The sequence below is a fragment of the Rhinopithecus bieti genome, unplaced genomic scaffold (assembly GCF_001698545.2).
Source record: "Rhinopithecus bieti isolate Rb0 unplaced genomic scaffold, ASM169854v2 scaffold_1295, whole genome shotgun sequence".
Classification (NCBI taxonomy): domain Eukaryota; kingdom Metazoa; phylum Chordata; class Mammalia; order Primates; family Cercopithecidae; genus Rhinopithecus; species Rhinopithecus bieti.
In genome coordinates, this window is record NW_016803880.1 from 257,184 (window position 1) to 371,915 (window position 114,732).

At 37.2% G+C, this 114,732-nt stretch overlaps 1 protein-coding gene and 1 long non-coding RNA gene across 4 annotated transcripts; both read left to right on the forward strand.

Moving 5' to 3' along the window:
- The first annotated feature begins 19,401 nt into the window (after positions 1-19,401).
- CLDN17 (claudin 17) lies at positions 19,402-20,121 on the forward strand. The gene has a single exon (XM_017856119.1). It carries the CDS (start codon positions 19,433-19,435, stop codon positions 20,105-20,107), a length of 675 nt encoding a protein of 224 aa, XP_017711608.1. The 5' UTR covers positions 19,402-19,432; the 3' UTR covers positions 20,108-20,121.
- Positions 20,122-23,697: 3,576 nt separating this feature from the next.
- LOC108517929 (uncharacterized) lies at positions 23,698-102,632 on the forward strand. 3 transcript variants are annotated; one of them, XR_001882249.1, is made up of 5 exons: positions 23,698-23,950; positions 25,620-25,768; positions 67,228-67,305; positions 83,547-83,747; positions 102,249-102,632. It is a non-coding gene; the product is annotated as an uncharacterized LOC108517929 (long non-coding RNA). The 3 variants fall into 3 exon arrangements; XR_001882248.1 differs by lacking the exon at positions 102,249-102,632 and adding an exon at positions 99,076-100,629; XR_001882250.1 differs by lacking the exons at positions 67,228-67,305; positions 102,249-102,632 and adding an exon at positions 99,076-100,629.
- Positions 102,633-114,732: the final 12,100 nt, after the last annotated feature.

The following is a 114,732-nucleotide window of genomic DNA, read 5'->3' on the forward strand; positions in this document are numbered from 1 at the left end:
TTTTTTTTTTTTTTTTCTTGAGACAGAGACAGAGTTTCATTCTTACCACCCAGAGTGGAATACAGCAGTGTGATCTTGGCTCACTGCAACCTCCGCCTCCCAGGTTCAAACAATTCTCCTGCCTCAGCCTCCCAAGTAACTGGAATTACAGGCACTTGCCACCATGCCCAGTTTTTTTTGTAGTTTTAGTAGAGGTGGGGTTTCACCATGTTGGCCAGGCTGGTCTTGAACTCCTGACCTCAGGTGATCCACCCGCCTCAGCCTCCCAAAGTGCCAGTATTGCAGGTGTGAGCCACTGAACCCAGCCCAAGAATTTTCAATTTTTATATGAAGGAACTTTAAAACTTTATAGGAGGGAATGTTAAATCTTTGTAAGAGGTAATTTTAGGATATTAGCTTACAATATCAAGAGAGAGTTGTGAATATCAATTGAAGTGCTGAATTGATATTTTACACTTAATAGCACAAGAAGATTCCCTAACTAAAATCAAATAGCCATTGACTTAAATTTAACAAAAATATAATAAGTATTTCCCAGGTTTTGTGTTTCATCTTAATATCTTTCTTGTCAAGTAGATAACCGGGTTAAGAAACATAATGATCTCGATTTTCGGTCTTAAAAGCTCATCTCTTTTGCCTAGCTCTTAAGGCTCTCAGTGTTTATCCCAACCTCTTCCTTTTACTGTGATTCTTACTAGAATGTGTGAAATTAAAATATTCAATAAGTTTCAAATATGACTCTTATGCCAATATACAATGAACATGTTTTATACATTTTATGTTTAGGAATGCTGATTGCAGAATATTAGAAGAAAGCCATACTGAAATAAGTTTGCTAAGTTAAATCTCTTTAGTGTCCAAAGAACAATAAAACCAGAACTTATCTTTCTACTTTTCACAAAGACAGTAGAAAATCTGTAAGTTAGCATGCAACTTCACAACATTTGAGCCCTAACCAATAGTAAATACTGAATAAAACAAAGGTTCAGTCTCCTAAAGAATTAAATAATCTTTGGTTGAGTTTGTTGGGCAATGTTCCAGTATGACATTGAAAGGATATGTAGGCCTTATTTTGTCTTATTTCTAAGTAGTGCTAGTTTCTTTATTACAAACTAAAGGCTATAAGGATAGGGAATTTGCTATTATTCACTCTTCTAGGACCACTGCACGGTAGTGTAGGCTGCCACATAGTAGGTGCTCAGAAAATATGTTGAAATAATGAAAAAGCAAATTAATACAACTGCTGTATGCCCCATGTCCTTTCTGTATACATTCATCTAAACTAGGGCATCACAGCTTTGTCATACCCTTTTATATCAAATATTTTATAATGTCCTATTGCTTATTCTGGAATGAAAGTCACAGATGAAATAAAATAATCACTTGGAAATACCAACAGCATGCCCTACTTATAAGGGAAGCTTTAAAGGAAAATAATTCATTTAAAAGATTTTATTATGTGGTTGACTAAGAACATCTTCACTGAAAGATATAAGAATTAGATGCTTGTTTTTTATGTGAATTCACTCATAATATGAGAGCTCGAAAGACCGATTGATACAGTCTTTCTGTATCAAGAATTTTCCATTTTTTTTTTTTTTTTTTTTTTTTTTGAGACAGAATTTCACTCTTATCGCCCAGGGTGGAGTACGGCAGTGTGATCTTGGCTCACTGCAACCTCCGCCTCCCAGGTTCAAACGATTCTCCTGATTCAGCCTCCCAAGTAGCTGGAATTACAGGCACTTGCTACCATATGATATCAGATTTGAGACTCAAATTCCATGGCTACTATTGCCATGGGTGATATGATTTTTTTAAATGTTGAACAACTCTTAGTACAAGTTCAAAACAAATCAAAAAGTCAGCCTTCCTGCGACTTACTAGTTTCTGCATTCCTGGAACTTCACTGTGCATTTACAAATTTACTTTGGGTTTTAACTTAAAATGAGTAGAATTCTATGTCCATGATCATAAACAAGTTTTCCAGTTATTATCCAAAAGATCATTGGAAAGTTACACAAGATACAGGATAAGGCATCTTTGTGCAGGACTGAGGATTTTATGTCTTGTTTATAAAGGAGGACTATTAGGCCTCCATCTATTGAATGCCCAGAAAGTCACCCAATCATTGTGGCAACGAAATTCCACTCTTCTAAACACACACATACACAAACACACACATGAACACACACACACACACACAATTTCAAAATGTTCCTAAGATGGCATATCCCAAGTACAGGACCAATGATTAAGGTATATCTTAATTGTTTTTAAATGGCCAGTTTGAACCTTGAAACTTCATTAGTATTTTCCAGTGATTTCTGTGGACATTATTCTCCCATTTCTCCACTAATTGACAGATGTTAAGGTCTGTGCATACAGCAAAGTGATTGAGAGCATGTACTGTGTCCTTGTCTGGGTTTCTCTCTCAGACAGCTCCTGTGTCATTTGGCAGCTCACCTAACCTCTCTCTGTTTCAGTTTTCTGATGTAGAAAGAGTGAATAAAATTGGTACCTATATCATTGGATTGTTGTAAAGAGAAAATTCATGCCAATTGCAAGGTGGAAAAGGTATCTTAGTATATATTACCTATTTTTCTGATTATCAATCAGTTAATCCCTTAAATACTACACATCCTGTTTCTTTAGGTACATGAGCAAACTTCTTGAACACAGGGTATTTGCACAGAGCTAGTTAAACTGTTGATACTTCATAAATATTTATTTGTCAGTTAAGTATATTTAGTTTGAGCCATTGGAAAAGCACAATAGTCTTGTAAAAAATACTTGAAAATGTAAGTGCTAGAATTGCCAAGAATACTATCAGTTTGTTCCTGAAGAATTATTACTAATTCAAAGAAGAATGCTCAAAAGCAAATAAAATACAAACATTTTTCGAGTTACTGATTTACAGAATGTTTTTGGCCAAGTCAATGAGCTACTCTATATTCTCATTTTTCCCCACAGCCCAGTACAGATGTGACACCCGCTCCTACCCTTTCTCTTGAGAATGTTGTAAGGTTAGACAATCTGTATTAAGCCTTTGTTTCTCAGGCCGTGGTACAATTATCTGTTTTTTCATTAATACTGTCCTGTCCCATGACATCACCCATAATAAAGAGTCTTGATAAATCAAGTCCTTTTCTGAATTCTCTTTATTAGAGGGAGGTGTGTCTGTCTCTCTTTTTTTTTTTACAACCACTAAACAATACAAAATATTCATTACTTTATTTCATACTTGGGAAGTATTACATAAAGCTTCAAGTGTCCCCATGATCACCTTTTATGATCCCCATAAAAACTTCAGGAGAAAGCACTGAACTCAGATGATAGAGAGCTTTGGTTTTATATTCTCATCTTTCACGGTGAAACATTAACTTCCAAATTAACTAGGAAAGAAAGTGACCCAGGAGATGGACAATTTTATATCCTTATGCAACTAAACTAATAAATAAATGTCAATTGTTACTGATTTTCAATTTGTTCTTCTAAGATAAATTCATAGATTTTTAGGACTGAAGGAGACCCTAACTTGAATGTAACTAAGTGAAAAACACTTCAGGTAGTACATAGTATTATCAAATGTGGTTCTGAGGCCACACTGCCCAAGGCTGAATCTTGGCTTGACCTATTAACTAGGTGACTCTACAATCTAGTTTCCCATGCTCAGTATCATCTTTGAAAAGATGAGGATGAAGATAAGGCCAACCCCAGAAGGTTATTTTGAGACTTGATGACAAGTAATGCAAGGATAACATGGGTAAAATAGTCTGTGTGTGTGTGTGGCATATCCAAGTTCTTAGTTGAGTGTTAGCCACGATTCTTTGCTCAGGGGCCCATCCTGTGTGATGTAGGACATGTGAGCAGCATCTATAGGCTCTGCTCACTCAATACCAGTAGAACCTTCCCAGTGTGACAACCAAAAGTGTCTCCAAATATTTTCAGATTTTCCCTGGGTTAGGTGGGGAATATCCCCCAATTGAGAATCACTGTTTTGTGTTAGAATAGCTGTTGCTATGGGGATGCGGTAGAGAAGCCCTGAAATGACACAGTTTCTGAAGATACGAACTTACAGTCTAATGGGAAAAAGAAGCTGGAAAACAGAATTTGAGCTGAGATAAATGTGAGCTTGAATCAGCTGTCTCTAGTTGCCTCATTTCATCACCAGTAAAAAGTAGATAACCATTAGAACTACACTGATAGTTCAGGAACTTAGTTAGTGGCAAAATGAGAGCATTAAATTAATAATATTCATATTTTACAGTTTAAAATTACAATAGATAAATAATCTAATTTATAGTGACAACAAAAATATGACCCCTAGGAATAAAACTAATAACTGCTCCTCCCCACCCCCAAATCCAGACTATCTAAATAATTATGAAAGGATATAAATTAGAAAACTTTACGATACAAATTGTAAAACTTTGGATCATCCCCAGCATGATCGTGTCATTTACATATTTTTAATCAGAATCCTATGTGATTTTTTCTTTCTATTTTAATTTAACAGAACAATTTTGAAGTTCAGCTGGAAAAAAGCCAAAAACATTTAAAAAGTAGATAAAAAGTAGAATAAGAGAAGATATTGTTTAAGAATTTTTTTTTTTTTTTTTTTTTTTTTTGAGACGAAGTCTCGCTCTGTCGCCCGGGCTGGATGCAGTGGCCAGATTCTCCAGCTCACTGCAAGCTCCGCCTCCCGAGTTTAACGCCGTTTCTCCTGCTCAGCCTCCCGAGTAGCTGGTGACTACAGGCCACCCGCCACCTCGCCCGGCTAGCTTTTTTGTATTTTTTTAGTAGAGACGGGGTTTCACCGTGTAGCCAGGTATGGTCTTGATTCCTGACCTCGGTGATCCACCCGTCTCGGCCCTCCCAAAGTGCTGGGATTACAGGCTTGAGCCACCGCGCCCTGGCCAAGAACTTTTAAATAATATTATAATAATTAAAATATTATGTTATTAATGTGAAAATAGACTAAAAATCCAACACAATTGTAAAAGCAGACAAAGAATATGAATAGATTCCTAACATATTACATTGTATAAGTTTATGAAGTGGACTAGAAAATCCCGAAAAAAATCCAATTATGCTTTTAATAGGTGAAATAATTCCAAAAACATTTGCTAAACACACGCTATCTTCCTGGCACTTGTCTAAATATTGGGAATGTATTAGTACCTAAAACAGAACAGGTTATTATTCTCAGAGTTTATTTAGAGCGAGCAGAAAAACAATTTAAAAATCAACATACACATTCATTATATAATGTGCGATAGTGATAATAATCAAAAAATATAAAGCAGAGTAAAGTGATAGGGATGGAGGCGTTCAAATTTAGATAGAATGGCCATGAGACAGGGAAGTCCTCTTTGAATAGGTAACATGAGCAGAGATCTTCTAACAGCAGATGGTGCCACACAAGTATCTGAAGGAAGAGCATGAAAGGCTTTGGGGCCAGAACAGTGGGAGATAACACAACGAAGTAACTAGTGACCAAACATTGTAGGATGCTGAATTTTATTCTAAGCATGATGGAAAGCCACAGGAAGAAGCAAGCATGAGGCATGATCTGTGTCGAATAAATAGTAAAGAACGAAATAGCAGCAGTAAGTTTTATTAGAAAAGAGTGTCAGCAGTTTGGTAGGTGAGATGATAATATTTGCAGTGGGGAGTGATGAGCAATAGATTTGGGATTTGAAGATACATTAGGCATTTTTGATGGATTTTAGGCTGGATGTGAGATGAAGAAGTGAGTCAAGGGTGCCTTGCAGTTTTTTGGTCTGAGGAAACAGGACATCGAGTTGTACCTACTCAGAGAAGGAAGGAATAATTTGAGGAAATTTGGGTAATCAAGAGTTTGGTTATGAACAAATTCTGTTTGAGGTGTCTATTGATCCCAATGTGCAGAAATGTCCAACAGGCTATTAGATAGAGTCCAGAGTCCAAAGAAGTAGCAATGACTAGAGATACACCTATGAGGATGGTTTCAAAGCCACAGGTTGAATGAGGACACAAGAGTGTGCATGAACACGAAGACGCATAGAGAGCCAAGGTGCTGGGTGCCTCAAGCATAGGCTAAGTTGATACGATATGATAGGTGAAATCGTTTCCTATTGCTGCTGTGACAAATTACCACAAATTTACCATTTTAAACATTACACATTTATTATCTTACAGTTTTGTGGGTAAGGCCAAAAACGGGTTCCACTGGACTAAAATCAAGGGTTCGGTATGACTGCGTTCTTGTTGGAAGCTGTGAAGAATCTGTTTCTTTGCTCTTTCCAACTCTTAGAAGTTGCCTGTGTTCCTCAGGTCGTGGCTTCCGTCCTCCATCTTGAAAGCCACACATGCTGCTAACGCTCTGTTTTGTCCTCTTCCGCCTCCCACGTTAAGGATCCTCTTGATTACTTCAGATCTATCCCGCTCATCCAGGACGATCTCCCTATCTTAAGGTCATCTGCAATCACTGAAGTTCACCTTCAGACATAATTCTTCTTTGTTGCATAACTAACATAGTCACAGGTTCCAGGAATTAAGATGTGAACATCTTTGGGGAACCACTATTCTGCTTACTAGTGTATATAACAAAGACAATGTGTTGAAAAAAAGTAAGACAATAGCTTTTAAATAAAAAGTGTTGATAAATAAAAGGCATAGATAAAAACTAAAAAATGTGAAAAAAGAGAATGAATTCCTCTTCTCACATCATGAATTAAAATTTATATGGACAGATCTTCCTGAGAACAAGAATAGTTGTAGAAGAATATATAGAGGAATTCAAGAAAAATAGAAAGCATAAGGGAAAATATTAACTGATTTCACTGTAATACATCAGTATTATATAAATACTGTATGAAGTTTGCATATCAAAAGAAAGCGTAAATAAAATTAAAAGGCAGACAACAAATAAAGCTATTTATGTGGATTTGGATTTCATATTCTTATTTCTACTATGTAGAGTTACTATAAATAATTTTAAATAATTTTAAACTCTATGTAGAGTTACTATAAATAAACCAAAAGCAAAAATGATCAAAGAAAATGAATACATTGAAGAGACATGAAAAATAGTGGTTTTGCCTCACCAGTAAGCAAAGAAATTTCATTTCTAACAATCAGAAAATACAGTATTTCACTTGTTAAGTTGAAATTTTTCATTTTATCATAACAGTGATGGTGAAGAAAGAGAGTATTTAGATACTTTCAAACAACTGCTGGAAGAAAGCAATTAAAAATGTGTACCGATATTTTGTATAGTATTTGTATTATGTGTTGTCTGGTCTGATAATTACAAATCCAAGAAAATAATCAGAATGGCTCAAAAGACAATTTAAGTAATTTAAATATTAGAAACAAACTACGGGAGATTGGATAAAGGATTTTCTTGTGTATATCCTATTAGTTCAGCATTGAATCAGGTGCTTTATATATTTTATCTTTAATACTTATAGTAATAAAGAGTGATATAATAGACTGATATTCAACCCTAAAATATCTCATACAAAGATATTCAATAAAATTTAAAAATTTTAAAAAGTCATAGTATATAATTAACAGAAATAGACTGTTCCTTTATTTCTTTATCCAATAAACTGTACTAATTTATCTTGCACTAATTTATATGCCTGGTATTTTGTCTGTTGCTAGAAAGACATCAAATAATAAGTTCAAGGCATCTATTCTCATTGTGTTTACAAAGTCAGTAAATCAATAATTGCAAGGATTTGGGGTCTAAATGTGTTTGAGTATGTGTGCTTGTGTGTATGCACAGCTTAGTAGACATGCATATATTTATTTGCTATGTTAGCAGAGTGGGTTAAAATAAATGGAGAAATGGCTGATTTGGGGACTGGGTCAGGAAATGTTGAAGATGAACATGAGTCATTTTGTAGTGCTATAAAGAAACGAAGTGCTATTTTAAAGGCACTTAGAAAACAACTGAGGCCGGGCGCCATAGCTCACGCCTAAAAATTCCAGCATCTTGGGAGGCTAAGGCAGGAGAATTGATTGAGTGCAGGAGTTCACCACTAGCCTGGGCAACATGGCAAAACCCTGTCTCTACAAAAAATACAAAAATTAGGCATGGTGGAAGGCGCCTGTAGGCCCAGCTACATGGAGACTGAGGCAAGAGGATAGCTTGAGCCTGGGAGGTCAAGGCTGCAGTGAGCTGTGTTCCTGCCACTGCACTCCACCCTGGGTGACAAAATGAGACCCTGTCTCCAAAAAGGAAAAAGTAAACAACTGAAAGAACTTCCAATGGCCAAAGCTAGAACAATTTGAACAGGAAAACAAAGTAGTTTGGGATTACAACTCAAAGAATAAAACATAGGTCATGAATCCATTCTGATGTAATTAAATGATTGAATAAATTAATAAATGGGGGATAAAAGATCTCTTATGCCCAGAAAATTCCACACAGTTTATACCAATACTCCACTCCTTAAGTGTGTGCTGTGGATAGCAAGTTCTTTTTGAAGAGTACAGTATGGAAAGTGGAAGAGAGTAACTTAACAGTGGAGAAGTCTGACAAACCCTACCTCAGCCAGATGAACGAGGTCAGCACCAACAGTCATAAATCATATCGATAGTATGTACTCGATATGATGTGATGAAAATGGCACTTTATCTCTGTGATCTTCTTTCCCCAAATTCGTACTCTTAGTCTAATTATGAGAGAAACAGCAAACAGATTCCAATAGAAAGTCACCCTACAAAATAACTGGGTAGTACTCCTCAACTGTCAAGGTCACCAAAAATGGAAAACCCGAGAAACTGTCACAGACAAGAGAAACCTAAGGAAGGAGACATGACAAAGGTAATCAGGCACCCTGGATGAGATCCTGCAACAAACAAAGGACATTAGCTAAAAACTAAAACATCTGAATAAATTATGAGCTTTAGCTAATAATAAAGTATGAATATTGGTTTATTTATTTTGAGAAACGCCCTATTTCAATCTACAGTAAGTAATAAGGGAAAGTGAGTATGGAGTATAAGAACACTCTGTACTAGGCTGGGCGAGGTGGCTCAGGCCTGTAATCGCAGCACCTTGGGAGTCCGAGGTGGGCAGATCACCTGAGGTCAGGAGTTCAAGACCAGTCTAGCCAACATGGTGAAACCCTGTCTCTACTAAAAATACAAAAATTAGCTAAGTGGGGTGGCATGATCCTGTAATCCCAGCTACTTGGGATGCTGAGGCAGGAGAATCACTTGAACCCAGGAGGTGGAGGTTGCAGTGAGCCAAGATCATGCCATTGCACACCAGACTGGGTGACAGAGCAACACTCCATCTCAGAAAAAAAAGAAAAAAAAAAAAGAATACTCTGTACTATCTTAATTTTTGTAAAACTAAAGGTGTTCTAAAAATAAAGCCTATATAAAATATTAAAGTATAATAAAATTGAGTAGGTTACCTTAAAGGAATGTCATAAAAACAATAATTAAACAAACATATTTTGATCAAATTTTGACTATAAAATTAGTATATGGAAAATATATTTATTGTTTTCACCTAGTTAACTTACTTATATTATTTATCTCATTTAAATCATTTATGCAAAAGCAGGAACAGAGGGTTGGAAAGACAACTTGGCATATTTTATACTGCTATATATAGGAACCTGGAAGTCTCCAAAATATTTAGAGACACATCTACTCAATTAGAGTTTTTAGTTACTTTGGATTATCTGAATGACAACTATACTTCTTACTGCTGTATGAATCCATGTTCTGGATTTAGCAGTGTGTTAGTAATCACATTGACCCAAGTTATTCCCTGAAATAAAAATATTGCACATTGAAGGTTCTTGATATGCATCTGATTTCTTTTGGGTTGACCTGTCTAAATTTTAAAATAAGTATATTTTGTCTGCATAATGTGGTTACTGGTTACATTATTTTTGTTATTTACACAGTATGATTTTTTGCAGTGAGAACTTGCAATATAAGTATATTTAAAATTAATCTTTAGTTTATTAAGTTATATAATAAAATAAAGGTCAAATATGGTCATGTGATCCTGTACATATGTAGTTATTCACAAAGCCAGTTAGTAAGGTATTGAGTCTTTACAATATACAGAAATAGGCAATACAAAATGAAAAAAATACCTTGCTGCACTTTTATCATATTTGGATCAAATATAAAGAGCAGATCTGACCTTTGTGCAGCTTGCTAGTAGTAAGCATAGAAGTAAATATGCAATAAAGAACAGTATTTTTTAATTTGCTTATATTTTACTTAGAGGCAAGACTCAAACGTTTTGGCTCATCAGAATATTGAATCACATTAAGGACAATCTCATTGTTAAAAAGAAAAAAAAATGACAGTAATAAATGATTGCCTGAAACAATGGTGTACCACACTTGAAATCTAATAAATAAAAAATGAGAAGTAGAGGACAAATTATGAAAAGACATCTTTCTTCTAGTATTTCTAACATCCAGAATTTAATTTTAAAAAACTCAGGATTATCTACCAAATAGAAGTAACATTAATAATTTAAATTTTATTGCATGTACCATTTGTTAGGATTTATAATCGTTTTGGTTTTATGGCTTTTGTAAGTTTATACCATGTTTTTGTAAGTTTATACCATGTTTTTGTCTGAAAATAGTTGAAGTAATATATCATAAATATGTTTCTAAAAAACTTATTTTCTAAGCTATTTGAACATCATTCGCAATTGAGAAGCACCGTGCTAATGCCTCAGTTAAAGTGTTTTAATTATAATTGATAAATGTCATGCCCTCCCCTATTTTTTAAAATAACCTAAGAGTAATGAATTCTATAGAATTCAATAGAATTATTTTATTTCAAAGCTTTTACTGCCTACTCACATAAAACTGAATTTGACCATTAATGGTTAAATTTACAGTCTTTACACTCTAGGTTCTTGTCAAGGGATATAACTTCAAAGTTACCCTAAGCCTTAAAAGTTTTACTGGGACAAACCATAATAATGCAAAATTGCCTTAAGGATATACAATCCATCCATTCACTGTAAGTCAGTGGTCTCAACCCCAGCTGCCCACTAGAATCATCTAAGACACTTAAAACAAACCTGGTGCCTGGTCCCATCTTTAGCTATTTTGATTTCATTGGTTTGATGTGGAACCTGGTAAGTTTTATTAAGTCTCCCTATATAATTCTAATTAAAAACCAAAACTGAGAGCCACTGGAATGGAAACTCAAAGGAATGCTTCTGATTCCAGTCTGCATGTTAGTATTGCAGGGGGTGCTTTGAAAATACTGATGCAACTACAACAAAATAAAGCAAAACAAAATAAAATGCTGATGCCATAGCCTCGTCTCCAGGTTCTGGTTTAATAGGTCTGGGGTAGGGCCCAGGCATTGCTATTGTTTCAAATCTCCCAAACGTTATTCCAATATGAAGTCAGGGTTGAGAACCACTGATATAAATGTTTAAGACCTGAACACCTGGACCACATTCTTTGGGCTCCAGTCAAATAAGAAACACCTGGGCAAATGTGGCAACTCTATTTACTATAAAAATATTGCTTATTGTATTCCACAATGAAAGAAATTTCTTTCTAGTGTCAGAGGCATGAAGAGTTATACAACTCCTGAAAAAAAAAATGGGTTTTTGTTTCACAGACACTCTGCATTGCTCCTAAAATCTTTACAGGCAAATTCAGGGCTAATGTTTAGCAAATGTGGCATTTATTTTGTGAGTAAACCTCATGCCATTTTTATCTTTTATTGTCTACCTTTGTTTTACCCTGTCACCAGAATCCTCATTTTCTTTTCATGAATCACAAGCTGTCTTTTATTTTTTACTAGTCTTCTCAAATTATTTTGGCAGCTATTTGAGATGCCAAAAAAAGGGGGTGGGGGAAGAAGAAGAGAAGGCGAAGGATAAATTCAAAGATTTCCATAGTATATAATCAAATCTGTGCACAGAAGTAAAATCGCAGACATTTCATACATTTGCTCTGCCTGGAGTGGACTCTGGATTTTCTGGATTGGTTTCACAGAGAAGTGTATTTGCAATGCTGATTTGCAAGTAGATTTAAAGTAGTTGAAATCTGAGGTCACAATGTGATTTAATGGGATAAATTTGATTGAGTGGGTGGTGGTATTAAACTTTATTTAGATGGTTCTAGGTCACCCCTGAATGCATTTCTGGAATACAAAACTGTTGTTGTTTTTCTAAAAAGAACAAATAAGATAATATTTAATTATATAAATCCAGCTTTACTGATGTGGGAAAGTACTCAAACTGAAAATTTGTAATTTAGGAAAATATAATTAAACACTGAACCTTAAATTAAAGGATGGCCCAGCTAAATAAAACATTGTATTGATCATTTACTTCATTATTCATTCAAACAATATTTCTTGGGCATCAACTATGGATCTGAAAATTCGTGATCTGCATTGGGAATAGAGTGGTAATAGAATGGGATAGAATAGAATAGAATACACAAAGGACACAAGTCTGTTCTCATAGAATCTGTACTCCACATGGGAAATGACTTAAATAAATACGAATGGAAATGTATATTTATATAGAACTTGTGAAAAAATGCTGTGAAGAAAAATGCATAGTACTATGAAAGACTAAAAGAATGGCAGGGATGGGGATTTTGTCAAAGCTGATATGATCTGAGAATTCAGGGCAAGTTTCTCTTGTAACTAAATTTGGACCAAGATCCAAAGGAGAATGAATAAGTATTAAATGGACAATGTGCATGTGTTGACGTGAAGACGGAATTGAGAAAGTACTTTAGGTAGAGGGAACAGATATATGAAAGTCAACAATACAATGAACAATAACAGAGTGGGGGGGGGTGTGTGTGTGTGTATGTGTGTGCGTAAATATACTTAAATACAACCTCAAATCAGCCTAATGGGCATCCCATTAAAGCTTTTTTGACTCATTTGTATTTGTCAAAATTTGAACTGGCCACTGTGGGAGACAGGACATTCATTCTCTTTCAAAATAGACATGCAGACTGGATGCAGTGGCTCACGCCTGCAATCGCAGCACTTTGGGAGGCTGAGGTGAGCAGATCACCTGAGGTCAGGAGTTCAACACCAGCCTGACCAACATAGCAAAACCCTGTCTCAACTAAAAATACAAAAATTGGCTGGCCATGGTGGTGGGCACCTGGAATTTCAGCTACTCAGGAGGCTGAAACAGGAGAAACGCTTGAACCTGGGAGGTGGAGATTGCATTGAGCTCAGATTGCGCCACTGCACTCCAGCCTAGGTGATAGAATGAGACTCTATCTCCAAAAAAGAAACAAAAAAAACCACAGAAAACAAAAAGCAAAATAGACATACAGTAAGTTGTGAGAATGTTTGAATATTTTCTGATTTGGAACCCCTGGGGGTTCCAAATAGTACTTCCCCTGAAGGGAAGACAAGGCAAGAGGAGGATGCTTTGAGTCCTAATTTTTCCATTCAGATGTTATACCTCTACTCCTATTCATTTCAAGCTGATGCTGCAAATAAAACTAAACATTTTTACAAAGGAAAGCAAAAAACTCCTCAACCTAAATTAGATTCCCTAAGACCTCAGTACAAGTCTTAGGAGGACATAAGAATACAATTAGTCAACAGCCCTTATGAGCAGATTCGTCTCACTGATTGTGATCTAATCAGAGACAATTTGTGGACGGGATGGAGTTTATGGATTCTTGCATATGTGTACAGCCCCAATTGTCCCTAAGTGCTCTAAAACATCTAATTCCTATAAATTATTTTCTGGTATGGCTCACAGGCAGCTCAGACTTCACATCTAAAATGTGAACCCTTAATCTTTTTCTAAAAGGTCACTCAACCTTCAATGTCTCACATCATGGTAAACACAACCCCGAGTACAATGATGCTCATGTCAACAATACAACAGGCATCTCTGAAACCTTCCCCTACCTCCAGTCCATCACCCACTTTCACCAATTGTAGCTCCTCTACACGGTGTAAAGCCATCCACTCCTACATTGCCCCTACTCTAATCCAGCTTCTATCATCTCTCACTTGGACTATCCCAATAACCTTCTAAATGGTTTCTTCGTGTTCAGTTTTGTTCTTTCTAATTAATTTCTCCAAAATAGCCATAGCCATATTGTTTTGGTGGTTGGTGTTTTCTCTGTTTTTTTTTTTTTTTTTTTTTTTTTTTTTTTTTTTTTGGATACAGAGTCTTGCTGTCACTCAGGCTGGAGTGCAGTGCTGCGATCTCGGCTCACTGCAACCATCGCCTCCCGGATTCAAGCGATTCTCCTGCCTCAGCCTCCTAAGTAGCTAGGATTACAAGCACATGCCACCACACCCAGCTAATTTTCATATTTTTAGTAGAGATGGGGTTTCACCATGTTGGTCAGGCTGGTCTCGAACTCCTGACCTCATGATCTGCCCACCTCGGCCTCCCAAAGTGCTGGGATTACAGGTATGAGCCACCATGTGTAGCCCTTTTCTTGTTTTTTAAGCAGACTTGAGTCTTGATTGTGTGAGTCCCATGCTGAAAATCTCTAACTGGCTTTGCATTGCTCTTAGGAGATTATTACATGGTTCACATTGTTTGCATATCTGGACCTTGTCTACATTTGCAACGTCATCTCAATTATCTCACTCTCCTCTGGCTTGGTCTTCCACTTGCATTAGACCCAAACTATCTTTGCCTGCAGTGCCCTTACCCAGATGGTCTTGTGCCCAAAATTCTCTTTCTTTCACTCTTTGTTGAATTATCTGGCTAATTCCTACTCAAGCTTCAGGTTGCAGTTTAAATGTTGTTTTATCAGAGTGCCCTTCTTTCATTAGAGAACTCTTAGTTCAAGTTAAAATCATTTCTGTTTATACCCTATATTTTTTAACCATAGTTATACCTTAATTTGTAATAATATGTATTTTGGCAATTGCATGTTTAGTATTTATCATGCTCACTAAAATGTAAGCTCTGTGAAGACATGGAATGGAGTCATGGTCAGAGGCTAAGTTTTAAAGTTGGGCAGGGGTCATTCAAAAATTGGTCTCTCACGTCATGCTAAGGAATTTGGATCTTATTTTACAGGCAATAGAGAAATAATGAAAAATTTTAAGTAAGGTGGTGGCATGTATAGAGCTTGATCCTGCAAGGTTTTATGGTTCTTCAATAGAAAATGAATCAGAATGTAGTAAGGACGGGCAGAGGCAAGGAGATTAGGTAAGACATTCTTGAAATGGTAGAGGTGAGGCATGTCAAAGGGCAGAACTAAGACACAGCATAGAACAGAAAACGTATTTAATCCATTTGAATAAGGTGTCAATCAATGGTTGGGTTCCCTGAGCATGAGACTCTGAGGCAGAGATTAGTGTGCATTATGTTTATTATGAGATCAACACCTTAGGAAAAGAAAGGAAGGAAGAGGACTGGCCATATAGAGAAGTTTAGTTGGGATGCCGGGCTAATGAAGGCCTTAGCTGACCACACAGTGAGCTCTGGAGCTAGAAGGGCCCCTGAATGTTAACCCCATGGGGCTAACAGGGCTAGCGGTCAGGACCATATTGATGAGTCTCTGGATATGGGCTACATCTATGAATGGGGAATAATTTGAGTGACATGCCTATTTCCAGGTAATACCTGAATGGGGCTGAGAGCTGGGGGTGTTCTGCCCACAGCACTCTAAGCAGCTGAAAGAGACATCTAGGTGGAACATCACAGTGTCCACTCTAGGCGTGTATTTATTAAAGAATAAGAGAAAAATTAGCTGAGAATGACAAACAGAAACAGGCCTGGGCTAAAGACAACAGATTCAGAACTTACAGCCTGACAGGAGGTAGGCAATGCTGTGCAGACGTAGGTGAGGTGCCTTAGGGAGAGTGTGCTGAGTGAGAAGAGTACTGAGGTGTATCAGCAAGTCTGGAAGAAAACAAACAAAACAAACATGGCGAAGGGCACCTAGAGAAAGAAGAGAGAGAATGCGTATGCAGAGAAGTGGTAAGGACGATAATACAACAAATACTAATGAGACAAATATTAACAAAAACTTTCCTGGGTGTTTGCTCAGGACCAGGTTCTTTGCACACATTCCATTTAATCTTCAAGGCAGCCCTGTGAGTTTGATGTTATGATTATCCTGATTTCATAGACCAGGCACTTTTGGGAGGGTGGGGTTCAAAAACATGCATGAGATAGATGGCTAAGGCATCAAGACTAGACTGAACCAAGTCTCTCTTCAGAGCACACGCCCTTCACCTTCTCTCATTGGATGACAGTGGTTTGTTGTGACTTTTACTGAAACATCAATAAGCAGAAATATGGAAGTAAAGATAGTAGTTAGGATGTCCAAGAAGTCTGTAACATTTCTAGGAAGGTTTTCATGGGTCGCATGATGACTAAAGGCAGATTTCAATGTGTATAGCGGTGGGAAATGTGAGAGAGGGACCAAAAGATGTATAGAGACACATGGCAAGGAATACAGATCTGGCAAGATGGAATTTTATTTTATTATTTTTATTTATTTCTATTTTATTTTTATAATTTCAACTTTTATTTTACAATAAAATAAAAGTTACTATAGAGGCTGAAGCAGGAGCATCGTTTGAACCCTGGAGGTGGAGGTTGCACATGTGTAAGTCATTTACTGATGCTGAGATCTGGGTGTGAATGATCCCATTGCCCAGATAGCGAGTATAGTACCCAATTATTGGCTTTTCAACCCTTATCTCCCTCTTCCCTTCCCTCTCTAGTAGTCCTCAGTGTCTGTTGCTGCCATCTTTATCTCCAAGTGTCCCTGATGTTTACCTCTCACTTACAGGTGAGAACGTGCGAGATTTGGTTTCCTGTTTCTGTATTAATTCACTTAGTATAATGGCCTCCAGCTGCATCCATGTTGCTGTAAACGACAGGATATAATTATTTTGTATGGCTGCATAGTATTCCATGATGTATATATTCCAAGATGGAGTTTTAAAATAGAAGAAAATTGAGTATGTTTATTTTCTATGGGACACCTCAGAGAGAGGGAGAAGGTGTCAGCACAATGAAAGGAGGGGATGATCGATAGAGCAAGTCCCACTGAGGAGATAGAAGGGGATGAGATTCATAGAAAGGTTGGAGAGCAAAGCAGTATCTTCCCCTAAATACAAACGAGAGAAGCTTAAAATGTTTTTAACAATCGGCATTGTCTGTGAGAGGCAAAGACAAAGAACTCCTACGTTATTTATGTTTTTCAGGTTATTCATTTCTTGGGGGTTGGGAATAGGGTCTCATTCTGTTGCCCAGGCTGGAGTGCAGTAAAGCAATCACAGCTCACTGCAGTTTTGACCTCCCAGGTTCAAGTAATCCTCCCACTTCAGCCTCCCGAGTAGCTGAGACTGCAGGCATTTGCCACCACATCCAGCTAATTTTTATTTTTTTGTAGAAACACAGTGTCACTATTTGCCTAGGCTGGCCTCAAACTCCTGGGCTCAAAAAATCCTCCTGCCTCAGCCTCCCAAAGTGTGATAATAGATAGGAACCACTATACCCAGCCTCAGATTTTTATATTTAAACAAACATATGTTCTCACTTATAATACAGACAATATGCTCTAGCTGATGAGAAAGCAAATAATTGGAAAAAAATGTTGGAAACTTCCGGGACAAAATGAGCATAGCAATACATCTGAGATAAAATGAGGAAGAGGAACTAGAATGAGGAAGAGGACCCAGAAGTAACAAGTCAGAGTAATGCTGGAAAATCCTGTCAGGGAGGGAATGGTTAAGCCTATGTCTCAGTAACCGTAAACAAAGGGCCAAGGAAACCCTTCATCCAATCTGGTGTTGGGAAACTGTTAACAACACAGAAGTCATCTGTTTGCTCAATGATTCACATTCCTTAGAGAAGGAGTTCTCAGACCAATCATCTTGAAAACTCAATGGGTTTCACATTCATGAAGTCAGTGAATGGACTCTAAATCTGGTTGTCATTGGAGCACCCATTAAATCTTTGGCCTGTAACTGATTGAGATGGAGGACATTTTGCAAACTGTGATGTCTCCCACCTGGAGTGTGGTTGGCGTGCTTGCTTTGGAGTCATTTTCATCCTTACAATAGATCCCTTGCCAGTGGGATGTAAAAGGAAAAGGAAAAAGGTCCACTTTTCCCACACGAAGCCCCCCCACTGCCTCTAGGGACTGGCAGGAAAGTGGCAGTCAAAAGTTACAACTTGACTCAAAGTTTGAGATAATCTCAACTGAATTTTTCTTCCTTTGAAAACCGTTTGAAAAACTGTAGAAAGGATAGTGTCACATTTCCACTAGGTTTAGTCCCACTTACATGAAAAGATTCAAAAAGGGATCTCTCCTTCCTATTTTTGAATCAGACTAGGCAGAGAAAATAAGCATAGTGAGTTACAGACCTGGGCTTGCTCCTGGATCAGTTGCCACATGGCTTGTCTCAGCCAAACACTTTGCACACCTTCCGTTCATCTGGCAAATAAGGGTGTTAAGTTTGATGGCCTTGAAGATAACTTCCAGCACTAAAATGTTCTCTAGCATCTAAATTTCAGGTGACTGCATAGCCAATTTCAAGGGCCACTTTTATATTGTTTCATAAAAATGAAAGGTACGTGTTTGGCCTTAATAGATGTGATATATTTCAAGCTGCCATTGAAGAAACACTGAATGAAAGTTTCCATACTAAACATTACTTAACAGAGAGAGAGGTGTTACTTAACAGTTAAAGTAATAATTAACAGTTCATTCAAATTAATTATAAGGAATACTTCTCTGTTTTTTTCTTTTCTGGATCTTAAGAATAAACTATGAAATGTGAATTTCTTGCTTAGGGCTCCTCCTAAATATCAATAGTTTTCATGTGTCTTGAAACTAATACCTAAACATTTCTCCATATCGAGGTATTTTTATTAAAGCCAGAATTGATTACCATCTTAAGGAAAAGTGGCTTACACTAGAATAAAGTAATAGTTTAAAGTCCAAAATGTTTTTTAATTACTCTCCAATAAACTGACAAGGTTTTGGCATTGTCTTCAGCTGTGCCTTAACACATATATTTATACTTTTATATCAGAGTGATTTTTTTACACAGGAAGTTTCAGCTCTGTAATTAGCAATTCACAATGGAAACTTTGACACTTAATTACAGCATTGCTAAGACAATAATAATGTGAGAAATCCTAAAGCTGAATGCAGTATTTCTTGACACACCCCTAGCTACCTTCTTATTGGCTGGGAGACAATCATATATGACTAGTAAATAATCCATAGAGAAATGAATGTGTATGAAAAAAGGCAACATGCATTTACAACAGGTACTTCTAGTTAGGCCAAGTTCAGTCACAGCCACTGATTTGGACTAAAATGATATGGGCAGCAGCCAAGGAGAACATCATCAAAGACTTCTCTAGACTCAAGAGCCTTCCACGTTCTACATCTTGAGCATCTTCTACCACTCCAAATTGGACTAGTCTTCAAAGTAAAAGACAATGGCATTTTATCCCTTGCAAATTGCTGGGCTGGTTCTTGGGTTCCTTGGCATGGTGGGGACTCTTGCCACAACGCTTCTGCCTCAGTGGAGAGTATCAGCTTTTGTTGGCAGCAACATTATTGTCTTTGAGAGGCTCTGGGAAGGGCTCTGGATGAACTGCATCCGACAAGCCAGGGTCCGGTTACAATGCAAGTTCTATAGTTCATTGTTGGCTCTTCCGCCTGTCCTGGAAACAGCCCGGGCACTTATGTGTGTGGCTGTTGCTCTCTCCTTGATCGCCCTACTTATTGGCATCTGTGGCATGAAGCAGGTCCAGTGCACAGGCTCTAATGAGAGGGCCAAAGCATACCTTCTGGGAACTTCAGGAGTCCTCTTCATCCTGACGGGCATCTTCGTTCTGATTCCAGTGAGCTGGACAGCCAATATAATCATCAGAGATTTCTACAACCCAGCTGTCCACATAGGTCAGAAACGAGAGCTGGGAGCAGCACTTTTCCTTGGCTGGGCAAGCGCTGCTGTCCTCTTCATTGGAGGGGGTCTGCTTTGTGGATTTTGCTGCTGCAACAGAAAGAAGCAAAGGTACAGATATCCAGTGCCTGGCCGCTGTGTGCCACACACAGATAAGCGAAGAAACGTGACAATGCCTAGTAATACCTCCACCAGTTATGTCTAATGCCTGCTTTTGGCTCCAAGTGTGGACTATGGTCAATGTTTGTTATAAAGTCCTGCTAGAAACTGTAAGTATGTGAGGCAGGAGAACTTGCTTTATATCTAGATTTAAATTGATATGAAAGTTTCAATTTGTTACTGGTAGGAAAGAAAATGACTTACTTGGACATTCTGACTTCAGGTGTATTAAATGCATTTACTATCGTTGGACTCAATCGCTGTTCCAATGTTCATATTCTAAATGCAAGTATACCCATAATCACTATCAAGTGTACAATGATGGACTACTAGTTTTTGACTATCATATTTTATCTGATAAGAATCAAAATTTGAAATCGATATTCTGTAACAATAAAACATATACCTATTCTAAAATGTAAGCTATTATTTTTCCTCTACATTGTTTCTTGTACTACACACTAACAACTAAATGATGACCTTTTCAAAAGATTATCATGGAAAATTGTAGATATCAAACAATAGTTTTTAGTTGAAAATGTCAAAATATGAAAATGTCCATCTAATGAAAGACTTTGTTCCTTTAGGAACTCACACAATTAAAATTAGACACTTCAGTGAAAAGGGAGCTCTGATTTATCTTAGGACAATTAAGAAGACAGATTTTAAGGTCTCTAATTCATACAGTTAAACTTGCCTAGAATTACTGTTTAAAGGAAAATAATTTATAAATGAAAATAATATTTTCATAGCCTATCATCTGTACTTCAAGCAAACAGAAGCATCTATCTTGAGAAGACACATCAGTGGAAGGCTATTAACACTCAATTCTTATCTAGAGGTTATATGGTCCCAATTAGAGAATTGCAGCTGGGGCATTGAAAGGAATGGTTTCTATTCTTTGTTTTATTCTTTAGTCATTGCACAGGTACAAACACGCTAAGCAATTCGAAGAATTAAGGTTATGATTCAGACAAGTAGTCAGGCTAAGATAAATACCTTTTTTGTATTCTCTATTAAACAAATAGGTATGGTGAAAGTATTTTTGTTTTGCTTGAATTACATGCACGATTTTCTCAATACTTCATTTCCCATGTGTACATATCAATATCAGGGTTAAAAGTGTGGTGGGTCATGTGGGGTAAGAGTGAGTGGGGAGTGTTTATGAGGCAAGACCACCTGTATGGGTTGCTTCTGAATAGCTTTTACATCTTGTGAATCAATCAATTTTTATATGTTCAGTTTTAACTCTTCAAATATTGTGCTTATTTTGTAATAAAAATGTATTTAACTTTGAGTATATAATTTCAATGAGAAGCCTGAATTTGCTCACCAAATATTTATTGCATCTTCATCCTTATTATAATGAAATAAAATAGATTACAATGATGTTGATATATTTAGCTGTGGGGTCAATTAGAATAAATTTCTGTCCTCACAAGATCACCTAGTAACTCTGAAACATTAAATCAGGGATAACTCAAGCCTGGATGTTAATATCCAACCTTCACTCCATTCTACAAAGCACCAGCAAGATGTCAGTAGGTGAAGCCCCTGGTAATGTAAAACTGTATTTAAAACACTGGTAATATTAAATGATAAGATCACACATGTATAAATATCTTCAAAGATTAGCAATAAAATAAGAAAACAGTGATTAAGATGAATTTTCCTAAGATTGATTTTTTTAAATCAGACTTGATTCAGAAAGGCCTAATATTGGGTATGTTGGAAAAGAGTCATTTTTTCTTTTACAGTCAAATAAGTAAGCCATCTAGACAAACAAGATATATACCTAAAAGTTGTCATAGAATCATTTTCTTACCTTTTGCTCACCTAGAAGTAATTAGCTTTACAAGAATGGATTCCTCAGCCTAAATGGGGAAGTATGTTATTCTGCTAGCCAGTAGGTCAAAGAGTAAAAAGGTGTAACACTTGGTGCAATTATAAGATAATATTAGCTATTGAATATGTGACAACATTTCAGGAACTAAGTGTTTCGTTGCTTGCCCTTCCATTAATCAATGTGTAGCTTTAGAAAGATTATTTGTCCCTGCTCCATTCTGCTGTAGTATTTTTCCAATTACACCAAAAATAAATTTTACTAATTTTCCATGAATTTAAAGATGCATTAAGAGTGCATATTTCCTACTACAAACCCAAGCGTGCACGAAATTTATCTTTATTTTCTGAAATATAATTGAAGTTCCACTTCTTGAGTACTTCCTCACATATTATACAGTTGTTAGGATCTTATACAGGGCTAAACAGTGTTCCATGGTGGTTTCTGGGATCAGTCCATGACCATCAGTCCCTGCAGGTGTCTGAGAAGATGTCTATTTTATCTGCCCACAGAGTCTTTGTGGGCTTCTTAGCTCTGTCGATTCTGTCATACTTGGCCATTAATTTTTTTGATTCTTGTTCTGGGCTGCTTGAATCAGTAGATTTCACCCCTGGTGGTATGTTAGAATCGCTTAGGGAACTTTGAAAAATGCCAGTATAGCTGGTGTTGAGATGATCTATGGTACCATTTTCCAGAGTCATATCCAGGAACCTGACCTGCTGACCTGGTTACCAGCTATCCACAAGCAGTGGTAGAGAAAATGGCTACTTCCCAATAAAATGTTTTTAATGTCACCTCTGTAACCCTTCTTCTTTTCCCCACTGTCAAAAACCTTGTACAGTTTCATAGAGGTTTTCAGAAGCAAAATGCATAGGCTGCTTTTGCCTTCCATTTTTCTACATACTCAGTGAAAAGCTTTGCTGACCACCTTCTGGAATGGGGACCAGGCAAAGGGGGAAAATATAAGGAGGGGAAATAGTTAACGTCACAAAATATTATTTAATCACACATGGTTGAAGATGTTTTAAGAGAGTGTAGTTTACAAATTTAATTAAATGCACACCAATAATATTTTCATTTGTAAAATTTTGGTATATTTAAAAGCATTTTGTTAAACTGTTTGATCTTTGTAACCACTGTGTGCTGTAGAAAGTATAGATATTGTTATCAAAACATGCCCAGTAAAAGAACTGAGACATACAAGGTTATCTGACTGGGCCAAAGTCACATAGCTAACATGCAGAAATCAAGAATTCAACAACAGGACTAAGTTGTTATTTAATAATAATTTGAGGAATGATCAAAAAACAGTATACATAGAGTACAGTGATTTGAGGGTTTAACTACTATGCATCCCCTCTTCCCCCAGAGAGGAGATGAAACTATGAAATTCAGAAATGTAAAGGCAGTTATTGAGTTTTAAGTATGAAAAGCACAGATTCTTAGGAGATCGTGGGCCAAGAATAACATGGTTATTTTTAAGATTAAGAGTATAAAATGATTTCCTTGGATGAAGGTATAATAGTAAGGAGCAGAGTTTAGAGGGTCTAGATATCAGTGTGTCCCCGGGAGGAGCCTGGTGGTCACTCCCTAATCCAGTTCCTGGGAACTGGGGCATAGGGGAATAGTAAACTCTCAGACGGGTTCGAGAATCCAAGGGCAGAAACGAACTGTGGCCTGACTCAGGTGGAGCTGAGGATGTCGACAAAGTATTCCCTGTGACCTCACAGTGCTGGAGGATAAGGGACATCTCTGTGATGCACTTAGTCTGACAGCCTAAAAGATAATCTGGCCAAGGTCCCCGCAACTGGAACACCATGGGAGCAGGAGAACATTTCCTACCCACCCGAGAGGGGCACAGAGCATGCCAGACCCAAAAATGTCTAGTGACTGGGACTAAGTGAGACACAACAGTCATGCGCATGGACATGCGGCTGGCCCATCCATGCCTGTGTGCCTCCAGATCCGCTCCTTCACTCCTCTGTCTAATCTGTATCCTGTGGAGCTTGATGCTCACTGCTGAGCAGTGTGTGGCAAGAGCTTGAGGTAAGAGTGGTCCTCCCTAGGTACAGGCAATAGGAGGCGGCTCTCTCTGTAAATAATAGAAAAGCAATAATAAAACCTACTAAATAGTGGGTCTGTTCTTTATTATCTTCACATGCTGACCTTTCTAATTAATGTTAGTGATAAAGCACTCGATCAAAACAAGTGAAAAATGTAATTTCTTGAGGTAAGTTCCCAAACAATCATTGTGATTACTCTTCGGAGAGGTAGGTAGTATTACGGACTTAAGTGTGCCTTCCTCCCCCATTTATATGTTAAAGATCTCACCCCTGCACAAATGAAACTGCAACTGTATTTGGAGATAGGGTCTTTATAGAGGTAATTAGGTTAAAATAAAATTTTTAAGGTAGGATATTAGATATGACTGGTGTTATTATGAAAACATGAGGAAATTTGGACATAGACAGGTACAGAGAAAGGTGATGTGGAGACACATAGTGAGAACATAGTCATCTGTAGGCCAGAGAAAAAAGCTTGGAACAGCTTCTTCCCTCACAACCTTCAGAAGGAACTAACCCTGCAGACACTTTGATCTCAGAATTCTAACCTCTAGCACGGTGAGACTATAAATTTCTGTTGCTTTAAGCCATATAGTTTGTGATATGGGAGCCCTAGCAAAGTAAGATAGACTGATAGATAGGTAGATAGATAATAGGTACATAGAGAGACATGTAATTAATAGTTGACAGATATATGATATATGGATAATATTGAGACAGTTGATCGATTGATAGATGAGAGATCATGATAGTGATTGATAGATACTAGAGGATTAGATAGGCAGATAGATGATAGATAAAGAGATGTCATCTATGACACAAGTGAATAGACAGAAGATGCCATCTACACTACCGTGCACCCTGACACACGTGGACTTGGCTTCATGGGTCTGTTGCCAAAGTTAAAGGGTTTTTTCCCAGATTCCAATTCAGCAAGGCACAGTTTTCAAACAATTTTTCTCCAGCCATTCTGTTTTACTGTTTTGATTTTTTTAAATACAAATAAAACCATCCAGTCATGATAAAATGATAGAGTTCTGTTCTGTTTCCATGTCTTTGCAATTTCTGTGCTACCGAAATGGGAAGCATAGGTTATACGCTAGCTAGCTCGAGTGATTCTAACCTGTATGAACTCACTGGAATTTCTTCAGAGTAATGTCTATAAAAATGATTATTAAAGTATAGATAATAAAAATGTGTTAACTTGAAGCTTATTGCTGGAAAAAAAACGTCTCTTACAGAGGAGTGGTATATTTGCTCCAAGAGTCAAGTATACTAGATATGCTACTGAGGCTGGTTTTCCCAAGCTCCTGTGTTCAGCTGCCACCAGCTAGGTGAGAGATTGGAGGACAGAGGCAGAGGGGACTATAAACTTTCCCTCACTCCACCCTCCAGCTCTATCAGAAGGGCCCAGCTGAAGCCCAGGTTCTGCCTTTTGCCAAGTGAACCCCATCTCCTGGGTCTGCAATACTGCCTTTTCCTTCATCATCTGGGAAGTCGCAGCTTTCTGCTGTTGTTGGTATATGGGAGGTTCCATGGTCCTCTCCTCGGTTTCACAACTCTACTGTAACCTATGTAAGCAAATTCCTCTATTAAATTCCACTAATTTTAATATCTAGAATAATTTTGGTTTTCCTGGTTTTATTTGACAGATACAACTGAAAATCATCCTGAAATGGAGGCTTCTCAGCAGAATCCAAGGTGAACACCTGAAGATTTTAAATATCAAATCAATGACTTGGTTTGACACGGGCCCACAGAACTTAGATTCAACCCTGGGAAAATTTTGCACCCTCAGAGGGTAAGACCAAGTTTATTTGACATGTAGGCTTGAAACAAAAATTAAGTTCAGTGTTTAAAAAATGTTTAGCAATTGCATGCCAAAACACTACACACAGGAGATGAGAACCATTTGCTGAGAAAATGAATGATTGATGAATCAATGAAGAAAGAAAGTAATAAGCAAACCATAATATGAAGTACCATATCTAGGGAAAATCGGAAGTTCAGTTCCTAACTGGGTCTAAGGAGTTTTGTGTTTTTAGTATTCTTTTAGCGGGATTATTTCCAAGAAAATAGCTAATGGACAAATACTGCCCATTAAGAAAGTGTTGATGACAAAATCTGATACAAAAAATATCTTTAGGTCTGAATTCACATTACAATTAAGTAAAGCTTGGAATTGGCTAGTAAAAGTGACTAGCAAAATATTAAGTAAAAAGTAAATTATGAAATGGACATGACTATAGCAAAATGGCTGAAACTCCTACTACCATAAAGATGTATCAGACATTTAATCATGGTAGGGCTGCTTGAGGGACAAAGAATGCTTTTCTCAAGGAATAAATACCCCCATACACACTGAATAACTAGGTTAATTGTGGGTGTGGGTTTGCCGGAAAGAAATTTGTCCAACAGATTCTCAGAAAATAAATAGATGGCATATAATAAGGGAGAATTAAAAGTATAAATAGAGGGTACAACCAGAAAACAGGGCAAACAAACAAAAAAGGGAGAGAGGAGAGACTGTAGTGACTGAAAGAGAGGATTTCAGTGAGTACAGAGAAGGTAAAAAGGACATTCAGGTTCACCATGAGGAAAATAATTCCTGAGCACTGGTATTTAACTGGTAATGAATATTGTCAGAAGCACTGGAGACAACACTGCCATGTATAAAGCCCCTTTTCCATTCCCTCCTCCCTAGAACTGACAACTTGGTCAGAATCATACAATTGTGAGACTGAAAAGGATCACGGAGGAAACTGAGGCCAAGAGCAGTTCAGCCTGTCCGGCTAACTCCTCCCCACCTCAATCTAGGCCTCACTGCATTCATCAGACATTATCCAGACGGAAATCAGCCTATCTCAGGAAAGACCTGCCTTTCAGCTTTTCACTCACCTTCTTTTGCATCAACGATCACTCCTCTTCTCTAGTCCATCAACCTCAACTTGAACTCAGACCTGTTGCCTTCCAGCTTTGAGCTGCCATTTATATTGCATTCTGCACCTCCTGAAATGTCCTCCATTTTTACTTCTCTAAAAAAGTCAGATTCATTAAGATTGTCAACATTTGTTTCAATAAACTTGTTACTGTTTTTCAAACCTTTCTTAATTTTTTTCCTTTAACTATTATTGAGAATTCTTTTCTTTCGGATGTTGGGAGACTTACTTTTTTTTTTATTCCTTCCCTAGATCACATATATACTTGCTTCCCTTGAGAACTCACTCATTCCTGTTATTTCAACTGCCAGTAATCGGCAATGGCTTAGCAGAAAGAGCCCTGGACTGGGAGATTTGAGTTCATTATGTGGCTCTTTCAACCAACCTGAACTTCAGCTTTCTCATCTACAGAGTGTGGAAAGGGATAAACATTTCCAACATATAATACTTGCTCGTTAACTAGACGTATATATTGTGTGTATATATACATAAGTTAAATTTCATATGAATAAACTACACACATATATAGAGAGATTATTTCTCATTATTACTCTTCTTTTATGGTTAAAAAAAAAAATACTGATGCTCAAAGAGGTTACATAACTTTTCCAGGGATACACAGCAAGGTCACTACACCTACCAGCCGTAATGAGGCATCTTGAAAGAGCGTGCTGTCTTCTGTGTAGCACTGTTTCTCCCCATATAAGGATAGTAACCAGTCTCTCTACCTGGAAGGGCTACTGTAAGGATAAAATGAGGCAGTGCCTGTGAAAGTATTTTAATCACAAGGCATTATGTAAATGTAAAATATAATTACTATTATTATCTCCCAGCAATCCAGGTTTTAAGCTCTTTATAGTTCTCTTGCTTTCTCTATCCACAGAGCATTTCACTTGGGTGCCCTTTTGGCCTTAAACTTTAGCAAAAGTAATATTCATTATGTTTTTCTGAGCTTAAAATTTTATCAGTTTTTCTTTACCTTTGTAACTGTCGCAATTCATTTAGTCTTCTAAGACACAGAGGACTGTATGTAGATACTGGCTTAGCTCCTGTTTTCCTGGAGTAATAATTAATAGTGCTCTCTTTTCTCTCAAAATCCAATTTTGGATGATAAATCATGTGTTCACCTAACATCTCTTTAGATGCTTCCTGCTTTGGTTCTTATCTTCTCTATTCTTGCTCATTATGCTCTAAAACATTACTGAACACTTACTTCTTTTCTATTTACACTCAGAACTTTAACCCAATGGCTAATTGTCTGGCTAACTGAGACAGACCTTTTCCCCCTCTTCTCATCTTGTGAATCCCTCTCTTCCACGTTTCATATAGAGAAGCATGGATTCTCACCTCCAACCGTGGTTATCATCATTTCACTTCCTTTATTAGAGCTCACAGGCTTTTTGATATACTTTCAATTATCTTTTACCTCTCTTTTTCTTCTTCAATTCCTTCTTTACAATGATTCATGACTACTTTGTGTATATATACAACGGTGCTCAAGTTGTCTCATGTCCCATCATTCACACATGTTTACCTGAAATCTGAAGCATAGTTTTGGTGGCTTCATTGCTTTCCTAAGCTCTGCCTTCTCCAAACCACCCTCCATCACCCTATCTCCTCTATTTTGATAGACTATACATATTTACTAATCATTTGCAGTTTCTTCTATCAGGAGGTGGAGTCTATTGCTCCAGATCTAGGCTGGCCCCAACAGAGTGCAAAGGAAACTTTCTAACTTGTAATGCTCCTGCCACGTTATTAATCCAGACTATGCTGATGGAGGATAAGAGGTCAGGTTAAGAGAGACCCATTCTTTTAAGCCGTCTGATATGATTTGGCTGTGTCCCCACCCAAATCTCATCTTGAATTGTAGTTCCCATGATCCTCACATGTCATAAGAGGGACCCAGTGGGAGGTAATTGAATCATGGGGGCAGTTACCTCCATGCTGTTCTTGTGATAATGAGTGAGTTCTCATGAAATCTTATGATTTTACAAAGAGTGGTTCCCCTGAATATACTCTCTTGCCTGCCACCATGTATCACGTACCTTTGCTCCTCCTTCACCTTCTGCCATGATTGTGAGGCCTCTCCGGCCATGTGGAACTGAGTCCATTAAACTTTTTCTTTATAAATTACCCAGTCTCGGATATGTCCTTTTAGCAGTGTGAGAATGGACTAATACACCATGTCAGTCATTCCAGCAGTCTCACATGAGGTCCCTGACATATGAGTGATCCCTGTCAAACCGTTTGGAGCAGAGAGAAGCCATCCTAGCTGACCCCAAGCCAAATTACTCCCTCATAAAATTCTGAGCAAATATTATAAATGTTGTTTAAAACTTTTTCAAATTGACTTTATTTCAGTCATCCCTTAATATGACTATCTATATAACATATCAATATAATATTTTTTGTTTTCTATCCTCTGTATTTCTTTGCATCTACAAGGATGTTTTTGATATTTTAAGAGTATGCCAGTGCCTTGCATAAATGGCCTCAGTTCATCTTTGTACCAATCCTGCAGAGCAGATGTTGCCATCTTTGGTTTTAGAACAAGGACCCTATCACCAAGAATATTAAGTAATATAAACTTTTTGAATTCATAAATAATTTAGATCAAAATTGAAATTATTCATTTTTGTTATGTCAGTAACTTACATAATAAATATTTCTTGCTTATGTATAATGAGAACTGTAAGACTTCCCACACCACAGAGACATCACTGCAAAAAAAACATGTAAACTAAATAAATCAAAGAAACACAGCAATACAATGCAAATTCTGATAACTGCCCTCAGGAGATCAGAGTACTTTAGAAGGGAAGGGGAGGAGAGATACTCCTAATCCACGTATTAGGAGTGTGAGCAGGTAAAGCATCTGGAGGGGACACTGAGACTGACCTTGAGGAAGAATGGGATTCCCAGGGGTAAAAATAAGTGAAAGGAGGTTCGAAAAGACGGCACACAAAGAGCTATAAATATGGAAATCTCTAGATGTGTCCATTGACATGTGAATTAGAACTCAGGCATACAAACAGAGAGCAATCTGAGATATGTCTGGAAAAGCTAAGTGTTCAGAACATGAAGGACTGAAAACTAGGGTGTAGAGTTCTTTGTTTTGTGATCTATCAAGGAATTTGCTCAACAGTCATATTTTTACAGTTGCGAGAAAGTGTTCTGTAGCATTACAATCAACTTTATTATTTTATGCCCATATTACATTTTCTTATCTCTGACATTTAAATCTTTGAAAGGGTATCAGGTCTTCATCATTGATTAGTAAACTCTTCAAAGCCATCAATATGTTAAAAAGTACTTGATGAGCACACACTATTCAAGGAACTGGATTAGATGTGAGAAATTTTGAAACAAAACTGCTAGAACTATGTCAAACCAAAATACTTCTACACAACAAGCAAAAAACACAATGAAAAGGCAACCAATGGAATAGGAGAAAATAAACTATATCTGATAAGCAATGAATATGCCAAATATATAAGGAACTCATACAACTCAATAGCAGAGAAAACAAATCAAAAAATGACAAAGGACCCGAATAAACATTTTCCAAAGAAGACATACAAATGGCCAACACAGACATGAAAAGATGCTCAACATCACTAATCATCAGAAAAATGCAAATTAAAAACACAATGAGATATACCTCGCACCTGTTAGAATGGCCATTATCAAAAAGATGAAAGCTAACAAGTGTTGGCAATTGTGTAGAGAGAAGAGAACCCTTTTCTTCCTGTATTCTAGTCATTATGGTTTCAGGAATTTTAGTGCCAGTTATTAACAAAGGCAGCCTCTTTGTTTTTAGAGCACACACATTCTTCACAACCCCTAAGACATTCATATCTCATTAGATCTGGAAATTACTGAATTGTCCTTCATCTCTAATTAAGGGTTGATAGAATCTGTCCAACCTTGAAGAATTTTCAAGCATCTGTGGGCTAACAAAAGAAGTGTTTTGGGGGAAAATGGAACATTTACCCTGTACATTTCTTAAATCTCACTAACTGCTATTGTTTCCCTCTAACGACTGTATCAGAAACAACCTGGAATACTTGTTGAAATGCACATCTCTGTGCCCCATCCTGGATTTATTCAGTTAGATCATCTGGGGTGGGACTCAGCATCCTGTAACTTACACACACTCTAGAGTAATCTTATGTATACCTTATAGTTTGAGGAAGACTTGCCAAAGGCAATGGGATGGATACGCCTGTTTTCTCTCTCACTTTGTAATTATCTGTAAGCAAACAGAGTAGGTCTTGTAGGTGTTGTCAAAGACATTAGTCTGATATCCACTCAATTAGTCTAATGATCCACTCTGAGTTTCAGGGAGCTCTTTTGAACCAGCCTTATTATTGCCTCTTCTTGCTTTTGGCAGATTTGCTATTGTATTTTCAACACCATCTCAAGTGCAAAACTTCAGTTTCAAATGTCTTCAACAAGTACTTATGGCAGCTAGAGAAGCAACTTTAAATGGATGTTTGCAGGTGTCTGCTCATAAAGACTGCTATTGCATCAGCTCTACTGGAGTTATTATGGTTTACAATAGGAGTTTAATTTAAGGGAGTGGTGTAAATGTGCAAGACTTTGGGAAAGAAACGTGAAAGCAATTATCCCTGGATTATGTCTGGACAGGACTGGATCCTTGAATCTTGGCTGGTTTGGTGCAGCCTTGCCTGCTGCAGAGTTGTGGTTGTATCTGCATTTTGGAAGCCAGTATGAGTCTATGTTTTTATTAAGAGCCATTAGAACTTACTGGACAGAGAACCTCCCTCTCTTTATCATGTCAATCTCTTGAACTCATCACTGATACCCATTACACATACATATAAATGCATGCAGTATCTTACATTCCAGAAGATACAATCATTTAGCAGAGGAAAAACTAAAATATGTGAGGTAAATATTAGTTGAAATTAATTTGTCTGGCAAGAATTAACTACAGTTAGAAAAAAAAAACCCCTAACAGGTGTATTTCTGGGTTTGTTTGTGGTTTGTTTGGAAATTCCATCACTCTCCACAAGATTTTTGCAAATTCGGAATTTTTTTATTAGTCACTGTGAGTCTAGATCTCAGATTTCACTTCTTGTGGTTGACTCTCTTGTGTGTGTATCCTGCTAATTTACATGTGGATTACAAGCCCAATCTCTCACAAAGAAATCTACATAGCAGCTTCTATCTAGAGGTTTTCAAAGAGGGCTTAGGTAACACAAAATGCAAAGAAAACTAACCTTAAAAATCTAATATTAGCTATTCCTGATTGTAAAAGCTCTTCAGACACCTGAACACAGAAATTTCTCACAAGGTGCTTTTCTTTTTTGCATCCAATTTTTTATATTCTCCTTCACTCTGCTTCTCATGCGATCTGGGGGGTTTTCAATGTCCAGGATACCTTCTAATTTCCCATGGATTTTGTTACACATATAAACTAAGACTCTGTTTTTCAGTTCTAGGTTTCAATTTGCATTTCCAAAGATTCCTTCTATCCTCTCTCTTCAGTGTCTGTAAGAAACAGTTTGGGTTTTAAATAATGACTGTTTTAACAGAAGATAGATAAATAAAACGATATGTAGAAAGGGAACAGAAGTGTGGATGGATAAATAGATACATGGATGGATGGATGGATGGATGGATGGATGGATGGATGGATGGATGGATGGATGGATGATAGAAGATAGCATAGAGATAGATGATAGATAGATAGATAGATAGATAGATAGATAGATAGATAGATAGGCAGACAGATGATAGATAATAGAAGATAGATAGATAGATAGATAGATAGATAGATAGATAGATAGATAGATAGATACTGATCGGTGGACATGTGTATCTTTTCAACACTGTATTACCAGTGCCTGGAACATTCCTTGGCACATAGTCAATGATTAATATACATTTATTTAAAGAATAAAAATGTAGCCTCCCTAATTTGTCACCAACTCATCCATTCATACATTCATTCCACAAATATTTTGCTAAGCTTCTTTTAAGTGCCAGGCCCTTTTCTAGCTATGGAGATAAAGCAGTGAATGAAACGTCAACAGTCTTTGTTCTTGTGAAGCTCACATTCTAGGGAACTTACACTCCTGTCAGTTCCTCTTGAATAACTCTGGAATTCATCTCCCGTTTTTGTGGCCAGGTCTTCATCTTCTTTCTAACTGGATGAATGAGCTGGCCTTCTAGTATTTTTCTTTCTTTTCTCTGTAGTCTTGATACCTTGCAATTCACCATGCTCATTTTAATCACAATCATTTTTCAAGAATGAACTCTGATTATGTCCCTACAGCAGATTTCCATCCTTTTTAAAGTTTATATTCCGTAGATCAGCATCCAGATCTCTTTATGAGCTCACCTTCATCTAAATTTTCAGTGTTATTTCTTGGTGTTCTGAAATACACCTTGAACTTAAAGCCATGATGACTTACTTGAAGTTCTTGAAATTTGCCTCAATACTTCCTACTTTCAGCTCTTTGTACTGGCTGCTCTCTCTGCCATCCCCACTCTTCTCAGCAAGGCTGATCCTTCAGTGTTCAACACAAACATGTCCTCCCTGATACTCCCCAGACTATCTGTGATGAGTTAAGAATTTCATGCCATTGTGTTCTTGAATAATATATGTGACTTTATAATAGCTCTGGTCACAGCTTTCATTCTGGATCCTCCTACCCATAGCATAAGCAGATGAGATTCTTTTCTTTTTTCTTTTTAAAATGAAAATCTTATTGTGTTAACATTCTCATGCGTACTATCTCACTCATCTATTCTCCACCTATTTCTCCAATCTCATCTCTCCTAGTTCTTCTCTTTGTCCATTGCACGTAACTCTACTAGCCTCCCTTCTGTTTTTTGAATACACCAACTTTATCGTGGTGATTCTCTGCCTGGAATGTCTTTTTCTAGCTCTACTCAAGTCAGACTCATATTCACCCTTTAGAGGTAACCTCATCTGTGACCTGATCAGAAATGCCTTTAAGGATTACCCCTTCTACAATGGCCTTCTCTGATTATTCTGTATCCTAATACACTGTTTATATCCCTCTTTGCACTCTCTGTAATATAGATGGATCTAGTTGTTCGTTAAGCATCCCTGCTGATCTCTGGAATGCAAGATCATTGAAGACAAGGACTCTTTACCATTTTCAATCCTCTGGTTCTAGAGCCCAGCATGGTGCTTGGCAAATAGTAGGGGCTCAAAATATATCAGTTGAATTAACAAATAGTACTGACCATATGCTGCTATTTGCTTCTTTCTCTCCAACTAGGCTGTGGAGATCTTATGTAATATCATTATCCTATTATAGGTAACTAAGTAATATTATATTGAATATTAATGCAACCAGCAAAATAACAACCTGTACCATAAAGATACAGAATTATTTTAAATGAAATTAAGAACATGATGAATAGTAAGATTTTTTATACACAAAACTGATCAAGTCAGAAGCTATGAACTGTCAATCATAACGAACTGGGACAGGGGACAAAAGTCCTGTCTGTGGGTTAGCACAGTAAGCCTGAGTCATCTCTGCCCTTTGGATGATGCAGCAGTGTGTCCTAACACTGTATCCTTCTGGTCACTGGCCTGGCTTCTATTGTGCATGGTGGAGATGAAAGAAAATGTACCCATTGTGAGTTGCCTAACAGAGCATGTACTTGTTAGGCACTCAGTAAATATTAGCCTCATATTTAAGAGATCATCAAAATAAATTAATTTCTACTATAGATTAATAAAGTAAAATATAGGCTCAAAAGATGCATTTTTGCAGATTCAGCCTTTGCATTGGTAACTTTTAATTATTGCCAAATTCAAGAAATAAAATGTTATTTTCAGAGCATTAGCACCGTAAAAACGGTTATGAAAGTATTTAATAAGTAGAAACACATGTCTTTCTGGTGAACTATAGTGATATTTTAATGTGTTTTGTTTTTGAAATTAATATTTTAATGTTAACTAATGTTATTTGTCAGTTTTCAAATTATGTTTCTAAAAATACAGTTTTGTGTGGAGGAAGACACTTTTATTGTTCAAATCACAGAAGAGATACTTATTAATAACTAACTTTCATAACCAAACAACGCATTTAAATGAGTTTTTGGTCTTCTAGCATAGTTAAAAGCATCATTGTAGCTGGGTTTGGTGGTTCACGACTGTAATCCCCACACTTTGGGAGGCTGAGGTGGGAGGATCTCTTGACACCAGGAGTTTGAGACCAGCCTAGGCAACGTAGCAAGACCCTGTCTCTACAAAAAGAAAAAAACAAAAACAAAACAAAACAAAAAAACAGAAAAATACAAAAAAAGAACATCATCGTTTTGTTTAGTATTGGAGTAGCCAGCATTCAAGATGGCCACCAGTGGTCTCTACCTCCGGGTCTTCACACTCTTGAGCAATCCTCTTCCACATGGTTCCAGACTTGGTCTGTGTGACCACTGGTGACAAAAGTGATGGCATGTCACTTCACAGGTAGATTATAAAAGTTCTTGCCTTCCATCTTGGCCACTTTGGGAGAAACAAATTGCCATTCTGTAAGCAAATGCCCAAGTGGCCAGAAAGTAAGCCTCCCTGGGCCCACAATCATTGAGGAACTGAAGTCTGACAATACCACATCAGGGAGCTTGGAAAGACTTTCTCTAGCAACAGTGGAGGCTTGCAATAAGACTGCAGCCCTATCTGACACAGCATGGCTGCACCTCCTAAGAGAACTGGGTCAGAACCACTCAGCCAAGCTGCGCCCAGATTCCTGACCCACAGAAATTGAATGAGAAATAAATGTTTGTTGCTTTAAGCTAGCTAAGTTTTGGGGTAATTTGCTGCAGATAAATAACACAAGTACCTAATCTGATTTAGTTGGTATATTATATATCTGAAACTCAGCATCCATAAAAATAATCTAGACTTGTATACATAGTACAATATTTGAAAAAGACAAAAGAAGTAAGTAAAGTAGCAATTAAATGATAAAAGAAAATAAGAAATAAAAAATGGATGGTGAAGCTTACAGGAAACCTTTTAGTCATATGTCTGTAGCAGTGATAAAGAGATTTTGGAGATGATGGAGGATTGTGCTGAGCTATAACTCTTCATTAGAGTAGAAGGCTGAGCTATAACTTTCAAGCGTTTCCTTCGATAATGTGAAAGTTATAAAGGTGTTATACATTGTAAGGTGGCTAAATCAAATTTATTTGACTAGCACTGTCCATTTCAAGTCCTTTTTAGAAGCTTCTTTTGATTTTCCAAACTTTCTCCAATGAGTCTATATTAATTATATAATCAGAAAACATAACTATTGGTTGGGTTCAGCGGCTCATGCCTGTAATCTCAACATGTTGGGAGGCTGAGATGGGAGGATCACTCGAGCCCAGGAGTTCAAGACCAGCTTGGGCAACATGGTAAGTTCCTGTCTCTACACCAAAAAAAATTTAAAATTAGCCAGGCATGGTGGTGCACACCTGTGGTCCCAGCTACTCACTGCAGGGATCCTTGAGTCTGGGAGGATCCCTTGAGCTTGGGAGTTTGAGACTGCAGTAAGCCATGATCACACCACTGCACTCCAGTCTGGGCAACAAAGCGAGGCTCTGTCTAAAAAAAAAAATGATATTTTTTTCATTCACTTAATCAAGTTTTACACACTCAAACGTGCAAGTTTTCGACATCTCTGGAGCTAGGAATTGGAAATGAATAAATCAATTGTCTATGGCAGATTTTACCCAAAGGAGATAGTTTAAATCTAGTTCTGGAGTCTGTGTATTTAAGAAATCTTTAAAACAATTGGAAATGTTTATCTTGTACAAGTGATTATGTGAAGGCAATATGAGAATACTTCCAAATATTTCAAAGTTTTGTCTGCCAGAAGAAAGAGACTCCTCATTCTTTTACTCCAGGAATAGTGCTAACATCAAATTACAAAGCTGCATGTTTCAGCTCAATATAAGAAAAAAATTTGTCATGTATCTGAAAACACTAAAATATTCTGCCTTGTGAAATTGTGAGTTCCACGCCACTAAAACAGAGTAAGCAGATGCTCACTGACTCTTTACTGGACATCTTCTATGAGGGCCTGCGATAACATTTCAGTGGTGAAAGGAATGTCCCAACAGCCTTACGATTCTCTGATTGTATTGAATCAATGATCAATATTTTAATTTAATTGATTAAGTGGGCTAGCAACGAACACCTCAGGAGAATTTTTTAGATACCACTCTTCCATTATTTCATTGATGATATTACTCAAATACATGAATATGTGTAAGAAATCTCCCACGTCTGCTTTTTGTGTTCTAGCTCTATTTCCTTGGCTTCCATAGCTGGGAAAGCTTTGGAGAAGCTGATAGGACTCAAGGAAGAGCTACAATGAACCAGGGCCTCAAAGATTGAGCTGGTCCTCCAGGCTCCCGGACTCTTCATGCTACTCTCATTTTGGCACATCTCTGCTTGCTCCTAGTTGCACACAAGTCTTTTCAATAGGGTCCCAAATTTTTATCTAGCTAACACTTCAGTTCCAGAGGGAAGGTCCACAACACCTGAAGCTCAAAATATCTGAATACATTGTCCTGTTTTGGTTAAGTTGCCTATCTCTGAACCAGTGACTATGCCCGAGGAAATGGGAAAAAATTTTGGTGACTTGCCTTGATCCATGTATACTTCCAAGAGTTGACGCACAGGAAGCAAATAATCAAAAGTTATAAACCACACATGGCAGTCAAAAGTAATTTCAGTCCACTGTAATCTCTTATCCTTTTCTCCTTCATGATTTTTTTCCACTTAACTATTTCGTTGTATGTAGTTATGAAAGTGATAGTCAAATGCTTTGGTATATACAGCTGAAACAAACCTGCATATTTATTTTCTCTCCATAAATATATGGCACATTTTAAAATTTCACTTGCTTTGAGAGATATAATTCTTTTAATTTTAGTTACCTGTGTAATTTTAAACCGGCATAACAAAATCAATCTAACTGAAAGCTTTGGTCATTAAGGAGCACAACCCTAACCTGTTAAGATTAGGGTTAAGATTGTCTCAATTGAGAAACAATTCCAATCACATTCACCACCACAGAAAATCTGTGAAGGGGCTCTGACAAATGCCTCTGTGAGCCTTGGCCAGGAGTCCCTTCTGTGGCTGCACCCTCTGGGAAGAACTTCTTACTTAATTCAGGCAGATGAAGCATTGCATTAGAGATACTCTTCATTGCCACAGTCTATTTCTAAGTATTTTTTAACTTTATTGTGATTTTATTATTTTTCACGCAGATTTTCAGGGTGGAAATTGGAGATTACCTCAGTAAAACATTATTGGGTTACTGAAGTGACAATGTAAGCAAATCTTTTTTATAGCCTAAATACGATGAGAATTAGACTAGATAAATATGGAACCACTGTAATAAACACACAGATAAATTGTTTCCCTTAGCGCCCAAATTTCATAAAAAATAATAGTTGTGAAGAACAAACAGGAACTTTCCTTTATCTTCACCTCATCTTCTAAGTTCACAACACTAAGAAAAATCATGAACTAAAACATAAACCATTTGATGAGAACACTGTAAATTAAAACATGAACTATAGAAACATTAACTATGAGTAAAAATATGAACTATTTAGTGACAGAGCAGGAGCATCGCCATCTTGGACAAGCCCCTCATTCTAAAGTTCACTTTAATAAAAAACACCTAAATCCAAAGGGCATCAGCCTAAAGGCTAAGGTCCGCACGATCATAAACCACAGATAACATCTCCAACCAGAAAGTGTCCAAACTCCTTTCCGATCAGAGATATGCTAGCCGCCCCCTCGGGCCAGGAAAATGCCAGTCTGGAGATAACCCTGCTCTGGCGGAAAGATGGCTGCCCCCAGATAACCTCCCCTCCGCTCAGAGACATTCCAACCCCGCCAGAAAACTTCTCCCTCAAACAGGAACATTCCAAACTCCTGATAAGGTCCCTCACCCTTAAACCCCAATATATACTCTTAGTCTGTCAGAGAAAGCACTCCTGACCGAAATAGGCCAGGAGCGCCTCTCAGGTTTTAATTAAGGAAAACCCATGTTTAACTGCCAGCCGTATTTCGTGTTTCTTTCCTCTTTAACTCTTAACTTGGTATATTCCTCCTAGTAAATACATGCCACTGGAATTTGCCTGAACCAAGAATAATAGCTATACTGGAACATCTTAATTGCATGGTTGGCTACAATTCAAACTTCCTGGTGTGTATGATGCAAGCCATCCCTCAGGCAATCATGGTTTCCTGATTAACCTGGGAAATGAACGCAGATGACTTAATAGATAATTGACTTTTTGTAGAAGGCCCAAAGCCAAAAAGAAGCAGCTGTCCCACCCAGGTGTTTCAGAATATCTTTGGGTGACTCCAACTGCCTTTTGCCAAAGGTTTTCTCTTATGCACACTACCATGCATGTTTCGGAGAATATATCATCTGTTTTAATTTGTTGGGATTGAGTGTGAGACTGCGTCAAACTCTCTACAGATATGCTACATATGTTCATAAACTCATACATTCATAATATAAACCAATAACCTAACTTCTGCTTAAAACACTGGAAGTGATCATTTTAAACGTAATGAAAGTTTTCCACTTGAATTAACTACTTTTCATACATTTTTATTACCTTCCTAACATTTTACTTAATTATTTTTGATTTTCAGTATTGAATTTACATAGATTAAAATAATGCCAAACATCATTGATCAATGAAATTAGAGTAATATTTTTTTATCATAAATCCACTTTTGGTATTTTCAATAAATGAAATTTTTAAAATATTAAATATTTACTAATACAAATGGTTAAAAATTAAAATGTTTAAATGTTTACTTACTGAAAAATTTTTAAAGTCATATTTTTTTTTTTTTTTTTATACTATTGAAATATCTCATATGTCCAACCAACTGGCATAAACCTTAACCAAAATACAAATTAATTTAGAAAGCTATTAGCAAGTAGCCGGCACAAGCGTTGCTCTAAGTAGAGAAATGTTTTCAAATTCTGGAACCTGCTCTGTAAAAATAGTGTGTAAGAGAATTTATTCATATAATTTAACAGTATTTGATGAAATCTCTGTTTATGCTGTCTTGGCATTTTACTTCCTCTTCAAAAAACCCAAAGAAGGAAATTTCAAGAAGTAACATAACTTCCTGATGGGATTCAACTTTGAATCTAAGTCACAGCCTTAGTTGGTGACTAAACACCGGTCACTAGAACCATCCAGATCCAGCTATTGCTGATGCTCGTTGTGGAATCTGCCTAGAGCAGCAGAAGCAATTCTATTAATACATCAGAGTGTCGACGAAAAGAGTCAAACTCTGTAAAATATTTGAAGAGATTTGTTCTGAGTCACATATGAGTGTCCATGGCCCATGAAACAGCCCTCAGGAGGTCCTGAGAACATGTGTCCAGGGTGGTCGGGGTGCAGCTTGGTTTGACACATTTTAGGGAGGCATGAAACATCAATTAAATACATTTAAGAAATACATTGGTTTGGTCCAGAAAAACAGGACAACTCAAATTGGAGGCTTCCAGGCTATAGGTACATTTGAACATTTTCTGGCTGACAATTGTTTGAGTTTGTCTAAAGACTTGGGATCAGCAGAAAGGAATGCCTACATTAAGATAAAGGATTGTGGGGACCCAACTTCTTATTTGCAGTGGAAGCCTTCAGGTAGTAGGCTTCAGAGAGAATAGGTTGTAAAATGTTTCTTATCAGACTTAAAGTCTGTGTTCATGTTAATGCCAGAGAGGTACAATGAGACCCTCACTTCCCAACATGGCCTGAAACAGACTCTCAGGTTAAATTTTAAAAGAGCCCTGGCTGAGGAGGAAGTCCATTCAGATGGTTGGAGGGGCCTTAGAATTTTAGTTCTGGTTTACAAGAGGAACATTCAGAACTTCCAGGCCAGCTAACCTTGCCATACCTCTCACCCCAGTATCTTTAGTCACTGACCAAACAGGAAGTTCCTCCAGTCATTATTATTATTTATCTGATACCCTCATCTCCATGTAGACCTGTCATGCTTCCCATTCTGGATTATTCTTTCAACACACTTCACTATGCTTGCTGGAATTCAAATGTTACCAGAAGGGGTTCCCAATCCAGACCCCAAGAGAGAGTTCTTAGATCTCGTGCAAGAAAGAATTTGAGGCGAGTCCACAGAGTAAAGTGAAAGCAAGTTCATTAAGAAAGTAGAAGAATAAAAGAATGGCTGCCCCACAGACAGAACAGTCCTGAGGGCTGCTGATTGCCAATTTTTATGGTTATTTCTTGATTATATGCTAAATAAGAGGTGGGGGCAGATTATTCACACCTCCCCTTTTTAAACCATATAGGGTAACTTCCTGACGTTGCCATGGCATTTGTAAACCGTCATGATACTGGTGGGAGTATAGCAGTGAGGCAACCAGAGCGACCAAAGGTGACTCTTGTTGCCATCTTGCTTTTGGTGGGGTTTGGCCAGTTTCTTTTCGTTTTTTTTTTTTTTTTTTTTTTTTTTTTTTTTTTCTTTTTTAAGTCTTGCTCTGTCACCCAGGCTGCAGCACAGTGGCAAGATCTCAGTTCACTGCAACCTCTGCCTGCCAGGTTCAAGTGATTCTTCTGCCTCAGCCTCCTGAGTAGCTGGGACTACAGGTGCATGACACCACACCCAGCTAATTTTTGTATTTCTAGTAGAGACGGGGTTTCACCATGTTGACCAGGATGGTCTTGATCTCTTGACCTCGTGATCTTCTCACCTTGGCCTCCCAAAGTGCCGGGATTACCAGGCGTGAGTCACCATGCCCATTGGCCAGCTTCTTTACTGCAACCTATTTTATCAGCAAGGTCTTCATGACCTGTCTTGTGCCAGCCTCCTATCTCATCCTGCGACTTAGAATACCTAACCATCTGGGAATGCAGCCCACTAAGTCTCAGCCTTATTTTACCCAGCCCCTATTCAAGATGGAGTTGCTCTGGTTCAGATGCCTCTGACGCAAACACTGAAATCGCTTCCTAGTATGATTTCCATTCCCCTCCTTGCTTTGTCAGGAACCAGGCTCCCTCTGGAATCACTGCCTCAGATACCCTATTTGGTGGTGACTTGTCATTCTCCTGAACTCCGTGGTCAGCCTCCTCCCAGTGCCCCATGGCTACTTTCAAACCTTAAAGTTTCAGACAAGGAAACCCACCTGTTTTTGAGACTTATAATATTTGTCATATGCTTTATCACTTCCATCTATTCACAAGATTTCTTATTTATTTTTCAAAGTCTTGGACACCTAGGTCGCTGTTGCTTCCATGTCAGTATCATGCTAGAAACCTTCAGCACTGGATGGGTAGCACCTCTAACACAGTAGTTCTATCTGTTGACCTCTGCTTTGACCTCCCTTGCTCCAATAGTTACACATCCCCTCTACTGACTCTCACATGCACACAGTTAACTCTTACAAGCACCCACATTTTGCATTGCTGAACTTCGTTATCCTATTCTCTGCTCTTCACATACCCCTATTCTTTCATTCCTTGATTAGAGGTATGCGAAGGTCAGAGAATGAGATACTAAGATTAATTAGCTTATTCATAACTTTTACTATTTATGTCTGTATATTGAGGGGTTATTCATGTCACACATTGAGCTAGTTTGGGTTTACAAAGACTGATGAGACATAGCTCAAGCCTACTCAGGTGGAGAGGGTATAAAAGTTACTGGGGATAAAGAAGTCAAGATTTGACAAGGATTGGTGCTGATGGGTCAATTACAAGTACACTGACATTGCCAGAATTACGTCAGAACGTAGGTGGAGAAGAAACCTGGGGTTTGCATGTGAAAAAGCTCTGTCACTTGCTGTCTTCACTTCCCTTATGTTTTATCCTTGCTCAGTTTCTGGGCCTCTCCTTTGATCCTCAGACTATCAGACTGGCCATACTTCCTTCTCTCAGTCCTCAGTTTTTCTCTTGTTACTGTTATCAACTTCCTTCCTCTTCACTTCTTTCACAAATAAAGAGATTCACTTCTCTTATACATGGCTAATCTCTTTATATACACCCCAAGTCTCATTTTCTTTGAATTTTGTTTAGACCTCATCCACCAATTAATTATTTCCTTTGTATTATGGATCTTTAATTTCTCCCTCTCTTTTTTGTTACCAGATAAATGTAGTCAACTGTAATTTCATCATTAAAAAAACCTTTTGACTCTTTTCTCATTACATGTTCCTTTCCTTTATAGCCAAAATTGTCCTAAGTTTATGTTAGTTCTGTATTTGTCTTAGCTTCCCATTCACTTGTCTACCTATTGCAAATTGATTTACGCCATCCACCCCACTATGCCCATGAAATTCCTGATGGTAGGATTACCAAATCCAAAGAACACCGTTAGTCTTTATTTAGCATGATGGCCAGGCAACCTTTGATGTTCACAAATAATAATTCACCTCTAAATGCCTCCTGGTTCTTCTTCTTTTTTTTTTTTTTAACTTTCTCACCATTCTTCCTTGGTCTGATTCAATTAGCCTCTTTTCCTCCTACAGCTACTTAATATTGTGTTAATTAAAAAAATGTATTTTGTCCTCTCTTTTTGCATTCTACTTTCTTTCTCCAGGCATTTTGTCTACATCAATTACTTCAAATGCTTCCATAAACTAATAATTCCCAAGTCTCTTTCATCACCTAGACTATTTTTCCAAAATTCAGACTCATATTTCTGCCTACAAGCTGTATCCATCTATACATCTTCATGCACTATGAATTCAGTCTTTATGCACTATCAATTCAACCTGCATATGACTGAAATAATTGTTTTTATCCTTCATTTTGCTTCTCATAATATATCTCCTAACTTGTTAAAAGGCACCATCATCTACTGAGTCACATAAGACAGACATCTGAGGACTTCCTGGATTCCTCTTCTGTAATCTCTGATTCCATCAGTTAATAATCCCCGTCACACCTTCATTGTAAATATGTCTCAAAGCTGTGTCTGACTCTTGTTCTGCTGCCAGTGTCTTAGATAGGTCTTTCAAACCTATCACATGCACCATCGCATTCCCACTCCAATTAGTTTCATTGCTTCTAGCCTTCTCTATTTTAAATCCTTCATCCGCAATTGTCAGATTAATCTTTCTTTGAAAAATAAAATAACTGTGTCATGTTACACCTGAAAAATCATTCCAAATTCTTCCTGAGCATCAAAATAAAGTCCAAACTACTTGTCAAATAACAGTGAGCTCTTAGTTATCTGGTCTCTGCTTTTACATTCCCTACTTAATTTCTTTAAGTCTTGCCCATGGGAACTTTTTACTGCAGCCAATAACAATGTGTTCTCACCCGATATAATGCAACCAGGCACTTGCCCTCTCATCACAATGAATGGATGATCCAGAGACTCATTACATCTATATCTTCATGACATTTATTTATCCTTATTTAGGGAGCGACCCCATCTTGGTCTTGCATAACCTATGAACTAAATTATGAATCTATTCAGCACCAGTACAACTCATGTATTATAGTTGAAGAAAGGGGAAACATAAAATAAAATTGAGTTAGGAATGCTCACTCATGCTGATAGTCCCAGAACTTTTGCAGGCCAAGAGAGAAAGGATTGCTTGAGGCCAGGAATTTGAGACTATCCTAGGAAACAGAAAGAGACCCCATTCCTACAAGAAATTTTAAAAATTAGCCAAACATGATGGTACAGGCCTGTAGTTCCAGCTACTGGGAAGGTTGAGAGAGGAGGATCCTTTGAGCCCAAGAGTTCAAGGCTGCAGTGAGCTATGATTGCACAACTGCACTCCAGCCTAGGTAACAGAGTAAGAACTTGTCTCTTTAAAAAATAAAAAAAATAAATAAATTAATTAAATTGGTTGTATGCATAAATATAAACTAAACAAGAAGAAAGAGATGGTCTTTAAGTAATGCCACTCTCATCTTAACCTTGACACTTGACAAGATGAAATCCAAAACTCTACCGTGGTAAGAACCCTCACCTCCTTCTTCCATCACCCCAAGTCTCACAAACACAATTGACCTTGAAGCCAGGTGACAGATGTCACTTGTTTTCCTTTACCCTTGTCTGATGTACATGCCCAGAAGCCTACAATTTCCAATTTATCCCTTCCTCCCAAGACCCATGTCCTTGTTTTGACTAAGCTCTGTTTACACATATTTCTCTCCCTCCTCAAATCTCCAAGATCTTATATCTGTCTACCTTCCTTATTTTCTTTGAAGTTTCCCTTGACTTTTTGCTCTAACACCTGGCTGTACCTGAAAGACATGGACTTCAATGTGGTTCTGTGGAGTAAAAGTTGTTTTCTTTCCCACATCCCTCAAAACACCACTTTGCAGCTTCTGTAGAGATTCTCCATACTCCTGACTGCCAATCAGACACTATCCTTTCATCCCTCCTAAAGTCCTCACATTAAAACTCATGTTTTCAGATTCTACCACCTGTTCCCTCACCTTGTGAGAATCATCTACAAACCCCTCAGACACTCAACCTGATTTTTTGAAAATTTGTATCTTCTTGTTCACTGTCACTCTTTGAACTCCACTGCTGTCATAATCTCCTGTGATTTTGACATTTACATAGATGATAAATATAATACCATAGTTCCTCTGTTGTTTAAACCTCCTCCAATCCAATGATCCTGCCTTCTACTATATCTCTAACACTCCCTCTCTTAATCATAGCATAAACTTTGTCATTGTCATTAATTGCACACTTTCCAAACTCTAAATTTCAAGAATCCCATACTCCAATCACCTTCTTCTATTATTCCCGTCCATTCCTTGTGATGTTCCAATTGAAAAAAAATCCTTTGGCTGGGCCAAAATAATCAGCTGGGCTCACCCTGTCCTCACTAACTTCATTCCTTTCATTGTTTCTCTTTCTAGCTTATCCCTAACCTATCTTTATAATCACTTTCTGACACACACTCTCAGATAACTTGCTGATCACTTGCTTCATTGTGATGAATTGGAAAAGTTCCATCCTAATTAAATCCAACCCTCCACCCACTCTGCACCTGCACCCAGGCACCTGTGCAAAGTTGAGAGAAACACATCAGTTCTTTGAGTCGTCTAACTTTTTCATGACCCTTGCTGCTGCCAGAAAGTCTCTTATATTTCTCTTGTCCATTTTTCTCATCTCTCACTCTCCTGGATGACTCTTTCTTATCTTTTTTGCCTTCAAATTTTCACTATTTCCTTTTCCATCTTCACTCTCCACTGAGAGCCTTGCTCCACTGAAAAAAAATGCAAGATATTGAAAAAGAATCACAAACTCTACAGCTCACAATTGCCATCTGCATGTGCTGCTTACTTTGCCTTCCTTTGCAGTTGTAATGAACTATTTATTTGTTTCAGATTCCTTGTATTTAGATTCCATATTGTATCCCTTCTTGCCCATTTAATGAAGGAGTTCAAGAAATGTCCCTCTGTTTTCTATACATTAGTTTTTTACCTTCCTCATTGAATCATTCCCATCAATGTAAAAACATGTTAGAAAACACAGTCTCTTCTGATCTTATATCACATTCCAGCTTTCTATCATTTTTTTTTTATAGTTTAGTTTTGTTTTTCTCTGAGATAAACTAGGAAACAAAGAATTTGCAGTTATTCTATTGCCAAGAACTTTTATCTCTAGGCTTGAATTTTATTGATCCCTGGAGCCTGATGACCTGGTTAAAGGTCTGGGAGCAATGATAGCTGGTAGGTGTAAAACATGGAGAGAAACGGCTTCACAGTGCAAGATGCTATTCCACATGATGTATAACTAGGTCTTTAAGCAATGTAGTCCCAGTCCTTACTGGCAGGCTTGGTAAGATTTAATATGTCTTCTAAATATTCCCAAATCACTATTTTAATTCTAATGTCTCCTTCTTCTCGGATAATTTATCTAACATAATGAATTAAATTTGTGTTATAACTGGGTAATACACAGAATCAGACTCTGAAGTTGACTTTTTGCCAAATCAGCTTTAAGATTAAAGAATATAAGATATTATTTAAGTCGATCTTACAAAACTTTAAGTTCTCTGATAACACCTTAGGTGGAAATTTTTAAATGCTGACTTTTCACTTTCTCACGTTAAGCTGTCTATCCAAGCCTTTCTATTCCTTGAGACTCCAATAATGGTCTGTTTCAGTGGTTACTTTGTTCATAAAAGACTTGCCTTTATTTGGCATCTCATACCTGCCCTGTCTTCGAATGTTAATTGGCTTCTCACTGCCTTCAGATCCAAATAGTTAAGGTAGACATTCTCAAATTCCCATTTTCCTGAAGGTCTATTGCATTTAATTCTATCAATCAAGGTGTTGGTCATTGTTCAGTTCAGTTTTTTTTTTTTTTTTTTTTTTTTGAGATGGAGTCTTGCTCGCACCCAGGCTGGAGTGCAGTGGCCACCGGATCTCACTCACTGCAAGCTCCGCCTCCCGGGTTTATGCCATTCTCCTGCCTGCCGCAGCCTCCCGCCGAGTACCTGGGACTACACAGGCGCCCGCCTCATGCCCGGCTAGTTTGTTTGTATTTTTAAGTAGAGACAGGGTTTGCACCGTTATTAGCCACGGATGGTCCTCGATCTCTGAACGCCGCACCGGCTCGTGATCCGCGCCCGTCCTCGGCCTCCGCGCAAAGTGCTGTGGATTACAGCTTGAGCCACCGCGCCCCGCAGCCGATCTGTTTTTAACAATAGAAATGAAGTTAGCTGATTTAACCCAATACACACTTGGTACAAGGACTTACGAGTTTACAAAGTTGTTGGAAAGACTAGAGACTGCATTAGATTGAGTTCCTAGAAACAATCCCCATTCATCAATTATTCATTTTCTGTTGAAGTTAGTGATCTCCCCTTTAGAAAGCTGGCAATCAGGTAGCTGCTGCTCCTCCTGCTGACTGTTAAACCACACTATGTCAGCCATGTTTGGTAAAACTGCTGCTGCTGCTGCTACAGTGAGCTGATGAATGCAAAGCTGTTGATCATGCCACATCTCCATCGTCTTGGCCAAGAAAGTGGTTACTTTCCACCAAGTCTGTCTCCATGATTCAGTTCCTAATCCAGGTATCATGGGAGTGCATCTGAAAGGTAAAATCAAAATCAGATACCAAACTCGAGCTAGAAGTAGTGGGAAAAAAAATGTTAATTTGGTTTTCTATCTTTTCAACTCTGTAAAGGTTGGAATGGGTGTTGGTAGACCCAATCTGAGAATCCAAAACAGCTGTGAACACAATTTCAGGGCCACTGATTACTGTTGTGAAGATGAAATTATGGTTGTTACTCTTCCCATATCCCTACCTTCAATTACTTTAATGTCCCTGACATTTACTTCTACCCTGGACTACAGATTTTACGTCTCACCTAAACAGGTTTGTTAGTGCCTCATCATATTACGATATATCAGTTTTCATTCTTTTGTGATTCATTAACTAGTTCTATTTTCCTAACAGCCATTCTCTGTTTTCCAACATCAACCATGCATGCTCCTGATTCTAAACTCTTTAAGATTATAGGAATGCCAAACAAGAAAAAAAAATTATTGTATGTACAGGGAAATGTGGAGTGGAAAGAAATTGGGTGATAAGTTGTTTAGCATCTGTTTGCAAAATAAGGTTGGGAGCAAACCTTATCTACTGAGAGGGCAAAGAATGGAAAATAGATCTTAGATTTGGAAAGATGAGAAAGGTAAGAATATTGTAGAAACTATTTCTAGTGATTACTAAAATTTTCAGTTCTCCTTGTAGCTCACAGCGCTATGCTTCCATTACTTGTGGTAGAGAACCATGAAGGCTTGTTGTGACAGACGCACTATTAAAGGGCAGAAAGTCCATCTCCCTGGGTCAGCAAAACCATCCCCCACCTACATGAACCAGCATGAGATCTATAGCGTTTGTTATTTTAAGCCAGAAATGTTTTGAGATTGTTCATGAAGGAAAACACAGCCTATTCTGTCCTTTTCAAACATCAACTCAGCTAATTGTCACAGGAATGCTGAGAAAAAGTGAAGATGCTGCCAGGTTTTTAAGTTATGAGAATTGACATTGTTAGTTGTTTAATGATGATTTATTTATTAGTCTTTTTTGCTCACAACAATATTTGATAGCTGAGATATATGAGATAATGTTTATTCAAGATTGTGCATATATTTGTAAAATACTGCAAACTGTTAGAAGACAAGGGATTCTAAGTCCCTAGTAAAATTATTGTTGAAATGAATCATGGTGAACACCAGGAAATGAAGAAATAAAGCCGGGGGAGTTCTCAAAAATGATAAGAAAAAACATTTATAAAAGAAGTGAAGGTCATAATGATGGTGAAGATCTGGTTCAATGCGGGGAAGAGAATGAATGAAGTACATGATGTTGTTATAAAGCAACTTTCTGGTATAGGATATGGAATGAAAGTAGTTCAAGTGATGGTGCGAGCCAAGGTATGACAGCATGTAAAGGGCAATAAAATGAAACTGGGTGAAAGTTATTGAAATGGAGGAATTGTATGGAGTTTGACAAGTTGTAGATAGGGAGATCCATCAACATAAACATTGATGTTGGTCACTTTGATCCCAGAAGGTGCTCCAGAGAGCAACCCTGTGAGCCACTATGCAAAATAATACACTTCAAATTTGCATATCTCACTAAAGTGTCCATGTGATTTAGAAAATGCAGACAACTGAAGTTTTTTCTATACATTTCTGTACTTCTCTAGTCTTTCTATACTTTTAAAAATAGCTCAACACTTCCCCAGGATATTTTTTAAATTTGCATATACTTAAAAAATATCAGTTGGAATAACTAGCTCTTCCCCTATGCTATCCTATGGCATGTCTAGTTCCTCAAATAAAGCATAAGATGAGTACTTCTAGAATTTCTATAGCCCAATATTTGATATTAATAATGATTGTTTTGAATTTGAATGGAGTCACATGGGAATATATAGTGACTTCAGAAGAAAAATCTGTAGCCAGCCATGGAAGCGAATCTAAATTAGAGTAGAAATAGGATACCTACGAATGGGTCCAACTGACGACAATTGCTGCTATAATGATTACTTGATTCATCAACTTCCGAGTGCTGAGTGAGCCTCTCTGACTAGCAGATTCTTCTCAGGATTTGAAATCACCAACCTCTATTATCCATCTGTTATGCTTTTTAACTTTTAACAAAGGATAAAGATGATGCTATTAACCCACATAAAGACATTTCTCTTTCTGCATCTGTCTTATAGAAGTTTGGAGAGTAAAATTTGTATCTTGGCTTATAAGTTGAGATGGGTTTACTTCCATGATTATGTATAAGCCAGCTCATAACATGGGGACAAAGTTCATTTATTATAGGTATCACTTGGGAATGCAGAAATAGGTAATCACTCAGGGTAGACTATGCTTGGATTTTTATTACTTGTCATTACATGGAATCTTGTCTCTAAAGTCCAAGTGAAAATAACACACTGTGAGTAAGTGATGGCAATTTAATTTATGTAATGACCGACTAGGTAATAAAAATGAGTCTTTTTATAGGATTACTTGTTTTTCTTCTTGCTGATTTATTTGAGTTCTTTGTAGATTCTGGATATCAGTCCTTTGTCAGATACATAGTTTGCAAATATTTTCTCCCATTCTGTGGGTTGCCTGTTTACTCTGTTGATGATTTATTTTGCTCTGCATATTTTTTTTTAGTTTAATTAGGACCCATTTGTTTATAGTTTTTATTGCATTTGATTTTGGAGTCTTAGTCATGAATTATTTGTCCATGCCGATGTCCAGAAGAATTTTCCACTGTTATCTTCAGAAATTTTGGTTTCAGGCCTTCAGTTTAAATCCTGAGTTGATTTTTATAAAAGGTGAATGATGGGGATCCAGTTTCATTCTTCTGCATGTGGCTTGCCAGTTTTCCCAGTACCATTTATTGAATAGAGTGTCCTTTCCCAATTTATGTTTTTGTTTGCTTTGTTGAAGAACAGTTGGCTGTAAGTATGTGGCTTTATTTCTAGGTTCTCTACTCTGTTCCATTTGTCTGTCTGTTTCATATATCAGTACCATGCTGTTTTGGTGGGCAAAGGACATAAATAGACAATTCTCAAAAGAAGACATACAAATGGCCAACAAACGTATGAAAAAAAATGCTCAGCATCACTAATCATCAAGGAAATGCAAATTGAAACCACAATAAAGTATTACCTTACTCCCACAAGAATGGCCATAATTAAAAAGTTGAAGAACAATAGATGTTGGCATGGATGTGATGAGAAGGGAGCATTTTCATGCTAATGTGAATGTAAATTAGTGTAACCTCTGTGAAAAACAGTATGGAGATTATTTAAAGAACTAAAAGTAGATTTACCATTTGATCTAGCAATCCCACTATTGGGTGTCTACTTAAATGAAAAGAAAGCCATTATAGGAAAAAGACACAAGAACACATGTTTATAGCAGCACAATTCACAATTTCAACCTAACTGTCCATTGACCAATAAGTAGATAAAGAAAATGTGGTATATATACACCATGAAATACTAGCTAGCCATAAAAGGAAACAAATAACATATTTTGCAGCAACTTGGATGAAGCTGGAGGCCATCATTCTAAGTGAAATAACTCAGGAATGGAAAACCAAACACCGTAAGTTCTCATTTATACATGACAGCTAAGATATGAGGACTCAAAGATATACAGAGGGATATAGTGGACTTTGGGAGCTCAACAAGGAGAGGAATAAAACACTACATATTGGCTACAGTGTGCATTGCTCAGGTGATAGGTGCACTAGAATCTCAGAATACACCATGTTATGGTTTGGCTCTGTGTCCTCACCCAAAACTCATCTCAAATTGTAATCCCTATTGTCAAGGAGGGACCTGGTAGGAGGTGATTGGATCACGAGGGCAGTTTTCCCTCTTGCTGTTCTCCTGATAGTGAGCGAGTTCTCACAAGATCTGATAGTTTTAAAAATGGCAGTTTCCTCAGCATGCTCTTTCTCTCCTGCCACCATGTAAGACATATCTTTCTCTACTTCCATCATCCTTGTAAGTTTCCTGAGGCTTAAACATCGGCCATGTAAAACTGTGAGTTAGTTAAACCTCTTTTCTTTATAAATTACCAAGTCTCAGGTAGTATGTTTATAGCAGTGTGAGAACCGACTAATACAGAAAATTAATATCAAGATTTGGATACCGCTATAAAGATAACCTAAAAATGTGGAAGGGACTTTGGAACAGGCAGAGGTTGGAACAGTTTGGAGGGCTCAGAAGAAGACAAGATGATGTAGGAAAGTTTGGAACTTCCTAGAGACTTGTTAAATGGCTTTGACCAAAATGCTGATAGTGACATAGACAATGAAGTCCAGATTGAGGTGGTCTCAGATGGAGATGAGGAACTTATTGGGAACTGGAGTAAGAGTCACTCATGCTATGCTTTAGCAAAGAGACTGGTGACATTTTGCCCCTAAAATACTGTGGAACTTTGAACTTAAGAGACATGATTTAGGGTATCTGGCAGAAAAAACTTCTAAGCAGCAAAGCATTCAAGAGGTGACCTGTCTTATTCTGAAAGCATTCAGTAATATGCGTTCACAAAGAGATGATTTAAAATTAGAGCTTATGTTTAAAAGGGAAGCTGAGCATGAAGGTTTCAAAAATTGCAGCCTGACGTGGTGGTGGAAACAAAAATTCCATTTTCTGGAGAGGAATTGAAGAGGGCTGCAGACATTTGCATAAATAAAGAGGAACCAAATGTTAATAGCCAAGAGAATGGAGAAAATGTCTTCATTTCAGGTCAGAGGTCTTTTTTGTGACAGTCCCTCTCATCACAGACCCAAAGGAGGGGACTGTTAAGAATACATGATTGGTTTTGAATTGTGAAAAGACATGAGATTTGGGAAGGGCCCGGGGGGTGGAATTATACGGTTTGTCTCTGTGTCCACACCCAAATCTCATCCTGAATTGTAATTCCCACATGTCAAGGGAGGGGCTTGATGGAGGGTGAGTGGATCATGGGGGCAGATTTCCCCTTTGCTGTTCTCGTGATACTGAATGAGTTCTGAGGAGATATGGTTGTTTGATAAATGGTGCTTCTGCCTTCTCGCTCTGTCTCTCCTGCCGCCTTGTGAAAAAGGTACCTGCTTCCCCTTCACCTTCTGCCATGATTGTTAGCTTCCAGAGGCCTTGCCAGCCATATGGAACTGTGCGTCAATGAAGGCTCTTTTGTTTATAAACTATCCAGTCTCAGGTAGTATCTTTATAGCAATGTGAAAACAGACTAACACCCACTACTTTAGAATTTATCCATGTGACTAAAAACCACTTGTACCCCAAAAGCTACTGAAATAACAAAGAAATGAGCCTTTGGCCTTCTGTGTCTAATAGAATGGAAACACTACAACTTACTTTCAGGGAGAAAAAAAAGCATTTTGAATCCAGAAATATGCAATGTATGTGGAAGATTTGAAGACAGTAGCTTTTGGACCTTCTGTAGCCCTTTGGTTTTCATGAGAAGGCATATTGAACAGTCACTCTAAATCAATATTTCTGCTTTCTAAACTAAGATGTTTACAGCTTTCTATGACACAATAATGTGCCTTGTTACAGATTCCTTGCATGTGAACTGATGGACGTAGGGACTTGTTGACAAAGGAAGATCTTAGCAGTGGAAAGAAATGTGTTCAAATAAACTCACTTGGATATACAGGAACAAAGTGGTATAAATGGAAGAATAATGAAAATGTCAATTACTTGAAATGGATGAAGATTTTTAACACAGAAATAGAGGCAGGTTGAAGTATACTTTTCTCAGTTTAGTTTGTGAGAATGGTAAAGGAGAAATTAACAAGCCTGTGTTAATACAATGTCAAATCATTCCATCAATCAGTTTACTGTTTCACTCAATGAAATGAATCTTTCATTTAAAATAATTGATTTTAACAGCAAAATCAGAGAAGATTTGATTGAATATTTTACTTTGTAAATATCATATAGTCACATGTTTTAGAAATTGGCAAGACAGAGTAATGTCATACAAGGAGAGAATTAACATAGTGAAAATCACCAATGACATTAAGTAAATAACAAAGCCATCTGTCCTAGAGGAAAAGAAAAATGATGAGTTCCAAGATCGTTGTCTTTTAAGAAACTCTGAAAAGTTATGTACAGTTTAACACATTAATTATAGCTAATGTCAAGCAATGCAACAGGAAAAACTAATTAAACCAAATATTTTGCTCATTTTCGAAAGAAATGTCAGTGTAGTTTAGTCTATTATTCACTTAGAATGTGCAGAAGAGATAGAGACTACAGTCTTAGCTGGGACGAAATCATCAAAGATAATAATGTCCATGTACTGCTTTTGCCCTATCAAGAGTAAATTTTCCCCCAAAACCCCTAGGTCTGAAACAGGCAAATACAGATAGAAAATGGGAGGACCGAAATGCCATACCTCTCATGTATAGGATGAGAAAGGAAAATTCAAGACGAGAATTATATACTCAGTAAATAACGGGCTGCTAATATACAGCTTTCTGGGCAAATAATAATAATAATAGGTCACTTTAATGACTAACTCTCTTATTTTAAAGAAAAAATCACCCAATTTATGGTTTTATGATGCAATTTAACTTATACACTCTACAACACTGCTTTTCTAATTTTAATGTACAGATGAGGTCTGAGCTAGGGTCTGACACGAGATTCTGTGTTTCGAAGAAGCTCCCAGGTGACACCATTGCTATTGGTCTCTGACACTTTAAGTGTGAAGCTCTTATGTAAACTAAGATGGAACTTTAGACTTATAAGGTACCTTAAGTGATATAAATATAATGTCTCATTTCACAGGTGAATAAGAACAATCTCAGACCCATATGATCAATATGATGACATAATGCTCACAATTTTTTATTCACTGACTTGATATTAAAACTGAAAACCTAGACTCCTAGTCAAGTGTTTTTTGTTTTTTGGTTTTGTTTTTTGTTTTGTTTTGTGTTGTTTTTCCTGCAGACACTGAGTGGAAACCACATAGAAACATAATCCTAAAAACCATGTGTTAGTGACCCATGTCGGAAAACTTTTAATTTAAGATATGATGATGCCAATTTTAAAACTAAACTCGAAGCATCATTTTGATACAGACAAGAGGCAGGGAAATACTGGGTAGAGGAGGGCGGCATCCCTGGCGAAGGCTCCACCCTTAAGCCTGGACCCGAGGTCCTAAATGAGAACAGTTATCCCTGTTTTCCCGCCTACATGCTACTTTTTTTGGCTCATCCTGCCCTCCTATCCTGTGCCCATATAAACCCCAGACCTCACCTGGCAAAGAGACAAGCAGCTGAATGTCGAGAAGAGAAGAAGCAACTGAGCATCGGAGACTACAGGTAGATGTGGCTTAACTTCAGATGACACGACTTGGGGTAGAAGCCCAGGCAGATGGCCAGGCAGCTGGGCATAGTGGTGTGTGCCCATAGTCCCAGCTACTCGGGAGGCCGAGGCCAGAGAATTGCTTGGACCCAGGAGGCGGAGGTTGCAGTGAGCCAAGATCGTGCCACTGCACTCCAGCCTGGGCAACAGAGACTCTGTTTCAAAAAAAAAAGAAAGAAAAAAAATTTAGGATTCCATAGAGAAAAGCAACTGAGAGTGTGGATGGAAAGGTGCCATGCTTCAGCGCTGCATGCCATTCTCCTTCTCATTGTTCTACATGTGGACAGCTTGGCAGTGGAGGACAGTTGCAACCTGAGACATTCACAAGGTGAATTCACAAGGGGTGAGGACAGGTGATGAAGAACTTTGCCATGCTACCTTACACCTGCCGTGTGATGTGTCTTGGTGAATGTGCACACGTGCTCTTCAGAAGGTTATGCGTTTTGGATTTGTTGTGTTTATTGTCACATAGGAGGAAGCTTATTCAAGCAGGTTGAGTTGGTAGATAATATCTGCATCTACATCCATACCAATTTTTAGTGTATTGTCCTAACAATTACTGAGAAGAGAGGGCTAAAATCTCTAACTTTATTTGTGGATCTGTTTATATCAAAAGTATTTCTGTTAGTTGTTGCTTCATTTATGTTGATACTCTGTTAAAAGATACCGACATATTTAGGACAGTCGTGTCTTCTTGATGAACTGACTATTTTAGCATTATAAAATGCCTCTTATTTCTGGTAATACTTTGTCTTTAAGTTCACTTTGCTGGATATTAATAGAATCATTTCAGCTTTTTCATTAGTGTTTTCATGGTATAGCTTTGCATTTAATAAAAATTCTAGCCAATGTGTGTTTTTATAGTTAAATCATGATATTCATTGGCCTCAAACATAATTCTCATTTGAAGATAAAGAGCAAATTCCATCTACACCTTTAGTCTTCTTCAATTCGTTCAACCAAACTAAGTTGTTTGTAGACTGCCTTTTCAGAGAATGTGGTTTGTTATTCTCAAGTCAGTTCCTGTCAGGGTATTTTTTTTATATAGTAGTTCAGTTAGTGTCAATGACAAATTGCTCATTGCCTCAGAGTTATATGGTGAGTACCTGTTTGTATATGGGTTCTCTCTTTTCCTTACTTTAAGCAGCCTGAGCTGACTTTTTTTTCCTGTGTAGTTTGATCTAGCACCTGGTTCAATAAGTGTCCAGAAAATATATGCTGGGTAAATGTGTTGCCTCTGTGTCATTGACAGTTGTAGAATAGTTATTTTAATTAATTTGAAATATTTGTAAATGTAAGTGAATTCCAGAATTTTAGAAAAAAAAAAATCCAAGGCCTTATCAAAAGGTTATCTAATTCCATCTATTGTTTCTCCTTCTGATTTTCCATGTTTATCTTCTAATTTTTTTTTCTGCACCACCAAACTGATTCATTTCCCTTCCTCTTGAGTTAGCCTCTCCCTCCCTGTGTTTTACTCAGTGACTCATATAAGAATTAAATCCCTCCACAAAATGCCAAACCCTCCCATAATTCCTTCTCCCTCAGATCTGTGTTTAGCTTCCTCCACCTTTGTTGATACTCTCAACATGAATTATTACTCAGTTAGACCTGCGCTGGCCGGTCTTGCCCTGCCCCTCAGCCTCAAGAGGGCCTTCTGTTCTCTGAGCAGGTCTACAACCTGACATTGCAGAAAAAGGTTCTATTTAATTTTTGTTGTGTAATATATAGAGACAAACCCTGCAGCCTTGGTAAGTAGACATTAAAACTCTGTTCTTGTAAAATGAAGAGACGGATAAGGCTAGCTCATGTGGTTTGAGCCCTGTCCTAAGTATCAATTCATAGTGACCAAATGAGCTTCATTCTATACTAAGGCTAACCTTGCCCAAGAATCACATTGCTTCAGGTTCAAATTTTGCTGGAGTTATTCCAAGAAAATGATTTAACCCCTCTGTCACTCATCTGGCTCATTAAAAAAAGGAGAATGCACATATCAATTTTAAAACTATGTATTTAGGCTTAAATGTAGTAATTGCGTAAAGTGCTTGCAAGTGTCGCTGTAGTGGTAAAGAGAATAGAAGCAATAGTTGCATTAATAACAGACACTATTTTTCTAGTATTTCAGTTTTGCATACTAATCTCTGTGCAAATTACAGAAGCAGGCATGTCCAGGAGGGTCTAAAGGGTGAGCCATTTGGGTCTCCCAGGTGGTAGTCAGGAGGGTGGGCCGCAAAGGAGTGAAATCACTTCAAGGAAGGGATAGTGAAGCCTCATGATCTCTGGCTGAAGAAGAGGGTTTTCCTACCAGGAGAGCAAGAACAAGTAGTTTACTATCGGAGACCGTCGTCTCCTTATGTCCCCCTGTAGTCATGCCAGTTCTTTAGGCAGAGAGATTTATTAGAAAGGAACACAGAAAAACAGAAGGCCATCCGACAAAATATGTCTGCAGATATAGGCAGCTTTGGCAACTCTACACAAAAATGGGACTGAAGATAAAGCTGGCTCACATGGAAGCTTCGTGGGAGGTGCATTGGAACCTTAGCAGATAAGAAAGGACCCAACGCACAACACTTAGAAAAGCAGATAGGAGCAAACAATATGAATCTCAGTAGCCTGGTCAGTGAGTCAACCCTTGCTAGTCCCCAGCAGAAACTAGAAACCCTTCTGTGGTCCTCCGTTTATGGCACACAGGGGACATTTCTTAAAAAAAAAAAAACAGGCTGGGCGCGGTGGCTCACGCCTGTGATCCCAGCACTTTTGGAGGCTGAGGCGGGCAGATCACAAGGTCAGGAGATCGAGACCATCCTGGCTAACATGGTGAAACCCTATCTCTACTAAAATACAAAAAATTAGCCGGGCATGGTGGTGGGGCCTGTAGTCCCAGCTCCTCGGGAGGCTGAGGCAGGAGAATGGCGGGAGACCCAGGAGGTGGAGCGTACAGTGAGTGCAAGATGGCGCCACTTGCACTGCCAGCCTGGCGACCAGATCAAGACTCCTTCTCAAAAAAACAAAAAAAAAAAAAAAAAAAAATAGTTTAACACCTACACTGGGCAACGCATTAAAGGCAGAACCTCTTGTGTGGTGCTTTCTAGTAGTATTTATTTGGGTTTTGTTTGTTTTTTATTTCGTTTTTTCTTTTTAGTTTTTCTCATTATTTCCTGTGTATTTTAAACCATCAGTGGGAGGAAAAGAGGCGCATAATGTTTGAAGTAACAGTGGTAGGAAACAGCCTTGTATTCAGGCTCACTTAGGAAATCCATAATGTCAGCTTAAACAGATTTGAGATGCTCTCCCATTCCTGAATGATGCAACAAAATAAACTAGTAACGATGGGCTTATGTAGCTTGTGTACTGAAGGATAACTTCAGCATGAAGTGACTTGAAAGAAACATAGGTTGCAGGCATGTCTGGTAAATTGTCACTGCCAACTAATTTAAAAATATAAATAGTAATGGATACAATTTACATAGGAAATTTTCTTTAAAGGGAAAGCCAAATATGATGCATTTATCTATTTCTAAGATGTATTGAGTGGTTCCCTAGGAAATGGGCCAAAGTATATCATTTTAAATTTTGAATCGTGAGGGCTTGAAAAATATCAAAAACTTTTATTTTTAAAGTCTTGCTAATAGAAAAATTTGAGGTTTAGTCTGATTTCAAGGAACACTAACGAGACATTACATTATAAACAAAATTGCTGTTATAAGGCCTTGTCTTTTTGATATTTTTTTTTTTTTTTTTTTTTTTTTTTACATCTATTGACATGATTAAATTAAGCATTTCTCCTGAGTGTTTTCCAATAAACAGAGTCTTGAAGACATAGTATTTTTAAATGGTTCTAAGGTAAAATAAGTTTCAGAAAATCATAGTGTATTCATCTCTTTTTATTTGATGATTCAACATACCAATTAGCATATTAAATTCCCAAATAATTACTGCATAAAAAGCACTAGGTTTAACTCAAAATTTCCAGAACTCAATTGCAGAACTCAGTTATTTGAAGTAATATCTTTTAAAGACCTGAAAAACTCAAGTATAAAGAAATCTGATGTCAGTGTGTTTGTTGCAAACTTCCAAGCTCTAATCAGTTGTGTTTTATGTTTTCTTTTCTTTTTCTTTTCTATTTCTTTTTTTTTGAGATGGAGTCTGGCTCTGTCACCCAGGCTGGAGTGCAGTGGCACCATCTCGGCTCACTGCAAGCTCCACCTCCTGGATTCAAGCGATTCTCCTGCCTCAGCCTCCTGAGTAGCTGGGATTACAGGTGCCCCCAACCACACCCAGCTAATTTTAGTAATTTTAATAGAGACAGAGTTTCATTGTGTTGGTGAGGCTGGTCTCGAACTCCTGATCTCATGATCTGCCTGCCTCAGCCTCCCAAAGTCCTGGGATTACAAGCATAAGCCACCGAGCCTGGCCTGTTTTATTTTCTTAATTTTCAATGAGGAAAATTTTAAGTATCATCTCACAGAATTATAAGGGCTAGTAATAGATAAAAATGTGGGCATCACACATTACTTGGTGCACAGTTATTATTCAATAATTAGTGGTTCACTTAAATTAGTACAACTAATAATAATATGCAACTATTATAGTTGGCTATTGATACTAAAAGGATAGAACTTTAGAATAATTGCATTCAAACTTTTTTCACTTTTATTCACAGTTTAAAATGTATACTTATATGTATATATTATACCTATATATATTATATTGCAAATAGAACCTACATACATATACAGTCCAACTAAAAGTTTCAAAAAACACACTAATATTTCTCCTTGCAATGTAGTCTATATTTTATTCTATAATATTCCAGTCCACACCTGAATTTTAAATCTGTGTCCCAACAAACTGATTTTTTGAGAGCTAATAATTTGAAAACTTCAACTTTAAAAGAGTTTAATATTGGACATAGAGGGTAGAAGAATGGTAACCAGAGGCTGAAAAGGGTAGTGGGAGGCTGGAGGGAAGGTAGGGATGATAAATGGGTACAAAAAAATAGGAGAAATGAATAAGTCCTTTTGTATGATAGCACGATAGGGTGACTATAGTTAATATTAACTTAATTGTACATTTTAAAATAACTTAGAGTGTAATTGAATTGTTTGTAACTGAAAGCATAAATGCTTGAGGGGATGGATACCCCATTCTCCATGATGTGCCTATCTCAGATTGCATGCCTGTATCAAAACATATCACATACCCCATAAATATATACACCTACTATGTACCCACAAAATTAAAATAAAAAACAAACATTAAAAGAGTTTAATATCCATGGCAAAATTATGTTACCTAAATATAGGACAAATTATCTGTCTTTATTGTGTGAGACTAAAATCGGCTATTTTGACACACGAAATTATTTGCTCCATATCCACAAACCACAAATTCTAATTAGAAAGTTTATCTATGTGGTTGGGGTTCAGAATTTATTTCTGAAAATGAGAAGTATTTAAAGTGATCTAACTTATGAGGTTTACATAAACTTGCCAAAATGTGTTTAAAAGGCTCTTCCTGGCACTTCAAAAATTATATTTCAATATATATTTTTTCTACTAAGGACTGTGGCAATTAGAATATGTTTTAGCAATACATGTTTTTGAATATATATATATTTTCTTCTAAGTCCTGTGGCAATTAGCAAGAAACTATTTTTAAAAATAGATTTCTACATCTTTTGACAATTAGAAATTCTTCTATAAGTTTGCATCATAGATAATTACATTAAGATTTCAAGTTTCGTATTTTAGACATGGGTTCTTAAATTCTGTCCTTTGTGTTACTGGAAGGTAAAATTACACAAAATTTTAATATGTAAAAATGATAATTAAATTAGCATTATTCTTCTGTTCAAAGATTCCTTGACTGACAGGCTGATAAGCAATGTGTGTGCATTAAAAAACATTTATACTGAATTTCCAAGCAGTGCCCTAAGGAGAAAAGAAATAATAAAACAATTGGATCCCAAATAAATGTTGACTTCCTGTGAATACCTCCATACATTTCCTGGGGAAACAACCAGAACAACAAAACATTTATCAAAGGCAAAGTATTCAAATGTTCGGAGAGAAAAAAACGATTCAAAAATAAACACATTTTTAAAAGTTTCCAACTTGGGATAGCTAAATTGATTTATAATCTTTAATTTGTTATGCTGTTCTGTTCGCAGAGCATATAAATCTAGAAACCTTGCTTAGCATTTATAATTATGTAGCTTACTGAATATTAACTCTCTCAGTACTATACACAAGAGGAAAAGAGTAAAGTGTGGAACAGTAACAAAGTATAGCAGATGTAAGTATGTATGCACTACTGCACAATGTAAAAACTTATGTATAGCCCAGATTTTATGAGTTCCCATTATTTATCTTCATGTCCACATTCTTCACTGTAGCTCTATGGATACTCATATTAAATATTAAGCCTAAGTTCCGTGCCTCAAAAGGGACTGGTGGGAATGCTTCCAAGAATATGACTACATAGCTTCGGATTGTAGAAGGAGGCAGGTCCTGCAGAGAATGCGCCTGTGATTGTGGCCATTTTGAATGCTCCTGGAGTGATCATATGTTTATCAGTTTGCATTTTGCAAAATTTTGAATGGGATCAGAAATCATTTTTCTACTGCACTGCTCATCAACAGCCATAGGGAGTTGTCTCTTTTACCTAGTCATCAAAGCAGAGTGTCCATGGAAAGGGAAGACGTAAGGCTTGAATCTAGGAATTTTTGTTAGAATTCTTAGAAATGTCAAAGAAAATATTAGACAAATAATAGAAACTTAAACCCAGAAGGTTTTTCAGAGTCCACTAACCCTAATGAAGGTTCATATAGCCATTTCTGCACAAATGGGTAGCTATCCCACTTGTAAATACCTTTCAGGCCATATAGCATTGGCTTTTTAGACCAGTCACTCTAGTGTTTCAAAAGATTTCTAGAAGTGCCTACTGCTTTAATCCAAAGGGAGGCACTCATACAGACAATATTTTGACTCTGAGAAAAGATGGGCAGAACATTATCTGTTAGAATAAAAGTGCAAGATGTTACCAATGCAGAAATAATAGGTGTTCTTTGTCTTATTTTCATTCTTTCATGAATTAACCACATCACTGGCTATATGATTCCTGATGGTGTCCTGCAACAAATATATCTGTCATTTATCTTCTCTAGTTTGTGACATTGATTCACGGTTTAAATAAAATATTTCCACATAAATATCAGTAGTGGTTATGGAAATTGCACTTCTCAGTCTAAATTTAGCAAAAATCTCAGCTCATAAGTGAAAGGAAGAACCCTGTAGTTTTCATGTTTAAATTACGAAGTTCCAGAAAAAGTCATTAAAACTGATTCAATAAAGCTTAGCTATATATAAATAGGAAAATCTAAGTAATATTTGGAGGAAAATATTTATAAATCATAAACAGAATGGCTATATTTAAGAAGGAAGAGAAAAAATGAATGATTTAATGAATAATTGTACAAATTAATGATAAATAATGATAATGTAGAGCTTTCAGAAGGAACAAAAGGTTAATTAGACTAAAGAGGTTTTATTACTTGGAATATTAATAAAACAAAAGCTATAATACATCACAAAGCAAATTTAGAAAACACTATAGTTCAGATCTTTCCTTAAGTAAGAAACAGCACACTTTACAGAATACCATAGGGAATATTGATGTTAAAATTCACAAGAAGCTTACTATCGCCTACAAAATGCTATCAAATTAGCATTTTATTTCAAAAAATGAAAAGACAGTTGATTACATAAAAGAGTCAGTAGTTATGGATGACTGTAAAAAGAATTATGGAAGACCAGTTAAATAGCAAGAAATTATCAGTAAAAGTCTTTGTCACTAATACCATTACCACTAATACCATCACAGTACCATTACTAGTATAAAAAAGTGAAATGACATTGAAATCAGTGTAGATTAACTGACATAGAAGCACACTGCAGATTGAGAGTGCAGAGATCATGCTTTATATTTTTCTTTATTTACTCTATATTCTTTATCTATTATTTACTCTCAGTACTTAGCATCATCTTGTGCCAAAAATAGGGGATCAATAAATACTTGGAGAGTTGATTGATTCATCCCAAAATGAGTGCATTAGATGGATAAATTAGTTGCCTTGGGGAAACAAGTCTTCCAGTGTTTGTTTGCTACACTGATTGAAATCAAGAAAAGAAATATAGAAAGGGACTTCACAATTTTTTTTTAAAAGAAACTCCAATCATCCTATTGATCACAGTTTTGCCAGTGAAGAATCAACTATTTCTTATTGCCATACCATACGACCCATTCTGACTTGGTCCTAGAAACACCTGTATTTGTGAAAAGTAATTTTCTGTCATTACAGGCAATGAGATCAATTAGTAAATACTAAATTGATAAAATTTTTGATGCTCTGCTGCTCTTCTCTCAATACCTTCCTTCTACTAGTGAAGTGAAATGGAACCTGTAGCCATTCTAAATCTCCCATTCACACATATCATCTAATTTTTATTACAGCAGAGTGGATCTCTTTTCATACAAATTTTAGGTTTGGTTATATATATGTTGGCTTCACAACCACCATAATTTCTATGCTGTACACCACCTCACAGGTACCACCATCTCCAACACAAAGAGAGGCACACATACACATACTAGTGCATGCCACTCTAAGCACTGAATTGATTCTCAGCCTTGGGCTTCTATCAACCAACTTCTGAGCTCTGAGATCTTTCTTTGTAGCACAATTCACTCTAGAGAAAGGTGCAGAAATCATTGTTCAGTCTTTGCCATCCAATTTTACTCTGGCCTCCTTACTTTCCTCAACAATTTTATTTCTTCTTGATGATCATTAAGGCTACTCCAGAACTCCACGTTTCTTCCTGTTTGTTTACATTTCCCTGTGGCCAAACTCACATTCTGAACAGATGCTCTTACCTCGTAAGAGCATTTAAACCCGAATTTCTTCATTTATCTTCCTTATATAGACATAAACCTACATCAAAACCATTCATTCATTCATTCATTCATTCATTCAAAGGATAATCACCAGGCACTTACTCTCTGCAGGCCACTGCCTTCACAGATACAACGGTGGAAGAAGGTAAGCTTTCTGAGATCATTACTTGTTTTGTCACATCTTTTATATAGGCACTTTCAATGATGTTGGCTTTATCTTCTACCTACATTACCTCACCTTGCCTTTCTTCCCTTCCACCGTGCAATTATGATTTTGTTCCTGCTATTATACTAAATAGCTCTATTAAAAGTTGAGTTATAACTCTCTTGTCTCACTTAAAGGAATTGTCTTCCTCCCCTTCCTTCCTTCCTTCCTTCCTCTCTCTCTCTTCCTTCCTTCCTTCCTTCCTCTTTCTTTCTTTCTTTCTTTCTTTCTTTCTTTCTTTCTTTCTTTCTTTCTTTCTTTCCTTCCTTCCTTCCTTCCTTCCTTCCTTCCTTCCTTCCTTCCTTCCTTCCTTTCTTTCTCTTATCCTGCTTTATATTTAAAAAGCCAATATTTTCAAACAAACACTCCATCCTCCTTTGACTTCCAAGTCATTATTTTGGAAAACTCCCTACCTCTCCAACTACTCCCTCCTCTTTGATGCCACATCCTCCCGCCATCTCCTAATGGTGAACATGACTAAACCATTTATCAGTTGTCCTCTACTTTTCTTTCTCTGCTCTGCTTTTCTTAGTGAGCCTACTTACTTAGACTTTACAGTTTCCATTTTAATGTCCCCTTTTCCAAATCAATATCACCATCCTGACTTCATTCTGATTGATAATTGCAATCACCTTTATGACATTTCCCCCTCGGAGGACGGACCCCCAAGTTTATCTTATTAGACCAGGCACTGACTTCCTTGTCTTTCCCCCTTAGCAAGATTTTCCCTAGTTTCTCCAATTCTGTTACTGGAAACATCAGACTCCAGGCACCAAATATGGAAAGCTACAATGGATTGTAGGGTCTTTCATTTTTATTATTTAAGTTACCACCAAACTCATTGTATTAATAATGTCTCCCCTGTTTGACCTTTTTTTCTCATTTTCTCTGCTTTCACCCTAGCACCAGCTCTAATGAACTCACATGTGGAAAGTGACAAGATCTCTTAACTTTAGTGTTCCTAAAGTCATGTCATCTTGCACACTCAGCAAATTTACATTTCACAAAGTAGGTTTTTATCATGCCATTTCCTTTATCAACACCTTCATTACCTATTGGACCAAGTCTGCACCTCCATCCCTTATGTGATGCACCAAGCTCCACGGGGCACTTTAGTTCCATTTTCCTAGTCTAGACTCTTCACAGCTCTCAACTTTTGGCCTCACTTCAGACTAGCTGGTCTCCATAAGACATATGAGTCATAGGCACCCTTGTTGCTAAGCCATTGATCTTATTTTTCCTCTTTCAGAATTCTTCACCTGCTTCAAATCCTACATCTTCTTTGGAGTGTATTTAGAAAACTTCAGTGAAACTAAAATTTCTCATTATTTGTCCATTGATCTGGATATTTAAATGTATATTAAATTTAGTCTTTCTTTATGTACATTTCATATGATTACACTATTTGTTTCTACAATTTAACGTATCTTGCTACCTTTTTAAAATGTAAGGAATTTAAAGACTGATTATTTCACATACTTCTGTCACTACCTAGGATATTTCAGAAAATAACATAGTTATCTAATAAATACTTGTTGAAAAGAGTAGTATGAAATCAAATAATTTGTTAAGATAGTGTCACAAGAGCTAATCATCATTCGTAATTCTGGAACTGAGTAGACTATGCGGAGACATGTATGTGATTTCTTAAAAAGAGAAAGAACATCAAAAGCTAGGCTGTTCAATGTGATCTTTGACACTACAGGTCTTTGGAATTTTCTCTTGAAGCATAAAATTAATCATAGAAACCTGGACAGAAATATATGAAGTGAGATGATTTCTTCCCAATGTCAGAGAGCTCAAAGCAAAAGAATAAACAATATTATTTTGATAAGAACCACACATATACACACACACACAGGTGCAGCAGTATAAAGATTTTGAATCTTACTATTCCTCTGGTGCTTTCAAATTAAGATGGCTTAAGAAAGAGCCAGGCCATTTATTTAAGATAAAGATCCCTTCATGGGAAAACCAGAAGGCAGTGCTTATCCCAGACATGCACAAGTTTTCCAATGTGACCTAAAACATAATAATTCTATTTCAGAACAAAAGTAGTGTTTGTATTGCAGGGTAGCTCCACATAAAACAAAAGTAAATGGGACCCATAGCAATTTGGAAAAGAGCTGAGTTTCTAGCAGTTTCTTTTTTTATGGAACAGAAAGAGGGATGCACAAAGCTGTAGCAACACAAAAATGTACACTGTGAATTATCTGAGGGGTTTAATAGATTCTATTTTCTCAAATTATGTTACCCTCTTGTACGACACTATAAGAGATGCACTATTTTTTAAGTTGGGGGTACAACAGATGCTTCGGTGTGCTGTATGTTGGTGTCCTCAGGATGCATTTCCCAAACCATCTGAATTTTAAGAAAAACATTAGAGAATATGATTAAAACACCAAATACAGGCACACATTGCTTCATTGCACTTAATTGTGTTTCACAGAACTGCATTTTTTTAAAAATGAAGGTATGTGGCAACCCTGTGATGAGCAAGTCGACAGGTGCCAGTTTTCCAACAGCATGTGCCCATGTTGTGTCTCTGTGTCACATTCAGGTAATTCTCACAATATTTCAGACTTTTTCATTATTATTATATCTGCTATGGTGAGCTGTGATCAGTGATCACTGATAATGCCATTGCAATTGTTTTGCGGCACCACAAACCATGCCCATATAAAATGACAGCCTCAATTGATGAATGTTGTGTTCTGACAGCTCCACTGACCAGCCATTTCCTCCTTTCTTCCTCTCCTAGGGCCTCCTTATCCCCGGAGACACAATCATATTAAAAATAGGCCAATTAACAACCCTTCAATGGCCTCTACATGTTCAGGTAAAAGGAAGAGTTTCACGTCTCATTTTAAATCAAAAGTTAGAAATAATTAAGTTTAGTGAGGATGTCAAAAGCCAAGACAGACCAAAAGGTAGGCCTCTTGTAGCAGTCAGCCAAATTGTAAATACAAAAGAAACGTTATTGAAGAAAATTTAAATACTCCAGTGAACACACAAATGATAATGAAGGGAAACCGTCTTACTGCTGATGTGTAGAAATTTTTAATGATCTGGATAGAAGATTAAACAAGGCTAATCTAGAGCAAGAGCCTCACTCTTATAAATTCTACAAATGCCGAAAAAGTTGAGGAAGCTGCAGAAAAAAGTTGGAAGCTAGCAAAGGTCGGTTAATGAGGTTTAAGGAGAGAAGCCATCTCCATAACATAGAAATGCAAGATGAAGCAGCAAGTGCTGACGTAGAAGCTGCAGCAAGTTTTCTGGAACTACCTAAGGTAATTGATGAAGAAGGACTACACTAAACAATAGGTTTCAATGTAGACAAAAAGGGCTCCTGTTGGAATAAAATGCCATCCAAGACGTTGCTAGAGATACATCAATTCTTGGCTTCAATACTTCAAAGGACAGGCTGACTCTCTTGTTTGGGGCTAATGCATCCAGTGACTTTAAGCCAATGTTCTTTTACAAGTCTGAAAATCTGAAGACTCTAAAGAATTGTGCTAAATCTGTTCTGCCTGTGCTCTATAAATGGAACAACGAAGCCTAGATGGCAGTGTATCTGTTTATAGCATGACTTACTGAATATTTTAAGTGCATGTTGAGACCTACTGGTCACAATAAAAGATGCCTTTCAAAGTGTCACTGATCATTGATGATGTACTTGATCACCCAAGAGCTCTGATGGAGATGTACAAGGAGATTAACGTTAATTTTTATGCCTGCTAACAGAATTTTTAGTAACAAATTATTTTAATTAAGAAATCTACACTGTTTTTTAGACATAATGTCATTACATACTTATTAGATTTCAGTATAGTATAACATACCTTTCATAAGCATGAGAAAATAAAAAAGTTCAAGTGATTTGTTTTGTTGTGATATTTGGTTTATTGCAGTGATCTAGAATAGAACTGAACCTGCAATATCTTCAAAGTGTTACATTTGACTCATCAAACTTTTATCCAAATCCCTTTGTGATGATGCAAATTATTAAGTTAGGCTCTGTATTCCACTTTAGCTTTAACAAAGTTTGTGACTCTTACCCTTTATTTTGAAGTATATTGCTTTAAAAAAAATCAGAAATTTTCTATACTTTATAACTCATTTCAGGCCTTGGCATCCCCATATCCTTCATGAATGCCTGCAGAATGGGTTAATGCCCATGGCCAATCTAGATGTTTATTCTTGGTGAGTCTTCTCAAGACCTCTACAAATGAGAGCTGTACATAATTTGCTAAACATGCCCCCACAACTCCCGTGAGCTCTGCCTTAGAGTTTGCCTTCCTGCCATTAATCAAACTGACATTCTCATGGGGCTCCCTGGGCCACACCTTGAATATGCTGTTTTGGTTAATTCTGCTCCAATCCTAACATACTTACCTCTAGCATCTCATCACCCATGGAGACTGCTATGGGCTGAATTGTTCCCCGTTAACCCCCACGTTCATATGTTGAAGTCCTAACCTTCAGAACCTCAGAATCTGGCTGCATTTGGGACAGGACGTTTAAAGAGGGAGGTAGTTTAAAAAGAGTTTATACAGGTGAATTTTAATCCAATATGATGAATGTCCTTTAAGAAGAGGAGATCAAGACACAAACACATATAGAGGGAAGGTATGTGAAGACACAGGGAGAAGGTAGGCATCTTTAAGCCAAGGATGAAGCCCTCAGAAGAACCCAAACTTGCTGATAGCTTGATCTTGGACAAATTTTTGTTGTTTGAGCCACTGAGTCTCTGGTACTTTGTAATGGTAGTGCTAGCAAACTACTGCAGAGTCTCTTCTCATGCAGCTATATTCAGAAGCCTGAGAAATAACTTAGTGTTCCAGAAACCTGAGCATAAATAAGTCTGATGAGTGATTAATGCATTTAACTTTATCCTTACAGTTTTCAGAGTGAAAAAGCAAATTATATATATTAGTAACTCTTTGCATTAAAATAATAGAAAATAATAACTAACACGCAGTGAGCAATTTTTGTGTGTCATACATGTTTCTAAGAGTTTTACAAGCTATTCGTTTTAGATAAATTGATTATTTTGTTTGGTCCTCATAATATCCAATGTAATGAGTACCACTATTACTTACAGTTTACAGATGAGAAAACTGAGACAAATAAAAGAATGTTGGAACATGGTATCAAATACAGTAGTTTAACTCAAAAGCACATATTATAACTTTAGCGCTATCCAGCTTCATTATTAGATACATAATTTTAATTTTTCATAGATATTTTCACATATTGTTTCCACTGCCTTGCAAATAAAAAAAAAAAGACTATCCTAGATACTTGTCCTGGAAGTATAAAATCTCAACACTCTCTTAACTAGTTATTTTTCAGGAACAAATCAGATTTGGTCTTCTCAAGTTTGAGTTGACCATAAATTTGAGTTTTGGGTTTTTTTTTCTCCTTTTCGGTCTATATCCTTGCCATTTTAGACACCTGTATCAAAATAAGTGTGTCTATGTTTATTTATGCATTTATTTATCCCAGCTATTGAAGTAAAAATAATTCTTGGTCTCAGGTTTAATCTTACCAGGGTAATAAAAAAATTACTAACTAAAACTAAAAGGAGAAAGAAGGAAAGAATGAGGAAACAGAAGAAAGAGAAGAAAAAGAAAAAAGTTATGCACGTATTCACTTGATTTTACTTTAGGCAAAAATAATCATCTATAAGCTACATATAACAGAGAATATTGTTGAAGAATTGGCAATCCCTCTACAAAAGTACAGGTTCAATTTGGAGTGTACCCGCCACACTAAAGTGGTCTCTCCAAGGGGAGTCATACGTAGCCTTGGTATTCAAGGTCTCCAGCTATCTAGTATGAAGATGCATTAAGGAGACTCTTCAGTGGGTTCTTGTCAGAAAACTGAGTGCTTCATAAAATTCCAACTATTTTAAGCTTCAATGGCAGTGAGAATATAGAACATTTTGTTCACCTCTTCAATTGCTTCAGAAGTATCATCAAACTCCGTAAATGACAAAGACTGGGTTAGATGCATTCTACGAACAGCTGGTCATGGGACTATGCCTCATATAGGCCAAAAAATATATATTTCAGTAATGCAGTTTCACTTTAAGAGAAATAGTGACTGAAGCAATTCATTTTAATAGTATCTTCAGACATTTTAAGAGAGGATCTAACAACAACGTGTTACGGAATCCTAGGGCCTATGGTTGGAATAAACACAAATGCCTCCTGGTCAGAAGCATCACACATTACGTAAGACTATCTGTGTGGAAGAGTTCAGAGTCTTCTTTCTGCTCCTTGAGTCACTCTACAACTTTGAAAAAGATCATAAAATCTTTATGTTGGAAAACCATCGTTTTATCATTTTATGTTTTAACTCTAAATTCTCTCTAGTTATGAACATAACTCAATCTTCTATTGGGCTATTCTTCAAAAATGTAAAAGAGCCATTATGTTTCCTTGAAGTCATCTATTAGTTACATTAACACTCTGATTTCTTCAACTCTTCCTCTATGAAATACTTTCTAGAATGTTTACATTCTGTCAATCCTTCTTTATAAATATTTATTTGAATTTGTCATTTTTTCAATGCAGCATTCAACATTAAATCTGATTCTGACATGGGATAGGCTACATGCTGAGTTTACTGTCTTTTGCAATCTAATTGCTCATTGCTGTACAGTAAAATTCAGGAACTGTGCTTTCCAGTTAGATTTATCCAAATGTAAATGAAATTGGCCAGAGGAAAAAAGTACTCTCATAAGTTTAATTACTTAAGAATATATGTCTATATAATTTATTGATTATTCCTTCTTTCATGGTGTCAGCTATTATCTGTTCACCCATCTTCTTTATAATTTTTACTTTCTTATATTTTATGCCTTCTTACCTCAAAATGAATAAACCCTAATATAATCTGAAAATAAGATTATAAAAATGACAATGTGCAAAAAAAGTACACATATGTTTATAACATGTTTATAACTTAAATAATTTTGCTTTTGTTTTTAAGAGAAATCCAGGAATAATACACTAATAAGGATGAAATACATTATATAAGTCATGCTCTTATTAAGCATGCTGGTTTTAGCAAACATTTTAAAAGTTAAAACAGTCTAAGGAATGAGTTTTTTTTTTTTTTTAGAAAAATCAATGAATTCATTGTGATACTTTTAAGGAAAATTAAGTTAACAAAACTAAGCTTTCACATTCTGAAAATACTATTTTGAATCTTTTAGCTTGGGGTTATAGACATTTTTTTCGTCTAATTGAAGGTCTGGTAAAGAAGACCAAAGCATACTAGCAATATACCTGAACCCTTATATTTTTTCCTATAGCAGTAGTTAAACAGAGAAAACAACCTGAATAATCTACAGTGGCAATTAACATACTTTTAACATTCATCCTCTTTGAAGTTCTAGTAATTACATTTCTAATATGCATGTATTAAGCATATTTTAATTGTGTAAGAAATAATATTTGTGTGCAAGAATGAAAAAGACAAAAGATGCATGGGTAAATGTTTATGATCTTACATTTGGCAAAAGTTTCTTAGATATGGCACCGAAAGCATAATCAACAAAAGAAAACATAGAAAATTGGACTTTTCACAATTAAAACTTCTGTTTTCAAAAGGCACTATCAGGAAAGTGAAAAGACAGTCCAAATAATTGGAGAAAATATCTGCAAATTTTGTACGATAGAAAACTTATATCCAGAATATATAAAGAACTCTACAACTCAATAATTAAAGACACAGTTTAAAAAGTGCAAAGTATCTGTATAGATATTTCTCCGAGGAAGATACACAACTGGCTAATAAGCACATAAAAAGATGCTTAACAGCATTAGTCATCAAAGAAATGCAAATCAAGACCACAGTGAGATAATACTTCATACGAACTGGGATGGCTAGAATCAAAGTAGATAATAACAAGTGTTTGTGAGGATATGAAGAAATTGAGCCCTTATACATTGTTGCTGGGAAATGGGGATGAAAAACATCTGGCAGTTCCGTGAACAATTAGACACAGAACTACCATATGACCCAGCAATTCCAGTCCTTGGTATATACCCAAGAGAAATGAAACCTATATTTACAAATGAAAATATGTACCCATATGTTTATAACAGCATTATTCAGTATTAATAGCCAATAGGTGGAAACATCTCAAATGTCCATCAATGAATAAATGGATAATCAATATGTAGTCTATGATAAATGTAATATATTTTCCCATAAAAAGGAAAGAAATACTGATACATGGTACAATATGGATGAACCTTGAAACCAGGCAAAGTGAAGGAAGCCAGTTACAGAAGATCACACATTACATAATCATACTATATTACTGAATTATATACACTCATATGAAAGTCCAGTATATAATTACATTCATATGAAAGTCCAGAATAGAGACAGAAAGTAGATTAGAGTTGCTTAGGGCTAGAGAAAGGATGGGAATACAGGGGTTGATAACTAAAACGTACACGGTTTCTTCATGTGATGATGATCTAAAACTAGGAGTGGTCATAGGTGCACATATCTATAACTATATGTCATATAAATTCAATTGTATAATTTAAATAGATGAATTGTATTGTATGTGAGTTATATCTCAATAAAGCTGTTAAACAAATTTTTGAGAAAGAAAAACAAGTATGGAAAATTTATTTAACCAGATATTAAGACCTGTAGAGCTATCAAAGTAAAGATAGTGTGATAGTGATGCAAAGATGGACAGATTGACCTGTTGAAAAGAATAGAGAATGTAACAAACACGTATGAATGCTGACTTCACAATGAATGCTGTACTGCAGAACAGTGGAGAAACAGTCTTTTAAATAAATAGAGCTGGGTCAAAAAAAAAAAAAGAAAAGAAAACAGAATTGAATAAATAAGACATTGACTCTATTTTCAAAGATCCCACAGTCTTGTTCCATCTTCATAAATCATAAAGGCAAGCTCTGGTATTTAAAGGAAAAATTAACTCAACATTCTGACTTAGAATTCTCTTCTTCATCCTATGTGAACCTACCGAAATACTGTGAGACTGCAAAGAGACATTCAAAGTAATTTTAGCATAATTGAATAACTTACAGAATATTCTATTAATTATTTTAAGTACTTCTTTTCTGTACATTTAAAAAAAAAGAAATTGCTCTGAAAGAATAAAGCCCAAAGTGTTAGGTCTAGTCTTTAGTTTCATTACTCCCTCTCTACCACTTTTCCTGGGTAAAATGATTTTTGGCATTTAAGTCCTCTTACTACCTACAGTGTTTTACCATAATCATTCTGCTGCCTCCTAAGAACCATACCGTCAACTTTAAATGTGATAAGCAGCCTCGTAAACTCAGAGGTTTCCTTAATTTCATGCAGTGACTTTTTATGGTTTTCCCAACATGCAAATTGAATGCTTTATTCAGTTGCAAATGGTTTTGGAATAGGTTTTTGCATCAAATATGAGCGAAAGTCAATAATATGTAATGAAGTGCTAGCATGTTACTACTTATGAGCATTAAGGCCGGATTTCTGCCAAGATTATCATACAAGTATACCATGTATCAGAGGCAGATTATTTATCTTTATAGTGTAATAGGGGTGTGTGTGTATAAGCTTGTGCCCTCTGTAGAACTTAAGGCAAGCAGCTTCTCTCTCTCTATGGCCACATTTAGTACATCTAGTTCCTTAATTGAAGTTTCAGCCATTTTATCTACCTTATTTTTGCACAGCCTTATTCAAAACAAGCTTAGAAATGTTCAATGTATTTAGAAAGTAATGTACCAATACTGATCAAAGTTTAACATGTTTCTGACATTTAGCACTGTAATTTCTCTTGTGGCAGATTATCTTATAATCTAAAAGTAAGAAAAGGACTATCTAAGTAAAAATAGTTTTTATATTATTACCTATGTCAATAAAATAAATAAATATTAGCCTGTGTTTGATACTGTGAGCCGGGGCTGAGGCAGTGGATTATAAGCAAATTATATCTTATCTACCTGATAAAATATTATAACTATGAAAATAGTTATTATGAAGTTTATATAAAAAATGAGAAATGTTTAAGATGTATAGGTGTTTATACTAAAATTTCCCTTTAATAATAATCATGCAAGCTTTCTTTCATTGGATGCTAAAGACAGAACATTGAATCAAATTTTTTAAATGTTTAATAATATATTTGATAGTTGTATCATATTTTCCACAATACAGCACAATTAAAATTACATTTTTGGTGAATAATTATCAGGTTTTAGCCATTCAATACCAAATCTTTCTTGTTACTCATTATTCCTCTTGAAGGAATCCCTTTTATGTATAGACTTTGGAAGCAATGGCCATGGACATTTTCTTTCTTTCTTTTTTTTTTTTTTTTTTTTGAGACAAGGTCTTGCTCTGTCACCCAGGCTGGCGTATAGTGGTGTGATTATAGCTCACTGCAGCCTCAAACGCCTGGGCTCCAGCAATGCACCCACTTCAGCCTCCCTAGTAGCTGGGACTACAGACATGTGCCACCTTATTCAGCAATTTTTTTTAAAAAGTTATTTTGTAAGCCTGGCACGGTGGCTCACACCTCTGTCCCCAGCACTTTGGGAGGCTGAGGCAGATGGATCACAAGGTCAGGAATTCAAGACCAGCCTGGCCAATATGGTGAAACCCCGCCTCTACTAAAACTACAAAAATTAGCTGGGCGTGGTGGTGGGCACCTCTAGTCCCAGTTACTTGGGAGGCTGAGGCAGGAGAATTGCTTGAACCTGGGAGGCAGAGGCTGCAGTGAGCCAAGACTGCGCCACTGCACTCCAGCATGGGCGACAGAGGGAGATTCGTCGTCTCAAAACAAAACAAAACAAAAGTTATTTTGTAGAGATGGGGGTCTCACTGTGCTAACCAGCTGGTCTCAAACTCCTGACCTCAAGCGATCTTCTAGCCTCTGCTTTCCAAAGTGCCTTAATTACAGGTATGAGCCACTATGCCTGGCCTAGTAACCATTTCAAAGGGAAGATTCGGGGGCAGCAGATCACGAGGTCAGGAGATTGAGGCCAAACTGTCTAACACGGTGAAGCCCCGTCTCTATTAAAAATACAAAAAAAATTAGCTGTGCATGGTGGCATGTGCCTGTAGTCCCGGCTACTCAGGAGGCTGAGGCAGGGGAATGGCTTGAACCCGGGAGGCAGAGGTTGCAGGGAGCCGAGATTGTGTCACTGCACTCCAGCCTGGGCAACAGAACAAGACTCTGTCTCAATGGAAAAAAAAAAAAAAAGGCAAGTCTGTCCCAATGTTTCCACACCCTGGCACTGTCAGGTAGAAAGCATTTGAATGAGGATTAGGCAAGCTCAGGCTCTCCCTCTAGATTTTGAATCCTGAATATATTTTATAACAGTAAGAAGCTGGTTGGAGATCAAGTTTCACAAAAGCAGTGCCAGTTAATCCAGACATTTTTATTAACGTGAATTTTATTATGAGAAAAATAAACACTCTAGAACTCTTCATATTTTGCCTGTTTTTCCCAGCCTTTCTCTTTTCACCGTAAGAAATCTTGAATTTTTTCCATTACTCATAACCTAGAATTTTTTTCTGATCCGTAGACACACAAGAGACTTCAAGTATTAAAGTTGTTCTCAAGTGCATATGTTACGGAAAATAATACGTAGAAATTGATAAAGGAGAAACTTCAAACAAGCAGGGGAATGTTGCAGTGAGATAAGGAAAGCAGGAAAAAAGAAATCAAAATCAAGGAAACCGGATTAAGAAGACTAAGTTTATAAATTCAGTGTACAAACAGTATGAAGGAAATCAGAGTTAAAGTGAGCTACTTTAGGTAAGCAAGGTGAGCTTCAGTGAGCCTAAGGAGAAGGTATTTGAATTTGAGAAAATGAAGACCCTATTCCACCTTAAGATTTTGCTATGCTATACTGGAGAAGGTCTCTGTTTTTCTTTTGTATTTGGTTTTGTTTTAGTCTTCTTTAATTAATATATGTTTTTGTCAGGGAAAGTAGAGGTGTTTGTTGACGACGACATTGTTATTCTTCTTGTTTTATGCTCAGGTACACTAGAAAGGAGATTGCAAGGCAGAACAGACTGATTTATTTTTGTGTTGTTTTTCTTTTAACCCTAGAGTCTTGTTCTGATCTCATATAGGAAAAAAGGTATTGGATAAAACTACAGGATTCGTTGGACAAGGGAATGGAAACATACACACTTAGAACTTTCTAGAGTCTAGATGAGAACATTTAAGTCAGAGTCAAGCAGTGGGTCATTCCCTCCATCCAACCATAGTTTATCACAGAACTTTGCCAGCCTGAAACATCTAGGTAGCTATCTCTAGAGAAATACTTTGCTCAGTGGAGTCATAGGAATGTCATTCTACCTGGCTGAACAGCTTACTTATGGAGGAACTAGCATGGTGGCTTTAGTCAATTATTTCCAGAAAGTTCCTTATTGTCCTTGGTTTCTAAGAAGAAAACATAAGAGGTTTTCCTAAATACAATTGAGGAAAACTCTGAGAAAAGAAACTAAATTCTGAAATAGCCAGAGGGAGACTCCAAACTAATAAAATTAAGGGATTAATATCAATGTAAACCTTTTGTTTAGACAAAACATAAAACAGGGGGTCATTTTCCGTCACACTGATGCTAAATTATGCTATTATTTTATTATGGTAGGCTACATTTCGCTAAGCTCTACCAGCTTGAAAATATAGCACAAAGGAAGCCTCAAAACTGCGTCAGTCTTCTGTGTCACACCAGGCCGTCCTCGTGATACCAGACTCATGGAAAGCACTACCTGGATCAAACACTGCCCATGCCGTGGCTTTTCCAAAGGGCTCTTATGTGTTCCCAAATGTAGGTCTTCTGGCTGTCACGTTTTTGCACTCTAGGTTGAATAGGGGCCTAGATTTCTTCGTAACAGGATTACAGTCTTTGCTGCTACCACACAGTTTCACAGTTTATCTCTGACTCTCTTGCTAGGACCCAAGACATTGAGGTCTCCGCATGCTTCTTCTTTGTGGGCTGTTAGCTTCTGGGTCATTACAATGCTAACAGCTTGTAGCACTGGATCCTCAGGCTCCCATGCACCAGCATCCCTTTCAGTCTCTGTGACCCAGTGAGCTTCCACGCCACCTCTTCAATAAAGAAACTTATTTGCTGCCCTCTACCACTACTTCTATTGATTCAAGTACCTGTGACCTCAATGTCTTCAGGAAGATTAAGCATTTAACACTGTTACAGAGCATCTTACTCATTGGATCCTCTGAAATCCCTGCCTACGACTACCTGGCCCTCATATCAATACAGCCCTATTTCCTAGCCTCCCATTTTCTATTTCTTTCTGAAAATTCTCTCTCAGGTTTGTAAGGGGAACCAGAAGGACAATGCATTCAGTTCAAAAGCATAGTTTTCTTTGAACAGGTTCAAAAAATATTTTAGATCAAGATAATGTAATTCTTATACTAGCAAGGAACAGTTTTTCTAAAAAAAAAATGACTTCAAAAGCATGGTCAGGAAGACTCATTCCTTTGCAACACACTTGATAGTGAGCATGAGGTGGCTAATGAAGAGGTTAAATTAAGGCCTTATATGGAGCTACAGTCCTTATGATATTTTTCTCTCTCCATTGTACCCAGCAGGACATTGCCCTTCTCCATTAGAGACTGTGGAACCTGCTTTCCCATCAGTGCAGGCCACAGAGAGAAAAACAAGTGCTGGACACACACGGCTGAACTCTCAGATTTGCAAAACACAGACCTGGAGCCCTCCCAGATGAATAATGAACGCTGCAAGCTATCGTTTTGTCAAGGCTGTGGGAGAAAACAAACCTCCCTAACAATAGCAGAGGGCTGATGCTGAAAGGGAAGTGTCAACAATGCACACATAGCCTGAGAACACATCCACAGCACATGTTATCTATAGGACCTTGCATAAGAAGCTGTTAGGTTGGCGCAAAAGTCATTGCTGTTTTGCCGTGGAACATAATGTGATTAAATTAAAAATAATGGCAAAAACCGCAATTACTTTTGCACCAACCTAATAACATCCCAGCATAGATCAACCTCAGGAAAGAGCAGGGTGGAGCACTGAAAAAAGCATTTGTGTGACCTGACAAGAGGAAAACTTAGATATAACGTTTTCTACCAATTCAACAATGAGAAGAAATAGGATTTTATATCCGAATCTGTTCTTTTATCCTTACTTTATATTCTTTATTTTGTGTGGTATTAAAAATATTTTACATGTATTATAAAAGAATGGAAGTAGCTGAACGGTTATCTTCTTGTAGCACCAGTCCTGAGGTTGAGAGGGAGACTGAGGACACCTACAGAACTTAAGGGAGGCTTGGCTGGAATGGAAATACGGCAACTTCATTATTTCAGGAGGCAACAAAATGAAAAACAAAAGAAACGAAATAATGGGGCTTGCTGAATTTTTTTGTTACTTAGCCTTTTGAATATTAATTTTAGCCCTTAGGAGGTTTTGAGTGTGTGTGTGTGTGTGTGTGTGTGTGTGTGCGCGCGCACTTATGCATGTATTTGTAGTTTCACTCACTAGGGGTAAACTGGCCTTCCTTTCTTCCTGCTTTTCCTTCCAATGTTTTCTTTAACTTGTGCCGTAGACTAAAGTTCACTGTGACTGCCAGGTCTGAAGGCAGAGGGAGCAGTACAAAGTGGATGGTTCTAACTTTAATGTAGATGGATAGGAGGAGGAGTCCCGGGCAAAGGTCTCAAACTGGATGGTACAAGCAGTACAAACTGGATGGTTCTAACTTTAATGTAGATGGATAGGAGGAGGGAACGGGCAAACAAGTGAGTGAAGCAACTTCTCTATCAACAGGATCCAGCTCCTACTCCACTCTGGTGAATTATTTTCTGAGATTCTAGGTTTTCTACAAGCGTCAAGATACTTGGATTTTTATCTAAAATTTCTCTTACTGTGAAATGTTGGTTTCTTCTTTTTTTAGAAAACGGACTCAGCCAAATAAAATAAATAAATATTTGAGTTCCCAGGCCTGCAGTTTTGATCACTTTTCTGGGCCAAGAGCTACTTCCCAGTGGCAACCAATTTTAGGAGAGAGGTGCTAGAGATTGACTCAGATGAACTTGAAATAGATGGCATTTTAGTGAGGAGAGTTTGAAGTGAAAAGCCAAGGATGCTAGATCCAAAACTAGAGGGTGGGAAGGGGACACTAGAGGACATTTCTGACCTTAAATATACTTTAGCATTCTCCTTGATAACTAACTTACCTCTTTAGTAGGGAAATAAAGAAACATGCACCTCTCTGCATAACCTGGTGCAAGGAAAAGAGAAGGAGTCCCACCTCAGTCCTTCTCCTTACTGGATGGTTTTCCAGGGGCACATCATTCTGGAGAATTAACGTTTGAATAAACTACAGTGACCCGTAAGTAGCAGTGAAACAGTGCCCCAGGGGTAGAGAAAGAACCACCCAAGTTGAAGGGTACTAAGGAGAAGACAAATTAATAGGTTCAGTGAAAACAAATAATGTTCTTAACCCATACATTACAAGCTGCTGTTTTTGAAGGGAGTGAGAAAATGGACGTCAGGATTGCATGTGAAATTCTGTTTGAATGTAGTTTCTAGATTCTAAGGACTTGCACAAGTTTCTAATAAGAGTCCTTTCAAGAATTCTTATGAGTAGATAGGTAGATTGATACACAGATAAACATAGAGACAGAGAGACATAGATAGAACATGATCCATTTGTTATTGCCAGGAAAAAGAAAATTATTCCCTTTCACAGAATGTTGTGATAACTAGATATATTTCTCTATTATGTCTCACACATACCCTTTCATAAGAAGTATGGATGAAACTGACAGCCATCATTCTTCGAGTTGATGAATATATATAATTAGAATGTGTGTGTGTGATTTATTGTGCAATGCAAAGCCAAATAGGAGGTAGCTCAGAGGAGTAATTTCTTGGAAGAGTAGGTTTTTCTGATTCATGAATACCTAGAGCTTGGTATTAGGTATAAGGTCCAGTAAACCTTTATTGATTTGGTTTATGCTGTTGCTACAACTGCTAACTCTAAAAGATCAATCAACTGCTCAAGACACAGCACCTAACATGGTGATTTATGGACATTTTTAATGCTTAGTAGAACTGCTCATTAAAATCTGCTTCCAGTAAACTGTAAATTCATTGTATTTTCAAATAAAATAGTAAAGCTGTTTTACCTGTTTTTGATTGCCAAAGAAATAAATGTTTCATCATAACTATTTTCAAAAAGATAGAAAAGATGTTAAAAGAAATCTAATACTAACCACAAACCCTTCACTGAGTGGTAATCTTACTCAACTGTTGAACTTTTCATTTATTTTTTCTTGTTGGAACAATTATTAAAACTCTGCACTCTGCCCAATAAAGCTATTATGAAACAACTTTTCCCATCATGAACAATTTTAGGAATAAAATCAATAGATAGAACTTATAAGAGTATGCAGGCCGGGCTACGGATGGCTCAAGGCCTGTAATCCCAGGCACTGTGGGAGCCGAGACGGGTGATCACGAGGCAGGAGATTGATACCATCCTGTCTACACGGTTGAAACTCCGTCTCTACTAAAAAAATACAAAAAACTACGCGGCGAGGCTGTGGGCCCTGTAGTCCAGCTACTCGGGAGGCTGAGGCAGCGGAGAATGCGTAAACCGGGAGGGGAGCTTGCAGTGAGTGAGATCCGCCACTGCACCCACCTGGGCGACAGAGGCGAGACTCCGTCCAAAAAAAAAAAAAATAAAAAGAGTGTGTTATACTTCTTTTTAAACATTTGCTAAATTTCTCTGCAACTTTGTACTAGTTTTACTCCAACCAGATTATATAAAGACTGCCGCTAATATTGACATTAAGATTTACCATTTTTAGAAAGATCTTAATATTAAATATACTTAGTAAAGATAATAAAATCATTTGGTAGTTTAAAACATGAATAATAGCCATTGGTTTTGCATCACATCTTTTCATTGCTAACGTTTAGTTATAGGACTATCTTTCAAAATTCTGTTTTGATGACACATATAAGCATAGATATGTTTTAAAGAAGAAAAATATGCAGCATTAACTTCAACTTGTCTTTTGTGATTTACATATAACATTTTAGGCTAAAGCCAAATGCAGAATTTCCAGAGTAACGGAAGAGTTCAAGAAAACTCAGATGTCTGTTTGTTTTGAAAGCCATTATTACATTACTATTTTCAAACCTATTGTGCTCACCTGAGGCTCATTTGCAGACCAAAGATGTCAGTGTTCTCTAACTTAATCAGTGAAAAGAAAATAATTACTATTGTTATGCCAGAGGCTTGAATAAGATTTTTTTTAAGTCTCATTTTCTTTCACTCAAATTGAAAATTAGACTTCACACAATAATTAGTTTATTTTATATCATGGACTTTCATTATATCTAAAGAAAATGGGATCTCTCAATTCTTTGAAATATTAAAGTAAATATTATCTAGTCAGAGAACAAAATGTTCCTGAAACTCTTATTCTTCAATATGTTAAATTATGATCAAAGAGCTCAGATTAGAATTAAATGGCAAAATAGCACAGCAAGAAGCAGATCTTGCTTCATTACTAGACTCTGGCACAGAAATCAGTTGCCTCAATTCCTTTTAGTGCAACAAGTCTTTGTGATGTTCTCACTGGGTGCCAAGTAGTCCCTAGGCTCCAAGAAAGCAAGAATTCATACCAGATCCCCACACTAGGACCATACATTGTCCAGGGAGAAAGCCTACTCTAAAAACCAACCGGCAAAGCAATAGAATGTGAACAAAGTTGATTTGGTGGAATGAACAGGTGGGAGCTCAGAGGAGGAGCAAGTTGCTCAGCCTGAGATTGAAGAGTGCTTCCTATAATATATGGCACTCTGGCCAAATCTTGAAGTATCTTGTTCCAACAAAGTTAACCTGAGCAGGGGTGAAGAATTAAAGACAGAAAGATATCTAGCAGCTAGGCCATAAGGAGCAGTGCAGTCTCAGGAATTGAATGGTTGAGTCCAAGCTTTCCAGAGACAAGGTTACTAGGCAGGTTATGAGGCATAATGGGTACTGTCTGCAGAGACCGAAGGGCAAGAAGGGAATAACAAGATTGACTTGATGTTGAATCAACTATTCAATGTGTTGGCTATTTTTAAGATTACTTTCATGACAGGTTTTAGAGATAGGAAGAAAATACCTGAATTTGGCATTTAAATACTATCGTTATGGGAAAAGAGGACTATTTGTAAATAGTTTCAACACTTTAGTGAATGTAAGATTCATCTGAGATTTTTTTAATGTATAAACTAAGACCCAGATATTATGATTCACCACATTCTGAGTGAGGCTCAGATATTTGGTGTCTAACAAATCGCTAGAGAGTGATTTTGCAGTCCACACTGCTAGGGACAAGAGTCAGAATCTCTCACAAGTCTCGGCTACCGGAGAGAATAAGGACAAAAATGATTAGGGACAGAAAGTTTCCTCCAGAATCTCCTAAGTCAGCACATTAGTACTTCAAGAATTCCCAATGCCTGCCATCCCCCTCAAAGCTTATGGATATCAATTTCAAATGGAAAGACTCTGTTCAGGTAGGGAGGTAAAATTAATCAATTTATAATTGTATATTTTGTATTTTAATATTTCTATCTAATCATTTGTTTGAATAAAAAGACTACTTATTTGATTACAACATCAGTAAATTGAAATATGTATGTATTTCCCAACAATAGTTATATTTCAGCCTAGATTCACCACTTTTATATTCTAATACTATGAATAAATGGATTAAAATTAGCATTTTAAACCTAAAACACATGCCCGTGACCCTGAAGCAGAGACAATGTATAATGCCACAACTCATATTTTCTACATATAAATTAAATAATATACAATCATAAAAAAGGTTCTGTGGAAAGATACCAGCATAAACAACCAAAAATAAAGATGAGATGGTTCTGTAGAAAAGAGTATTATTGAAATGAATGGATCAGAAAAAATATCAAAGAAAACCAAATCCAGAAGTGGCATTTATAATACAGAATTAATGAAGCACAATTGTTCTCAAATTGGAAATGTCAATGCTGATGTCTTATTTTCCAGCACAGACAGAAATTTTTAGAAATACCGTCACCACCTACTGCAAATGCCACTACTGCATAAGCTCCTGTGGGAACCGGATAAGGCTTTGCACAAAGTCGACTGCAGAGAAAGAAGAGGTCAGTGAGATCAGAAAACTGTTATGAAAAACAAACTGCACAAAGTTTCAAGAAATGAAGTTTTCTAGTCAATAAAAAAAATCAGGTACACATTTTGAAAGTTCTTATTAATTTATTTTTCTAATTTTTAGCTTTAAGTAGACAACTAGTGCCAATTTTCTTACTCCTCCTCTTTCAATGGCTACTGTTTCCTCTCCGTCAATCAGAAGAGCTGGCATTCAGCCAACTGCAGGCTTCCAGCCCAGCTACACAGCTAAAGAAATCCTGAAAAGAAAAATGTATTTCCCAACCTAAGTCAGTTTCTCTCAGTGGGATTCATTGTAAGAGTAGGTATTTGATGTATAACTCATTATATTTACCAGTTCATTAGGACAGAAAAGTATGTAAAACATACTAATAGAAAGAAAATTGGTCTAAGGAAATTAAACCAGATGCTAGTAGATATTGATATAGAGTCTGCAGAGCTGGGAGGAATCAGGACTGTAGTGAACATTAGCTGCCTGGGTTGTGTACACTCTGGATGGATTTTTATTTCTAGAGGTACTGCCTCTACAAAAGCTTAAGCTGTTCCTCCTGCCTAGAGCTTCCTTGTTGTGTGCCAGTAGAGCCAAGAAAGGGCCATGTGCCCAGACAGATTGTCTCTCTGTAGACTGTGGATATGAAGATGAATGCCATACAGACTGGGAAATAATGATTCAATTTATTTCTACAAGAGGCAGGGCTTTGACAAGAGTGAAATGGTCCCCAGTGCTCTGGTTCTTGGTCTGTTTCTGAGCCTTGCTCTGTAGACATGGTTTCCCTTTCATTCTGTGAATTATGTGATAACTTCATTGGAATCTTTTTCTTGTGACCAAAGAAACCTGACAAAATGAGGGTACCTAGCTTTAGAGGAGGTGGGAGAAGGTCAGAGAACAGATGATGGTGAATTGAGGATGAGGTGAAAACAGCCTCTATTTTTGATTCATCAGACGGGTCTGTGCTTACCCAGGTCATATTTTTTACCATGTATTTGGAATATGATTCCTGGATTGTAGGAGATAAGCTCACTTTTTTCAATGTTAGTGCTGAAGTCACTTCCCCGGGGAACCTTTCCTTAGCCTCCCAACCTAAAATTTCAATCCCTGCCACTTGATTTGTCCTCTCTGTTTTGTTTTGTTTTTTTTTAATCTCTTTCGAATTTTTATGTGGCTAATATGTTATATATTTCAGTAATTTACCTTGTTGATCATCTATTGCTTTAGTAAACTTCCATGAGGGCAGGGTTTTTGCCTTGTTTAAATTACAATATCCCCAAGGCCTAGAATATTACAGACCCTCAGTAATGTTCATCAAATGGTTATATGAATAAATTTGCCTTTTTCATAATCTTTTAAAAAATTTCAGCCTTGATTTTAGATACAGAGGGTATATGTGCAAGTTAGTTACATACATATATTGCACCCAGGTAGTGAGCATAGTACCCCATAGTTTTCAACACACACGCCCCTCCCTCCCTCTTCTCTCTCGTAGACTGCAGTGTCTATTGTTCCCACGTTTATCTCCATGTGTACTCAATGTTAGTTCTCACTTGTAAGTGAGAAAATGCAGTATTTGGTTTTCTGTTCCTTTGTTAATTCACTTAAGATTATGGCTTCCAGCTCTATCCATGTTGCTGCAAAGGACATGATCTCATTCTTTTTATGGCTGCATAGTATTCCATGGTGTATATGTACCACATTGTCTTATCCAATCTACCATTGATGAACACCTAAGTCGGTTTCATGTCTTTTGCTATGGCAAATAAGACGACAATGAACCAACAAGGGCATGTAGTGTTTTTCTGGTATAATCATCTATTTTTGGGGGGTGTATATACACCCAGTAATGGGATTGCTGGGTTGAATGACAGCTGTTTTAAGTGATTTAAGAAATCTTCAGGCCGGGCGCGGTGGCTCAAGCCTGTAATCCCAGCACTTTGGGAGGCCGAGACGGGCGGATCACGAGGTCAGGAGATCGAGACCATCCTGGCTAACACGGTAAAACCCCGTCTCTACTAAAAAATACAAAAAACTAGCCGGGCGAGGTGGCGGGCGCCTGTAGTCCTAGCTACTCGGGAGGCTGAGGCAGGAGAATCGCGTGACCCCGGGAGGCAGAGCTTGCAGTGAGCTGAGGTCCGGTCACTGCACTCCAGCCTGGGCCACAGAGCAAGACTCCGTCTCAAAAAAAAAAANTTTTGTCATGGCATGTATTCATCAAAATGATCCAAGATATTGAGTAAAGAACATCAGCTTCTAGGTTCTACCTGAGACCTACCTATTGAATCAGAATCCTTTGATTTTGGACTCAGAAATATGCACATTAACAGATTTTTCCATAGAAATCAGATACATGCTATACTTAGAGAAACATTTAGAGAAACATACAATGAAAGAATCTTAAAATCCTATGTGCTACCCTATCAGAGAGCAAGTTGTTCGTATGTACAAATCAAATCTTATTTTTGTTGGGAACTTTAGACTCAAGAAATAACAAATAAAATCAACATTGACTTTTATTAACTGTCATATGGAGAGGAGAGTTTATTCAGATTTTACCTATAATTGAAATAGAAGATAACAAGTGAAAAAAGGCATAAAAATTTTTATGAAGATACTTAGTTTGGCTATAGAGAAAACTAAAGCAGTAGGCCAGAATACTTAAAACAAATTAAATCAATAGTTGAGCCCAAAAGAAACAAAAAATATTTACTATTTCCACAAAAGGATATTCTTTAGAATTTAAAAACAGGGATGAAATTAAAGGTAGAAAATAGGTAAAGCAAAAGGAAAAGTGAGAAAAAGATAGACAAGAATTAAGAAGATATTAAATTAAATCTGAGAGAGGATATAAAGGTAGATTTAAGCTCTTGAACTGAAGGGAAGTTGCCTGAAATAGTGTTCCCAGAAGAAAGCCGGGTAAAGGTTAGGGTAATTTTCTCATTGTGGCATGCTTCATACCATCAGATGACAGAACAGAAGAGTAGAGAACAGAGGAAGGCTTTGTACCTGAACTTACTGGTGCAGCTGCAAAGTTCTTTGAATATATCCATATTCTAATATTAATATATGCCTCTTTTATTAAGAACAATTATAATTTTATGCCCAGTTTAAGTAAATCCTTACCAACAAGTTATTTCCTCGATAGAAACTAAAATAACTAATTGGCAGAGCCTAGTCACTCTACCTCTTGCATTTGCTTTCAATTCTGTCTTCAAATCTTGCACAGTCTTCTGTAGAGAAAAGGGGAATGTCAGGGCCAAGATGGCTAAAGGGTAGTCATCCTGTCTTACAATTAAGGATGCTGCTTTTCTGGTTCATGGACCCAAAGGGAAAAATATTTCATTTTAACAGGACAGCATGTTGGGGGAGATATGGGGCCAGATGGTTAGATTTTTACAGCATGCCGAAGAGAAATAAATGTCTTTTCCCTACAGTTTCCCTTTAGTAGGCAAACTATAACTGTCTGTTTATGCTGAAGAATAGGACAACACCTCCTGCCTGAGGTACTAGATTTTGGACATCAAGAAGTTTCTTAGTTCAGTTTAACTCAAATGCATTCAACATACAACTTTCTGTGTGCCAGATACTTCTCTGGGTTTATGAGGCATAAAACAAACTAGAAGACGCAAATCTCTGCCCTGAAGCACTTTATAAAACAGTATGAGAAATAAAATGTGTATATGAATACTTATACATCAAAAGATACTATAAGTCTCACTATCAAAGTCATCCAGACTACGTAAGTTTGACAGAGATTATGTTTGTATTATTTACAGAAAGGTGCTGAATTGGTTGGGAAACAGAAATATTTAAGATAGGTAGAGAAGTTGGAGGAACTGTTTTCCTTCTTTGAAGGGATCAAGGGCTAATATATTTCTTTTTTTTTTTCTTTTTAAAATTATACTTTAAGTTCTGGGGTACATGTGCAGAACGTGCAGTTTTGTTACATAGGTATACATGTGCCATGGTGGTTTGCTGTACCCATCAACATGTCACCTACATTAGGTATTTCTCCTAATGCTATCCCTCCCCTAGCCCCCCACCACCTGACAGGCCCCAGTGTGTGATGTTCCCCTCCCTGTGTCCATGTGTTCTCATTGTTCAACTCCCACTTATGAATGAGAACATGTGGTGTTTGATTTTCTGTTCTTGTGATAGTTTGCTGAGAATGGTGGTTTGAAATTCATTCATGTCCCTGCACAGTATTCCATGGTGTGTATGTGCCACATTTTCTTTATTGAGTCTATCATTGATGGACATTTGGGTTGGTTCCAAGTCTTTGCTATTGTGAACAGTGCCACAATAAACATACATGCGCATGTGTCTTTATAGTAGAATGATTTATAATCCTTTGGGTATATGCCCAGTGATGGGATTGCTGGGTCAAACGGTATTTCTAGTTCTAGATCCTTGAGGAATCACCACACTGTCTTCCACAATGGTTGAACCAATTTACACTCCCACCAACAGTGTAAAAGCATTCCCATTTCTCCACATCCTCTCCAGCATCTGTTTGTTTCCTAACTTTTTAATGATCGCCGTTCTAACTGGAATGAGATGGTATTGCATTGTGGTTTTGATTTACATTTCTCTAATGACCAGTGATGATGAGCATTTTTTCATATGTTTGTGGGCTGCATAAATGTCTTCTTTTGAAAAGTGTCTGTTCATATCCTTTGCCCACTTTTGATGGTTTTTTTTTTTCTTGTACATTTGTTTAAGTTCTTTGTAGATTATGGATATTAGCCCTTTGGCAGATGGACAGATTGCAAAAATTTTCTCCCATTCTGTAGGTTGCCTGTTCACTCTGATGATAGTGTTTTTTGCTGTGCAGAAGCTCCCTAATTTAGTTATATCCCATTTGTCAATTTTGGCTTTTATTGCCATTGATTTTGGTGTTTTAGACATGAAGTCTTTGCCCATGCCTATGTCCTGAATGGTATTGCCCAGGTTTTCTTCTAGGATTTTTATGATTTTAGGTCTCATGTTTAAGTCTTTAATCCATCTTGAGTTGATTTTTGTATAAGGTGTAAGGAAGGGGTCCAGTTTCAGTTTTCTGCATAGGCTAACCAGTTTTCCCAACGCCATTTATTAAATAGGGATTATTTTCTCCATTGCTTGTTTGTGTCAGGTTTGTCAAAGATCAGATAGTTGTAAATGTGTGGAGTTATTTCTGAGGCCTCTGTTCTGTTCCTTTGGTCTGTACATCTGTTTTGGTACCAGTACTATGCTGTTTCGGTTACTGTGGGGTAATATATTTCAAAGAGTTATCAGAGCCAAAGACAAAAATCTACATCATCTGGTTAGCCACAATCTATCTTGGTAAATAGGTTAGGTAGCAAGTCAAATAAAAAATAAGTAAACAACTGCTTTACAAAAATAATCAAAGGAAAGTGAATTTGGATGACTTAATCAAAAGTTCTTACCTAAGACAGCATGAAAAAGTTTAAAGACTGATTTTCATAGAAGGATAAACTTGCCAATGAAAATAATCAAAGTATATTAAATTAAAATTTCCTCTGCCATGAACATTGAGGATCTTCTGTTCATATTGTTTATTTTTTTCTTTAGGCAACATTAATGTTCTTGAATATATTTAACATATCAATAAATATTTTAACTTTTATATATTGTATTTGATGTGAAAGGGACCAGTAGTTTGTCACTGATTTAAAATATTGAATTAAAATGATAGCATAAAATAATATATATTTACTGTAAACATTTTTTTAAACTCCATACCTGGAAAGATGCATTCGTTCACCCAATTATTTCCAGTTTTGGCTTTTTTAAAGTGAATAAAAAATTAATACACATTTAAAGCAACCTGCATATAAAATGATTGGGAAATTTTATGTTGATGCTGTTGTTTTCTCAAATTTTTACAGTTTTCATGTTGAATCCCACATCCAATTCATCAGTGTTTCTTTGCAACTTCCCTTTATAAAGAGTTTTGAAACATTTATTTTAGTTTTCATAGAAATAATTCTCATTCTCAAGTTTCACTGGATTGCATGATGTTTAGCTAAATTATATTAGTATAATAAATAGGTTGGTAGATAAAAGTGCAACTAACTCTTGGTGAGCAACAAATAAAGGTGAAAACTGCTATGTCACAGTGAACCAGTGAGGAGTTTTCCAGCTAACCAAATATTTTACTGAGCTAATACAGATTACATTATTACAATATTATAGAAAACTCTTTGTCAGGTCCTGCGTTCAATATTTATTGTTGATATTTCACAATCAACCAAATTGTCCTACTCCGTGTTGATTTTACTTGTTGATTCTCGGAGGACAATAATATTCTCTTATTTCTAAGTTCTCCAAAACATACCTGTTCCAATGACAATATAAAAAATGGAAGGCTTTTATTTGTTCCAAGACAATCATTGTCAATGCATTATCATTTTTTGTTTTCCTAGGTTTATTTAAAATTCAAATTTAACTGGGTTTTCAAATTGCCAGAATTTGTTTGCTAATGCTGGCCATCCTATCAGTAAGGCACGTAATGAAATCTAAAGTGATCTAGTGTCGCTAGAGAGCTAAACCTGGGATGGTAGGTAAGAATCCATACCTGAAAGGCCTTGAATATCATAGTAATAATTTTAAAAGCAACTAAAAGAATATCACCAATCATGTTTCTAGTAGAAGCAGAAACATAGGAAAGAAGTAACACACCTGGAAGAATGAGTTTTATTTTGATTCTTTCAGGTATTGGCAGTGGATGTTTTGTGAATATCATTATGCAACTTAACACCTGATGTTCTTTATTTGTCAAAGGGTAGGCACAGGATTGCCTCACATACCTCCAGGGTATGTGTGAAATGAATCAGTTGTCCTTGGAAAACCAATGGCAGGTATATTAGCATAGAGCATATTTTACTCTCCATTCTGTAGGTATTGATGATCCAGTTTGTAGATGAAGTGCACTCCTAATGTACTTCATTTCCTTCAGTCATTCGACATGATTATCAACCTTCACTAATGCATAGATAGGAAGAGAAATGACAATAAAAATCAAATCAGTCCAGTTCAGTAAGTCTATTGAATAACTCGTCTATGACAGACACTGTGTTAGACTGAGGAAATACAAGATTGAGTACAAAAATTCCTGAATTGAAGGATTGCATTGTGTGGTGTAGAAGCTCAAAATTCTTTATTTTACAGTGAAAACATTTTATGATAAAGACTATTACCATGTGTATGTATATGTATATTTGTATGTATGTATGTATGCATATATATATGTATTCCTATATGTGTACTTTAATTTTAATGGAAACAAGAATTGCGCTTTCCTTGTTCTAATTAAGTTAAGCATGCAGCCAACCAACAAGTATTATACAATTGCCTCTGAGGAATTTTTAATGACCAGTATAAAATATGGTCTGAAAGGCTAACTATGTACTATAATTTTTAACTGCCATGGAGTGAGACAAGAAAGTGGTTAGAGTGCTCTGGGTTACTCCTGGAAGAATTCAAGAATTATGTTGATTTAATGAATAGACATGATTTAAGTAGTATGGTAAAATGAAAGGAATAGGTACTTTAGCCTAGAAGGAAGAATATGAATAAAATTAAGGGAGATGAAGGCATAAGCAGATGAAAAAAAAAAGTATTCCGGCTAGGCAAGTATATAGAACTCATCTGGGGTGAATAATAAAGCAGACTAGACAGACTGGGTAAGACAAAAATGTGAACGAGCATGAGAGTAGGCAGATAATGTTAATGTTAAGGAAGTTGAAAATAGGTTTTTAGTTTTTTTTTTTTTAAGAAATCCATGTGAGTTATACATTATAAATTATCCCAAACTGAGCTGCTTAAAGCAATACTCATGTGTCATCTCAGCATTTTTGTGGGTGGGGAATCTGCGAGGGGCTTAGCTGGATGGTTCTGGCTCAGGGCCTCAGGCTGTAACCAAGCCAGAAGCTGGGGTTGCCATCTCACTGCAAAGCTTGTCTGGGGCCGAAAGGTCTGCTTCCAAGCCCTCTCAGATGGTTGTTGAGAGACCTCTGTGACTTGACAGGAGGCTACCTGAGTGTCTTCACTAGGTAGTAGCTGACTTCCTCCAGAGGAAGCAGTGACAGAGAGATGGAGGTGGGGAAGGAGGGAGGGAACAAGAGTACACCAAGGAAGGAAACAACAGTCTTTTATTATCTAATCTCATGAGCACACCATCACTTCTGTTACACACTGTTGATTACACAGAACAAACCCGATCCAACGAGGGAAAAGTCTACACGGGTACAACTCTTAGAAGGTGATGATCGAAGTCCCCTTCTGGGCCTAAACAGTGTCTTCAGTTACTTTTTAATTGTGTGTGTGTGTGACAGAGAGAGAGAGAGCGAGCCTGCTCACAAAATAGATTTGAAGTGGTGAATCCAGAATGCAGAAGATAAGCTAGTAGCGTGTTTTAAAAAATAATGACCTATAAAGACTGATTAAAGCAAATGTAAGAACAAGTCCATATTAATAAACCTAATGCATAAATCGGTACATCCTATTTTTAACTTGCAAGGTCACAAACTCTGGAAAGAGATGACGCATATTTTCTTTCAGTGCTTTATTTCATCAGGACCATGAATGTAGGTATCCCTGCACTTAGGCTAAATGTATACATACTCTTTCTGATTTCATCTGGTTTTTGCTTTTTGGGTTTTTTTCCCACAGGTTTCTGTTTCAGTGATTCTCACACCAGCTAAAAGTTTCTCATAGGCCCCTGGAGCAGTCTTTTGAAAGTCCACATTGCCTTTTATTTACTGTATTTAGCCTAGGAGCATTTTTTTTGATACTCCTCAGAGCTTTGAAAGCAACTGGTTTTTCTCCCCAGAGGAAATTTGAACAGTTCACAATAGTTGGTAAAATAGCTCAATTCTTCTTTCTTCCAGAAGATGAAACCAAAGATGAAAAGGTGTGATTTTTTTTTAAACCATGTTTCAGTGAGGGCTCCCCCACCACCTAAAGATCAACCATATGAAAAACAGAAAGTTCTTCAGCACGAGGATGACTCCTCAATAAAGAGCAAAGGAAAAGTGCCAGAGAATTAGAGACAGGAACATGTCCACAGTGGGATAAATATATTCTCAAGAAAAACAAAACAAAACAAAACAGTATCCAGCAACTGATGAAATTCAGTAAAATGTAAAAGAATAGGCATAGAGTTATGGATACAGCTTTAAAATCTCCCCTGAGCATGAAGCATGTGGCTTAAGAACAGAGGTCCGTATACTTTCTAGCTTTCGGTGATCTTTGATGAGCAAATCTGAGCTAACCTAATTACTTCAGCAGAATTCCAAACTGAAGTATGATTACAGAGTTAAGCAGGCATTAGCAGTGAAAATTTAATTTATGTGTCAATTTGTTACATAACTACAGATTAGTTTAGGTGCAGTCTTAGCGATATTTTTGTCTCTCTGGTGAATTGGGAGCTATAGTCACAAGATCTACTTTCATGAATAAAACATCACTGGATCTATTCCAATGTCAGTTGGGGTAACTAAAGCAAAAATTGCCTCTGGGACAAAAGATGGCATTGAAGTGAAGACACCGTCACCTTGGGCTGTGGTGTCACATACACCTATAGGGCATAGAAGAGCAAAACTCTCATTAAGGTCATTTTTCAAATGTCACAGTAACTACTCATAAGTCCAGAAACAAGAATTGATTCACCAATGTATGCTTTATATACCTACAGTTCAACCTTAAAGTCATTTCTCACACAACTAACAGAGGTGTGTGTGCAGACACACACACACACACTTTTCAAACAGCATATCAAAAAAAAAAAAAGAATAATCATCCAAACTGAAAATTTAAAGTTCCCAATATGAGTCAATGAAATGATAATAAGACAAAAATAGAATATAAGTATTCTAAAGGTTAGGATTGATTTGCTTCAAACATTTGTATTCAAAATTACAACAATGGGTGATTTTTTTTCCAATAGTCTTTCCTTCTTTCACTGATTTATTCACAAATGTCTAGCATACATTTCATTTGGTTTTATTTGGTATAATGAATATTTATGTATGTTGTATTAAACAAGGAAATTGTTTTTCTATGTGAAACCAACTACATTCTGTTAGTCACATCATACTTACATAATGAATTAAACAAAATTTAAGGATTTAACAAATTAATTCCCCCAATATCTAAATGTCGATTACAAACTCATTTAATTCAGTTCTTCTTGGACATCTGTTGTCGGTTGAACTGTGTCCCCCAAAAAGATATGTAGAAGAACTAAACCTAGCACTTAACCTTTGCAGATGTAAACCAGTTAAAATGAGGTCATACCTGATCAAGTGAGTGGTAATCCAATTACCAGTGTCTTTATAAGGGGAGGGCGATTTGGAGAAACACAAGCACACACAGAGGGAAGAAGCCATGTGAAGCCAGGGGCAGAAACTGGAGTGATGCAGCTATAAGCCAAGGAGTGTAGCAACCACTTGAAGCTGGGAGCAGCAAAGAAAGGTTCTTTTCTACAGCCTTCCCAGGAAGCCGGCACGGCCCTGCTGACACTTTGATTTCAGACGTTTTGTCTCCAGAACTGTAAGGAAATAAAGTTCTCTTATTTTAAGTTACACAGTGTGCAGGAATTTGGTAAGGCAGCCCCAGGAAACAAATACACATTGTTTCCAAAGAGAAATATGAATTAATTAGTATCCCTGTTTCCCTTCATGTAGTTTCTTTTACTCTGATGACTTCAAGATTGACTCTTCATCTTTGATTTCCAGAAGCTTAGGAGTGAAGTATCTAAGTTTGATTTGTTTAGTATTCATCCTGATCAATTTGCTTTAAAATTCGTGGATTGGTGGTTTGTTGTCTTTCATTTTGGAAAAATTTTGGCCATTATTTCTTTAATATTTTTGAAATCTAATATTCTAATATCCCTGTCTTCTCTTTCTGTTTCTCTTTTTCTTTTTTTGTTTCAGTTTGATTAATTTCTATTGATCTATCTTCAAATTTACTTATTCCCCCCTCAATGCTATCCAATTGGCAGAAGAACCCATCAAAGAGATTCATCTTGGATACCATGTATTTTGTTTCTAGCATTTTCATGTGACTGTTATCTCTGTGCTGAAATTCTCCAGGGTCTGTGCATTTTGTCTACTTTTCTACTAGATCCCTTAACATATCAGTTATTAAAGTTACCATCTGATAGTTTCAATATCTCCCAGTCTGATTTTTTGTATCTGTGTATGTGTGTGTGTTCTAATCTTTTATCCAGTACCAAATTTTATGTGTAGAATATCAGTAGAGACTGAGGCAAATAGTATTTATGCCCAGGAAAAGGCATGAGTGTATGTCTTTCAGTCACCTTGAGGTTTATGCCTGTGCATGTATGTGCATGTATGCATGCATGCATGTGTGTGGGGGTGGGACTGGATGGGGAGGGGAGTTTGAGTCCGTCTATTCAGGAGTGAGAGGGGTTTCAATTTCTCATTGCCATCATTGCCTTCAGTGCATCACAGACTTCATAGTCCTCTTGCAGTGGGCCGCTGTTGCCGCCTACTTAAATTAGGACCCAGTGTGCTGGAGGGTTTTTCTCAGGGTTCCTTTTCTCTCTGAGCTTTCAGAAGTTCCTGCATGCTTGCAGAACACAGGGTCTCTCTCCATGCTCTTGCCCCTTTCCTCACTGATAGACCACATATTGTGATCTGGAGCTAGCCTTGCAGTGGAAACAGGGTAATTCTTGATTTTCCCGGTCCACCTTACGCACCCAGGTCTTAGATGTATGTTTTAAAAAATAGTTCTTGCTCCTCCTCTCCATGGCAGCCAAATTCTTTTTTTTTCTTTCTTTCTTTCTTTTTTTTTTTTTTTTTTTTTTTTTTTTTTTTGAGATGGAGTCTCGCTGTGTCTCCTAGACTGGAGTGCAGTGGCGCGATCGCTCACTGCAAGCTCCGCCTCCCGGGTTCAGGCCATTCTCCTGCCTTAGCCTCCGGAGTAGCTGGAGCCACCACCACGCCTGGCTAGTTTTTTGTATTTTTAGTAGAGACGGGGTTTCACCGTGTTAGCCAGGATGGTCTGGATCTCCTGACCTCGTGATCCGCCTGCCTCGGCCTCCCAAAGTGCTGGGATTACAGGCGTGAGCCACCGCGCCGGCCCAAATTCTTTCTTATATCTATGGTAGGTATGGGGAAAGAGAAACTTTCCTGTCCCTTCCTCAGAGGTACCAGAATTCTGCTTTGTATTCCTTGTAGGATCTCGGTCCTATGAGGGTTTCCTGCCTTCTAGCAGTTTTTACTTCTCCTCCTTGCACAAAAGCAGTGGATCTTTCTTCCTTCGGCCATGGGAACAAGAGTGTCTCATGTCTTTTCCTATGAGAGAAGGGTCTAGAGGAGCAAGCAGTGTTTCCTGTCTCCTCCAGTGGCAGCCAATCACCTCCTGTATGCCTGTGCTACCAAGGGAGGTCTCTTCTGCCTTGTCCCAGTCTTGAGCACTGGGTGGAAGCCCTTGATAAGAGCTTGCAAATAGATACTAACTCCCCTTGTGCCTGCCGCTCCCAGCTACACCAAAGGGAGACTCTAGCCCACTCTTGGCCTTTAGGAATTTCTTAAAATTTGAGCTGATTGCTTCTTACTCGTTTCTGTGTGGTCCCCTCTTCCTACTGCGCCCTTGAAAAGGTAAAGCAGGTCATGTGTCCATATTCCCTCGGAATGGTGCCATTCTTTGGAATTTCATTCATTTTGTTGCCATGGGATGGACCTCACTAATCTGGTAATCTAAAAATAAAATAGGCATTATTTTGTAAGTGATCCAGCTTTTCCTTATGTCAGATCAGGAGCTCCATTCTCTTCAGGTTTTCTGCATCCTTAGGGGAAGGAGAACTCAGAGAGTATTTCACAACTATAGCATTCTGATGCACATTCTTGGTTAAAAACCACTTTTAATGCAATACTTGGTTATTGAAATAGATATATTAAAAATAGCTTAACATCCCTCAAAATATATAAAAGTCTATGGGGAAATATTAGAAAGTATAATAATTCTCTGTAGGATAGATGACAGGCTTCCTTAGAAATTCTTTCTAGAAAAGGTAAAATTTAAATTTGGTCTCAAAGGATTTAAAGAGGTTATTAGGCAGAATAATTCTGATGCACAACCATGCTTAAGAATTATCGAACTATATTCATGAATAAAGTGCATAAAGAGTTGTTATAAAGAGAGTGTAACACAGTTGTTTATAACATCAAAAATCTGGAAAATACTCAAATGTCTGACAATGTAAGAGGCTCTTTAAATAAATTATAACACATTTATAAAATGGAATGCCATGTAGTTCTATGTGAAAAAAAGTGATTGATTTTTAAGTTTGAAAAAATACTTTATAAAAATACATACAAGAAAATTTAATTTATGTATATATGTGTGTCTACACAGGCACACACATATGTAAAGCAAGAGAGATGCAAAATTGAATTTTTTCTGTTATTGATATTTTAACCTTTTAATTTAAATTTTTCTTTATTGATTGCTCATATTTTAAAAATGTTTCTATATTTGTCTTTAATCTTGATACCTAGAAAATAAAAGGCATTAAAATAGGTGAGATTAGAATAAAATAGAGAAAAAGTATAGCCAGAGATGAGATTAGTGCACAAACACACACACACACACACACACACACACACACACACACAAATGATGCTTTGAGTTCCATACCTAATGCTAAAAATGATTTTAGCTCTAAGCTAAATTTGGCTCAAAATCTACACACTTTGTTCTGAGCTTTCCAGCAATCACTGAAGAGATGTAATCATGTTGTACAATTCACAGTGTTCAGAAGATAGAAAAAAAATAGACTTCCAAGTAGAAACATACTTATTCTTGGTATTAGGATTGGAGAAAAATTTCTGGGTCCTTATGAATAGAAGATAACTGCTAATGAAGTGTGCCGCATCCTCAACATCACTCTGGTGGTAAAGAAAGGCATGATTTGCATAACTCTAGTTCTTTGGAAGTTATTTGCATGAGAAAAACGTGTCATGGAGATGGGGATAGCAATTTCAGGTGGATAACATAAAATGGCCCAGATGAGTTCTGAGGAGAAAAACGTGTCATGGAGATGGGGATAGCAATTTCAGGTGGATAACATAAAATGGCCCAGATGAGTTCTGAGTTCCTTTTTGTTCTGGCTTACACAACAGGTTGAGTTTTAAAGCATAAAGGAATAGACATATCTGCCTGGTATTTGTCCATCCACAGTGTTTCTCTTGCTTCAGCTTTGGCAAAACACTGATGACAAGTTTTAGATCCTATTCTGATATAAGAACCAAAAATGCAGTTATCCCATACTGACCTCTCCTGAGTGGCGAGGAATGTGATGCAAACAGATGCTTAAGCAGAAGTCACCCTGATCCTACAAGCCGGAATCCTAGGAACCTGAAAACAGAGTCAAAGTCATCACCCAGAACTAATTCCAGCTCCACTTTCACAAGCAAACCAGTGACCAATCAAGACCTCAACTCTCATCACTGTAGCGCCCGTGGCAACAACTTAACTCCAGAAAAGGCATTGTGATGCAGGACAGGCAAGCCCCCAAACTTGGGCTTAGCTAGGGAGGGTTCTTGACTTTGCCCAGGAAAGAATTCAAGGGTAAGTCGGTGGTGTTAAACAGGTGGGCTAAACAGCAATTTTTATTGAAGCAGCAGTGTACAGCAGCAGAGGTACTGCTCCTTACAACCGGGACTACCCTATAGGCAGTGTGCCCAGAAAAGCAGCTCAGAGGCACTTCAGCAGTCATGTTTATACTCACTTTTATTTATATGCAAATTAAGGGGTGGTTTATGCAGAAATTTCTAGGGAAAGGGTGGTAACTTCTGGATTATCATGTTGTTGCCACGGAAAGGGACAGTAACTTCCAAGTGTTGCCATGGCAATGGTAAACTGACATGGCACCCTGGTGGGTGTGTCCATGGAAAGCTGCTTTAGCCTTGGCCCTGTGTAAGCTAGTTTTCCATTTGGTTCCGTGTGAAAGCCCCACCTCCAGTGTTGAGTCTGGTCTTTTAACTCAAATGATGACGACCTTACATAATTAAAAACAGTAGCAACAACAATAAAACAAACGAAAGCGAAACTCGTTAACAACCAGAGCCTGCCAAACAGTAAGCAATGAAATTTAAGGTGGCCTTCTGAATTAAAATGTTTAAAAAATTAATTCAAAGATAGAGGAAAGCTTTCATTGTTTAAGACAGTTGGGCATGCAAGTTGGATAAGTAAGGTGGAACACCCAAAATGATGAAGCTTTATTTAGAATATTTGATTGTATTTTATTTTTTCTTGTTAGCAATTAAATAACATGGCTGGTTTTCAACTAAATCTGTTCTATTTCATGACAATAAAGCCAGGCCATCTGCATATATAACTGTGCTCTCTTTCTGCTTGCTCTAGTGAAGAAGTCATCATAAGCTACAATGAAAATGATACAGAGTAATTAAGATAAGTGAAAAAGAAATGACATCCATGTTTTATCCCTCTGGAAAAATTATCTCAACTCTGAAAGGATTGTTTCTACTGAGCCTGAACTTCAAAACGGGTTCCGTATAAACGTTAATAAATACAGTTCTATGAGCTCTTGGATTTTAGCCTTGAGGTTGTTACAGTCTCAGAAAAAGGCTGAAGAAAGGTCATTTAGAACAACCACATGTTATATTTTACTCTAACAAGGTGATAAAGAATATAACTGAAAAGCTACCAATGAAATGAAGATTATGAGAAAGTCGAAATTACCTTGAACCTACTCTCATATATTCTTGGTGTTTGGAACTGTTACAAAAATGTAAGGAAGCATCATAAATCTAGAAGAAGGTTCAACTTAAAGACAGAAGCCTGAATGTACCAGTAAGTGAGGTTCACCTCTTAGGATTGTCAGATGAACAATAAGATTTTTATTTTAATTTTTTTTCGATATCAGCATACCCCAAATACTTCGTGGGACATACTCATACTTACAAAATATTGTTCTGTATCTGTAATTAAAATATAACTGGGTGTCCTCTATTTATCTGGTAAATTGGGCAACCCTATCCTCTCTCTTTTGAGACTCACTTAAAATTTCAGAAAAATAGGAAAACAACAAGTAAATCCACAATTGCAAAGAGTGTGTGTTGGGGGATTGGTGAAGGCATCAGCAGAGGCAGAAAGTTAAACAAAGTGGTCTGAAAGAAAGCAGGTGGAATGATGTTGGCAAAGCAAAATGTAGAAAGTTGACTGCCCAGAATTCCTGAGATGGGATTGCAATGGAGGCAGCTGGCCTGCCCGGCAGCAGCCTGGAAAAGTCTGGTCGTAGGGAGGATGAACGGAATTGGAAGAAAAGCCGTACCCTGAAGAGGTGTTTTCCTATGTGTCCCAGCATCACATGCAGCACTGCAGACAGCTAAGCTTTTACACCTCCTGCCAATATAATAAAAATAACCATAGTAACATACAGCTCTTTCCCAAAGCAATGAAAAGAAGCATTTGGCAGAAATAAGCAGATATGATAGACTTCTTGCCCTCCACTTGGGACTGGTTTCTCAACATCTCACCCTAAAGCAAAGCCTTCCCAGCATGTATGAAGAGCTCAAAAGTATTTGACAATAATAACAACAAAGATACTTAATACTAGGGCAGTAAGTCACAGCAAGCGCAAACAATGCTACATGAATTTTGCTAGGTAGCAGCTCAACAAAAGGAAATGGAGATTGTTCAGACTTGCTTCTCCAGGACAGAACATGAGGCAGGGATTCAAGATGGAGGCGAAATTGAAGAATGTGTGTGCCTCTGGCTGGAGTAAGCTCACTGATTTATCTCTTGAAAAATTAAAGTTTTGGACAATGAGTCTGAGAAGTGGGAGGAGCCCTAACATATATTGTAACTGTTTTTATTGCGAGCCTCCACAGCAAAGGATTACTGCCTTTTAAGAGAAGACCCCCTTTACCACTTACGGCACATTCAGAAGTGAGCTTCTGTATGATTAAAAGCCTTTATCAAAAATATCCCCATTGGTTAACTGAATCTTTCTGTCAAGTGTATTCATAATTAATTGACACTAATGAAAAGCCTAGAGGTGCCAGTGGCCCTTTACAAGTTATTAAGAATGCATTGTATTGAGAGGCCAAGGCAGGTGGATCACAAAGTCAGGAGTTTGAGACCAGCCTGGCCAAGATGGCGAAACCCCATCTCTATTAAAACCATAAAAATTAGCTGTGTGTGGTGGCAGGTGCCTGTAATCCCAGCTACTTGGGAGGCTGAGGCTGGAGAATTGCTTGCAACTGGGCGGCAGAGGTTGCAGTGAGCCGAGATCACGCCACTGCACTCCAGCCTGGGCAACAAAGAGATTCCATCCAAAAAAAAAAAAAAAAAAAAAAGCATTGTAATTAAATTAAGGCTTTTACAGCAGCTTGTTTTGCATAAATATTTGAAAATATGACGTTTAGTAACTAAAAGTATTTAAAGAAAATATAGAAGGCAGAAAGAAAAAAGAGTAGCTTTCTGAACTATACCACATACACACACACACACACACACAGCACACACACACATATATATATATATATATATTATAATATATATATACTTATGAGATTTTATCTCATTTTACATACAATTTTTTGTGCTCTGCAACCTATATGGGACCACACTGAAAGAAGCAGATTTTCTCCGGGAAGATAAATGGCAAGTTTCTGGAGAAATGAATGTACAAGTGTTATGCAGAATTGTTTGCTCCTTTAGAAACTGTTCATGTGAAAAATTACACTGCAAGCTACAGAAAGGCTGTAGAGGCTAGGGAGAAAAACCGGTGACCGACAGACCAGTCTGATGTCTTTATCAGGAGAAGACACTCAAATAGCCAATGAAAAGTGCACACCTGAGGTCTCTGAGATGAAAATTCACACTTATTCAAAAGGAGTAATGTTAATTTCAGTCTAAAACCTGAAGACATTGTTGAGTTCCAGAGAATGGATATTCTAGGTGCTAATCAACTTTTCTTGGCCTTGATGGAAAAAATCATCCTGGGTTCTTTAGGCAAAACTCTCTTGCCTTATTAATTAAAGCAGCTTAATTAAATGTACACATGAGATAATAAAAACTCTCCCATCCAGAATAGACTATAGATGCAAGAAGTGTGAAAACGAGTAATGTTAGTAGAAAGCTTGTTGTTGAAACCAAGCAAGGAGTATATTTCTTTACTAATTTGAAGAAGAATTAGAGGTTTTGTTTGTTAGACTTTTGTTGTTTTTCAATCTGTTTTAATTAAAAGGCACTGCAGAAGCAAAGGTATATTCTGATGAACTGAAGTCTCAGACTCCACATACCACTTTTCTTTATTATTTTGTCTATTCAGAGGCAGATGTTCCGTATTTGTGGGAAGATCTAAACAGAAAGAATTAAGTGGTAGACTATGTTTTCAAAGATTGACATCTGGTTTGTTAAAACCATTGAACCAAATGCAGTATTCAAAACCAGAAGCCAGTTTAGGATGGTTTTCTTTGTTAAAGTAATAGTAGGGCATGCTCTAGCTTTTCCACACAGAGAAATGTGTTCGTTAATTTTAAAAAATATCTCTCTCCCTCCATTTGCAGTTCCTCCCTTTAACAGATGGAGTCTGTTTCTCTGCCTTAAGTTGACCTTTGGACTTATTTTGGCCAATAGAATGCAGTGAAAGTAACCATGTGCTAAATCTAAGGCAGACGTCAGTGGCTGTGTGAGTTTCCATGATCTCTCAGAACTCCATCACTGTCCTGTGAACAAACCCAGGTTAGCCTATGGGAGTGAGACACCATATGAAGAGATCCCAGTTATCACAGCTGAGTCCATCCTGACTTGTTTGCAGCCAGTTGATTCTGTAGAACGTGAGAAGGACCAGCGGAGGTCATCAGAGCCACATTTGCCCCACCCACAGCTAACTGCAGCTATGTACCTGAGCCCAGCTGTGACCAGAACTGCTTAGCTAATCTGGAGACTCATAAGCAATAAAGGATACTTTTGGGTCTATAATCCACTGAAATTTGATTGGCTTGTTACACAGCAATAGCTAACTGATACAGGACAGCAGTGGTAGATTTAGAGATCAAACAATGAAAAATGAGATATCTTTTGTTTTCTTTAAATGTATATACCCAAATACAGCAAAAGTTTTCCAAACTATTTAAAAAATATAAAAAGTCAGCCCTGAGAATCAGACAGACCAGAGACAGAAGTTCAGCTACAAAGTTCAGGTGCAAAAATGCATCTCTTAAGAAGAATAAAGAACGTCTACTAAAACTCTGGTGGCTAAAAGAGCAAGGTAAACGTGCAATGGTAAAGGCAGAGTCCTCTTTGGAGGACAGGACAGCGATTCAGCAGAGAAGTAAAAAAAGAAAAGGAGTTGGCTTAGTTTTGGCTCTAAAACAAAATCTCCTGTAATACCTTCATTTTATCAATATACTTCTATTTTAAGATGCATACAAAGAAGAAAGGTTTTGGCTTCTGCTACTCCAACTTTCTTTTTTCTAGGGTCTTCAAACATGTTTCTATTCAATTATTTGTGTCCCTACACAGAGCCTAGGTTTTCTAATTTCTGTATGAAAAGCTGCTTTTCAGAAGAGGGTACCCAGCCTGGGCAACACAGAGAGACCACATCTCTACAAAAAAAAATTCTAAAAATTAGCTAGGCATGGTAATGCACACCTGTAGTCCCAGCTGCTTGAGACACTGAGGCAAGAGGATCACTTCAGCCCAGGAGTTCAAAGCTGCAATGAGCTATGACCTTTTTTCCTAGATAATTACTTCTTAAGAGAAAGCAAAATCAAGCCCTACATGAAATCATTCAGCAAGGAGATCGCAGACACATGTTATTTTCTTGAGAAATAAAAGGAGGTATGGAGGGTGGGACCCATTCTAATTCTATGCAAGTCTAGGCTCTGCATGGCAGAGGGGCATCTAAAGGTTGGCCTCCAGTAGAGTGGATATAGGACTCATTGTCCTATACTGAGGCTGGTGAAACAACAAGGCCTTGAGCCATGGGTTTCTCATTGATCTTTTGAAGGGCTTACTTGATTTTTACCAGCATTTCCTAAATGTGTCTTAACTGCCTGCCTTGAGGCTCAATGGGATTATTCCTCTCAGAACAAAAAATATATTGAAAGATTAAAAGTGTAACTTAAGAATTCAGTGACATTCAACACTGGTAGCGCTCCTCTGGAAAACAACAGCATGGCCTCTACCTCCTTGCTAGAAGACTGCCTGTGACTTCTTAGAAATGACTGAATGGTTCTTTCTACTATCATTTTTCCCAAAAGGGTAAGAACACAGATATTTTATTTCCCTGGTTATTTTATTAAAGCAACGTTGGATATTATTTATACAACTTAAGACTTGATTACCCTTAACACTGGAGTCGCTATTTGTACCAAAATTCATCTTTCTGACTAGCAGCACTAAAGCTTCTCCAGTATGCCTTCCCTCTCCGCCCGCACAAAATGTCTCACACTTATGTTACCTTTGCATTACAGTATTCACTGCTCTACCTGGCTTGCTTCCTCTTTTTCTTGCTCTCTTCTTCTCTCTCTCTCTCTTTCTCTGGCCTAATAAGCAATGGGAAAATCCTTTTCCATTGGTAATGGTCTCACAGGCAGAGAAGATACCTAAAGGTAAAGAATTGAGAAACTACCCTAGAAGTTCTAGAACATGGACAGGGAGGTGTAGGTCAGTTTTCTGTTGCTAATGTAACACGTGACCACAAATCTAGTGGTTTAAAGCAACAAGGGTTTATTATCCTACAATTCTGGTGGTCAGAAATCCAAAACTGAGTCTTAAGAGGCTAAAATCAAGGTGTAAACAGAAAGGATATAGAAGAGATGCCATTTGTTTGCCTTTTCTAGAAGCCACCTGCATCCTGGGGCTCATAACCTCTTTCTCCATCTTCTAAGTAACTCACATAGCATCTTCTCTCTCTGACTCTGCTTCTCTCCTCATTGTCATTACACAGAATTTTTCTGACTCTGGCCCTCCTTCCTTCCTCTTATTAAGGACCCTTGCAACCACATTGGATCCACCCGGATAATCCAGATTATCTCCCTGTCTCATAGTTCTTGATTTAATCACATCTGTAAAGTCCCTTTTTGCCATGTAAGGTAACGTATTGACAGGTTTTGGAAATTAGAACACAAACCTCTGTAGGAGCCATTATTCTGTCTACCACAGAAGAGTAACAAGGAAAATATTTTTTGAGTTATTCTTTGGGCATGTGTCTTAGGCAATGTATTAGTTTGTTTTCATGCTGCTAATAAAGACATACCCAGGACTGAGTAATTTATAAAGGAAAGAGGTTTAATGGACTCACAGTTCCACATGGCTAGAGAGGCCTCACAATCATGGCAGGAGGCAAATGAGCAAAGGCATATCTTACATGGTGGAGGCAAGAGTGTGGCAGGGAAACTGCTCTTCATAAAACCATCTGCTCTCATGAGACTTACTTGCTACCACAAGAACAGTATGGGGAAAACCACCCCCATGATTCGATTATCTCCACCTGGGTTTTATTAACAATTCAAGGTGAAATTTGGGTGGAGACACAGCCAAACCATATCATTTTGCCCTTGGCCCCTCCCAAATCTGATGTCCTCACATTTCAAAACCAACCATGCCTTCCCGACAGACCCCCAAAGTCTTAACTCATTTCAGCATTAACTCAAAAATCCATAGTCCAAAGTCTCATCTGAGATAAGGCAAGTCCCTTCCACCTATGAGCCTGTAAAATCACAAGCAAATCAGTTACTTCCTAGATACAATGGGGGTACAGGCATTAGGTAAATACACCAATTTAAAGTGGGAGAAATTGGCCAAAACAAAGGGGCCACAGACCCTATGCAAGTTCAAAATCCAACAGGGCAGTCAAATCTTAAATCTCCAAAATGATCTACTTTGACTGTGTGTCTCACATTAAGGCCATGCTGATGCAAGAGGTGGGTTTCCAGGGTCTTGGGCAGCTCTGCCCCTGTGGCTTTGCAGGGTACAGCCTCCCTCCAAGCTGCTTTCATGGCTGGCACTGAGTGTCTGAAGCTTTTCCAGGAGCACGGTGCAAGCTGTCGGTGGACCTACCATTCTTTGGTCTGGAGTACGGTGGCCCTTTCCTCACAGCTCCACTAGGCAACACCCCAGTGGGGACTCTGTGGGGACTCTCTGTTGGGGCTTCAACCCCACATTTCCCTTCCAAACTTGCCTGGCAGAGGTTTTGCATGAGGGGTTCTCCTCTGCATCAAACTTTGGCCTGGACATCCGGGCATTTCCGTACATCCTCTGAAATCTAGGCAAAGGTTCCTGAATCTCAATTCTTGACTTCTCTGTGTCAGTAGGTCCAGCACCACATGGAAGCCACCAAGGCTTGGGGCTTGCATCCTCTGAAACCATGACTACAGTGACTGGGATGCAGGGCACCAAGTCCCTAGACTGCACACACCATGGGGGTGCTGGGCCCGGCCCACAAAATCATTTTCCCTCCGAGGCCTCCTGGCCTGTGATGGGAGGGGCTGCTGCAAAGGTCTCCGACATGCCACAGAGACATTTTCCCCATTGTCTTGGTGATTAACATTTGCCTCCTCATTACTTATGCAAATTTCTGCAGCCAGTTTGAATTTCTTCTTAGAAAGTAGGTTTTTCTTTTCTATCACATCATCAGACTACAAATTTTCTGAACTTTTATGCTGTTTCTTTTTTAAAACTGTGTAAAACTTAATAAAAACTTTTTTATTAATTAGTGCTTTTAACAGCACCCAAGTCACCTCTTGAATGCTTTGCTGCTTAGAAATTTCTTCTGTCTGATACCCTAAATCATCTCTCTCAAATTCAAAGTTCCATAAATTTCTAGGGCAGGGGCCAAATACTGCCAGTCTCTTTGCTAAAACATAGCAAGATTCATCTTTAGTCCAGCTCCCAACACGTTCCTCATCTCCATCTGAGATCACATCAGCCTGGATTTCATTGTTCATATAATTATCAGCATTTTGGTCAACACCATTCAACAAGTCTCTAGGAGGTTCCAAACTTTCTCACATTTTCCTGTTTTCTTGAGTCCTCCAAACTGTTCCCACCTCTGCCTGTTACTCGGTTCCAAAATCCACTTCCACGTTTTTGCTATCTTTACAGCAGTACCCCACTCTATGGGTACCAATTTACCATATTAGTTTGTTCTTATGCTGCTTATAAAGACATACCCAGGACTGAGTAATTTATAAAAGTAAAGAGGTTTAATGGACTCACAGTTCAACATGGCTGGGGAGGCCTCACAATCATGGCAGAAAGCGAAGGAGGAGCAAAGGCATGTCTTACATGGTGACAAGCAAGAGCAAATGTGTGGGGGAACTGCCCTTTATAAAACAATCAACTGTAGTGAGACTTACTCACTACCACAAGAACAGTATGGGGGAAACTGCCCCCATGATTCAATTATCTCCACCTTGCCCCACCCTTGACACATGGGGATTATTACAATTCAGGGTGAGATTTGGGTGGGGACACACTCAAACCATATCAGCAACGTTTAAGTCCTTCCCTGTATACTACTCAATTTATCCTTATAGAACCCTGTGAGATATGGATTATTTTCCCCTTTAATAGAAAATTAAATAAATTATTATCATATTTAGCAGAACTAAAGTTATCATAAGTGTGCCTCTATAATTGTGTAAAATTCTCAATTAAAAATGAATTGCTTAAATAGGTCTATTTTAGGAGACATTTTGAAAACCTTAAAAGATATTCAATGATTTTGTAGTCATTAACATAAATAAGAACACTTTTTCTACTAATGTTTTGACTTGGGTTGACCCATGACTTAATAAATGATAGCAAAATTGTTTTGAAAATCAATTTCAGAAGACACAGATATTTATCTGTGACTTACACTAACAATCAAGAAGGCATAGATCTGAACAATATTTTTGGTTTCCCATATATAAATTGGTATGTAATATCTTCTGGAATTTTAGCTTTTGGATAATGTACATTCTATAATTAACCTATGATCAACCTATTGCTCCCTTTTGGACCAAAGTTATTGTATCAATAAACCATAAGAAAAAAATAGATGTTCTGTAAAAACATTTATTCAGAAGCCATTACCTCTTATTTAAGGGAAATGTATAATAGCTTTTAAATATTGACTCTTAAGACTTTTTGATCCTACATTTCTTGTATGTCCAAGATACAGAAGCAAATTTTCTTAGTGTTTTTTCTATACTGGTCATTATATCAGAATTGGAAAGTGAGACGGTAAGAGAATCAAGTTACAGAAACATAATGTCAATAACTTTGCTCATTTTAAAATTCAAGAATCCCACTAGAAAGATTTGGGCTCCCAAAATGAAAGTATAGTGTTATGGTCTGAATGCTTTTGCCCTCTAAAATTCATGGGCTGAAATTCTCACCCTCATGATGATGGTATTAAGAGGTGGGTTTTTGAGAGGTGAGTATGTAATGAAGGTGGAGCCCTCACACATGGTATTAGTGTCCTTATTAAATGAGGTTCAAGGGAGGTTGTTTGCCTCTTCCATAATATGAGGATGCAGCAAGGAGATGCCTTCTATGAACCAAGAAGTGACCCTTCACTTGATAATGAATCTTCCAGTGCCTTGATCTTGCACTTGTCAGCCTGCGGACTGTGAGAATAAATTTTTGTTGTTTGTAAGCCACCCAGTCTATGCTATTTTGTTATAACAACCAGAATGAACTAAAACATATAGTCTGCTAATGCTGTTTATGTCTCAGTACTATTTCTATGGAAATGTTAACTCATGCTATCTTGCTCTCAACCTCTACATCCTAGTATTATTTAAAAGGGTCATCAATACACATATTGGTATAAAAGGCCTGAGGATGAACAGGCCTTTTTTTTATATTGGTATAAAAGCTCTGAGAGATGGGACAGGGGAATAGAAGTACCACTGCCTGTGGTGTTTGAAGATGGCACTACCTACCAACAAAGGCAGTGCTACCCGATAGCTTCCAGTTGCGTGATTTGGTAGCAGACTTGAGCCAGATGCCTGGGACTGGATTGTACACTGCTGCCAGTTTTCCTCTATCACTAGCCGAGTATATCCTTTCCTTTATGGGAAAAGCTCTCCTTTTCATACCTGGCATTAGTATTATTAATTCTATTTGTTTACTGATGAATATTTTCAGGCTAAGTGAAGCTCCTTGCCTTCCACAAATGAAGAATAAACGTTCTGGCTTCTCTGATTAAGTGACCAGGAAATTTAACCCTTTCAGCTACATCACACAGACGACTTCCTTATCTGATCTTAATAGTCAAGATAAATATTTTGACAAGGATGGAAACAGGCCAAATGGTAACAAAACCAGGTATTCTCTGAAGACTATTATAAACCAGAATAACTAAAACATCAGAAATGTAAATCCTGATAGTAAAGAATTTATTCTAGTTTAGGGTAAGATACATGTTTATGGTAATTCCTAGACCGTCAAATATTAACATTTGTTCTCGTTAGAGAAGTGAATCAGCAACAACTCACAGCAGTGGGTCTTGAGGGCTTCACCAAGCTTGGTTCTCCACAGCGCCACCCTCTGGCCTTTTCAATGTATGCAGTCTTCAGCGAGCATTGCCTTGAGAACCTACAACGAAATTAGCATGTGCTCAACACAGGGAAGGTAGATACGAAAGGACTTACTCCCCTTCTTTGAGAAAGGCATACAGAGCTTTAAGATCTATTAGCATCTTGAGGTATCAAAATAGGCAAATGACCAGTAAAAAATGTAAATAAAAGAGAATGGGTAAAGGGAAGAAAAAGGAAGGGAAAGAGCAAGGAATATAATGCTCTAATTGGTGACGTAAAGTATGTATTAAAGAAAGTAAATAATAAGCCAAAAGAACATAGGAAAAAATAGGGCAGTATCAAATGAAGTATGGTAAGATTGATAGACGTTTGGGATCATGGCCTAGTCAGTTAAGAGGCTGTCTGATTCTGGTTACACAAAACATACTGGATAAATATATGCATCTTTTAAAAGAAAATCTATTCATTTGTGGTGTTTGGAGCTTGTCCTCTTGATTTCTTTTTCCCTCTCCTGTTCAGCCCACCCTTTCTTACTTACAGAGCATCCTTGTTACTCAGCATCCCAACGTCTTCCAACAATCACGTGCTTCATTGAACAGCCATGACCATCTCTTCTTCAGTGCTCAGTTTAATAATGAGCACATGAGAAATTCTGCTCACTAAAGACATAGAGAAGAATGCTGGAGGCTTCTTGGAAAGATGGCTTGCTTCCCCCCACCTCCCATAAAAACAGCACTGGAGAAAGTCACCCCTCTTCTTTTCCTGGAATTTCTCAGGTTTTCACATGAGCAATGGACCTGCAGCAGAAATCACAAGGGAAGCTGCCCTGCAGAGAGAGCCAATCCATGAAGTATGGCAAGAGCATAAGGACAGAAAGCACTTGGACTCTTCATGAAGTCATTGAGCCACTAAATTCGCCAACTTGGGCACCGCCCTATGTTGGTATACCTCCCCCCGTTCAATAGCTTTTCTCCACTATGTAAGATATTTGGAGTTGAGATTTTTATTGCATGCATACGAATGCATACAAATTAGTGTATTCTCTAATTTGTTATCTGGCTACCTCATGCTTCATCAATACTTTTTATGTGGTGACACGCTAGGGAAATGAAAATCCATGGAAATGAAGTTAATACATTTCACCTTATTAAGACAAGATGGATTGATAAAAAAAAAAAAAGAATGGTAAATATTTCAAATAATTGCATATAAGCATAATATATATTTTGTTATTTTAAAATTCACAAAATATCTTCAACTGGAATGGTATCAGACAATATAAATCTGGTATTTGGTGCTTTCCTTACACTTTAACTAAGTCAGATACACATATCTTATTCTAAATTCTTGGAACATATACATAAAGATTTATATAATCTGTAAGGAAAAAGAGGAATGAAACTTTAAAATGAATAATCTCATATTGTATTTTGATGAGAATTATTTTAAAAGTTTAACCTTGAATTAGAGATGTAACTGCCACGAGGATTTTGCAGCCTTTAAACATTTCAATGAAAAACCAAACACATTGTTTAGTTGGTACTATGTAAACCAAATATCTGATAGATATTTAATATTTCTTTATAAAGGATTCAGTGTCACAGAGCCATATAACTGACAAATCAAGAGTTTTCCAGGACTTTCTAACTCTCTGAATGAAGTTTCATGTGCTAATCGCACAGCCTCGCAGACATAGCTTCTTTGTTTCAATATTCATGTTTATTGACGTGTCTGTATGCATGACCCGGACAGAAGCTAATTAATGAATGAAACCGATTTATAATTTGACAGCTGTTAATTCTTCATTAGCTGCACTTTTAAAATTTGTGTCTATTTGGAAAGAAACATGTTTGTCATTTTCCAAGAGAGAAAAGTAAAATCTAATCTACTAGATTATTATGAATTTGTGGATTAACGCAAAACTAAAGCAAAATAATAACTACCTAAAAGCTGTTCAACTCTCTGAGACTGCACTACAACCTGTGTGATCCTTATTGCTTCCAGAAATATAATGATGGTTTTGCCTTTTATTTTGATTTTTTAAAATCAACTGTTTTTTTCTCCAAACTGTCAGAATAAATGACATGTGGTAAGACCTTTGAAGCCAGTATGTAAAAGTTAAGCCTGCAAGTTCACTAATTTATGGGAAAAATAAAGAAAAACATGTCAGAGTCATACGGAGAGTGGCTTTTAATTGGAAGTTTGAACTTACAGTGTAAAATCTTAGTCTCCCAAGGTTGTTACTTTCTGAGTGAATGGAAGAAAATAGGGTAATTGAGAAAAGAAAACATGTAACTGGCTTTCTGTCAGTTTTCTGGCAATGCCCAGCGAATAGAATTGGTGAAATTCAGCAAAGATGCCAAGAGACCCCTTATGCTATGATAGTGAGCATCATCCAAGTGAGTTGAATGGACAGATTTTATTCCCTCATCATTTTCCAAGCACATAGTAATGTTAACATTTTGTTCTTGTCTGCTGTTTGATAAAGTTGTGTTGTATTCAACTCTAGCTGGGTTTTTGGCATATTTTGTGGGACAGCAATTAAATTTTATGTAAGTTGACATCTTTATAGCTTTCAAATGAATTGTTTATTTGAAGATAATTTTGAAAAACTCAATATTTTCACAGCAAAATGTGGATAATAGGAGTTGTTTAGATATTCCACTACTTCTTATTTATGTAATTTTTCATATTTCAACATCTTAGAGTTACAATTAATAACTCTAATTATTACTCTAATTGACGTCTTTCTCCCCATTTACTATTATGTGAAAAAATGGTGCAAATTATTAATGGCATCTAAGTTGAGATGAAATACAGTAGCTTTACTATTCTAATAATGTCTCATGTATTCAGCATCTCTCACATTTTAAGCTGTGTGGTCCTTTTATCTACCTGTTTAATTGATGTGGGCTTTGAAATTTGTGTCCTCCCTCCAATTTCATCTTCCATGGCCACCCAGCTCTACATGTCAAAATTTTCAACATTCTGTTCAAAACTCCAAGGCCGAATTCAGCTGCTATTCCCTTCTGAAAGCTCTCCTTGGTTATCCAAACCAGAAATGCCATCTTTAGTCTTTAAACTACCACTCCTGTTTTCTTAACTACAACCATAGTGCTTTTCATAAATTGCCTCTTATTAAATGTATGTGTGTATCTATGTAGCCACATAGATACAGAATTTTGAAACAATGTTTTTATATTCAAATGCTTAGCCCTGTGTTCAAGGATTTTCATGATATATTCCCCAAATGATTGTACATTCTTACTTCTCACTAGTTCATTAAGATTTTTGTGATACTGTTGTCACAGTGGAGTAGTTGATGTTATTTTAACACTCAGCACATCAATGCTTCCGTGATTAGTTCATGATTCTTCCTCGGGCTGTAATATCTTTCCTAATTCACTTATCACAATAAATCATTTTTTGCGATCCTGCTCAAATATTGTAGATTAAAAATATCCTTCAAGGCTGTCTGCCAGATTTAATTATTTCTTCTTCTGTGCACATGGAGTTGCATTGCATATGCTTCTCTAAAACATATTATTCAGTCTTGCTTTGAAATTTGTTTTCTCCCCTGAAGGATTGTAAACACTTCTAGGACACAATTTTTATCTTACATATTTTGTTATTTTCAAAGAATTCCAGGCATAACAGATATTGTTCTTCCTACGGTGTTTTCATTTTTTATGTGACCATCTATAAGAAACCTTATTCTTTGTCGCATCTATAAAGTGATAGTGGCAAGATCCTCTGTGAGGCAAAGATATAATACCTCATGCCTAGGTAGGCATTGCAAAGTATTTAAGTTGAGAATCAAAACTCAATTGTCTGATTTTCTGCCAATTCTGGGGATGTTATTGGGTCTGTTCTAAGTAGAACCTCATAGGAGAACTTAATTTAGTAGTAGTTTGTGTTTGTCTAATGATTTGCTGAAGGTATCCATCTACAATCTGATTCAAAACATCATTTCTTTCTAATTCAAGGAAGGGAAAGAAAAACAAATGTCTGCATCTATGAGGAAGTGACTCCCAGAGGGTATTGATTGTTATGTCAATGGCAGTCTCTCCTTATTTATTCCTGATAATTTATAGCAAAAAAAAAAAAAAATGTGCTTAAGGAAGTCATGCTCTTCCCCACAATCCTAAAGATGAACCATAATTGATGAAAGGAAGAAGATGTGACAAAATTCTAGACAACTGCAAATAAAAAGTTGTCCACTAGAGCTTCTTACTTGATTACAAATAGGCATAAGTTCCATTTGTAGTGTTGACAATTAAACACTGACTCCACTAGCCCTCTCACACACAGCAAATATTAACTCTAGACATAGTACCGAAAGGAATAGCCTGAAGTCCCTAAAATATAAATAGAACAGGCAAAATCTGGAGAGAAATGGGCACAGAGAAGATGGAAACAACATTGTATTAGCTCCAATTTTAGCCTTTTAGCCTGCAAACAAGTTTCAGTTAGTATTGCCCATGGTGGCCAAAATTTCAATAGAAAACTCACAGAATTCCCAGACTAAAGAACCAGAGGGCAGACTTCAAGGCAACCATAGCTTCTAGAATGTGAGGGGGATATCCAGGAAAGAAAAGAGGCATAGAGAAGGGTAGAATCACATTTTGAGTACAAACTCTACCCAGATTTCTGGCTCATATCTAAACCATGCATATGGAGCTCATATTCAGAGGAATCCAGCTAAGAATAAAATAACTAAACTGAAATTTGACCTGTTGCTGAAAGGACAGAGCTTGCAGTTTGAGTCCAACCACGTAAACTGAACACCAAAACAACAATAACAGCAAAAACAACAAAACATTTTCTGCAGCAATAAAAAGATCCAGAGCCTTCAAAATAATGTAAATCACAAATTCAGGACATCATCCAGAAGTGTGCAATGTAAAAACAACCAGTAAAATGTCTACTTTCCAAAAGAGGAGACAATTAATATAGAACAATTCCAAGGTATTTCAGATACTGAATTGGCATGAAAAAAATGTTTGAATAGCTAGTATAACCAGTTCAATGAGATAAAGGAAATAAGTTTGTAATAAATGAATTAGCTGGGTGTGGTGGTGCACACCTGTAATCCCAGCTACTTGAGAGGCTGAAGCAGGATAATCACTTGAACCAGGGAGGCAGAGGTTGCAGTGAGCCAAGATCGTGCCACTGCACTCCAGCCTGGGCCAAAGACTGAGTGAGACTTGATCTCAAAAATAACAGACACATGAAAAAATGCTCATCATCACTCGCCATCAGAGAAATGCAAATCAAAACCACAATGAGATACCATCTCACACCAGTTAGAATGGCAATCATTAAGAAGTCAGGAAACAACAGGTGTTGGAGAGGATGTGGAGAAATAGGAACACTTTTACACTGTTGGTGGGATTGTAAACTAGTTCAACCATTATGGAAAACAGTATGGCAATTCCTCAAGGATCTAGAACTAGATGTACCATATGACCCAGCCATCCCACTACTGGGTATATACCCAAAGGAGTATATGCTG

Bases quoted from the DNA above. Each gene is read 5' to 3' on its own strand.
- CLDN17 (XM_017856119.1), top strand. From the start codon at position 19,433: ATGGCATTTTATCCCTTGCAAATTGCTGGGCTGGTTCTTGGGTTCCTT.